The 123312-nt window shown below is 51.8% G+C and overlaps 31 protein-coding genes across 31 annotated transcripts; 20 read left to right on the top strand and 11 right to left on the bottom strand.

Moving 5' to 3' along the window:
• Positions 1–4818: 4818 nt before the first annotated feature.
• KRP23_11715 (RxLR effector protein PSR2) lies at positions 4819–5766 on the bottom strand (the record flags this gene model as incomplete). Its single annotated transcript, XM_067895934.1, has 1 exon — positions 4819–5766. The coding sequence occupies one exon, from the start codon at positions 5764–5766 to the stop codon at positions 4819–4821; it is 948 nt and encodes a 315-aa protein (XP_067740552.1).
• Positions 5767–6621: 855 nt separating this feature from the next.
• Positions 6622–10087, bottom strand: KRP23_11714 (Mitogen-activated protein kinase kinase kinase 5; the record flags this gene model as incomplete). Its single annotated transcript, XM_067882284.1, has 4 exons — positions 6622–9331; positions 9394–9477; positions 9554–9622; positions 9696–10087. 4 exons carry the CDS (start codon positions 10085–10087, stop codon positions 6622–6624), a joined length of 3255 nt encoding a protein of 1084 aa, XP_067740551.1.
• Positions 10088–11074: 987 nt separating this feature from the next.
• On the bottom strand, positions 11075–12710 carry KRP23_11713 (NADP-specific glutamate dehydrogenase; the record flags this gene model as incomplete). Its single annotated transcript, XM_067882283.1, has 3 exons — positions 11075–11211; positions 11277–12408; positions 12495–12710. 3 exons carry the CDS (start codon positions 12708–12710, stop codon positions 11075–11077), a joined length of 1485 nt encoding a protein of 494 aa, XP_067740550.1.
• Positions 12711–13713: 1003 nt separating this feature from the next.
• KRP23_11712 (uncharacterized protein) lies at positions 13714–14151 on the bottom strand (the record flags this gene model as incomplete). The annotated part of the gene is made up of 1 exon (XM_067882282.1): positions 13714–14151. One exon carries the CDS (start codon positions 14149–14151, stop codon positions 13714–13716), a length of 438 nt encoding a protein of 145 aa, XP_067740549.1.
• A 1173-nt stretch (positions 14152–15324) lies between these two features.
• On the bottom strand, positions 15325–15786 carry KRP23_11711 (uncharacterized protein; the record flags this gene model as incomplete). Its single annotated transcript, XM_067882281.1, has 1 exon — positions 15325–15786. One exon carries the CDS (start codon positions 15784–15786, stop codon positions 15325–15327), a length of 462 nt encoding a protein of 153 aa, XP_067740548.1.
• A 1395-nt stretch (positions 15787–17181) lies between these two features.
• On the top strand, positions 17182–17619 carry KRP23_11710 (uncharacterized protein; the record flags this gene model as incomplete). The annotated part of the gene is made up of 1 exon (XM_067882280.1): positions 17182–17619. The coding sequence occupies one exon, from the start codon at positions 17182–17184 to the stop codon at positions 17617–17619; it is 438 nt and encodes a 145-aa protein (XP_067740547.1).
• A 788-nt stretch (positions 17620–18407) lies between these two features.
• On the top strand, positions 18408–19842 carry KRP23_11709 (uncharacterized protein; the record flags this gene model as incomplete). Its single annotated transcript, XM_067882279.1, has 5 exons — positions 18408–18618; positions 18672–19308; positions 19380–19634; positions 19726–19757; positions 19838–19842. The coding sequence occupies 5 exons, from the start codon at positions 18408–18410 to the stop codon at positions 19840–19842; spliced, it is 1140 nt and encodes a 379-aa protein (XP_067740546.1).
• Positions 19843–21271: 1429 nt separating this feature from the next.
• On the top strand, positions 21272–21783 carry KRP23_11708 (uncharacterized protein; the record flags this gene model as incomplete). The annotated part of the gene is made up of 2 exons (XM_067882278.1): positions 21272–21663; positions 21729–21783. 2 exons carry the CDS (start codon positions 21272–21274, stop codon positions 21781–21783), a joined length of 447 nt encoding a protein of 148 aa, XP_067740545.1.
• A 5253-nt stretch (positions 21784–27036) lies between these two features.
• On the top strand, positions 27037–27393 carry KRP23_11707 (uncharacterized protein; the record flags this gene model as incomplete). The annotated part of the gene is made up of 1 exon (XM_067882276.1): positions 27037–27393. One exon carries the CDS (start codon positions 27037–27039, stop codon positions 27391–27393), a length of 357 nt encoding a protein of 118 aa, XP_067740544.1.
• Positions 27394–31381: 3988 nt separating this feature from the next.
• Positions 31382–31873, top strand: KRP23_11706 (uncharacterized protein; the record flags this gene model as incomplete). Its single annotated transcript, XM_067882275.1, has 1 exon — positions 31382–31873. The coding sequence occupies one exon, from the start codon at positions 31382–31384 to the stop codon at positions 31871–31873; it is 492 nt and encodes a 163-aa protein (XP_067740543.1).
• A 12301-nt stretch (positions 31874–44174) lies between these two features.
• Positions 44175–44552, bottom strand: KRP23_11705 (uncharacterized protein; the record flags this gene model as incomplete). Its single annotated transcript, XM_067895933.1, has 1 exon — positions 44175–44552. The coding sequence occupies one exon, from the start codon at positions 44550–44552 to the stop codon at positions 44175–44177; it is 378 nt and encodes a 125-aa protein (XP_067740542.1).
• A 3813-nt stretch (positions 44553–48365) lies between these two features.
• Positions 48366–49085, top strand: KRP23_11704 (Crinkler effector protein 115; the record flags this gene model as incomplete). The annotated part of the gene is made up of 1 exon (XM_067895796.1): positions 48366–49085. The coding sequence occupies one exon, from the start codon at positions 48366–48368 to the stop codon at positions 49083–49085; it is 720 nt and encodes a 239-aa protein (XP_067740541.1).
• A 2951-nt stretch (positions 49086–52036) lies between these two features.
• Positions 52037–52383, top strand: KRP23_11703 (uncharacterized protein; the record flags this gene model as incomplete). Its single annotated transcript, XM_067882274.1, has 2 exons — positions 52037–52237; positions 52312–52383. 2 exons carry the CDS (start codon positions 52037–52039, stop codon positions 52381–52383), a joined length of 273 nt encoding a protein of 90 aa, XP_067740540.1.
• Positions 52384–52784: 401 nt separating this feature from the next.
• KRP23_11702 (uncharacterized protein) lies at positions 52785–53168 on the top strand (the record flags this gene model as incomplete). The annotated part of the gene is made up of 2 exons (XM_067882273.1): positions 52785–52921; positions 53060–53168. The coding sequence occupies 2 exons, from the start codon at positions 52785–52787 to the stop codon at positions 53166–53168; spliced, it is 246 nt and encodes an 81-aa protein (XP_067740539.1).
• Positions 53169–53532: 364 nt separating this feature from the next.
• KRP23_11701 (uncharacterized protein) lies at positions 53533–53879 on the top strand (the record flags this gene model as incomplete). Its single annotated transcript, XM_067882272.1, has 2 exons — positions 53533–53733; positions 53808–53879. 2 exons carry the CDS (start codon positions 53533–53535, stop codon positions 53877–53879), a joined length of 273 nt encoding a protein of 90 aa, XP_067740538.1.
• A 401-nt stretch (positions 53880–54280) lies between these two features.
• On the top strand, positions 54281–54627 carry KRP23_11700 (uncharacterized protein; the record flags this gene model as incomplete). The annotated part of the gene is made up of 2 exons (XM_067882271.1): positions 54281–54481; positions 54556–54627. The coding sequence occupies 2 exons, from the start codon at positions 54281–54283 to the stop codon at positions 54625–54627; spliced, it is 273 nt and encodes a 90-aa protein (XP_067740537.1).
• A 1149-nt stretch (positions 54628–55776) lies between these two features.
• KRP23_11699 (uncharacterized protein) lies at positions 55777–56160 on the top strand (the record flags this gene model as incomplete). Its single annotated transcript, XM_067882270.1, has 2 exons — positions 55777–55913; positions 56052–56160. 2 exons carry the CDS (start codon positions 55777–55779, stop codon positions 56158–56160), a joined length of 246 nt encoding a protein of 81 aa, XP_067740536.1.
• Positions 56161–56524: 364 nt separating this feature from the next.
• On the top strand, positions 56525–57101 carry KRP23_11698 (uncharacterized protein; the record flags this gene model as incomplete). The annotated part of the gene is made up of 3 exons (XM_067882269.1): positions 56525–56661; positions 56800–56867; positions 56980–57101. 3 exons carry the CDS (start codon positions 56525–56527, stop codon positions 57099–57101), a joined length of 327 nt encoding a protein of 108 aa, XP_067740535.1.
• A 22343-nt stretch (positions 57102–79444) lies between these two features.
• On the top strand, positions 79445–81052 carry KRP23_11697 (uncharacterized protein; the record flags this gene model as incomplete). Its single annotated transcript, XM_067882268.1, has 1 exon — positions 79445–81052. One exon carries the CDS (start codon positions 79445–79447, stop codon positions 81050–81052), a length of 1608 nt encoding a protein of 535 aa, XP_067740534.1.
• A 4302-nt stretch (positions 81053–85354) lies between these two features.
• On the top strand, positions 85355–87615 carry KRP23_11696 (uncharacterized protein; the record flags this gene model as incomplete). The annotated part of the gene is made up of 4 exons (XM_067882267.1): positions 85355–86616; positions 86681–86934; positions 87040–87424; positions 87504–87615. The coding sequence occupies 4 exons, from the start codon at positions 85355–85357 to the stop codon at positions 87613–87615; spliced, it is 2013 nt and encodes a 670-aa protein (XP_067740533.1).
• Positions 87616–89243: 1628 nt separating this feature from the next.
• KRP23_11695 (uncharacterized protein) lies at positions 89244–90833 on the top strand (the record flags this gene model as incomplete). The annotated part of the gene is made up of 5 exons (XM_067882265.1): positions 89244–89252; positions 89330–89874; positions 89957–90204; positions 90286–90370; positions 90443–90833. The coding sequence occupies 5 exons, from the start codon at positions 89244–89246 to the stop codon at positions 90831–90833; spliced, it is 1278 nt and encodes a 425-aa protein (XP_067740532.1).
• Positions 90834–91714: 881 nt separating this feature from the next.
• Positions 91715–94603, bottom strand: KRP23_11694 (Calmodulin-like protein; the record flags this gene model as incomplete). Its single annotated transcript, XM_067882264.1, has 1 exon — positions 91715–94603. The coding sequence occupies one exon, from the start codon at positions 94601–94603 to the stop codon at positions 91715–91717; it is 2889 nt and encodes a 962-aa protein (XP_067740531.1).
• Positions 94604–94987: 384 nt separating this feature from the next.
• Positions 94988–95915, bottom strand: KRP23_11693 (Histidine protein methyltransferase 1-like protein; the record flags this gene model as incomplete). Its single annotated transcript, XM_067882263.1, has 2 exons — positions 94988–95191; positions 95250–95915. 2 exons carry the CDS (start codon positions 95913–95915, stop codon positions 94988–94990), a joined length of 870 nt encoding a protein of 289 aa, XP_067740530.1.
• Positions 95916–96022: 107 nt separating this feature from the next.
• Positions 96023–101370, top strand: KRP23_11692 (DDB1- and CUL4-associated factor-like protein 1; the record flags this gene model as incomplete). Its single annotated transcript, XM_067882262.1, has 5 exons — positions 96023–96192; positions 96265–96335; positions 96408–96466; positions 96548–100675; positions 100741–101370. 5 exons carry the CDS (start codon positions 96023–96025, stop codon positions 101368–101370), a joined length of 5058 nt encoding a protein of 1685 aa, XP_067740529.1.
• A 186-nt stretch (positions 101371–101556) lies between these two features.
• KRP23_11691 (Tetratricopeptide repeat protein 6) lies at positions 101557–103599 on the top strand (the record flags this gene model as incomplete). The annotated part of the gene is made up of 1 exon (XM_067882261.1): positions 101557–103599. One exon carries the CDS (start codon positions 101557–101559, stop codon positions 103597–103599), a length of 2043 nt encoding a protein of 680 aa, XP_067740528.1.
• A 187-nt stretch (positions 103600–103786) lies between these two features.
• On the bottom strand, positions 103787–104850 carry KRP23_11690 (2-methoxy-6-polyprenyl-1,4-benzoquinol methylase, mitochondrial; the record flags this gene model as incomplete). Its single annotated transcript, XM_067882260.1, has 4 exons — positions 103787–103924; positions 103987–104049; positions 104127–104604; positions 104669–104850. 4 exons carry the CDS (start codon positions 104848–104850, stop codon positions 103787–103789), a joined length of 861 nt encoding a protein of 286 aa, XP_067740527.1.
• Positions 104851–106669: 1819 nt separating this feature from the next.
• KRP23_11689 (Aromatic peroxygenase) lies at positions 106670–107446 on the bottom strand (the record flags this gene model as incomplete). Its single annotated transcript, XM_067882259.1, has 1 exon — positions 106670–107446. One exon carries the CDS (start codon positions 107444–107446, stop codon positions 106670–106672), a length of 777 nt encoding a protein of 258 aa, XP_067740526.1.
• A 162-nt stretch (positions 107447–107608) lies between these two features.
• Positions 107609–109201, top strand: KRP23_11688 (Cytochrome P450 86A2; the record flags this gene model as incomplete). The annotated part of the gene is made up of 1 exon (XM_067882258.1): positions 107609–109201. The coding sequence occupies one exon, from the start codon at positions 107609–107611 to the stop codon at positions 109199–109201; it is 1593 nt and encodes a 530-aa protein (XP_067740525.1).
• Positions 109202–109450: 249 nt separating this feature from the next.
• Positions 109451–110248, top strand: KRP23_11687 (Aromatic peroxygenase; the record flags this gene model as incomplete). The annotated part of the gene is made up of 1 exon (XM_067882257.1): positions 109451–110248. The coding sequence occupies one exon, from the start codon at positions 109451–109453 to the stop codon at positions 110246–110248; it is 798 nt and encodes a 265-aa protein (XP_067740524.1).
• Positions 110249–110440: 192 nt separating this feature from the next.
• On the top strand, positions 110441–111256 carry KRP23_11686 (putative sterigmatocystin biosynthesis peroxidase stcC; the record flags this gene model as incomplete). Its single annotated transcript, XM_067882256.1, has 1 exon — positions 110441–111256. The coding sequence occupies one exon, from the start codon at positions 110441–110443 to the stop codon at positions 111254–111256; it is 816 nt and encodes a 271-aa protein (XP_067740523.1).
• Positions 111257–111321: 65 nt separating this feature from the next.
• Positions 111322–113304, bottom strand: KRP23_11685 (Vacuolar protein sorting-associated protein 33A; the record flags this gene model as incomplete). Its single annotated transcript, XM_067882254.1, has 1 exon — positions 111322–113304. One exon carries the CDS (start codon positions 113302–113304, stop codon positions 111322–111324), a length of 1983 nt encoding a protein of 660 aa, XP_067740522.1.
• Positions 113305–123312: the final 10008 nt, after the last annotated feature.

Genomic DNA, 123312 nt, shown 5'->3' with positions numbered 1-123312 from the left:
CGCCAAGATCGGCGCCTCAGTCAAGCCCTGCTTGACTGCTTCGAAGGCCTGCTGACAATCAGCAGTCCATTCCCATGCAGCCTCTTTCTTTAAGAGCTGCGACAGCGGGCGAATCTTGCCCGCGTAGTTGCTCACGTACTTGCACAAGTACGTGGCGAGTCCAAGGAACTGCCGCAGTTCCTTTACATTTGAAGGCGTAGGCCATTCATTGATCACTCTGACCTTTCCTGGGTCAGGGCGTACGCCGTTCTTCCCCACGAGACACCCAAGTACGGGTATCTCGGTCGCCCCGAAGATACACTTCTTCAGGTTCGCGTAGAGCTTGTGCTTTCGCATGAGCTCAAGCAACTTGCGGAGATGCTCTGTATGCATCTCCACATCCGATTTCCCATTCACAGCCCGGCTGTGAATGAACACGTCGTCGAAATAGCTCGGTGCGAAGTCGCGCACCGAGCGCAACAAGTGCGTGACGCACCTGTTGAACGTCGCTGGGGCGTTCTTCAGCCCCTGCGGCATCACGAGCCACTCCCAGAGCATGCCGCTCGGAGTGCTTACCGCTGTGAGAGGGATATCACTCTCACGCATGAGGATCTGATAGAACCCGTCTCTCAGATCCAGAGTACTGAAGATAGTACTCGAGGTCATCGAATCGATGATCACATCTTTTCGAGGTATCGGCGTCTGCGCCGGTACCGTCGCATCGTTCAGCTTGTTATACGCATGAACGATGCGCCACCCGCCCTGTGGTTTCTTCACACAGAACGTAGGCGCGCTGTGCGGGGACTTCGATTCCCGCACTTGTCCTGCATTGCGACGACTTTCAAAGAAGTCGTCGATTGCCTTGACTTGCTCACGCGGCAGTGGCCACTGTCGCGTGACGCAGTACTTCGTTCCCGGTACGAGATCAATCTCGTGCTGAACACCCTTGTCCTGCGGTAACTCCGCAGGAATGTCGTCCGGGAGTACATCCTTGTACTCACGCAAGACCTTGTAAAAGGGGCTCGCCTTGAGCGAGTCCCAGCCTTGCTCGTCGAAGCGTTCCTTCTTCGACTTCGCGCTGAGGGCGTCCGCGCCCTCAGAGATGAGCTGATTCAGCTCTTCTGCTTCACACGTCATCCTCTCGACGTCCGAGAGGATGCAGATCTGCTCGATGCGTCCATCGTGCAGTTCGCGAGCGAAACGCTTCCAGCTTGTGACTGGGAGCGACATCAACTCCGACGCTAACGTCGGAGGATTATTCAGCCTCATCTTCTTGTATTGGAGACCAATACTCGTACGCGTCAAGACATTCAATGTCTCGACGGTCGTCTCCAACTCCTGTGTCTGCCCGGCAGACACTGCTTGTAGCGTCTCGGTCCCTGACCGAGACTTGCGCAGCTTTTCTCGCTTGCGCCGTTCACTTCTCGTGCGGAGCCCGGCTCCGCGAGTTTCTTCTTGTCCAGGCCCGGCCGTGGACAGTTGTTCCTTGTATTCGCCGGCGGGTTTTACCCGCGGGCGCACGCGTTCAAGCCCGGCTTGATCGCGCACCGCTTCGTCGTGCAGCCCGGCTGCACGCGAGCTCGCAAGCATTTCCGGTGCGGGACGTTTGCAACCGTCCGCACTGCTTGCAGCGTCGGCTCCCAGAGCCGACGCGTCTTCTTTACCTCTACGCCTAACGGCGGAGTGTCTTTCGACTAATTGTGTGTCGACATTAGCTGTCGACACTACCGCGTCGCTCCGGACGCTTCGAGTCCCTCTCGAATCGGATTGAACCAGGCCCTGCTGATTCGGTTCACATCTTTTCCCAACGACTCTCGCAGTCGTTGGCGTTCGCTTGGGGTGACCGGAGACAGCCGCATTCCGCGCTGTCTCTAGTGGAGGGCCGCATGCACCACGCGGTGCACGTGCTGCGCCGACAGGGCCATCGCGCTCTGTCGCGCTGCTGCTGCTCCCGAAGCGCACGATCGTGCGCTTCGTCCAGTCGATCACCGGATCATGCCGTGCAAGCCACGGCATGCCCAACACCATATCGAACTTATCGTCCAGTTCCAGGACGATAAGCTCGTCGACGAACTCCTTCTCTTGATAAGAGAAGCGTACGCGTACGATACGCTTCTCGGTTCTAACAACGACACCCGTTGCTAGCCTCACTTCCAATAGACTTCGAGGTGTTTCCACCTCCTCGAAGTCAAGCCTTGGAAGGCTCTGCAGTCGAACAAAGTTGTTCGACGCTCCACAGTCCACTAGAGCACGAAGAGACTTCTCTCTCTTCGAGCTTACCTTCAGGATGACAAGGTTCGGCTTGTCATCTTGCTTCTTGCAGTGAGATTGACTCTCACTGGGGGCAGCGATCTTCATTGCAGCGTGTCCGATGTCGACACGCTCGATCGCATCACCAGCAGGGCGCCCCGCGCCTGCTGGTCCCTTTAGTTTTTTGATTGCCCGTGACGATACCCAGTATCGCCACGACGGCTTCTCGCCGCGTGCACAGGTGCTGTGCACTCGCGGGCGTAGTGACCGATGTTTCCGCAGCGGAAACAACGCACATTCGTTGATCCACGACGCTGCTGGGAACCAGCAGCTGTCGCACTCGAGAGGTCCATTGGTTCGGGACCTCCCGACGGCCTTGCCACCGGTCGTGGCATCAGCCGTGGGGCGTTCACATGCAGTTTAGCCTGCCGCAGGCTAAACTCTTCTTGCATTGCAAGCGCAATTGCAGCCTCGAGAGTATTTGGATACTCTCGGAAGAGATAGGTCTTCACAGACCCATCTCTAAGGCCCTTCATGAACGTGACGACCTTTGTCGCCTCGTCAATCGGGTTGGTCACGATGTTCGAGACCAAGTACCGTGCTCTTTGGGCGTAAGCATGCACGTCATGCTTGCCCTGTTGCAGATCGAGGAACTCCGCCCTCGATCGGAACTCGTTTTGCGGGGGCTCAAACGCTAGTTTGAGCTCCTCCTTGAACTCTTCGTACGTGCTAAAGCACGTAGGATCTGTGAGTCGGCGTCCGTACGCCCAACTCCTCGCTCGTCCGCCAAGACATGACATGGCGAACGCAACCTTCGACAACGGGTCGACGATACGTCGAGCCGCAATGGCAGTGTCGACCTCGACAAGCCAACGGAGGAGAGGTTCGCCCTCTCTTCCAACGTAGCTGCTTACGTGGAGTTTCAATGACTCCACGCGCGGTGTGGCCGATGGCGACACCGAAGTTCGAGCAGCGGTTTCACGCTGTTCCTTCACGATGAAACCCAGAGCAACACCGTGTTGCTCCGTCGGTGATAGCGTTCGCAACATCGTTGCTACCGCCGCTTCCCCAATGACTGTTGACAGTCGTTGGAGGGCCTCCCACTCTGGTTCCGACAGGTGGGGGCAGTCTGCACGCGCAACATGCGTTGCAGACGTGTTTGAGCTACCCACGGACATGTTACTGTCCGAGGGCAGGTTCTCAGCCCCGCGTTCGTATTCCATACGAACGTGTTAGTCGGTCGTTGGACGGACTACAAAGTGCTACCAGGTGTAATGGGTCTGCTTAGACCCACTACTTAAGCTTACACGTGTGCGCACGTGTAGGAGGAAGCGTAGGAGTAATTTACTTAAGTTCTGTATACTTGTATCCACAAGTATACTTAAACCTAGATAAAAGAACCAAACGGAAGCTTTGGTGGTAAATGAGAACTGTATTGATTGTAAATGGGGTTTCCTCCTAAAACTGATATTTCTAATGAGAGGTTCTGCCATTGGATGGCTGGCAGAACCCCTATCTATTGAATGACTCTCATTGGTAGAAAGGTGTTACTTTCTACCAGTCATATGCCTTTTGCTATGAATGTGGACCACCCTGTGGTGGTCACCTGAATGTATGCCTTAGTGCATGTTGCACTAAGGTAGGAGGTGAACCGAATGTGTAGCCCCGCTACACCATCGCCCCTTGCGCGAGCGACAGCGGTGTTCTCCACTCCTTCGACGGAGCCTGTCTTTGCGCGACCTGGCTCCGCTTGCATCTGGGCTCAAAACCTGTTGAATTGCACGTTTCAAAGTATAAAGGAAAGTGATATTCTGTGTTATCGCTAGCCTATCCTTAGCTTATCCTTACTTACCCGTCGTCATGCAGGTCACAGCTGAGCGGCGGATCCCGACGCCAGAGCGCCCCATCCCTCACGATCCTGACGCCAGATCCGAGGGATTTCAACACAGCAAGCGCTACGGCGCCGAGTCGCCGAGCTTCCGAGGATCAATTGCAAAGGTTATTCATGAGACCTTAGTAAATCGTCTTTTGAGCCTAGTGCTACGGCGGTTACGTGAGAAGGCTCAACAGGAGTACCAGTGTGCAGCCAAAACCGGCAGCAGCAGAAGGGATCACATAGTCGGTCAAGTCACACTCTGGACGAGCTGCTGGGGAAAGCCCGCAGGTGCTTAATCATGGAGCATTGCCGCGCGCTGCAGACAGGTGGACATTGACGTGTCGTGGAATTGGCAAGGCGCCTCCGAGACTCACCACAAGTTGGCCATGAAAGCGAGGACGCGCGCTGGACAGAAGGCGCTCGCTCGTCTTGAAAGTTGTCGCTGCTGCCTTCGCAGCGTGAGCCACAGTGTGTATATTATGAACGTAGCATTTTGTACTAAATCATATTTTCGTATGACAGTTTGTATGGAATCTAATTGATCGCGGCCTTCGTACAAATACCGGTACAAATACCGGTAGCCAGAATCGGAAGGTCACTTTCTCACAGTGACACGCTGTATTGGTATGCAGTAAGCCGAGGAAGTCGGTACGTATACATCCGAGAAGATGGAACCTTGAAAACGAACAGCGATTCCAATCTCGTTAGCGCCTCTAATTTACTTTCTCCTTCAAGGCGACCTTGTAGCGCTCTAGCATTGGCGCGTAATGCCGATTGTTATCGTTCACATTGAGCACCTTCTTCGCGACTTGACTCGATGTCAATCTTTCTTTAGCCCATTTCATGAAGAGTGCCGTCTCCAACTTCTTCACCATGACATCAGAACCACCTACATACGTGGAAATATAAAGAAGTTTTGCCACTCCTTTATCTCCACCGTAGGCCGTCATAAATGTCTGCAGCATAGTCGTTTTCTTTTCAGGGTTCAGTCGATTGAACTCGGCCATGTAGTTTAGCCATGCTGTCAAACGCCGGGTCCCAAGAGGGTTGGCAGTTGCGTCGTCAAGCATCAGGATTTTGAAAACGTCGTCTGTAGACTTTTCTTTTTTCAGCCAGCCGGCGACCTGTTCAGCCTGCAACTTCGTGGCCAGGTTCGTCGTAGCTTCAGATTGTTTCGCCCGGACGAACATCGTAGCCACGGCTGCCTCTCCCCCATAACGAGCCGAGAGCACGTCAACCATCGACACTTGGTTGTTGGGGTTCTTCTTGTTGTACATAGATATATACTTGGCCAAATCGTTCATCTTCGAGTTCGTCAGCACGTCATTTATTGGGTCGTCGATCTTTAGGAGTTTGAAAACCTGAGGCGCAGACTTTCTCGTATATAACCACCATTTTAGCTTGGCGCTCTCCTCGATCATTGACGACTTCAACTTAATCGCGCCAGCCATACCGGAGACGCTGACCGCTCTTTCTTCACTATTTTCATCGTACGAACTGTCAGCCCTCAGCAACCTATTGAGGGGAAACGCGTTTCGGTTAGCCTTGAGCACGCGAGCAACCGTCTGAGACTTTTGTGCTGTCGCCTTCGACGTTGTTGACGCTGAGGTGAAATTCACGCATACGACGAGAGCCAAAACTATGATCCAGTGCAGACGCATGGTGTTTGGATTTGGGTGTGAACTGAGCGTTGCGAGGCGAATTGCGAAATGAAACACTGAAAGTGTGAGGAGAATTGTCAGGAACGTGGCACCATATGTAGTATCACTGGAAGGTGAGGGAATCCCAATCCCCAGCGGGAGTCGTTACCCGTTACTCGACGGAGGGTACTTCTTGATGATGGATTCATACACGGTACACACTCGGGATTCATTATCCGCCACCACCCCCGATCTTGGGCACCACCACCCCTCCCCAGAAACTGGGCGATTGAGCTGATCAAATACACAGATACAAAGAGCGCTGTGCATGATAAAAGAGACACTCGTCTGAAGTGAAAGATGGTGAATTTAGCTGCACAAAGTAATGCAGGCGATGTTGGTTATCTGCTGGTGGATTCCATTCTTCGGCGACACGTACTCATTCCGTCTTTAGTCAGTCTCAGATCGCATGCTTAAAGTCTGCCTGTCCATAATTAAGCATAAAATTAGCTGAGAGGAGGAAGAATTAACGCACTACGACAGAATTATCGTGCCAGAATTAAATAGTGAAAGGCACACTACAAGTAACTTGCTCGTTTGAGTCTCAGGATAATCTGGGGATCGGTCCTGTGATTGATTATGACGATTGCAAGTCCAAAACATTTCGTAAACATGTTTTGTCATGATAGTTTACACTCTAGATTGGCGAGTTCGATGATGCATGCGGCATACATCGACTGTTCGGTTCCCAAACGTATAAAGTTAAAACGTCAAACTGCCAGCAGTTTGGACAGCCCCTGCTTGATGAGGAATTTATTCGCATGAACACTATAATACACTAGAAGGTGAGCTTATCGAATTCATTGCGTTTGAACATTAACTTCCGAAAGGAGCGTGGTGACTACAGAGCCAACGCGTACTTGTCGAGCTGTGGTTCGATATATCACATCGGCGCAATGCCGCCCAACTGTTTCGTTCAGGTCGAACTTCCAGGTCTTCTTCATCACTGACTAAGGCATCCAGCAAATTTCGGACGTATTCGCGCTTCTCCTCACTGAAAATGGTAGTCGTGAGTACGTCGAGCACGGTCTGCGCTATAGACGGATTTCGAGATTTCAGTTGCTGCTCCATCGGTGCGAGCTCCACTTCATTCACCGGATTAACGGTAGCGAGCTCCATATGTTCCAGCGCCCGGTAAAACGTACGAAGCTCTTCCCATTGTTGAGGACCCGCTAATCCACTGGTTTCACCAACACTCAATCCGTTGGACAGAATGGCCCGAGCTTCGAGGAAGAGCATAGTTTCTCGTACTAGTGGCATCACCAGCGACAACAACGAGGATGGAACACTCGCACCAGACTTGGTCGTAGTGGCGATACTGCACGGTACTGCGGCGTTCTGTTCGCATGACTCACACATGAAAAGAAGGGGGAAACGCAGCTCTTCAGCACGCTGCTGCTGGAGTTGCTTAAGTCTGGAAACCCACTGTTCCATCGAATAAGCGCTCGCACTTCGTGTTAGGTCGACTTCCAGCTCGATCGGTGGGACGAATAGCCACAAACTCGGCGGCAACGGCTCAGGAATCGTATCCTCGGACCTGACGACCACCTCAGACGACCTAACATGAATTTTGTCCGGGACCTGATCCTTGCCACTTGCTTCACGCTCGGGCTCACCTGAAGTTAAAATGGTATCTTTCTCTTCGATAATGACGGAGAGTAGGCGGGGTACAACAGTACTTTTCACTGTAGTTGCTCTCGACACCTCACGTTCGCTTGTCTGGACAGCTTCGTGCTTGGAGATGAAGTCCAGTGACGGGCGTGATATCGGATCGCGCTGCAGACACTGGCGCAGTAGGTCTTTCATATCGTTACTTGGTACGAACTGAGCGATTGACCGCTCAAAGTAGCACGTATCAGTCAACTCGCCATCAAGATCAGGAGCAGTGAGTCGCTCAAATACCTCATGGGAAGCTGTGCAGCCCTTAAACTCCTCGAGTTGGCGATCGGGTGCATACATCTTCAAGATCATCACACCAAGACTCCAAACATCCAAAGAGGCCGAAGCCCGTGAACTCGATTTCTGCTCCAGTGCAAGGAAAGCCAACTCGGGGGCGATGCACTCCGCATGAGAAAGACCCAGAAGTTCATCATCGGGACAAGGAATCTTGTGTCCAGCTCTAGTGGCATGCTCGAGACCCCAGAACTTCAATTGAGCATCAGGAGAGCACACTACGAAGCTGTCCGAATTGAGCGCGCCGTGGACAAGTCCGCGAGCGTGGAGGGCACGCAACGCCTCCATCACCCGTGCAATTTGCTGAGCCAGGGGTTCGCGAGAGCCTGCCATATGAGCACGCAAGGAGATGCAGCTCGGTTTCTCCAACACGAGGATACAGCAGCTCCGTTTTACGATCTTCTTGGCGTTCCCAAACTCCAGTTCATATTCAAGTGCATCATCAAACAATCGAGGCACAAAGGCAGACGTAGCGTCTTCATGCTGCAGAATCGAAAGTGCGTAGCTCTCACGGCCTGCAAGATCGGCATCGTCCTCAATAAAGACTTTGAGTACAAGTTGTGTCGGAGGAGCAGGTTCAGAACTTGCGTCCTCGGAGCTTCTGCTAACATGATGGCAGTCGACGAAAAACGCGATTGGGGTCTCCTCGATCTGGGTGCCAGGACTGAACGAATACTGGTTGGTGTTCACGGTTAACGGGGTATCTTCGTTCGATTTCGCCGCTAGTAATGTCTCCAGTGCTGACCGAAGAGCCTTGCGAGTGGCAGTACGTGTCTGAATTGACGTTGTACTAGCTGAGCTGTGCGTCCTCAGAAGTTCCAATGAGTGATCGCTGTCTCCGTCCTCGCGGTGGGAATTTTGTCTTTTCGCGTTAGTTAGCGAGAAGCCTTCGTGGACTTCTTGAGGTGACCCTAAGTTGACGTAGCCAACACCTGCTGTTGCCGAAGCCTGGTGCTGGTGATCCGCATCTGAAGGAGTAACGACTAGCTCGACACAGGAACCACGGTCGTTGGTATCTTGGTGGGGGTCTTCATCCCTCGACATGCAGCTACGAGAGAGTTCGCTCTCAACTGCCGTAAAGTGGCCCGACGTCTCTGATCTGTCACGCGTATGCTTATCGAAATGGTGGGGCAGGTCCAGAATGCCGACACTCTCACGGTCTTGCATCCGTCTGCGTTTACGCACGACAAGCGCCAGCGTGATGCCTACTGCCAGTACTGCAGGGATCACGATGGCAAAGATGGTGATCGGGACCACGTTCATGCTGCTACTTCCTTCCATGCCTGTGACGTTCTTTTCGCTCCCTGAAGAAGACGTGGTCGGGAGGTTATTGGGGTGCGCTTGTAGGTCACTCGCGGAGTTTTCGGTGGAAGTGAGCTCTTCCAATGTTGAAAGGGAGTCGCTGTCGAGATGAAGCACTTTGGCGTTAATCCACGCGGTTAACTGCTTTTTGTGCGCGGTGGTTTCCGAAGATAAGTTCATGGTGTTGTTTTGCAGGTCGATGGTTGATACGCCATTCGGCAAGTCGAACAGCGAAACTGGGACGCCCTTGAGGTCATTTAGGCGGAGATCACTGAAGTGCAGACACGAATTAGTTAGTGAATTCACAAGCCAACTCGAGTAATAGAGGCTTACATGAAGGTAAGCGCTGAATCTGCCAATGCAGAGCCGTCTGCAAACTCGAACGAGATGTTACTGAGCCCGCAACCTACAATTGAGCTGTCCATGGGACACAAGCAGTATCAGTATGAGATATGATGCCACCACCGACGCTCGTGAAGAAGCGGTGACGCACATTTTCTCGATCGAAGTAGGTAGCACCAAGTGCAGCTCACTGTCCGCAAGAGGGATACCCTCCAAGTGCCTGGTAGAAAACAATTGCACAGTCTAGATCAGTCGTTGTACATGGCACAACACGCAAAATGACACAATCTTACAAATTTTGGAGAGCCGGTAGCTGAGCGAAAGCTGTGGATACGATAGTCACGGGGACGGCAGGCGTAAAACCCGAAGCTGCTAGCAACGAGAAGTTTGTGACTGAAGAAGACACGAGCTCGCCGACTTCCGAAAAAGTTGATGAGAGCTCCAAATTGGATGAAGTTGCAGCGACGTATTCCCCATTGTCCACGTAGAAGTTCTGCACCAGCAACGGATTGAAGGACGCTGCTGAAGTAGTTATGGAGCCCGCAGAGATACAGCTCACAGTCCACTTGGTCAACGACTCTGAACCGAGTGCAACCCGATCGCAGGAAAGCGAATTCGACGTGGTTGCAGTAGCAACAGCGGCGAGGATGAAAGCCGACAGTAGTGATAACTGGATCGGCTGCATGTTGTGGCAGTGGCGATTGCAGATGCAGATACGGTTGTAGCGAGGCTCAAGCTCCTTGGGTGGAGGGTGCAATGGTGTACGCGCTGGGCGTGGAATTGGTCTGCGGCTAAGCAAAGTGGGAACGGGGCAGGAAGGGCGCAGGAATTCAAGTGAACGCAAACGAAACAGCCCGCCCTAGCGAGATCCCAGCACGATGAGGGGTCAAAAGGCACCGGGCGGAGCTTGACGACACAACGCGCAGCATTTTCCGTTTTCAACGGTCGACTGCAACGGCAAGTAAGCAACGCGCGACACGATCTGGGATCGTTTGGTGATACCTTCGCAGCTAGCAGAATGTCGCTAGCGTACTGAGATATCGGATGACTCGACCGGCAGACCACACAGATCTCTCAAACCTCGCGCTCCTGAACATGGAGGAGTGACACAGTGACCTGCGCTGGAAAGCATTGCAGTCGGCCATATCAGGCATTGTCGGCCGGCGCTTGAATGCGCCAACAGCCCGAAAACCGTTGGGGACCTGTCGTTTCGTGGGCAAAGTGCCTGTTCATCTGGTGCGTGGCTGAACGCTGAACGGCAGCGCTGGACGGAAGCAGAGGACGGACTAACTGGGATACAAGCAGCATATTCATCGCTTTGGTGCGCTTCGTCAACGTGGAGGTAGGATTCGTTGATGCCACCGTGCAGACGAGTCCTGGATTGAGTCGGATCTTCGTCTTTCGCGCTGGCGGCAGCTCCGATACCTCCGGAATCTGCTGCTGTCACACGCACACGTCCGAACAGCAGCACGAATCACGACGGACAGATAGCAAAACTCGTGAGTTTGTATTGAGCGTGAAAGCTGCGCATGTGCGTGCTGCTGGTTGGGCAGCGCAGACGCATTGCCACCTGCCTGCTTCTCTCCATCTTCGCATCCTCTTGCTGTCTCACAATTCGGACGCACCCTCGTATTTCCCTGGGTAACACCCCAGCTCGTACGCGGGAGCTTATTTACACCACGCCCTGGCGGAACATGGCGGCAGCCACGCTCATGAAGGCCGTGATGTTAGCACCCACGTGGAGGTCGCCAGCAGCGTTGAACTCAGCCGCAGTAGCTGCCACGCGGTCGTGAAGCTTGTACATGTATTCTGCGCACACAATACCCGGGTTAGCATTATCATATTTGATCTCACAAGAGAATACAGAAACGTACCTTTGACGATCTTGTCCAGCTCGTCGTCCGACAGCTGCGTGGAAGAGCCCAGGTTCTTGGTAATGAGCGCGAAGGAGCCGCCGTTGGAGGCCTTGTTCGGGCCGAAGGCCAGACCGTGCTGCTTCACCAGGTTGATGGCCTCGTCAGTGCACGGGAAGTTGGCGCCCTCGAAGATGCCCTTGCAGCCGTTCTTGACGAGCAGGCGCACGGCATCGGCGTCCACGTCGTTCTGGATCGCGCACGGGAACGCGTAGTCGCACGGAGTCTCCCACAGCCGGCCTTCCTCGCTCGGGTGGTAGTTGGCCGTGGTGGACGACATGATGTAGGCGCCCAGACGCGCGTTGCGCTCCTCCTTGATGCGCTTGAGCTCCTGCAGACTCTTGTCGGTGAATCCGCCCTCCTCAATCACGTAGCCAAAGTTGTCGCTCAAGCCAATGGGAATGGCGCCCAGGTCCAGCAGCTTCTGCGCCACGTTGAGCGCCACTGTGCCACTGCCCGAGATGAGGCAGCGCTTGCCCTTGAGCGACTCTCCGCGTGCCTCCAGCGCGCGGTTAGCAAAGTGAGCCACACCGTAGCCCGTGACCTGCGGGTAGTGGTACGCGCCTCCACTCAGAATGCCCTCGGTGCCTCCCGGGTGCAGCTGTCGTAGCCGCTTGTACTGTCCGAACATGTAGCCGATCTCCTGGGGACCCACGCCCACGCCCGACGTGGGGACGTCCGTGTGCGGCCCAATGTAATTGGCCAGCTCCGTCATGTACGACTGGCAGAAGCGCATGATCTCCGACTCGCTCTTGTCCATGGGGTTAAAGTCCGAGCCGCCGTGCGCGCCGCCGTAGGAACCGGCCAGCGCGTTGCGGAAGATGGTCTCGAAGCCCAGGAACTTGGCGATGCCGTGCGTCGTCTCCGGGTGGAAGCGCAGGCCGCCCATGAACGGGCCCAGCGCGCTCGAGAACTGCACACGGAAGCCGCGGTTCACGCGGCTGCTGCCTTCATCGTCGATCCACGGGACGCGGAACTGGATCACGCGCTCTGGCTCCATGAGCGTCTTCATGACCCACGCGTACTTTGGGTAGCGGTCGAACACGGGTACGACCGAGTTGACAAAGTTTTGCACGGCTTGCATGTACTCGGCCTGTCGACGTCGACAATGAGCGGTGAATAGTGCGTTAGATAGAGGAGACACCGGGCTTTATGCTGGGCTAGGAGGGGCCTGCGTACCTGGTTGGGATCGCGACGAATCACCTCATCTGTGAGCATGTCAGCGGCCTCCTGGCCGTTGCGGAACCGCTTGTCGCCCCCGCGACGGAACAGAGGCTTGTTCTTCCAGTGCTTCTTGCCGTGCGTCGTGCCGTGCACGTCCGACATGAGCGAGGAACTGGCGCGGGCCAGCGACGAGGCCGCGCGGGGCTGCGAGCGGCGCAAGAGCGAAAGCATCGGGGAGGGAAGAAGGCTGCGACTTTGGCTGGCGATTCCGCGACTGGAAGATCCCCCGGCCGAGGATGCACCACCGACAAACTGAAGTTGCGCAAACTGATGCAACATAGAGAAGGATAATTGATAACATTTATTTTATAAGGTATCATATTTATAAATTACTATGAACTTCTAATGATATGTAGATGCTATGTCGAATTTAATGGGAAATATGTGTTTAGACGGTATCAGGGATGCCGGAGTCTGCGTCTTGTTTGTGAAACCAGTTGATCTCCCCTTACGTTGCACGAAGTCGAGTGACGTCAGGGGGGTTCAAACTCGGGGCAAGTCCTCCATTGAGGCACAATCTGCTAAGGATTCGGCAAGGCTGCATTGAGACTGAGAAACGGCCCAATGATCATGATGGGAGCGACGACAGGTGCAGGTCCGGAGTAAGCATTCGTCCTCGGAGCTCTTGAGCGCGCTTTCGGTTTTCGGTTTACAGCTTTTGTTGTCAATAAGCTATTGTAGCGTTGTATGTACAGAGCCCACCTCCGAAGTCCTCCTCCTGCATCCAATCAACAGCAAACAACTCGAGCTTGCTACACGCGCTAGCATCGTCGGTACTGTTCAACTATGGTGGGTATGTGTTCGATGAGACGTGAGACTTGCACATGGTAAGCCTTTCAACAAGGTGAAGAAGCCCTCACGAACTCTTCCGTGACGGATTGAAATCTCGCATTTACACAACGCTAGACACATGGACTCCTCAAGTCAATGCTACCAGGTGCAGCACAGGTCACTACTGCTTCGATCTTCGCCTGATAGGAATGCAAACGACAGCCACAGCACATTTGAGTTTTCAGTATTTTGTATTTGTATCGTTACTGGAGGAACCACACCGAGCTCCTCGATATGCAGGGGCTACGTGCCGCCGCTAGCTCCCATAGAACAGAGACCTCTATCAGCGACGGACACGTTTTAACAAGCAACTGCGCAGTTACAGCAATGCTTCTCCGCACATCTACAGGAAGTAGGTCACGACGGCGGCCGTCACAGCGGCGACGCTGCCAGCAGCCACCGAGGCGGCGCCCGACGAGCCCGAGGCAGAAGCCGAAGCGGACTCCGACGAAGAGGCCGTCGAGCCAGACGTCGTGGCGTCCGAAGAGCCAGACGTCGTGGTCGTGGTGGCGCTCGAGCCGGACGTGGTGGCGGCGGCGTCCGAGGAGCCCGACGTCGTGCCCACCGCGGTGGAGCCCACAGCGGCCGAGCCAGCAGCCGAGGCGCCCGTCGTCGTGGCAGCGGCGGGGTCCGCGGCAGCCGAAGAAGCCGTCGAGGCAGCCGTCGAGGTGGCGGCCGTCGTGGCAGCAGCCGACGACGCGGTCGAGGCGGCCGTGGACGCGTCCTGGGCGGCAGCGACGGCGATGACAAGAGCAGCAGCGAGGAAGCCGAAGACCTTCATGATACTTGGTGGAGGTGGGTGGGGAGTGGGGAGGGTAAGCTGCTTGGCAGTTGCTGGTAAAAGTGAGAATGAGGAGAAGCTCGCCGCCCGGAAACCGGGAGCACTTCTACCGTAGTTGCCTACAGCCACAACGACCGACAAACAAGCGCACGTCGTCAAGAAGGGACCAGCAGCAAAGATAGCGAGCCGTTCCCTCATCCATGATGGTTGTGGTGTCGAAAGCCGGTGCTTTGGTCAGATGGCCCAGATGGCAGCGTCCAGTAAGCTTCAAGGTGGTTCCGAGAACGCGTTTTTGTCGGTCGATCTTAGTTGGATCATGCTCCATGCATGGAGTTGCTTTGCTTGTTGCTGTCGTCGTTAGACAACTCGGTGTGACCGAAGCTCCGGGTGGACATTTTAATGTACATTGTGGACATTGCGACAAGCATTGGCGGCAAAGCGAGTAGTGCGCACCTGGAACTTGGCGGCACAACACACATCCACTCTGAAGTTGCGACGTCCGTTGCCATGCCGCAGCCCTCTATGCCGGCTGCGTGCGCGCAAATCATCCGATGCGAATTGGCATTTGTTCGGCGTGGTGCCCGCCGGCTGGTGGCGTCCGTCCACGGCGTTGACGATTGAGACCGGACAGACGATGCTCGCTGCATCAGGCTGGCTAATTTTTCGTGGCGCGGCAAGCAACTTGTTTGCCGTATCCACCACGACGGTACAACGCGACTCGACTGAATGGATAAAGCTCAAGGTCTCTGCTTGCAACGTAGTGTGGTCGCAGTGAGTCAATCGTGGCGGCAGGTCAGAGCACTTTGCCCTTTCATAGCAGCCTCCGCTCCACGATGTTCACGGGGAGTAAGTACCCGCTCGCATCCGTTTACGCGTATGACATTGGTGCACGCGGTTGAAACCAAGGCGCTTGTCGCTTTTTAGGGACAATATCCCGACATCCTAGCAAGACATTCACAATCGAGTTCGGATCTTCTTGGGATCCCTGATATCGATAGGAGACACAAGAGTAGCCAGCTATGAACGATGCGATCAAACACGAAAATCGTGCGTCGAGATTAGTGGCCGCAGCGATTATGCAGACTAACGATTGTCTTCAAGCTCGGAACTGACTAGGAAAATCCAATGCAACCGTGTCGTGTCGTGGGGGAGCATGCGTGCGTATCTTCCTCATCAAAGCATCGCAGCGAGTCCCATGGTCCCCACGAGGGCCCACGCGACGGTCGTCGTCGTAAGCGTGAGAGAGCCCGAGTCCTCGGACGGGGTCGGCGTGCTCGACTGCGCTCGAGACGAGTCCCCCGTCCTCTTGGGCTTCTTAACCACCGGAGTCTCAATGTCGCTGCCGAAGCTGCCACTGCCGCTGTCCGTCGTAGGAGCGGGGTTAGCCGCCCACGCTGGAGCCGGCGCCCCCGTTGCCGGTGCAGCAGGTGGGACTGGCACGCCGATAGTGGCGGGGTTCATTCCAGCGGGTACAGCATTCGTTGGCGGGGCCGTGGTGGCCGGTGGAGAAGTGGTGGGCGCATTTGCGTCCGAAGTCACACTCCCAGCTTGTCCTCCCGCGTTGTTAGTGTCTTGAGCTGTAGCAACCGCCATAGCACAGAACAGCAGAACAGTCAACGCGCTGAATTTCGTCATTGAAGTCGGTCGGTGAAGGAGGCGTTGAATTGAGCAGGACAATTGCAGATATGAGGTGCCTGGTTGCACAGAGGAATTTGGTGCTAAGCACTCCACGGCTTCAGTCCAAAGAGCTGAGGTGTTGGTGGCGACTCGATTGACGTTGTCGTCGGGCATCTTTAGAGTTAAGACTTTGAATTTGCAAAGTGCCAGTAAGAAGCTTCTCTCCGCCGCGTCCCAAACTCTCTTTCGCCTTGTTCGCTAACAGCCTAACGATGAGCGGTGAATACTACGCCACGGGGCATTGGGGTGGAGACGGTCAAGTTAATCCACTCCACCAAGGCTTTTCGTTCTTGAAACCGAGTTCTCGTCCCGAGGGGATTTCACGAGGTAAGTGGTCAGGAGACGGACGAACGGAACAGCTCGTGAGCTGTGACGATGAGGAAGACACTCAACTGCTAGACACTGTGGAAGGCGACGACATCCTTCGCGTGTTGATGGAGTCATCGTCCGCGCGAGCCGGCCGAGTGCTGCCACGTCGGTACACTGGACCAAGGGTGATTGAAGATCAACATGTTGGGTTGGTAGCCGAGCGAGACGAATATAAAGGGGTCGCCACACAGCGAACCGTTTGTGGCAAGTATGAAGTCGAAGCTATTGAAGACAGTGAACGGCAAGACTTTCGATCAAGCCGTCAGGCGATGCTGCAGTGGCTGGGCACATTCGTGCTCGGCGTTTCCATACTGCTCACGTGGCCAATAGGCATTGCTTACTTGCGAGGTTGATTCTGGCAAGTATCGACGTATTTTACAACCACAGGCGGGACTTTGCAGGCGACGAGGGGGGGGGGGGGAGGGGGCGGCAAGCACAATATAGGTACAAAGCTTACGTAGTCTCAGCATAACAATACTACTTTGCGAACTCGCGAGCTGGGCGATCCATGAATTCAATCGAATACATGTAGCAAAAGGTCTTGTGATGAACGGATCTGTCGGCAAGACCAACGAAAACCACAACGCAAAACAGGTGGCTCAAGCGAGGGCAGCCATTGTGCCAGCCGAACTAGGTATGATATCCGTTGCTTCAAGCGTGCATTTTGCTTGGCTTGGTTTGCCGACGACCATTGAAAAGAAGGTGCCAACGTACATGTAGCCATTTGGGCAAAAGTGGAGACGGACATGTACCGGTACAATCCAACAACGATAGGCGTGCTGTACCGTACCACGAGCAGCTCTGCTGTCACAGCAATCAGCAACCAGATTTGCAGGCACGCGGTGCCCTAGAGGCTCTACCCTAGGGCTCGGCTGCCGAAGTGCTCCCGATTTCCGGGCGGCGAGCTTCTCCTCATTCTCACTTTTACCAGCAACTGCCAAGCAGCTTACCCTCCCCACTCCCCACCCACCTCCACCAAGTATCATGAAGGTCTTCGGCTTCCTCGCTGCTGCTCTTGTCATCGCCGTCGCTGCCGCCCAGGACGCGTCCACGGCCGCCTCGACCGCGTCGTCGGCTGCTGCCACGACGGCCGCCACCTCGACGGCTGCCTCGACGGCTTCTTCGGCTGCCGCGGACCCCGCCGCTGCCACGACGACGGGCGCCTCGGCTGCTGGCTCGGCCGCTGTGGGCTCCACCGCGGTGGGCACGACGTCGGGCTCCTCGGACGCCGCCGCCACCACGTCCGGCTCGAGCGCCACCACGACCACGACGTCTGGCTCTTCGGACGCCACGACGTCTGGCTCGACGGCCTCTTCGTCGGAGTCCGCTTCGGCTTCTGCCTCGGGCTCGTCGGGCGCCGCCTCGGTGGCTGCTGGCAGCGTCGCCGCTGTGACGGCCGCCGTCGTGACCTACTTCCTGTAGATGTGCGGAGAAGCATTGCTGTAACTGCGCAGTTGCTTGTTAAAACGTGTCCGTCGCTGATAGAGGTCTCTGTTCTATGGGAGCTAGCGGCGGCACGTAGCCCCTGCATATCGAGGAGCTCGGTGTGGTTCCTCCAGTAACGATACAAATACAAAATACTGAAAACTCAAATGTGCTGTGGCTGTCATTTGAACCCTTCGGCACTCAACACTGTAGCACTGGCGACCCGGCGTGCTGCAGTCGTAAGCATGTTGATAGTGACGGACGGTGTGGATACCGGTAGGCTGACAATGTTGGTTACTGCTAACGTCAGAAGTGTCTAGATGTCGACTAGAGTATTTTGGTGCTGGAGTCCTTCCTTGTGGGGATACTCCGTTGACCAGCGGAGCGTGGTTGTGCAGAGCCTCTTCCCTCCACACTTGGTACCTCCTCCCGTGCATCCAATTCACTAAGACGCAAACGAAAGCCGCATGCAATGTACTCAGCCGACCGAGCTGTATTGAATGCCGCTTCAACAGCGCTCCGAGCGTGAATGCTTGGTCAACAAGTACGGTACCAACCTCTGAAATCAAGCTTCAGTCCCAAAGAAGCCCTAACATCGCACTTGCTGTTGCCCCCGTCATGACCACTGCTCCGAATAGCCTCTACCCTCAGTGCTAGACGTCCTTATTAAAACAGGTTTTGCCTCTTTGCTCTAGGTGCAACTTTGGGCTGGCAACGCAATGTAGCCATCGAAAGTGGCTACATTTGTGTTTTTATCCCAGTGTCTTTCGGACCAATCGTAATCAATGGTGTCCACGCCAACCTGGACCGTGGCGTTGTTCCAGCGCGTGCTGGCGAATCTGCCGCCCCGTGAAGTGGCTGCAGCTTCGAGCCGTGTACTAGAGGAAGAGTTTTCCTCTGTACATCGACTGGTGGACGACGTGGTCGCGTCTTTTGCGAAGCTGGCGGAGGTTCGGGATGCAGTTTCCAAGCTGGAACAGAGCAGCGCTTCGACTGGTGGACGCAGTGCCAGTCTAATGGCGACGATGGAGAGTGTCATGTCGTTACAGGAAGAGAATTGGACAGGAAAATGAAGAAAATGGCAGTGAATACAAGCGTAAAGCGGCCGGGAAATAAGCGCAAAGATCGAGACGAGTCCGAGCAGGAGAACAAGGGGACAAAGCTCGAACCAGTTAACAAGGATGCAGCATCGACTGCTTGTCCTATTCCAGCTTCCAACGAGTCCTCGTCAAATTCAAAGTCTGGGTCTGAAAATGAACAAGGAGGAGATGGCAGTGAAGCGGCAGTAAAAGCATTGATGACGCTGCAAACTCACGAAAGGCAGAGTGCCGAGAGTAAGGACATGGCAGATATATCTATCACTGGCAGCAGGAAAAGTGCTATCACGGGTTGCAGCCTATCGGTCGCAAACTTGAAACCCATTCTGATCGAGGTCGACACGTTACCAAGGCTGGATCGTATCCTTGTCATGCCAGAGATCCTCGAGGCGCTGAACGAGTCTGTGATTGAAGACGCAGACGGCAGGCAAACACAGGAAGTAATCGACTCATTGCGCATCGTGATCAAGTGGGTTAGTGAACCGCACGGTCAGTCTAAGCTTTTTGCATTGTATCGCGCCTACGCTGATACCGTGAAGAAGTATGCGAATACTCTTCCAGCGTCGGGGAGACGAATCGATCTAAAAAGGTATGGTGTATCCTATGTATACATGATCTAGGAGTCTAGGAATGTTTGCTAATACGTGGTTGCATGTACAGACTGTCGAACGATTTCCAGGCTTTACTAAGCGACTTCAAGGCTTTCACAACTGCTAATATCATGGACTCGCGCTCGAAAGGTCGAAACAATCACCAGGCATTTGTGAATTGTGTGAAGAAGATTCGCGAAAGCCCAGTGCCCACGCACAAAAATCACCTGCTAAAGTTGTTTGTCACTTTTAAGAAGGCCACAGTCGCAGAACTGATGACCTCTCCAGCGAAACAGATGCGAAAGGCGATGAATGTGGTCGCAAGGTGGATAAGAGGCACACCACACGAACCTCATCTGCTTAGCATGTATTGCATGCTGATGAAAGCCATTCCACGGGTTACGTTCAGCGTTCAGACCGACCAAAAACACAAGGACGCTTTCTCCAGGTATGCACACCTCTACCTACCTATTACCAGTTTTCCTTCTTCCAATCTAACTCTCAGCTTACTGCGGTGAATGCTTGCAGCCTAACGGATCGGATGTCGGAAATGCTATCTGATACTCCGAGCGATAGAGCACAAGAGCATTTGGCAACGATAAAAGAGAGGGCTGATAAGCTACTGGCAGAGGTTACTGCATGGCAAACCAGAGTTCCAGATCTCCATGATATTGGCGGCAAGCTCAATATTTTTGGGAGTATAGTGAATCACGTGACCCGTGGATGGATTCCGCTCCAAGGCCCTACTATTTGCAGCTGTGCCAAGATATTCGAAAAGCACATCAACCAACTTGGGTCTGTGCATCGCACGCGATACTCGAATACACTGGGTAAAGTAATGGGTTCCCGACGACCCAGGCGAAAGAAAGGAATGACCAAGGAGTATCGGGTCTATCGGTAGCTCTAGATCCATTCTGTTCAATCGAAACTCAGTGCGTGCAGATGGCAACTTGGTAGCGTTCGGGTAGACGGATGAGTTGTAGTGATGGCGCGAAGAATGAAGGACTGCAGGATACAAATCTAATTCCATTCTAACTGTACTGATGTGAAGAAAGAAGTCACGGGAAAACTTGAACCGATGGAGATCCATCGCTAGGAGGAGGACAGCAAAGCGCACGGTAAGCGCTCGTGGAGAATGGACTGTATGTAGAAATACGCACCAACCGATCAAAAGCTCTACCCTGCGGAATATGGATCGACTGCCAGTGCACATGTATATTAATACATGCAGTACTTCACAAGTCAATCGGAACGATGACAGACCCCAGCACACACGTGATCAGCACACTTGCTGAACTTGCATGGCTCTGTGGCGAGTATGGTGTGCTTGTGGGTCTTCAACCCAAGCTTGACTTGCAGAGATACGTTTATTTGGTGGCAAGTTACGATGAATGACTAATTTGGTAATTTGCGGAATGTAGCCCTCTCCAGATGGCGTACCCGTGTAACCTTCGTATAACCATTCATTTCCAAACTATGGCGACGTGGACAGAGACGTTGTACGAACGCGTCTTGGCACTTTTGACTCCGGACGAGCTGCTCGCAAGCTCAAACAGCGTGCTGCACGATCAAATTGCGTCGTTGAATGACACAGTGGACGAGGTTTTGGCGGCGTTTGCAAAGTTGGAAGAAGTGCGCAATGCTGTCTCCAGACTGGAACATTCATCGACTGGTGGTCACAATTCACGTCTGATGCCAATGCTTGAGAGCACACTTGCAGTCCAGCAAGAAGTGGAAACGAAACTGGGAAATTTAGTCACAGGGATGTCTGTAAGTGGCAACCAACTTCATTCAAGATATACTGACAATCCACAGAAAACTGTGCCAGTGGACAAAAAGAGGAAGAGAGACGACAAACCCGCCCAAAGCGATGTTCAGCGCTCGAAGAAGACCCATATCGTTTCCTCTTTAAGTGACAAACCACTCAACCGGTCGGGTAGTAAAAGGAAGGGCATAGTGCAGATGAAAAGCAGAACCCCTGCGGTTGAACAGAAGCGGGAAGTGACGCCACCCCGAATGCTTGCGGAAGTGGACCCAGACACTATCAAAACCCGACCAGGAGCCAAGCCACCAGGGTTTTACGTGAGCCTCGTGAACGAAGTTGATGCGTTTCCACCAAACGAGCGGATCCCTCGCGTTCCTGAAGTGCTTCGCGCGCTAACGATATCGATCAACGAAGATGACAGCTGCGAACAGCAGTTTCGTGTGACCGCCTATCTCAAGACCATCATTGAGTGGATCCAGCAAGGTAAGGAACAGAATCATCACCTGGGATTGTACTTTGCATTCGCCAACAGCGTGAGGTGGTTTACGAGCAAACTTCCAGCTTCCAGCCAGAAAGTCGGACTTATCAGGTGCGACACCGAACAAATGTTCATGATGAAAACATTCACTGACACCAGAATGCGCTTTTGTCCAGGATTTTAAAGGCGTTTTTTGCTGTGCTACGAAAGACGAAGTTGCAGCAGCAGTAGCAACAATGAGTGTGCCGATCCCGCCATGGGTCATCTCGGCAACACCAGTGCGAACCAAAACGTTTTGAAGTGAATACTTAGTACACTGCTGAGCTTAGTGATCGGTTCGTCAAGTTTGTCAGTCAGCGCTCGATGTCTATGCCCTTGTTTCTCAGAGGGAGAGGTATTTTGAAGTCGCAAGCAACTGCCATGAATCTACCCCAGGCTTGCAAGATTGCGATGCAATGGATGGAGGAGGATTCAACTAGTGAATTTTAATAATGTCGAGCGCTCGTTGGTGCACTGCAGGGCTTCGCTTTGAAACGCTGCCGCGAAATGGACAGGCGTTGCATAATACTTCGTATCATGTCTCTTCCTGTTTTCGCTGGTACAACGAGAAAGATGACAGGGATTCTGGATGTCAGAGGGATGCTTGAAAGCGTGTTGCTCTTGTTCTGGCGGGAGTAGAGCGATGGCGAGCTACCTCAATACAATATCATGTTTAAGTACTTTGAAGTAGTATTTTGCATGTTAGCAAACTGCGGACACGGATGCTTGCATTAATTGCGAGACTCTGGAGTGGCATGTATATGCAATGGAGCCGACACAGCGATAAGATAGCATTCCTGAAGTGATCCGTCTTCCACAAGAAGAAATGAAGCGAAACATTTCTTCCGGAAAGGAGCCAAGAGTGATTGCAAAAGCTGTCACGATTGTGGGTAAATGGGCTCGAAAAGAGCACCTTGACTCACAGCTTCGTCATCTGTATGAGGATGTTCTTGAACGCACAATGTCGTATCCTGATAACTCACCAATGTTGTGATTAAAGCTGACCAATTCAGGTACGAGGTTTGTTTTAGATTCGAAGCCAGATTTTGCACGTTGACAACGTGGTTTCTTCTGCCTGCAGTATGAACACGAACCTCGAGAAGGTTTTAGGCAAGGCGGTGAGGACGCCAGTAAATCAGAGAGCGGCAGACGTGTTGTACCGGGTTCGTCAGCTTGAAGAACATCCGCTAATGTCAAGGGCATTTTGATTCTGAACGACGTTATTTTTCAAAAGCTGAAGAAATGGAATCCTCGACAGAACAATGGGGTACGTGAATGCTACAAGTTGATAAACACCGCGTCGACGTGGTAAGGGAGAAGCAAATTCTAGCAGTACTGAAGAAATGGACAACCATTGACTGGCGGGCAAACTGTTAATTTGATGGTGACAATGTACAGTGCATTGGTATTTGGTACAAGAGCTGGAGATAAAATGGGAGAAGTGACGGTAGCGATGGTTGGAAACGTTGAGGACGGTCCTAGTGAAAACTTGGATGCTGATGGAGATTTAGATGCAACAACAGTTGCGCTCATTGCAATGAGTAAGCGCCAGTAAAAGACGGAGATGAAGGCGATAATGAGCGTGAGCAGAAAGAAAGCAGAACATATGCAGAGGTGGAAGTGGTGAGCCCTGACAATGAGCGTGAGAAAGAGACTGAGCAAGATGAGTTTCCAGCGACGGATGAACCGCAAGCTGCTGTGAATGAGAGAAGTGTGCGGTCAGATTCGTTAAGTGAAGCAGAAGACTATGCAGTGCCTTGTGATTCAACAGCAGTGGATATCAATCCAAGGTATAAACCTCGTGGATACTACGAGCATCTCTTGTTAAAGGAGATAGACGACCTGCTTCTGCATGAACGAGTTCACCAACTCCTTCACATGCTACATGAGCTAACGACAGCGATACAACAAAGCGAATGCAGCAGGTCTGAAGTGTTTAACTCATTGAGGTTTGTGGTCTGGTAGGTGAGGCAATCGGCAGAACAAGACCAACCTCTTGGAATGTATCGCGAATACGCTAATACTACTAGTAGTACTGCTGAATTGCATGTGGAAAAGCTACCAACCTCAGTAAAGAAGACGAATGACCAAATATATGATTCAGATTGCGAGGCATGGCGTGTCGATGTATGCTCACAGAGGTAAATTACGTTGTTCTGAAAACATACAGAATGCTCAGCAACTTGGTATCTACGCTGGATGGTTTGGACATACTTACAGTTTCTGGAGACAGCGACTCGCAAGAGATACCAGTTGGTGTGGCTGTAGGGACAACTTTGGACAAAAGCAGCTTTTTGCTCATGAACCTTTGTGGACAAGGTCAGCATTTTGCGTTTGCAGAGCGCACGAATCGAACGGAATATGCGCTTCTTGCTTTCAAGAAGGCACTCAACGTGGCTACACGTGCTCCAGAAATGAAGAAAATCGCGCAAGCGATGAACACCATTGTGGTGTGGATGATGAATGACCCTCCTGAAGCGTGCCTGCGTAGCACCTACCGTCAACGATGCACCTTAACTTTAAGTGCTACGAAAAGAATGTCAAAATCTCAGCAGAACACAGCGCTCCAGAGGTATGCATCTACAGCTTGTGTTCACTAATACTTGCGATATACGTAGCGATTAAGTTTTCACTCGTTCAATGCACAGAATCGGCAGGGCGATATCAAAATGACTGGAGGGAAACGACGTGATGACACCACAAGAGATTGCAGCGATGCAAAAGCGCGTGGGGCAAGTTGTGACTCGAGTAGGAAAATGGCAGACTGGTGCTATTATTCCCTTGGACGAAATTGACTCGGTGATGACCGAGATGCAAAACATTGTACGTTGCTCAATTATTGGTTGGTCTCCAAAAAGCAATCCCACCCTCTGTGAGTGTGCAGTGGAAGTTGAACAGCACGTGCAGCGGATAAGTGTGTGGAAAGCTCGCCAGAATCGCATTGTTACAATAGCAAAGTACGGGCTTGTGTCTCCAATAAGCACCACCCCAACTCCTGTATCATCTACGTAGCATGGAGGCCGAGGCGACAGCGCTACGCTCATACATTTAGTATGAGGACCGCTCCCAATCGGGGTGAACCGCTCATGTAACATTTGCCCGAAAGAGCTTTGCGACTGGTACCATTTAATTTTGCCAATCATGGCGAGTACCTCGGGGGCTATGGCGCTACCCAAGCAAGGAATACATGAAGATGATGACAACTGTGGGCAAAATGCTGGTAAGGTGCAGACAAGTTCTTCTTGAGTTTGTGGAAAGTGCTCACAATTCGTACCAAATGTCAGTTAACCGGACTACCCACGTATCGGGTACGAGTAACCGAAACCATTCTCGGATCGAGTGCGGGCATTCTGCGCTTTGGTCGTACGAAGTTGGTTGAGTTCGCAATTAGCGCCAAACGGCACAAGTGGTTCAGGGTTCATCTTCGGCGCCTCCGGATCCGGATCTTTCTTCTCGGCGCGGACTCCCCCGCGTGGGGCCGAGATGGAGAGAGGAGGTGAGCTCTGTACGACGGGCACGGTGTCGGCTACCTGCCTGGCGTTTGCCACACAAGAATCAGCCTGGGTGTGCGGGGCCTACTACCAAGGCGTAAGGGCAAGGTGACCCCTCGCGCTCAGCTCAACACCAACGCACGGAGGGCCTGGTGCTCCCTCGTGTCCAAGATCTCACACCAGCGCTTCGGGCCTGGTGAGCTCTTCGCGTTTCCGTTCAAGCACCAAAGCACAGAGGACTTGGTGTACCTGTTCTCCACCGCGTCGAAAGGACTTGGTGACCCTCTTGCTTCCATGCGTGCCATGCCGAATCACCCGGCCTAGACAAAGAATTTCCGGGCTTATAAAGCCCCAGGGACTTTGGGCTTCGACGCCCCAAGCGATACAGGAGTCTATAGCTAGCAATGACTAACGAAATAGATGATCCCCCCCCCCCCATCGTACGAAGTTGGACCTTAGAAACTTCAAATTTAATGCGTATTGTTCAGGGTTATCTATGCAGAGACTGGAAATATACCCAAGACGTCGGGATGACTACAACATCCTTGGCTGTCGCTTCAATCGTGAGTGCAGCTACTTCTTCGAGGGTCTTGCACGCAGCTTCGTCCGCACCCACAACTTGAATAGCTCGCCGGCATTCGCGCCAAACTTCTGTTGAATAGCATGGAGCTGTTGGAGCAGAGGAAATCTGGTCATGAAGTGGAACCTGGGCGACCAGTGAGTTGAGACAAGCTAGGGCCGGCCGCTCTCTCTTCGGCCACGGTGTCAATATCGGTCGGCGTCGTGCTTCCTTTTAGGTTGCGGTGGCCATAGATGGCTGCTTCGTGAGTTGAGTCGATAGCCGCGTCGTTAATCTGGACAGTGTCTTCCGCACCTGCGATGGTACTGCAGCACGCAACGAAGCCTACGACGATCAACAGTAGAAAGCGATTCAGACGCATTGTTGGTATTGTTCAGCAAATTGAGTTCTGGGAATTCCAGTGGAATGAAGTGCATGCATGCACTGAGGAATATTTGAGCACCTTCTACTCGTATTAGCGCAAGCATCGAGAACCGGTATTGTAACAAGTGTTTCCAGGGCAGGAGATGCAAGAAGATGGTGATTCCGTCCGTATAGGGCCTGTACACTACATGGACATAGCCGCCTATTGATGGGGGCACATTCATCAAAATCGTAGGTTTTGCCCAGGTGCGGTCGTGAGCAGAAGCTGCCAAAGCAGTACAGGTACAGTAAAAATAAAAGACAAGCGATAACGATTGATTCGTGTTCGTCGCTCCGCATACATTATTGATGAGTGTGCAGCTCCAAAATCTTAGGCTTTGCCAATGTGAGGTAAGGACTGCTTGCTGCTACTAGTAGAAAAGAGTGCTGTACCTTTAGTACATGTACAGTAATAAACACGAGGATAACATCCACGATAACAATGTGTACTACCTGTACCGGCAACGTTTGCGAACGTATGCGATCCCTACAATGCTACGCAATCGCTATTATACGTGACTTGTCTGGTGCTTGGCGAGAGTGAGCTTTGACAAGAGCAAAGAAAACTCGATCAACGAGAATAACTAGTATTCGGCGGACGGTCGCCGTATTCTGCACTCAAACTGTAGTGTAGACTCATCACCTCACCGATCGTAGGAGAAAATAGATCACACACGATTTGTGTGATCATTTACATGTTCATGATCACGACCGAGATGAGATTCAAAGCCCATGATAGATTTGATTCACATTTTGTGGTGACAGGGTTGGATGGAGTAGAGTACATGGAGTGTCGGCTAGTCTCTTGCCAGTGTAATGGAAGCCAGCTGGAAGTCGCTTTTAAATGCGACGACGAGAGCCAGCAGGATGGATATGACACAGGGCTCGAACACCACTGCTAACAGCAGATGCCATCACTTCACAATTTGTTCTCCGCTGCCAAAGTGCAAATATCCCCAGCAAAACGAATCCATGGCGCTGTACTACGTCGTTCTACTAACAGTGGCTGCCCTCCTCGCCAGCATTGATACTGTCTCGGCAATTACCGACGCCAAGGAACTTACCATACCAGAGGCGGCCGTGTTGCCCTCCCATCAAGATTCTGTGAAAAGATTTCTGCGGACGAACATGGAGCGTGCTGAGCGTGACGCCACCGCGGACAGCGAGGAGAGGGGTGTTGCCAACGACTTAACGCACGCAATTGGCCATTTTGACGGCATGGCCAAGACCGGGTTGGAGCAATATTATACCTTTTCGATTTCCAAGTGGCTCTCTAAGCTCAGAAAGAAGATCACCAACAAGCTTACGGGAAAGAACCAGACACCATGAAGATGACATTGAGCTTCACCGTTGGATGATCAAGAATCAAGTGTGCTGGATTCAATGCAGGGCACCGTGTAGCGAGTATCTAGTTGGGCAGCAGCAAGTTTTCCAAAACATGACACGAAGACGAAAAGTAGTGTTCGCACCGCAAACACTACTGTTTGCAAACTGTTTGGTAGTGCACTGCAACTCTGGCGAACGTATAGGTTGAGTTAGGCGAGTGTAGCCCAGGACCAAAGTTCACACCAACGAGTACGTACCTACGTACTTTTTTCAACGCTAACCTTTTCTCATTAGCACAGTTTGCTGGACGGAATGTCAGAGATTGCTGCGGAGAAACCAACTCCTGTCTAAAATTCGAGGCCGCACCTCTCAGCTGCTGATGGAATGTAGTCAATATCAGGTGCAACATTTGTCCATTGGAAAGATCGATAGGCTATTGTTTCATACTCTACGGTGGGGTGAGATCTTCGTCATGACGCAACAGTCTACAAGTGCGTGGGAAATTGGGAACTGGAATTAAAATAGTATAGTAATAGGTCTCCGAGTTAATACTACCTCGACGTCATTTCTTCTTACTATATCTATTTTTTTTAAATTAAAAAGGCATTGCATGGCTAATCACTGATTAGAGTTCAATTCTCTGGGATACGTGATACAATACACCTTAAAGTTATTACCGGTGCATGTATTATAATGCATTGTCAAGTATCATTTCTCCTAGCCTCACATTGGCAAACCTAACCTTTTGATGCCAAACAAGATGTGCACCCGAGCCAACTGTACCATTCTCATCCGCACCTTGGCCAAGCCTAATATTTTGATGAGTGCGTGCCCATCGAGAGTCGGCTGCTACATCATGTACTGCACTCACATGTACGGACGCTAGCATCTTCTTGCATGTTCTGCGCAGCAGGGCACCAACACATTTGCTCCTGGTGCTTACGCAGATTTCCTTGAACAATTCACCTCGTTTTCGATTGGGTGCGAATCGAGAATACATTATTTCCCAGGATCTGTTTCGACTGAACCACTTGCTGTGAATTTGCGTCTAGTAAAAATTCACAAACATGTTTGCGGAATATACTGCAGTAGAAGAGAAGAAACGTGTATCTATACGAGCTGTCGAGCGTACCTCGATCAAAACTGCATTGTCAACCCCGTGAAACGTGGTCGGTATGAAACCACCAGTCGAGCCGCCTCGCATCAAATCGCAAGCTTATGGAGACATCAATTGTATAGAGATACTAGCATATCCTATCCTGCGGACGGTCCGGATACATGGACTTACGCGGGCGAATACCTGAAGATATATTGTGCTTTGCAATGGTTTTGCTCGAGTTATGATAATTCAAGGTCGATTTACCCTCCCCATCCCCCCCCCCCCCCCCCCCCATTCCCCGATGTCAGAGGGTACGACAAAGGCAGCAAGCCGATACGCCGGCTATTGTTCTCGATAAGCTTTCACGTCTTCACAAAGAGGTAGGAGAGTGTAAACCACCACCGAGTAGAGCTGTCAGTCCAGACTTGGGAAGGTCTGAACGTGCAGCTCTCTCAACTAAAGCTCTGCACTACCAGTCATATTGTACACCACCTACGCAATTGCCTCCCTCGCATTGCTGCCTGTACGCACCTCAACATTGAACCCAGCATCCGCATCCAATTCGACGATACTCTTAAAGATATTGTTGGGTACGCCCCGAGGTTTCCCTGGCAGCGCTTCACTGCTCCAGCAAGTTCTCATTTTTCTTTTTGCTCCGTCAAGCACACTTGCCCAAGCTCCAAGCGCCAGCGCGCCAGCGCTGTCCTCCGCGAAGGCGAGGAGGAGGAAGAAGATCGTTGACGGAGTCCCGACAGCCCATTGTTCGCTGCAGAGGAGCTACCCGCCACACTCAAAAATGCTATTCTTGGCGGACCTCGTAAGGCTCGAGGAGAATGCTGCGCCGACTCGAGAGCTGCTCAACGGATGTCACGTCACGCGACCTGCATGATGAGACTGAGCACCGTCCACGTTTGCTTCAAGACAAGACGTAAGCAGAAAAGTTTCCTAGTGTCGCCGTGCCTATCTGGAGGTGGGGAGGGTTGCATGGTGATTGCCGGCTCAGGCATGAGCCCTTTCGGACTCTGTAGGAAACGTACGTATAGGACGCCCTTCGGGGAATAATGGGTTAAGAATTTTTAATTCCATGTCATTCTCGCTTTTACACGTGATTTATGAACATGCTCGATCAACGAAGCGACATTGTAGCTGCAAAGCACAATCATTTATATCATACAAATGCGTTGCCCCTGCCGAGCGGGATCACGCGATATCAATTTAACGAATAAGACTCCTTGTCATCAGTTGTACTCCATAGACATCCTCAGGCATGTTCGTGCATTCTATACACTAACGAACAGTAATTGGTATTTGCAAACGTGTAAGTCTGCTTGTGTTTCCTACAATTCTAAACAACAGCTACACTACTGGTGGTGCGATGGGGGAGAAGTGGCAGGCAGCTTAACAATTGGAAAACTAAGAAGGAATGCGCGCAAAGCAACGCGAATTGAGATGGCTAGTGACGGTGCACGAACTTTTGCCAGCCTGTCATTGTTTGGACCAGGGGAGCCGAAGTCAAGCTGTCGAATAATGCCTCACTGCAGCCACAAACACGCGATAAGAAAAAAGGGCTTACTCGACTGTTCCAACCGCAAGGTTGCTACTACAGCAGTGGCGCTATGGTCTACCTCATCGAACGGTAACGCCTCAAACCGGATTCGAAGTCGCCATTTCTTACGTGCTAACAAGCTCAACGAGTCGGGTTAAGTGAGCTGCATTCAGTGCATCAGGTCACCATTTCTTACGCGCTAACAAGCCCAACGAGTCGGTTTGAGTGAGCTGCATTCAGTGCATCAAGAACCCAGTTTGTAAACTGTATGCTAACGTTTGTAATCGCTACACGATTCGAGCGCAAACATCACGTGGAGGACTGAAATTCTATGTGCAGCGACTAAATCGCTTCCTTTCCCTCGTGTTATGCCTCGCTCAATCTTGAGATCGACTCGGGATGCACTAGGCACAGCGCTTCTCTATGGCAGTTATTGTACTCGTCATTGAAGGTTGGACCAAAACTTATTAACATGCCACACAAATGGCAATAGCTCTTCGAGTTTTTATCCGATCAGATTAAGACGGCCACAACACTGTTCCTTAGTGCGTTGTACGTGCATTACAACTTTTACTTCGCTAGCAACATGTCCGGGTCATAAACCAAGGCGCGAGAGCTGACCCCATGTCCGAAGGGCTTTGTTGTACGGTGTTACGAGTTCATGACCATATCGAAGGAAGAAGGGCTCTTTAGGGGGAAGCGGACCCGAGACCTTGTAGCTGCGTGTATGAAGATTGCTCGTGGCACCGCTACGACCGTAATGGACGAATACAGAGCCGACAACATTACCAAGTTCGAGGTCGGTGCACCATATTCGCGACGCCAGCACCTTATCAGGTGTGTATCGTTAACCTGTGACATATGATACTTTCATCCCAAGCCAAGCAAGTGTGGCATGAAGCGGAGACAAACTACCTCTGTAAATCGATGTTGGCTTAAATAATTTGAGCCCCTGGTTAAAATATCTATGGACGTTTTTTTTACTACATTTGCACTTTCGCCTGTAAATCCATGTGTATTGCCCCCTTCTCCAATCAGAAGTGCTTCTCAAGAGCAACCCGTTTACCGCAACTCTGAAGCCTCAGGAGTGCGTTTGTAAAGCGACCCGTAGCGCAGTAACGGCTGCGATTCAGCCGATTTTGACCTCATTTTTGAAATCTAGACCCAACTTTGCTCCCTATATCTAAATGTCGCTATAGGTTTTAGGGCTGTGAATCTTCATAACCGATGGCTACATTTTGGTCCAACGACTTGTGACGAGTACAATAGCTGACAAGGTCTACTACGACTTCATTTCCCAATTACCATTCAACTGACGCAGACATCGACAAACCAAGCTAAAAAAAATGCGTGCGACTCAAGTTCTGCTGGCGACGTTTGCCGTTCTGGTGGGATGCACCAACGGCTTCGTTGCGGTCGTCGATGCTGACATCAATTTGAAAACCGTGGCGGCGACTACTGATGAATCTACATCTGCCTCTGAAGCTGAAGTCGTGTCCGTACCAGCTGCCGCTGCCGCGGCTGTAGCTGCCGCTGCCGCGGCTGTAGCTGCGGCAGACGATGCCAACGCGCCTGAAACATTTGTCTACAAGGTGCCGTTCGTGGTTGGCAACATCACTGGCACGATGATGATTACCATCGACAAGGGTAGTCTTCACGAAACCTCGGATGGCTTGGCATTAACGGACCCATCGAAGGTGTACGACTTCGATCAGCTTCAGAAGAGCGCATCGGGTTCGGGTGAGGAGGATCGCGGACTTTTCAGTTTTGTCGCGTCAAACCTGATTCAGTACAAACTGACCCAAAAGGCGGTGTCGTGGGTCAAGAGCATCTTTTAAGAAGACGCAACAAAGTGTGATACTTTCGCTCTCCCAACAAGCGCACGCGAACGAAGTGATTGTAGACTACGATTCGCAGTAGCTACTAGACATTAATTCAAAAGATTGCGTTCATCTGGTGTACTCCGCACGATTATTGTTCGACTACCAACCAACAGCTAATGGATGGTGTATGTAGCAATGTGTTTGTGATTCCCACAATGTTAAGCAACCACTATAATACCATGCGTGGCTAGGCAGGTGTTTGGCGAAAGAGATGAACTATTTGACAACTGCCTAACTTCACCAACGTGGTGCAGATGAAATCGTCACTTCTCCGACTATTCTTGCATTGAGTATTGGTAGTACTAGGCTAGTATATACTACTGCTAGTGTACTAGCCAATAGGTTAAGAAGAGCGAAGTTTGTATGCAGCTTGATTGCATTAAGGTTCATTTATATGGAGTAGTGAGTGGCTATGTGTAGCAATTGCTGGTTTAAAAACAATGCTGGCGACCACAAGCTTGACTGCCTCGGTGTTATGTTGGTCTTTAGAACACATCAGAATTAAACGTCCCCAATTCTACTCAAACATGTATACTGTAATTGTTACCAAGATTGCTACATGTAGGACCACGATGGGTATACGAATGTGGGCCGGCCTTCTGAGGGGAACAACTTCAAGAGAACAGTGGGCACACTACATAAATACAACTAAACTGTTGAAGCTGCAGCCATCGCAGCGAGTTGCGACGGTGTGCTAACAACTCTTCTCTCGTAAAAGCAAGCGGCCGTGGTTGCAGGTGACAGCGACACTCACGGTAAAGATGTCGTGGATGCTGCACCAGCATCAGCTTGCAGGATAGATTGGGATCAGGCGCGTCTCCAGTAGCACCGCTGTTTCTGTGTGCTCTACAAGGTGCAACCCCAGTAGCTAAGTGGCTAGACGTAACGAGCACCGAGAGTGCTGTGAACTAGGGACCAACTTAAGCTATCAATATATTCCTCACTTCGCATTTTACTATCAACCGATCAAGTCGTTTAAATCTTCCTCTAATCTAGCCTTACATCAGAAACAGTTAGTGATCGACGCTATGCTAGCTCATAATACTGTTGCATACACCACGTACCACTTTGACGACTTCGGCGTAGCCAACTCGCATGTACATTAGACTACGAACGCTGAATATCAGCTTTTGCACGTGGAATACATCCCTCCAAACGGAGTGTTTTACCATTGTCACAAGGGTATCAGAACACTGGTTCAATCTTGTCAGGCGAGCGACTGGTACGAGCGGCTGGTTAGGAGTTAGCATCACCGCAGTAAAAAGCCACTGCATCCTGTCAACAAGCTCCTCGAAGGCACTCCGTTTTTCAACAGCACCATGCGTATTTCGCACGTGTTCTTCGCAACTGGTCACGTAACTAAAGTCCTTTTCCACGCGATCGATGTCTTCAAACCCTTCTTCACCGACAGCAGACAACGCAATTCGTCCGGGCAGCTTTGACTTCAGATCAACTGTCCAGATAAAAGTAGATGCCAGCATCTTACTGCATGCTCGGCAAATGAACTCGTAACGACCATTCCACTCTCTACCCCCTTGGAATGAAGCTATGGTTTCAATCTGAGCGACAAGTTTCCCATGTTGTAATGTCATCGACAGCACGTCACTGGAACTCAATGACAAGACCATTATCTCTCGATGGCTGATCACAAGCTGTATTGAAACAACGTCCGCCCTAAGAACTATAGCCCTCCGTTCGTTGAGAAGCACGGAGCTGAATCATTCCTTTATCCGGATGCTGCTCAGTCAGCTTTGTACAGCTCTTCTACTACTGGAGATAGATATACGCACACTACTGCCATCTCATCTTCGTTCGTTGCAACTGGTCTCTCTGGAGGAGCCTCCATCGCTAACGATGATCTTGTAAAGCGTCTGTTGTCAAACCCTCTTAACGCTGGATCTTATTTCTCCACGTCGTGGCCATCACTTGGTGCTGCTGCAGCTTCTACCATAATCTCAAATCAACCGGCGCGTGGTGCCTTCGTAGCTGGCGTCGCAACGGCTAATGGAATTATGGGGACGTAGAACTACATGCTAAAGGTAAAGCTAACTGATCTTCACCCTATATTTAAGGAGTTAGATCTCATGGCACACCCTCAGACCCGCCTCCGCTTCCGAGTCAATCAGGGTACCTCTACTATTGCCGTGGGTGCTTCGAAGGGCACATGTCTAACCAGAACTACTCTTGCCTATGGCAATACCTGTCCAATCATGGTTTCTGCTTCTTCTACTGGGAATACGATGGCTGGGGCCTTGCTGTTTCTGCCGTGTTCAGCATTGCGTGGGGTGCTGTTGCCAATACGCTCGAGCCTACTATTGATGATACTTACGTACCTTTTACCACTTCACGTCTTTACGTTCCGTGTGTGCATCTTGAGAACCCTCAAGCGATCATCTCAAAGCCAGTCAAGACGGTTCGGTTTAATGATTGCTATGCTCATTGGTTCTACCAGCGCACTGGCATTGATAAGTAATCGACACCTCTTACTGCTGCGTTCGATCTCCAGCTATCAGCTTCTATTAAGAACTCAGCGTATGTAAGTGTGATGCCGTTTGCCGAGCAAACTGGTAGTTTTGCCTCAGCGGCAGTACATGTGTTCCAAAGCCCTTTCGATTCAGCTCCTTGGACTCTCCACCCCGGGTCCAGTGTCAGAAACGTTAATGTTCGTATCGGTTCCCAGCAGACCTTCGATATCAGCCATGACTACGATTTCCACCACTTCACTAGCGAGGTAGCTAAAACCGCATCGATCAATGGCGATCTCACTCCTGAGTTGGTTAATGGTCTTCTTGACTATCCGACGTGGTCTCTAACTAACCGTGTTCTCATTGCTGACGTTAGTCGTCTAACAGAGCGTGATGTTCCCCAAACGATTCAGATGCAATGTGTGAATGCTGGATACCAGGGCACCAATGTGCTAGTATTAGTTGTGTCCGAACAAGGACTAGCCTTCGATAGATTGACTGGGGAGGTATTAGACTACATCACAGCTTAAGAAAAAAAATAAAACCTTAGTTAAATTCTGCTAAAAGCTTAGGGCATTTGTCAATTACAAATTGACTCTTACGAAGCTAAACAATGTAATTGGGATCAATTCGACTGATCTGCTTGAGAGACTTGCCTCGATATTTTCCCTACGTCATCATATATGAATTTCATCAAGTTAGGAATTTGGAGTGTAACAATATTTTGATCTCCCCCCCAGTATTTAAACTGGGTTGATTGAATACCCATCGACAATAACCAGGACCAGAAGAATATACTTCTTGAATACCCATCGACAATAACCAGGACCAGAAGAATATACTTCTTCAATCTGGATGCCCTTGTATTTTCCAAAAGTTAATTCGTTCGACATGTTATCGGTTTGGGTGATCTAACGGAGCCGCCCTTATTACAATCCGGCCTGTATTTTTTAGTGACGACGTGTGGTGGCAAAGAGGGTTGTAATCTGGAAATGATTTTAGTAGCGGAGGGTTATTCACCTACCCACTTGATGTCGCCGAGGGTATCATCCAAAGCTGAAAGGTTGAGCAAAACTGCGTCACAGCCCTCCTTTGACTCATCCTCCCATATCTCGCGGAATTTAGTGCCGGAGACGTCGTGCTTTGCGATGAACCAATCTGCCGGTTTGCTTGCGGTCTCCACCCGCAACTCGAGCTTGATTGGGGGCACGAATTGTTTCACGAAGTCTCCACCAACGGAGCATTTGACTTTAGCGACAAACTTCAACGTTTCTGGGTGGTACCGATCTTGGTTGACCTTCTTCATTTGGCAATTTGTGTCAAGGTTGCGACGAGATCAGCCGAAATGACAGCCAAGACGCAGTACGAACGCATTTCAACTTACGACTCGGAGGAGCGTGCGAAGCTTGTCATTCAACAACACGATGGGCACCAGTACGTCCCGAAAGCGACAGATTAGTCGGCATAAAGCGGTAAGTGCCCACAAAATGTGGACAAATCCGATGTGCGGGAGATATTTTTGCGGTGATAGCTTTATTGACTTCATGCTTTTGTTGGTGCTGCTGTTGAATGCGGTTGCCAGACTGAACGGCTCGCTGTTCATCTTGATTAAAGACCAACAAAATAAACAAGCAAATAAAGAAGAGTCTGCCCAATCGAGCGGAACTGCACGTTTTAGCTACGACCTCTTGGTGTGGCAGGTCAACTCGATGATGCCAGAAGAGTGAAAGAAACACACACGACACGTCGTCACGGCGTTGAAGGAAGAAATGTCACGATATGTCACGGTATAAAACAATCCGTAGAGATAACCAAAGCCGTGAAAACAGTGAAGCAGTGGGCTCGAAGCGACCCCCATGATCCGATGACCTTCAAACGGTACAGGGAACTTGCTGCGGAGGTAAAACCGTATGCTGGTCGTGTTCCTAATTTTGTGGTCAGATGTAACGTCACCGACGTCACGAAGTCTGTTCGAGCCGTGACACGGCGAGCGTCAATTGGCAACAAGCCAATTGAAGCGCATGCCACACGCATGCACGAGCAAGATTGCTCGCACAGAGCTCCTTGTTTGTTCGCGCATGCTAGGCATTGCACCTTCAAGGAACATCATTCACACTTATATTTGACTTAACTATAGTAGCTGCTACCTCAACATCCAACTGCCGTAAAGGCAACGTCCCTTGAAGATTCACTCCATGAGGACTCAAGAATCACTATAGTCAAATGCATATTAGGAAATCAAGTAGCTAGGGGGCTGCAGCTAGCCTGCAGCCCACAGACAAAAACAACTAACCATTTCAATCTCACTTTCCAACTTACCTTCGAGTGCTTCAGTGCCTCACTTCACCGGTCTTCTCCGCCTCGTCTTCGCCGTCGTAACGCCGACGCCTCCGACGCCCTCTCGACGCCCAAGTGTACCCTGTCTTTGGTACACTCCTCGGACACGTCACTTCTTCCTCTGCGCCCCGGCTGTACCCGTGCCAGCGTTACAGTTGGTAGCACTTGTTGGTCTGGGGGGACCGCTTGCGTTTTTACGCCGAATTTCACCGCACGACACCTGGAAAGGCTCTCCTACGGAGAGAGTATCGTTGGTTTTCTTGCCTCGCAAGAGACTTTACTGGAGTCTGGTCTGACTTTGGTTGTGCTGGGGTTGCCTCCATCTCCTGGGAACTGGGTTTTGCCCCTCCTCGAGAATTGCGGAGTATCAACGCACCCCTCGACGCAATAAGCCATTGTCTCGAGCCGGATATGTACTGTTCTTGCACACCCTCGTCGCACTGCTTTGATGCCCAAGAGAAAAGAGCGTGATTACACGTTCCGTCACTCGATTGGTGACCTTTTCAACGACGCGCAGCGTGCCAAGTCTGCTGTTTCACTTCGTAGCTTTTTCGCATGCAGTGTTGGCAAACACTTTCGCTACGTTAAGGCCCTCCGAAATCTAATTCCGGACGCCGCTGATCATCGCGCAAGAAACATCTTGCAGCATCTGTCCGAGCGCTTGTTACAGCCGCTTGGAGAACTTTCTGAACTTCTCTGCACGTACCTCGACCGCAAGGTTTTGAGTTACGTGACAGAAAGAGGTACAAAGCGCCGTAGGCTTGAGTAGTGGATGCCTAAGCGTAAGGAACGTGATTGGGATTCCTATTTTGATTTTCTGGACTCAGAAGCTTACCGTGTGCTCTCTGAACACGACGCAAAACACCTTCTGTAGTGAATTCTACGAGACCCTCTCCCGCCAAGGTGAACTCATCAAAGAGTTCTTCGGTCCGCGTATAGAAGAAGCAGAATCTGCCAATCTTCGTAACCGGCTGGAGGATCTTCGCTTGGTGTTCGAGGATAATCTCATTTCGACTCAGTCACAAGTGCTTCGCCTTAAGTACACTGAAATAACGTACAAAAGGACTCGTTTTAACCTCGATTAAAAACAAAAACAAAAAAACCGTACTTTCTTCTTCATCATGACTTCGTTAAATCCGGGAGGATGGTCAATGGAGACCATCACTCAGCAGTTAGTGGAGATGATCCAACAACAACAGAGAATGATACAAGAGCAGCACAGAATGTCAGAAATGGTGAATAACCGTGGAACAAAGATTGAAGGTATGAGACTGCCTGAGTTCCATGGCAAGTTCACTGAATCTGTTGATTTGTATTGGGATCAATTAGACCAGTACATCAAAGCAAAAAAGTATGGCCTGGGAGGATGATGACCAGAGTTCTCGCTATCTGGCTATGATTACCTCCAACTTCAAAGGAAATGCTGCCGCATGGTACATGATCAGTAAAAAGGATATCAAAACGGTTACAGCATTAAAAGACTGGTTAAAGGAAGAGTTTACGCCGACTGATTTACAAGAACGCCTTCGTGATCAGTTGTACAATTTGAAGCAAAACCGTTGTCAGAACCTGGAAGAGTACATCACTCCCTTCTCGAGTTCAAGAAAATGAACCAGAGCCTATGGAAATTGATTCTGGAAATACCAGGAACAGACGTTCGTCTCCGAATAAGAAGAAATGTCGTTATTGCAAGAAGCTTGGACACACTATTGAACAGTGTTACAAGCGTATGAACAAGGAGAAGTATATCCGTTCCAGCAATCATCAACGTTCCACCATTAGCAGCATGAATGCTTCTGGAAGTACCACTCAAGATCGTCGTACAGAAGATGAAGAGGTTGAAACTGTGGTTGAAGTGCAAGAAATTTCTGCCTCTACTATGTTGCCGGGCAATCGTGAAAACGAGTTGATCCGCAAGCATGGAACTTGTGATGGCAAGCCTGTCATGATAATGTTCGACAGTGGTGCCACATGCAATGCTGTCCGTCGTGGCTTAGTCGCTAACACGGAAACTGCTGGAGTTTCTCAAGTGACTCGCTTTGATGGTAGTTCTACCAGTGAAGAAAGGAACGGCCACTATCGCTTTTGGTCGTTATCGCTTCCGCAAGCTCTCGGTTATGGAATGGCCACTGGGTTCTGCCCACGATGTCATTTTGGGAAAACCTTGGTTTACCAAGTTCCAGCCTGCCATAAACTGGCGATCGCATGCAATTTCGTTCCCTTCTCATGTGCCACCTCCACCAAAAGGCTTGGCGACTACAGTGGAGATTGACGCTGCCGACTTCAAGCGTAAAGTCAAGAAGAAAGAGTATGAGGAAGTGTATCGCGTCAAAGTTTGTGCTGTCCCTGTCAATTCCTCAACCGATCACTTCTCTACTTCAAGAGTACAAGGATGTATTTCCTGACGTACTTCCTGATGGACTTCCTCCATCTCGTCGTGTAGATTTCGAGCTCACGATGAAGCCTGATGCTATACCAAGCAACCGTGCACCGTTCCGTCTGTCTAAGGTTGAACAGGACGCACTGGATCTCTTTGTGACCGAAAAGCTGAAGAAAGGTTGGATCGAAGTTTCCGATTCTCCTTGGGTTTCCAATATGTTTGGTGTCCCGAAGAAAGATTCAGTCTCAGGCAAACATCTTACGCGTTCAGAGTGGGTTCGCTCTGGAAATGCTACGTTACCAATACGTTGGGTGATCGACTATCGCTATGTAAACTCTCAATCGATTGTCCCAAAGATTCCACTACCTCGCATCGATGAATTATTCGATAAGATGTGTGGTTGTGTCATCTTCTCTGTTCTCGATTTGGCTCAAGGCTATCATCAAATGGGCATTGCCGTAAAAAGCCGCAAGTATACCGCCTTTCGCACGCACTCTGAGACCTATCAGTGGTGGGTTGCCCCTATGGGATTGGCCGGTATGCCTGGCATTTGGTCGCGCCTGATGAGAGTTCTCTTCGCCAAATTCGCTTTCATTGTTGTCTATTTGGACGACATTTGTGTGTTCTCAGCTAGCCTGAAAGAACACGTGGAACATTTACGTCAGCTCTTTGACGTTTTGCGTCAAGAACAATTGTTCTGCCATCAGTCTAAATGCCATTTTGGTCAATCTGAGGTTCAATTCCTGGGTCACACGATCTCTGGAAAGGGTCTTGCTGTTGATTCACGCAAGACAGACGCTATTGCTCAATGGCCTGTGCCATCTAACCAGAAACAATTACAAAGTTTCTTGGGTTTAGCTGGATATTACCGCCGCTTCATTTGTGACTACGCTAATCTGGCGTTGCCACTAGGATCTTTGGTGAAGAAAGAACATGTGTGGAAGTGGGGATCTGAACAAGCTCGTTCCTTTGAGGAAATCAAGTCTGCCCTACAAAAATCTCCCGTGTTGAAATTTGGATCATGAGAAACGCTTCATCGTTACCACAGACGCTTCAGGCTTTTGTGTTGGTGGAGTTCTCTCTCAGAATCACTTGGGTCAAGATCATCCTATTGCCTTCTTGTCGAAGAAGCTTGGCCCACATGAGATCAATTGGCCGACGCATGAAAAGGAGCTATTTGCTATAAAGCTTGCTTTGGAAAAATGGCGTCATTATCTCTATGGTAGAGAGTTTGACGTTTTCACTGACAATAGTGCATGTCAATGGCTTCTACAACATCCTAAAGTATCGCCTAAATTGGCTCGTTTTTTTACATTCTTCTCTCAATTCAACTTCACACTGCACCATGTGAAAGGACAATTAAATGTCGTAGCCGATGCGTTATCGCGTCAACCTTTGGATGTGTCCATCAACCAGGTGTCCTTTCATCAATACACACCACATTGCCAACGTGCTGCTGCTCGACATCGTAATCTTGGTCGCTTCCGAAGAGTAGGCAATCGCGTTGTGGCTAATTACTCGGACCTGGCTCCAGGACTAGAACCGCCATCCTCGCGAGTCTCTGTTGCCGCGGAGGATGTGGCTGCTGGTCTCACTCGAGAAATTCAAGTTGATCCTCGTGTGTCAGAAGCTTTTGAGGAAAAGCCAATACACACTGCTATTATTGACTACTCTGAGCCAGTTACAGTTGCTGCTACGAACAACTCGTATGATACCATGAATGTGACGCAGCAATTTCAAAATTCAAGCTCGCTCGGCTGGTCAGAATCGGTTCGCCGTGAATTCGCCACTGGATACCGTACTGATCCAGACTTCAAGGCATTATTCCGCAAACCGAAGCCTCCTTATGTCAAGGAAGATGGATTGCTTTTTCGCAAGACTAAAACTGATAAGACCTTGATGTGCGTATGTGTTCCACAATCACCGCAAAATCGTCTCCGTACATCAGTCATAGAATGTTTCCATGACTCCAACATTGCTGCCCATCCAGGAACGCATCGTACCTATATTCGCATCGTGCAATGGTACTATTGGCCAACAATGGTTCAAGACGTCCACGACCACGTGCAAAGTTGTGAAACCTGTACTCGATGGAAACACAGCAATGCCCGAAAAAATGATTCCTATTCCGATTCCAGAATAATGCTGGAATGTTGTCGCTATGGATTTTGTCACTGGGTTGCCAGAATCTAACGGTTTTGATGCTATCATGACTGTTGTCGACAAGCTGTCGAAACGTCCCAAGTATCGAGCGTGTAATACTACCGATGATGCTGAAAAGACTGCGCATCATTTCTTCGATTGCGTCGTACGCCATCATGGCCTACCATCGATCATCATCAGTGATCGCGATCCCAAGTTCATACCTAAGTTTTGGTCGTCGTTGACTAAGCTGATGGGAATTAGTCTCCACATGACAACGTCCTATCGCGCTCAGGCTGACGGACAGACTGAACGTCAGAACTTGATTCTAGAAGACGCGCTTCGCTGCAGGGTATCGTACCATGGTAGTGACTGGTCGGAACATTTGGGAACTATTGAGTATGCCCACCCTACGCTAGTCAGCGCATCCACCGGTATGTCACCATTCGAACTGGACACGGGTCGTAAGGAGCGTAATCCGATCAATCCACTGAATAATCCAACCATTGTGACTCAGATGCAACAAGGCATCGGTGAATATGCCAAACGATTCCAAGAGCAACGTCCAGTGATCATCCAGCAAGCCAAAACGCAACTGCGTAGGGCCCAAGAACGTCAGAAGAACTATTATGATCAAAAGATAACAGCAATCACGTTCAAGACTGGTGACTTGGTCATGCTAGACACTCGTCGCATTCCTAGCGGACACGTGACTAAAGACATCGCGGGAAAACGCGCAAAACTTGCTGCACGCAAAGTTGGACCGTATACGATTGAGCGTATGATCAACCCGAATGTCGCCAAGCTCAATCTTCCACGCAGCATGCGTTTTCTGAACCCTACGTTCAACGTAGATGTTCTCAGCCACTATGTGGAAAATCCTTCTCGATTCGCTACTCGTCCTATTCCAAAGGTACCGCGCATCATCATTGATGACGACTCGGGAGAAACTAAGTACATCGTGGAAAAATTACTCCGCAAGCGCCAATTCAATCGCAAGCCCGAAAGGCTCGTCAAGTGGCATGGATTGGCAGACCACGAATCTACGTGGGAGCGCGAAAAAGACATCAAGCACGTCTCGCATTGGCATGTTCTTGTTGAAGACTTCAAGAAGCATCAACGAGAAGTCAAGTCCGGGAGGATGTAACGTCACCAACGTCACGAAGTCTGTTCGAGCCGTGACACGGCGAGCGTCAATTGGCAACAAGCCAATTGAAGCGCATGCCACACGCATGCACGAGCAAGATTGCTCGCACAGAGCTCCTTGTTTGTTCGCGCATGCTAGGCATTGCACCTTCAAGGAACATCATTCACACTTATATTTGACTTAACTATAGTAGCTGCTACCTCAACATCCAACTGCCGTAAAGGCAACGTCCCTTGAAGATTCACTCCATGAGGACTCAAGAATCACTATAGTCAAATGCATATTAGGAAATCAAGTAGCTAGGGGGCTGCAGCTAGCCTGCAGCCCACAGACAAAAACAACTAACCATTTCAATCTCACTTTCCAACTTACCTTCGAGTGCTTCAGTGCCTCACTTCACCGGTCTTCTCCGCCTCGTCTTCGCCGTCGTAACGCCGACGCCTCCGACGCCCTCTCGACGCCCAAGTGTACCCTGTCTTTGGTACACTCCTCGGACACGTCACTTCTTCCTCTGCGCCCCGGCTGTACCCGTGCCAGCGTTACATCAGAGCTGAGCTGCACGGGTACGTCCTCCAAATATCTCGTTCTTTCAAGAACAGTCATTGACTTGTGACTTTTGATGTAGTGAAATCCAAAGACTTGAGGCTTCCATCGGCCTATCGTCTCGCGAAAGCATCCAAACCAAAGTGGAAACAGTATTTGGCTTGACGAAACAGTTGAGATTGGCAAATACATTTTGATGCTGAACAATGTGATCCGATATCGTGAATAAGGCTGGAAGCCAAGAACGAGTCTGATCGTGGTGACAAAATGGAGGAAAAGAAGAAGACCTGGACGATAAAATTACCATTGCGCACAGCTATATCTAGGTGTATTATGAATGCTAACTGACCAGACGAGAAGAAGCCGTATCGGCTTGGTAGCAGTATGATCATTTGTAGGAATGCCAGAAGGCTCGAGTTTGCAAACCAGCACATTGGTGGACTTGGGTGAGTCGTAAGAGGACGACACAAACTCTGAATTTGGTGAACGAGTCGAAGGACACTTCCTCATTGAGCATCCTTGATAAGGCTCCGGCCACCCTTCGTTGTTGATATTGTGCGTTAACGCGTCAAGTCATTTCAGTTCTGATGCTTGGGGCACGTGGCTCTTCTGTTTTTAGGCTCCATGGAATTCGTCTCCCGCAACAAGCTGTCATAACCGGTATATCTTTAGTTGGCGTGGCCATAATTCGCGCGTTCAATTCAACGCTTCATGTCGTCTAAGAAGCACTAAAATCATGCTCAAGTACAACCAAAATAGTTGGCGCAGCCAAGAGAATGGCGTTGATTTCGATTTGGACAGTGAAAGCAGTGTAAAACCTCGGAGATTCAGTTTGATTGCGTTTGCGAAACGTCGAGGGAGAAGCTACTGAGAATAGCAGTGTTGTTGGGAAGAAGATTGATACGTACCCAAGCGAGGAATATGTGAAAATGACGACAACTGTGGGCAAAATGCTGGTAAGATGCAGGCAAGCTCTTCTTGAGTTGGTGGAAAGTGCTCACAATTCGTACCCAATTTCAGTTAACTGGACTACCCACGTATCGGGTACGAGTAACCGAAACCATTCTCGGATCGAGTGCGGGCATTCTACGCTTTGATCCTACGAAGTTGGACCTTAGAAACTCCAAATTTAACGCGTATTGATTCCGCTTGGTAAGGGTTATCTATGCAGAGACTGGAAATACACCCAAGACGTCGGGATGACTACAACTTCCTTGGCTGTCGCTTCAATCGTGAGTGCAGCTACTTCTTCGAGGGTCTTGCACGCAGCTTCGTCCGCACCCACCACTTGTATATCGCAGCAGCTTTCGTGCCAAACTTCTGTTGAATTGTTTGGAGCTGCTGGAGCAGAGGAAGTACTGTGATGAATTGGAACTTGCGCGACTTCAGCAAGCCAATGAGCTGGGACAAGCTAGGGCCGCCTGCTCTCTCTTCGACCACGGCGTCAGTATTGGTCGGCGTCGTGTTCCCCTTCAGATTGCGGTGGCCATAGATGGCTAGCTCGTGCGTTGAATCGACAGACGCGTCATTAATCTGGGCAGCGTCTTCCGCACCTGCAATGGTACTGCAGCAGGCGACGAAGACTACGACGACCAACAGTAGTAAGCGATTCAGACGCATTGCTGGTATTCTTCGGCAACCGGGGGTTATTCGGTCGTTGTGAACACTTGGAAGCTGGTTCTGGAATGAAATCTGAGCGAAGTCAGTCCCATCATGATAGCGGCGAACACATCACTAGGTAGCTCATGTACTGCATATGAACAGAGGAAAATAAATATTGTACGCCTTCTACCACCGTTGCGTAAGGTGCATGCATGTTCTGCACACGTGGAGACGAAAGAAGATGGTGTTTCCGTCCGTATGCCTGGTATGACGTCGTATTACTAGTATCGAGTAATGCGACTCATTATTTTGCCCGACTGGGCCTCACGAAAGGAAGTACATGTAGAACACTATATTCGTAGCGCGTTGGTGCTAATAACCGTGGGCCGCCCCTTTCTCGCGTCGCTATGCTCGCTCGGGGGACGCCGCTTCCACACCGCCCTCGTAGTCCTCGACTCAGCCAGTCGCTGTGTCTGGTGATATGCCCAGGACAGTGTTGGCAAGATATATGAATGCCATGAGCTGATCGTCGAAAATGAACTTAGTAAGCTTTTGCATGTCTCCAAACTGGCTATCCATTCCGAGCATCTATAACCAAAGTGGTTACGTATTCCTCTTTTTTATAATACTATTAATAGTAATAGTCCTCAATTTGTTTTTAAGGGAAATGGCCCATCACCTCCAGGTATTGTTTTTACCGAGCATAGGGAGACAAGGAATCCCTATCCTACTACGGACTATACGTCAAAATGACTACAGATTCGCTCTCCTACTTCCGGTATAATGATGGATGGCGAACGGAGTTCTGGTCTGGTTTCAATTGTTCGGATTGGGAAATAAATATATTCTCGAGTCGTGAGCTCTAGGTGCGCCTTTGAAGGTGTTGCCGCCGGACCATTGCCACGTGGAGATTTGTCGTGATCGGAAAGCACAGGAATTTTAAGTATGATGCATCTCGATCGTTACACGGCGAGGAGGCTCAGACGCCGCCCCGCCAGTCGAGGCTACAAATGTAGGAGCAACGCAGATTAGGATGGAAACGAAGTGCCAATATGTACGAGGAGGATATGCTGGCGGACTTATACTGAATGGGTTGAGGCTCGACGATGTGATTCCCTACCTTGTGGGTCATGTGCTGGGTGCTCGACGCAGTTGTGGTATAGTATGTGGTACCCAAAGTCAACATTCCCATCGAATACGGATGGTGATGCGCGAAGAATCCGTCAAGGTGCGTGCGTGTGTAAGCCGGAGAGGGCAGGTTGGGTAGCTGGCATTGACAGGATCGCGCCAGCGCCATTACGCGACGGATGATTTGAGGGCGGATGGTCTGCTGGAAAACGATCGGTCAACCAACCAAACATATTTTGTATGGGCATTTTGCAAGCCCCTTTTCGGGTTTCCAGCGACTGCAAGACTGCGCACGTGCTGGGCGGCACTCGCGCTGCAGAGATGATGGCCGGCGCCAACTGCAACGCAAGCGCAATCGTTTTTCGGTTTTGTTGAGCCATAGTAAAGATAGTATTATTTTCGGTAGATAAAGTTCCAAGTTTTGATTACATACAAAACGAAAGTGCAAGTCAGAGCCATGACACATCGCTTGATGCAGGGTATCGCTTTTAGTGAGTTTAGCGCTCCGCAAATTGAACGACGGACTCACTGGGAGTGGATGTCGTGCACTGGCTTGTTTTTCAACTGTACCTCGAGACTGGAGCACTAAGCTACTAATAGTACATGCTCGGCCATGAACTCCGACATGGTAAGCCCCACGATAAAATCATCGAACCACGCTGGAAGGTTTGCGCTACGCACTGAAACGCCCAGTGTTCGAGAACCATCCGATCACAAGCAGAGATCATGCGTGGTGTGTCGCAAGTGGATACGCGTCAACAGGTTGCAGTGATCTTTTTGGGAGTGACAACAATTTCCCTTTTTGAAATGACAACCTTTGGGATGAGCGATGCTAGCTGGGAGGCTCCATCAGTGCTAGCGATGCAGAAAATACTAAGCTTGGCTCCTTCTGCTATATGCATCTGAACGTTATTCAGTCGCACGTGGTAGTACGTTTCCTCGTGCACAACACAAGGTGCTGTAGGTAGACCGGAAGACTATGACGTAGAGAAGACGTACTCTTTCATAATGTTAATCCTACAAAGTGATCCGAAGTAGCTCTAAAACGTCAGTGAATGCCAAAGGGCTTAAGCGTTTGAAAAAGCAACAACGTTAGCGCAGTTATAGTCTATCACTGATAGATGCAAATATTTGGGGAAGGAGCTTGCCGTGGGGCACGAGTCGCGGACACGCTCACGGTTTGTTTGCTTTTCATGAAGATATCGTTTGTCCACCGCCTGAGCTGCTTCCGGGCCTTCCTCATCAAGCTCTGGAAATATTCAGTGTATAACGGCTAAGTTTGCAAAGCGGCGACTACCATTGATGGTGCGTTGGATTCCTATGACAGTGAATCCGAACTGTATTATGATAGCGATGAGAAGAGCTTCATTCGGTTGGAGTTTTCCACCTCATCCTGCAGGAGCGCATTGGAATGGTTGCAGTGAGTTGGTCACGCGGCGGGCGATGTTTCCAATGTCGGCCATCGTAGCGTTAAGCTTTACCGTATACACAAGCTCACCACATGACCCCACGCTGTGTTAATAGTAGCATCGACCTACTGCATCCGCTCTGTGATGGAGCCCATGCAATTGACTACACTCGGAATTCTCAATCCGCTCTTGGATTTCTTTGCGTTAGGCGCCATTAAAATGTATCTCACTTCGAATTCTTAGCATGATGGTGGCAACACTAGTACCAACGCATTCGCTCACTACGGCCGGTCAGTTTTAGCCAAAGAAGTTTTCGTAGCGAGCTGCAAATATGCACACACACACACTTCTTTGTATGGGGCGCTCATCAAGTCGGCGTTGCAGCTCGCTGTCGAACGGCGCACGCCACGTCCACTGTAATATATCGTTAGTGACGTTACTGGAGTTGCTCAAAAAAGTGATGTAGTGGTGTCGTGAAGCCAACGGTACCCACCGTGATAAGACGCACATATGACACTGCTTTCCCGCGCAACACAAGAACCTGCAAGAGAAAATAAGGGGCAGTGTCAAGGAGACCAAGTCGTGGAAGAAGCAACATTCAATAGCAAGAGTACTCTCTAGCAGCCAGCCATAAGTCTGCAAGGCCAATTGAGCCCTCGCTTGATATAGCTCACTCTCCAATTCCTACTGGAGTTGACACCCAGCTTTCCTTATCAGGACCAAGAGCTCTTCACCAACTTCATCTCTCCAGTCACCATGGTTCGTGCCTTCCCGGTCGTCTCGAGTCTGCTGCTGCTGGCCACTGCATCTGCTCAAAACTACTCTGGGCGTCTTCTCCAGGCCTCACAGGGCAACTGCGCCCGCCGTGTGTGCTCTGCGAGCAACGGTGTCACTCCGTCTGAGGACTGCAACAGCCTGTGCAACCGCAGTATAATAGTAATACTTAGAACATTACGCCGGCAGTTTTTTTCCGTACCGTAATTTACCACCAAGAACATTCCTGGTCGGACCAGCTGCTATTTTGACGAGACTACCTCTCCATCACCTGAGAGTGAAAGCAACGCCTTTTGGATGTTAGGGTAGTTTTAGAACCGCTCGACCGAGCTATATTGATAAAAGCAATAGAACAGAACGCCCCGGCAGATTCTTACCGTAAGAAAGGAATACTTCAGAGTAACGCGTTTCATCATTTTTTGTTGGAAGTCTATGTAACACGCCTTCTTTCCGGTTAAGTACGCCGGAAATTCTCTCCCTCCCTTCTTCCTCATTCCAGAATCTGCTGCCTCGAGGAAAGATGGTGAAGCTCTTCTGTGCGATCGTTAGTGTGGCGGGCAGCGCATTCCCTGTGGACATTGACGAGAACAAGTTGGTGGGCCACTTGAAGGACGCGATCAAGGCGAAGAAGATGTACCAGTTTCCTGCGGACCAGCTGCAGCTCTTCCTGGCGAAGAAGAACGGCGCGTGGCTAAAAGATGACGATCCTGCTGCGCTGGAGTCGGAAGAAGGAAAGACGCATCAAGACATTCGAACGGTAATCGATGGCGAGATGATGAAGCCTACGTGGACAATTGAGGACGTGTTGACAGCTAACAATATGACCAAACGGAAAGGGCGCGCTCCAAAGTCGAGACAAATCCACGTGCTGGTGGTGGTTCCGGTGCGTGTCGTGGAGGATGGCGCATGGAGCGCGAAGGACTTGTCTACCGTGGATCCTCAAGTTCAATCGAAAATGTGGAAGTCAGTTGTCAGAGTTTCCTCAGAAGATGTATGCTCAGGAACAGCAGTGGTTGTGGATCTAACGTCGACGCACTTGTATCTGCTGACGAACTTGCACCTGTGGGTCGACGACACATTCACTGATCACTTGAGTGCTGACTTCACGAAGGAAATCAAACGGTATCTGAGACGCCACCCCCGGATGAAACAAGTGGAAGGAAAAGGAAGTACACCAATGTTAAGGACGCCGATGTTGCAAAGCAACCACGTCGTAAATTTCCACGGTCGGCAGCGATGAAATCATCAGCTGGATTAGACAAGCCTCAAGTTGTGGTGGAGCAGCTCCTTCCCGATAGGACGAAGCCGGAAGAAGTCCACCGATTCAGTCTCGGCAGTGACACATGCTGGTGTAGTTCGGCTGCGTTCGACTTCGCAATCTTCGAAGTTGCTTTGCCACGAGATAACAAGCTCGTCCGATGTACAATATCCCTCAAGGTGAATGACACGATGAGTGTTGACGTGTTCGGATTCCCTGGCGCTCTTGAAGATCAAGCTTTTGATCACGCTTACGCCATCATTCCAGCAACATTCACTGGTTGGAGCGGAAACCAAATGGCTCTCTCATCTTTGTCAGCTCCTGGTCTATCTGGAAGCGCGATTGTGTGCACCAAAAGGGGAGTACCAGTGGGATATCTTGGTGGTGGACTTGATGGCTCAGCGAAGAACGAGCAGTATCAATTCTATGGCTACTCATTTCATGGAGTACTCCCCGAATTACCGTCTTCGTTGCCGCCAGATACCGACGTTGAAACAAAGGATGAGCTATAGTCTGTATACAGTGCCATGTAGTGAATGCATCTACGAGTATCTTTCAATATCTGTGGTGAGCTCATTGGTCGCGATTGTTTTGCATGTGATTGTGGTTGAAAGGTAGTGAATTTCCATTTGAGTGAGTCACCAATTAATTAATGCTTTTTTCTGACAAGTATAAAGTTAGTAATATACTAAGCTGACGTACTCACCTGAACAATACCTCGCCAACAAAGAGCGCATTAAGGCAGCACAGAAGCACTACTACCAGCGCACACGCGACGCTCGCTTGTCATACCAAAAGAGCTACGACGATAAGAATAGAGAGCAGATCCGTCCTGGAAGCGCAAGCCCAAAACCGAACTTAGCGAATCTGAAAGCGAACTTAATAATGAAAGCGAACTTAATTAATTAATATATTTTTTTTCTCAAATAAAAAGTCAATCCCAATATAGTCAATGACAATGGCTTAAAGCCTCCAAAAAGGTATAAGCCAAATATTTGAAATAATTAATTTCCGAATATTTTGTAAATGACTAAGATATAAAGTCGATCCTGATACAAGGTCCATAACTTATAAAGTCATATCTACGGGGAACAATATAACCAAGAATATATAGGCAACATGTTTGCATACGAGCTCGCTGGATTAAAGAGATTAAATATCCAAGCTGTTAACCCTTTCGCGAGCCACCTCCATTTTGTATAGTATACAAATTCATGTGAATTAAAACTTAAAGGTCGCATTTTTCGCCCTTTAAGCATTTCACGGTAGTTGTCCGTATCGTCGAGGATTGTAAGTTGAAGTCAACAATCCCTCAGGAGCAGCACATGGCAAAGATTGAAACCATTTAAGGTCGCATTTTTCGCCCTTTTAGGATTTCACGGTACTTTGTCCGATCGAAGTGGATTGGTTAATATTCAAAAATGCTTGCGCGACTAGTCAAACCAAGTGTTTATTGGCTAAAACAAAAAGGTACGATGTACCGCTGTCGTAAGTTATCAAGCAAAATAAATATTTTCGGCGCAAGTTTACCGCAACACATTCCCTTTTCTGGGCGACGACGTCGACGACATGGCTTCGGGAGCTGCGATGAAAAAGGTCTGCAAATGCGCGCGATATTGATGGTGGCGCGGAATCGGCAGTGAGCTCGACGCGGATATGGCTGGATGCCGCGGCGGACTTTTTAGGGGGCTAGATACGAATCGCTTATAGTGTTGTATGCATTCCGCCCAACAGATCATTCAGTAGAGCTGCAAAGCCATACAGTTATGAGACTCGCGTGTACGCGTGCGACACACGAGGCATGAAACGCGTCCAAAGGTATTTCTACTATAAAATTTGTATTCGTGGCTGTTGATACCAGCATAAGTACTAAAAATTGTATGTCAGCGTACGCGCGCCACTTTCGCGCCTATTCCAGCACTCTGAAAAATTATATCCTACGATTTAATATGATGATCAGTTTTGATACAGTAGTTATTAGCCTGATATACAGACCTTTATAATCAAATCACGATATGACGGTGCCTGCTGGCCTCCAGATTCCCTCCCCCCAGAATAAAGTCAGAACGGAAGCATCGACAGCGGCGGAAGTGACGGCGGTGGATGACGAAGAGGAACTCTGATGGCGGCCCCACCACAGCTAGGAAACGCAGGCGCCTCATATCCGCTAGTGTAGATGGTGCTGCGATACCCGCAAACGCATACGGCGGCGTTTTGCAATTCCGACATGCGTGGAAAAACCTGCGCAAAGCCGGCTGGACTTCAAAGCCTCCTTCAGGTGGCCAGAGCCTGGATTGCCGCTATCGATACATCCGACCATGCGGTAATCCACGGGGCGTCGAAGGCGAGGACTACCTGCTGGGCGAAGATGCTGTTTTGCGCTACGTTGAGACTCAAGGTATGACCTACGTCGTGTTTGTAGCAGGAGAGCCAAGCGTAACAGGGCTCTCGGATGTTAGCTGTGTGTCGTGAGGAAGCTGCTGCGACTACGAAAGGTGCTGATGGTACAGGCAAGACCTTGAAGGCAATGGTCGATATACAAGGTCTGGGCTGCATGCATTATTGGTGTCTGAGCGGTGACTCACATTGTGGTATGCGTTGACTGCGTCTGTCTAGCGATCCAGACTGGAGACAGTGCTGGTGTTCATGGCCATGGCCGAGGTCGCGGAGGTGGACGAGAAGTAGGGGCTGCTGCGGTCCGTGGTAGTGGCGTCGGCGAGAGCGCGCTGGCGGGCGACGACGACGTGGTACTTGTGCAAGGTCGGTTGTACACGGTATGCCTCCCGTTTGAGTGGTGACTTACACTAACTTTCATTGTGGCTGCGTGTGTGTAGCCCCAGAAGGGCGAGCGACGAACGGGAAGGCGGCGAGTACGACGCCACTCGATGCGACATCCAGAAGCGTAGGTGGTGGAGCGACACCAGTGGTCCAAGATGCCAGTGATGCTGGTGCCCGTGGTCGTGGCCGTGAACGAGGCCGTGGTCGTGGCCGAGGACGTGACGGTGGCCGAGGACGCGGAGTTGGACGTGAAGGTGGGCGCGGAGGTGGCCGAGAAGGAGGGGCTGCTGCGGTCCGTGGTAGTGGCGTCGGCGAGAGCGCGCTGGCGGGCGACGACGACGTGGTACTTGTGCAAGGTCGGTTGTACACGGTATGCCTCCCGTTTGAGTGGTGACTTACACTAACTTTCATTGTGGCTGCGTGTGTGTAGCCCCAGAAGGGCGAGCGACGAACGGGAAGGCGGCGAGTACGACGCCACTCGATGCGACATCCAGAAGCGTAGGTGGTGGAGCGACACCAGTGGTCCAAGATGCCAGTGATGCTGGTGCCCGTGGTCGTGGCCGTGAACGAGGCCGTGGTCGTGGCCGAGGACGTGACGGTGGCCGAGGACGCGGAGTTGGACGTGAAGGTGAGCGCGGAGGTGGCCGAGAAGGAGGGGCTGCTGCGGTCCGTGGTAGTGGCGTCGGCGAGAGCGCGCTGGCGGGCGACGACGACGTGGTACTTGTGCAAGGTCGGTTGTACACGGTATGCCTCCCGTTTGAGTGGTGACTTACACTAACTTTCATTGTGGCTGCGTGTGTGTAGCCCCAGAAGGGCGAGCGACGAACGGGAAGGCGGCGAGTACGACGCCACTCGATGCGACATCCAGAAGCGTAGGTGGTGGAGCGACACCAGTGGTCCAAGATGCCAGTGATGCTGGTGCCCGTGGTCGTGGCCGTGAACGAGGCCGTGGTCGTGGCCGAGGACGTGACGGTGGCCGAGGACGCGGAGTTGGACGTGAAGGTGGGCGCGGAGGTGGCCGAGAAGGAGGGGCTGCTGCGGTCCGTGGTAGTGGCGTCGGCGAGAGCGCGCTGGCGGGCGACGACGACGTGGTACTTGTGCAAGGTCGGTTGTACACGGTATGCCTCCCGTTTGAGTGGTGACTTACACTAACTTTCATTGTGGCTGCGTGTGTGTAGCCCCAGAAGGGCGAGCGACGAACGGGAAGGCGGCGAGTACGACGCCACTCGATGCGACATCCAGAAGCGTAGGTGGTGGAGCGACACCAGTGGTCCAAGATGCCAGTGATGCTGGTGCCCGTGGTCGTGGCCGTGAACGAGGCCGTGGTCGTGGCCGAGGACGTGACGGTGGCCGAGGACGCGGAGTTGGACATGAAGGTGAGCGCGGAGGTGGCCGAGAAGGAGGGGCTGCTGCGGTCCGTGGTAGTGGCGTCGGCGAGAGCGCGCTGGCGGGCGACGACGACGTGGTACTTGTGCAAGGTCGGTTGTACACGGTATGCCTCCCGTTTGAGTGGTGACTTACACTAACTTTCATTGTGGCTGCGTGTGTGTAGCCCCAGAAGGGCGAGCGACGAACGGGAAGGCGGCGAGTACGACGCCACTCGATGCGACATCCAGAAGCGTAGGTGGTGGAGCGACACCAGTGGTCCAAGATGCCAGTGATGCTGGTGCCCGTGGTCGTGGCCGTGAACGAGGCCGTGGTCGTGGCCGAGGACGTGACGGTGGCCGAGGACGCGGAGTTGGACGTGAAGGTGGGCGCGGAGGTGGCCGAGAAGGAGGGGCTGCTGCGGTCCGTGGTAGTGGCGTCGGCGAGAGCGCGCTGGCGGGCGACGACGACGTGGTACTTGTGCAAGGTCGGTTGTACACGGTATGCCTCCCGTTTGAGTGGTGACTTACACTAACTTTCATTGTGGCTGCGTGTGTGTAGCCCCAGAAGGGCGAGCGACGAACGGGAAGGCGGCGAGTACGACGCCACTCGATGCGACATCCAGAAGCGTAGGTGGTGGAGCGACACCAGTGGTCCAAGATGCCAGTGATGCTGGTGCCCGTGGTCGTGGCCGTGAACGAGGCCGTGGTCGTGGCCGAGGACGTGACGGTGGCCGAGGACGCGGAGTTGGACGTGAAGGTGAGCGCGGAGGTGGCCGAGAAGGAGGGGCTGCTGCGGTCCGTGGTAGTGGCGTCGGCGAGAGCGCGCTGGCGGGCGACGACGACGTGGTACTTGTGCAAGGTCGGTTGTACACGGTATGCCTCCCGTTTGAGTGGTGACTTACACTAACTTTCATTGTGGCTGCGTGTGTGTAGCCCCAGAAGGGCGAGCGACGAACGGGAAGGCGGCGAGTACGACGCCACTCGATGCGACATCCAGAAGCGTAGGTGGTGGAGCGACACCAGTGGTCCAAGATGCCAGTGATGCTGGTGCCCGTGGTCGTGGCCGTGAACGAGGCCGTGGTCGTGGCCGAGGACGTGACGGTGGCCGAGGACGCGGAGTTGGACGTGAAGGTGGGCGCGGAGGTGGCCGAGAAGGAGGGGCTGCTGCGGTCCGTGGTAGTGGCGTCGGCGAGAGCGCGCTGGCGGGCGACGACGACGTGGTACTTGTGCAAGGTCGGTTGTACACGGTATGCCTCCCGTTTGAGTGGTGACTTACACTAACTTTCATTGTGGCTGCGTGTGTGTAGCCCCAGAAGGGCGAGCGACGAACGGGAAGGCGGCGAGTACGACGCCACTCGATGCGACATCCAGAAGCGTAGGTGGTGGAGCGACACCAGTGGTCCAAGATGCCAGTGATGCTGGTGCCCGTGGTCGTGGCCGTGAACGAGGCCGTGGTCGTGGCCGAGGACGTGACGGTGGCCGAGGACGCGGAGTTGGACGTGAAGGTGAGCGCGGAGGTGGCCGAGAAGGAGGGGCTGCTGCGGTCCGTGGTAGTGGCGTCGGCGAGAGCGCGCTGGCGGGCGACGACGACGTGGTACTTGTGCAAGGTCGGTTGTACACGGTATGCCTCCCGTTTGAGTGGTGACTTACACTAACTTTCATTGTGGCTGCGTGTGTGTAGCCCCAGAAGGGCGAGCGACGAACGGGAAGGCGGCGAGTACGACGCCACTCGATGCGACATCCAGAAGCGTAGGTGGTGGAGCGACACCAGTGGTCCAAGATGCCAGTGATGCTGGTGCCCGTGGTCGTGGCCGTGAACGAGGCCGTGGTCGTGGCCGAGGACGTGACGGTGGCCGAGGACGCGGAGTTGGACGTGAAGGTGAGCGCGGAGGTGGCCGAGAAGGAGGGGCTGCTGCGGTCCGTGGTAGTGGCGTCGGCGAGAGCGCGCTGGCGGGCGACGACGACGTGGTACTTGTGCAAGGTCGGTTGTACACGGTATGCCTCCCGTTTGAGTGGTGACTTACACTAACTTTCATTGTGGCTGCGTGTGTGTAGCCCCAGAAGGGCGAGCGACGAACGGGAAGGCGGCGAGTACGACGCCACTCGATGCGACATCCAGAAGCGTAGGTGGTGGAGCGACACCAGTGGTCCAAGATGCCAGTGATGCTGGTGCCCGTGGTCGTGGCCGTGAACGAGGCCGTGGTCGTGGCCGAGGACGTGACGGTGGCCGAGGACGCGGAGTTGGACGTGAAGGTGAGCGCGGAGGTGGCCGAGAAGGAGGGGCTGCTGCGGTCCGTGGTAGTGGCGTCGGCGAGAGCGCGCTGGCGGGCGACGACGACGTGGTACTTGTGCAAGGTCGGTTGTACACGGTATGCCTCCCGTTTGAGTGGTGACTTACACTAACTTTCATTGTGGCTGCGTGTGTGTAGCCCCAGAAGGGCGAGCGACGAACGGGAAGGCGGCGAGTACGACGCCACTCGATGCGACATCCAGAAGCGTAGGTGGTGGAGCGACACCAGTGGTCCAAGATGCCAGTGATGCTGATGCCCGTGGTCGTGGCCGTGAACGAGGCCGTGGTCGTGGCCGAGGACGTGACGGTGGCCGAGGACGCGGAGTTGGACGTGAAGGTGAGCGCGGAGGTGGCCGAGAAGGAGGGGCTGCTGCGGTCCGTGGTAGTGGCGTCGGCGAGAGCGCGCTGGCGGGCGACGACGACGTGGTACTTGTGCAAGGTCGGTTGTACACGGTATGCCTCCCGTTTGAGTGGTGACTTACACTAACTTTCATTGTGGCTGCGTGTGTGTAGCCCCAGAAGGGCGAGCGACGAACGGGAAGGCGGCGAGTACGACGCCACTCGATGCGACATCCAGAAGCGTAGGTGGTGGAGCGACACCAGTGGTCCAAGATGCCAGTGATGCTGATGCCCGTGGTCGTGGCCGTGAACGAGGCCGTGGCCGTGGCCGAGGACGTGACGGTGGCCGAGGACGCGGAGTTGGACGTGAAGGTGAGCGCGGAGGTGGCCGAGAAGGAGGGGCTGCTGCGGTCCGTGGTAGTGGCGTCGGCGAGAGCGCGCTGGCGGGCGACGACGACGTGGTACTTGTGCAAGGTCGGTTGTACACGGTATGCCTCCCGTTTGAGTGGTGACTTACACTAACTTTCATTGTGGCTGCGTGTGTGTAGCCCCAGAAGGGCGAGCGACGAACGGGAAGGCGGCGAGTACGACGCCACTCGATGCGACATCCAGAAGCGTAGGTGGTGGAGCGACACCAGTGGTCCAAGATGCCAGTGATGCTGGTGCCCGTGGTCGTGGCCGTGAACGAGGCCGTGGTCGTGGCCGAGGACGTGACGGTGGCCGAGGACGCGGAGTTGGACGTGAAGGTGGGCGCGGAGGTGGCCGAGAAGGAGGGGCTGCTGCGGTCCGTGGTAGTGGCGTCGGCGAGAGCGCGCTGGCGGGCGACGACGACGTGGTACTTGTGCAAGGTCGGTTGTACACGGTATGCCTCCCGTTTGAGTGGTGACTTACACTAACTTTCATTGTGGCTGCGTGTGTGTAGCCCCAGAAGGGCGAGCGACGAACGGGAAGGCGGCGAGTACGACGCCACTCGATGCGACATCCAGAAGCGTAGGTGGTGGAGCGACACCAGTGGCCCAAGATGCCGGTGATGCTGGTGCCCGTGGTCGTGGCCGTGGTCGTGGCCATGGCCGTGGCCGAGGACGTGGAGGAGCGGCGGTAGCAGCGGCACTAGCGTTAGCCGCCAGTGACAGCGATGAGAGCTTGCTCCTCGACAGTGCTGACGATGACGTGGTGCTGGTGGGAGGTCCGTACATCATGGACTACCCGCCGTTTGATAGGTGACTCACAGTGTTTTGGATGTTCCCTGTATGTCTGTAGCAAACCAACGTGAACACGGTGTTACAGTTGGCTGGCGTGGTGGTGGCCACGAAAGTGGCGCTGCTTCTGGTAGGCGAGGCCGTAACCAGGGCCGCGAACATGGGAGTGCAACTTCAGCAGCTACACTTGAAGCAGACGACAGTGTCGGCGGTGAGGATCTGGAAAATCCTGGTCGGCGTGGTATCTTCTTGGCGCGTTGACTTATTGACTTTGGTATTATGTTTGATGCCGCAGTGTTTAGCGTTGGGATGCTCTCGCCAAAACCGAGTGGAAGAGCGGTGCAACGTCAAGTCTCAACACCGGCGACTCCACCGGTTCTTCTCCATGAAATGTTTATCGACAAATTTGTGGCCTTCTGTCCCGCAAAGGAGCACTGGATGCAAAACAAAGTTTATCGCCCTGTTGGAACGGCGTACATCGTTGGTAGAGTGTGCCGCCGCGCCAAAAAATGCAAGGACAAACTCCAGATCCAGTGGCTAGATACCCAATTTCAAAGCAGCGTTGAGAACCTGAACATGAGCACTGTCCAGATGGGTATCCACAACTACAGCGTTCTGACGAAGGAAACGAGCACACACGCCTGGCAGGATCTTCTGGAGTGCGATGAGTCTGAAGGTATCGAGCTTGATGACGCGTCCGATCTTTTTGAAACCGAATCGTACGACGCCTACGACCCAATGGGCGTACTCCCGACGAACCTGTCCGAAGTTGAGGCTGTCAAAAATATGCGCTTCGACCCATTAGCATCCACAGATGCCCCGCAAGATCTGTACCGACATGGAGACGGCTCGCTGTCAACTTACCTCCGCCCTGAGTACAGACACATCTTTGAGCATTCAGCCAGCTCGAGTTTCTTCGCCTATATTCCGATGTACTTCTGGAAACAGGTGCTACATGAAACGAACTTGTACGCTGTCACGTACGACATCAAGGTCTCGAAACCCTTCACGATGAGTGAGTTGATGTCGTTTTTGGGCATCATGTTTTTCATGGCTCTAAACGTAAAGGGTGAGTACGCAAATTACTGGGGCCCTCAACCCGAAGACACCATATTTGGTGGAAATTCGACTTCGTTTGATGGCATTATGCCTCTAAACCGGTACAAACTAATCCGGCGGTGCCTAAGTTTCAACGCGTCTCCCACGAATCTGGCCAAGGATGCGGCAGCGAGGATTAGACCCCTGCTGAACTTGGTGAAGGCGACTGGGGATAAGTACGTCGTGGTCGGGAGGAACGTTGCTGTCGACGAGGCGAGTATCGCTTGTAGATCACGCCAAGGTCGACATATGATCGTGTTCAATCCGACCAAGCCAACCGGGAAATATCACTTCAGGTTGTACATGGTGTGCTGCTCGTCTACATGGATTTCTCTCAATTATAGACTGCACTGCAACCGCAGTGATATTGAGGATCGCCTGGACGGCGTTGTGGGGACTGAAGAGGCTCAAGCACTGAGCGAGGAGCTGGCTTCGGTATCAAAGATCCGTCAACATGTTCTCGAAGTAGTGCGGCCTCTCTTCTGGACGAAACGAGTGGTAAACATGGATAATTACTACGGTTCAGTGCAAGTGCTTGACGCGCTTCGTGTGAAAGGTCTGTATGGTCGAGGTACCATACGCAATAAGAGCAAGCACTTCCCCGGTCATACAATGCTGAGCAAGGACGACAAGTGCTCACGTGGTGACATGCGTCAGTCGGTGTCGATAGAGCACAACATAGTAGCTGCATCATGGTGCGATGGCAACATCGTAAACATGGTAACCAACGCGGACGCATCAACAATATCGTCTGTGAGTCGGACAATCGGGAACGAGTCACGAGATTTTCGAGCACCTACCTGCGTGAGGGAGTATAACCAAAACATGCAAGGGGTAGACCGGTTGGACCAGATCCGCGGACGATTCTCAATTGCGGATGGTCACAGCTACAAACGTTGGCACAAGAAACTGGCGCTTGCCCTTATAGATATCGCGCGATCAAACGCCTATTTGACTCGGCGTCTAGCCACACCAGAGCCAACATCCCGGGACCCCCACCGAGTATTTATGACTGAACTGGTTGGTGAGTTTATTAGTGGGCAGTGGGCGCATGCCCCGAGTGAGGGCCGCATGTTTTACGGCAGGAATGTACCGGACGGCACTGAAATTAGTGGAGTGGCCACGCCCTCTGGATCTAGCTGCGATCAAATCGCCAGACCAGTATCAAGATGTTCATCTGTTTCGTCGAGGCAAATACACCCAGACATGAACCGAAAACGAAGGAGGTGCATTATCTGCAGGTGGGAGGGGAGGTACCCAACGGAGGTTACCAACTACTGTCACACCCACCAGGTATGCCTATGCCAAGTAGTGTCTCACGATGTCCCCAAACCGTGGTGCTGCCAGAACACCACTTTGACATGCTGGCAAAAATTCCATGAATTCTACTTGCCAAACCAAATATTTAGCGACAAAGGCAACGTTCGACGAGGTTCGAGACTCGCAAAGATTCGACTCGCATCAACCAGTGTGGCAGGGCCGACGGCCGCACGACAGATCGCGCATGCTAGTGAGGAGACGGCCACGATGGAGATCATGGCCATCGATGCTGCCGCCAACATCGTACAAGGCGCTCCTGGTAGTGGGGGCGATTACACTCACAAAAGTACAGCTGCTCCTGCGGCTGGCAGCTCAGGTGCGAGCCCCTAGGCGCGTGCGACGTACGTGCTGCATACATTATTGGTGTCTGAGCGGCGACTCACATTGTGGTATACGTTGACTGCGTCTGTGTAGTGATACAGACTGGAGACAGTGCTGGTGTTCATGGCCGTAGCCGAGGTCGCGAAGTTGGACGCGAAGGTGGGCGCGGAGGTGGACGAGAAGGAGGGACTGCTGCGGTCCGTGGTAGTGGCGTCGGCAGGAGCGCGCTGGCGGGCGACGAGAACGTGGAGCTGAAGTGCAGGCGTCAATTGAAGTGCAAAAACGGCCATGTATTGGTTAGTGGAGACGTCGGTAAATGTATATGTGGTGCGCTGTCCATTTCCAGCTGCACGGTACGTCAAGCGTTTGCATGAATTTCCACGTAGCGCAGAACGGTTGCACACATGTCGAGCGATGCCTCGGACAAAATTGGCTACTTACGGCGGCAACTCGAGCTCTTGGCATGCTAATCAGTTCTCGTGATAGCACGAGGTTAGCAGGCTCCTCGAACAAGAGGTTGTTAGCGTATACAATCGTAGAGTCACACATCGGCGCCTTCGAAGATAGAGCTGTGTCTGCCACGTCCCCAATTACCATTGTCACTTTTCGGAGGAGAGGATACTCGCTCGCATGACTTTGGATACGGGCTTTGCCAAGTTTCGACAAGTCCGCCCGCACCTCCAGTCCAATACACGATTTGATGTTGGAAGTCAGTGCAATTTGAACAAGCACGTTGCCAATACCAGCACCGATATCAATAAAGGTGTCCTGACTGTTGAATGGTCCCATGGCTTCGATCATCGCTGCAACGCCCGCCGGAAGAACTTCCCCGGCATTTCCATGCATTTGCCCAGCATGTTGGCGCACATCTCCTGCGCTTACACCACCAAAAATAGCTGCAATCGCTCGTGCAGCTTCGGGTTGCCCCAGTAGCTCATCTTTACGTGCTGGCGGCGTCACTGGTACTGCAGATACCGCAGGGTTTGGTCCCGCCCTTAGTCTTGGTGGCTGTGAGGGAGTGGAGGGCCGTGTTGCTAGCGCCCGCGCTAGTGTCGTGAAGCTCGTACCGGTTGGGGTCGTCAGTGATCTCGCTGTCTGGCCAGAACTGGAGTGGCTCCGCGTTGCCAGCCGTCGCGCTGGTAAAACAGGGCTCGAACGAGTGGGGGCCGCCGTTGATCTCGCAGGCGGCGCTGTAGTCGAGGGACTCCTTGTCGTTGCCCATAGAGACCTGGACTTGATATCTCCAAAGAAGCAAGGCGGGAAGTTGCCTACTATTTTGCCATAAGTGCGCTTGAGGCTGATCAAACGTAGCTGGAGAGCGCGTGCTGTGCGCTTCGTCTTCACCATGCGGCGCGCGACGTAGTCCCATGTTATGCGTATTCCATCTTGTTCAAACTGCAGTGCTATCTGCACCAGCAATTTGTCCTCCCAGTCTTGGAAGCTTGTCCTCATGGTGGAAAGGAAATGTGCATTGCTCTTTGATTTTGTATGGGTTGGCGATCAAATAGGATGCATACATCTTAGCCTTTGTATGCTACTGGGGGCCACTTGTGGCCCCCCATTGCGGACAGCAGAGATCTGATCTCCACATTTTATGCTCAGAATGATGAAGAAAGCATGGGCAAACTCACGTTTTATGGCAGGCAAATCAATTGATGTGGGCGACGTGGCACGATATCTTACGATATTTTTGTACCAGTGGAGAATATATCCGACGGCTTCCCAATAATTAGGCCTAGCCCTGCCGACTCGTGCATTTTGATTGGTAGTAACAAAACTAGGTAGATGAAAACAGCTGTAAAGCTCAAAGGGCGCATTTTTCGCCCTTTAAGAAGGCCATTTCTCACCCACTTTTGGGATATGCCTTAAAGGGCGAAAAATGCGCCCTCGTATCGCGAAAGGGTTAAATGGGGGTAGCAGCTACCGTGTTAAGGTGCGTGGTAGAACGGGCAAGATGGTTTATGGTAGCAGCGTTTCGCGTCTAATTAACAAGAGATTAGTAGCTAAGCAGTACAATGTTTCGATTGAAACCCTTGAGAAACACTTGTCGCCCGACTACAAGGCTGATCCTAAGTACCGTTTTTACACTGGTAATCACATGGAATCACACCTATATGAGGGTATCGAGGCTACTGATTTCTATGATAAGCTCGAGAACGTTCTTTCAACTCAGACAAGTGCTTTTAAGGTAAATATTGCTCTCGGGTACGAGCTTGTGAGCAAGACTGATCCTGATGACACTCGCTACTTCTACCCGAATCTCGCCAACACTTATGTATTCAATAAGCCCGTCGCAATCAACAAAGCAAGGCGGATATTCGAAAGAAGGTGATTTCGGAAATCCGGTCTATGGAGTTGGCTGACAAGCTGAACTATCCCAGCTCGGGATATAAGCTTAAGGCGATCACTGCATTCAATTTTTTTGTCTACCATCGCGACCATGCTCTTGGGGATAGCGACGCTGTTATTCCTAAGATTATCCGCGAAAACAAGCATGTGATCAACTTCCCTAAGACCAACAACAAGTGCGTTTTCCACTGTATCGCCTGGCATACATTCCAGAGCCCTAAGAAGGATCCTCGCAGAATTCAGACTCAGGTGAAGGAGGCATTCAAGCGCTACTGCTCTTTCAAGGGGGGTGAAGTATACGTTGAGTCTATTTAGAAGCTTCAAGCCTATTGAGCTACTACAGCTCGATGAGGTTGAGGACTGCTTCCAACTCGGTATTAACGTATACAGCATGGATATAGCTACCGGAAGTGTAGAATGCATTCGTAGGTCGGACAAGGGATATGAAACGATGGATATTCTATCACACGAGATTCACGCTCTCTGCATCAAGAGCATCGATATGCTTCAGTCTAAGTATCAGTGCCCCAAGTGTGAAATGATTTTCGTGAGCGGTGAAAGACTTGAAAATCACAAGAAATATCAGTGCGAGCTTGTGAATATTGAGAGCTTCCCCGCTGAGCCAACTATCTACAAGCCAGCTCCTAACGCGATTCGATCACTGCTTGCAAAGTATTCCATTAAGGATGCCAATCAATACATCGACCACTTCATTGTTTATGACTTTGAGCCAATCCTTAAGCCTACCGCGACTCAATACGGGGGAAGTACTGTCTTCACGAACGAACACATTCCGGTGTCTGTATCCGTAGCTGATAGCTTAACCGAGGAGGTGCGTTGCTTTGTGAATGACGATCCGAAGATGCTGCTGACGGATATGTTCAAATACATCGGTGATGTATCGCTGAAGATCCAACAGTACAATGTCGATAAGTATATGTCGCTTCTGCAAAAAATCATCAACGCCCACGGTATGACAGGTTTGGAAATTCCAGGCGTCAATCTGGGTAAGAAGTACAAGATGTCTGATGTGGAGGGTTGGATTAAGGAAGGGAAGTATGATAGCTTCTTCCACTTTCATAGCAGTCTTGGCTTTGGTGAGCAGAGGTCCGACTACGGGCGTCTTAAACAGCAGATTGATCAGGTTCCAGTGTTCGGCTTCAATTCGGGTCGATACGATATCAACTTGATTAAGCGTGACTTATTCGCCATCATTAGCACTGACAACATCAAACCTGTTATCAAGAACCCCAGCTACATGTGCATTGCTACATCGAACATGAAAATGCTCGATATTAGCAACTATGTACCGGCTGGTATCAGCTACGATAAGTATCTTACGACATATCTCGGTGGCTGCAAACGTGATGACAAAATTAGACGTGTCTGTGGTCTTGGCAAGGGTCTTTTCCCGTATGAGTACATCACCGCGTTCAATGTACTCAACTAGACTACTATTCCGCCTAAGTCAGCTTTTGACAGCAAGCTCCGTGGAACAAGCATCAGCGATGATGAATACGAGCGAGTGAAGTTCGTGTGGAAGTACTATGAGATGAAATCCATCAAGGACCTACTGGTCTGGTACAACAATCTGGATGTAGCTCCTTTCATCAAAGCTATCAAAGCCCAGCGCGAGCTATTCATGCGTTTCGATTTGGATATCTTCGCGGATGGAGTGTCGCTACCTGGACTTTCGAAGAAGGTTATGTATCAGACCTGCTTCAACAATCTCCGATATCCGGATAAGACACCTGCTAACGCATTCCAATTTCCACCCCATCGTATGGCTGGCTACAAGAGTCAGGATGCTAAGACAAAGCGGGAATTTGGTATGACACTTGCTCACTTGAATGCATTGCTGCAAAAGCAAAAGTATCTGTGTGGTTTATGCTACTGCCCGCTGACCGTCGATACTGCTTCAGCAGACCGTATCAACAACAAGCTTGGACACATCGATGGCAACGTATTCGTTAGCTGTATCAAGTGCAACACCGCCCGTAAGGACATGTCGCTCAAGGGATTCCGTTATAAGAAGTTGCTTGAGTTCAACTCGGACAGATTGGTGTATATCATTGATAAGGAGGAAAAGGACATCTACGCTAAGATGAAGGCCAACATTGCTGGAGGTCCATCTATTATCTTTAATCACTACGCTAAGCGCAACAAGACGAAGATTCGCGGAGGTAAGGTCTGTAAGAAAATTATCGGCTACGATGTCAACGCTCTATACCTATGGGCACTTGGTAATGAGATGCCATGCGGACGATTGACTACGATCGAGGCTTATGACGGCATTGTCGAGGACATCGTTGCTGATAAGATTTTCGGATTCCTCGAGTGTGATATTGAAACACCAGAGCACTTGAAAGAGTATTTCAGTGAGATGACCCCAATTTTCAAAAACACGCTAATCGATTGTGCTGATGAGAATCATCACATGTACACGTACAACGAGGCACGTAAGCAAAGCCGAGCAAAACCAGCTCGTAAGCTTATAGGTAGCTACTTTGGTGAAAAGATTATTATATACGCACCTTTGCTCAAGTGGTGTCTTTCCCACGCTTTGGAGATTACCAAAACTTACTGCTTTATTAAGGCCAGCTCTCACAAGGCTTTTGATCGGTTTATGGAGGCTGTATCAAACGCTCGACGAGAGGGTGATGTTGATAATTCGAAGGCGATGATTGCTGAGATGATGAAACTTGTAGGCAGCAGTGCTTTCGGTCGATCTGGAATGGATATGAGCAAGCACAAAGTGGTCGAATGACAAAGCTATTAACAGCAAGATCGAACACTTTACGTTCCACAGGTTGGAGGAGCTTAATGATTCTTGTGAGATTACGATGAAAAAGCGTCGCCTCAACAACAAGAACCCGATCCATTTATCGATTGCTATCTATCAGCTCGCTAATCTACGCATGCTTCAGTTTTACTATGGCTGCATCAACTTTTACTTTGATCGTTCAGACTTTCAATATCAGGAGATGGACACGGATAGTGGCTATATTGCGTTCAGCTGCGAGAACCCATTCAAAGAATGCATCAAGCCGAACTACGTGATCACTTCGACGAGCATAAGTATGAGTGGTTCCCGCGAGACTACAATGCCGAGGTAGCCAAGTTCGATCGCCGCACGCCTGGGCTATTCAAGGAAGAGTGGCGAGGTGATGCAATGGTCTCTTTATCCTCTAAGAACTATATCTGCTACCTACCAGACGAAGAGCACAAGGTCAAAGTCAGTGCTAAGGGTATCCAGCAGGGGCGTGGCCGCAATGTTGATGTACTTAACCCAGGCAGTTTTGAGACAGTTGTACGGTACCGTATCACGCTTCGGGGTACTAACAAGGGTTTCAGACTATCGAAAGAAACCAAATCGATCATTACCTATACTCAAACCAAAACAGCGCTCAATTACTACTATGATAAGCGCCAGGTAATGTCGGATGGCATTTCAACGATTTCGCTGAATGTCTAAGGGTATATATCGAGCTGATGCTTATTTTTTTCTTCTAAATATAGGATCATGTCTTCTCAAGATCTACTACAAAAACTCTACTATGATCCCAAAACCGGTTTTATCGGCACTCAAGCTCTGTATCAGAAGGCAAAGGAGTTAGACTATCAAAATCGTAAAGGGCTGGTATGCTAACCAGCCCGATATTCAGCGATTTGAGGATCAGAAGAAGCGATTTGATGGCTTCAAAATAGCTTCATACAACCCCAATTCGTGGCAAATGGATCTTGCCTTTTGGGAGAAACGACCAATTTTGACTGCTATCAACATCAACTCAAGGTTGGGGTACGCAAAGCTCTTATCAAATAAGACGGCAGCAACTGTGTTAGCAGCGCTTAAAGCATTTGTACTCCTTCACACAGTTGATATCCTAACAAGCGATAATGGAAGCGAGTTCATGAACTCACAGGCTCAAGAATTCTTCCAAAGTAAGAACATTGAGCACTACCACAACGAACCAGGTGATCACGGAACCATGGGTAAAACCGAACGATTCAACAGGACCTTGAAGCAGAGACTAATTAAAATGTCCCCCAAGAAGATTACGCAAAAGCTTATTAGCGACGTTATCGAAAACTATAATAGCACGTTCCATCGCTCTATAAAAATGACCCCAAACGAGGCCAAAGGTAAAGTCATTGGGTCGGAGCTGGAACATAATCAAGGCGAAGCAGAGAGAGTTGAGTTCGAAGTCGGAGCAAATGTGCTATATCGACTTAAGAAGACGTTTGATAAAGAAGCTGCTCGATGGAGCAAATGTGTTATATCGACTTAAGAAGACGTTTGATAAAGAAGCTGCTCGATGGAGCAAAGCCGTCTATACAATCGTTGGAATTGATGGATACCGAGTCCAAATCCGCTCAAAAATGGACATACCCTCTACAAGGCACCAAACGATCTCAAAATGGTTAAATCGGAGACTACGAATGCTACTATTAATCGAGGTGATATTCTTGAGGGGGAGAAGATCTTAGATCACAAAAATATGCGAACCAGAAAGTACAAATATCTGGTGAAATGGCTTGGTAATGAACCTGATTCCTGGGAACCGCAAGATAATCTCCGCTTGATCAACAAAAATAAGAGATCTACACTTGAAAAGGAGTATTGGAATTAAAAATAAGAGAGTCATAATTAGCTTGTAAATAAAGTTGATAGAGACATCCTCTGTAAGCTTTTGACTCAAGTATATTGTTCGATCTATTTTTGCAAAAAAACAAAAATGGAATTATATGACTTAATATATATATACCAAGAAGATAATAATGTGTTCCAGATGTTTAGAAAAGGACCGTGAGCTTGCTAAGCTACGACGAAAGTTATGGATCATCCAGGAGGTAAGCCGAATCAAGAACAAATTAATGAACCTTAATGCAGCAGCCAATTTCCGGAAAACGGTTGCAAATCCTAAGTATCGCAATGAGTTAGAAGCAATATCTGGCGTTCCATTTCACTGCATCAAGGATCGTTATCTAAGCCTTCTAAATGAGCGAACCATATTTGTCATTCATACTCTCAATTTCGTCATGACTCGGTTATGCCAAGCTATTGGTAAGAGTATTTAAGACTTATCATATTTTTTTTATGATTTCCAAGATATAGACACAATGTTTCCAAATTTCACATCCCTCGCTCAGAGAGAGCAAAAACGACAGGAGCTTCTTGAAAGAGCACATCGACGTGTTCGACAAGTTAATGCTAAGCGTGATATGTATGAAGGCGCATCGTGGGCGACTGATGTCATCAATGGTATCACTACTGTAGCAAAGAAATCAACTGAATTAACCCAGACTGATATGAGTGTTGGTCCTAATGGGCCTGCTCCGACAGAAGTTTAGCAAACATTGAATTATATTATTGATCAGGTTGTGGCTCAGTCAGACTTAAAAGAAAGACTGAGTGATGAATCCTCCCAAACAAACCCTGAGGTATCAACCGATGCTGAAGTAAATATTCGTCCCGTTATGATGGATGCTGAAGTACAGGTACGCCCCGATACAACTGATAGAGGATTTCAAGCACGTCCTGATACAGTTGAAAAGGGATTTCAAGTACGTTCCGATTCAACTGATCGAAACGTTCAGGCCCGCCCAACGACATCAGATGTTGGGGTTGGTGAGGATAAGGCAACAGTCGATGATACAGATGATATTTTGCTCAGTGATGATGGCAATGATGAAATAGATGAGCAGAAGCGATCAAAACAAGCAGTTGCAGAAATATTTGAGGTTTATCCTATTCTTGCAGATTTGGGTATTCATCCCGTCGCTGCTAATGGACGTCAGCTAATGAAGTATTATATTAGAAATGGAGCAAAGACATACAGTGTTAGATTGAACAAGCTTGGTTTAGTTCCAAGCATCAATTGGTCAGATACATACGACCATATCGGTGTGGTACTAACTAATGACGCTCGATTTCTCAATTACATCAATGAGAAACGAGAACGTAATGAAATGGGTGAAGAGGATAAAATGGCACCGTTTCAAGTATGGCAGCGTATTGGATCCAAAAGAGCCAACGCTTCTTCTGGTGAGGACTATAAGCAAAGCAAACAGAGACTTGAGGATAGCTTTCTCTTCGATCATTCAACTTCCACAACTTCCGATCAGACTTAGAACAAATTCAAAATGCACTCGATCATTGATAAAAATAAGGAACTACTTGAATCGAACAATTTATTATAGAAAACTGTTCCTATCCTTAAAGGAACCAACAAAGCAACTCCTTTTGATGCGAATGGTATGTATGGATCGATGGTAGTACAATTGGCGTTTTCGGCAAGGAAAGTAATAAAATCAAGCCCTCTATAACTAAGAAAGTCAATTGGCAACTTACGCTTAAATCATTTGTAGATATGGTCAGATCGAAAGGACTTGACTTAGAGATGCTTGGTGATGTGGATAAAGAACTTGATGCGAACGATTTCACAGAAGGTGTAGGAGAGGCACGACAAGGTACAATGACTGGAGTTGATGAAGACATGGATCAAAACCTATCCAATGCTGACAACGATGCTAAAAAATCTTAACCGATTACTACAGTGGTCTTAATTCTAAAGGTGTAAAAATACCGTTCAGACTCAAACCAATCGTTGAGTCTAAGAGTAGTGTTAAAATGCATCCTGAATACTATTTTGGTGAGCCATCTGAAACCAAGCCCTTAAATATTAGAAATGGGAAACACAAGCAAGTATCTGGAGAAGCGATGAAGGGGTTGATGAAGAATATCAGATGGATGGATACATTCATATCAGATGCTCGATGGATTTGAGGATTTAGATGAATATCTCAAGGAAGTTGAGTATCCCTTCCCATCAAATGAAGAGGAAGCAGCAAAATTGGTTAAAGATAAGAAACTTGATCCGCAGAGGCGCAAAAATCTTGATGATAATCTTCAAATATTAAATGAAGCAATACTGAATACGGGACATGATATCAGGCGACAAGGTACTGAAGCATATATAAAAAATACATTTGCAAAAGCTTCATGATGACTCTGAACGGGCTTATCAGGAATACGGCGAGGCTCAAAAGCGATATTATGAGGCTAAGAACGCTGTCAAGAGAAATAGCTCAAAATCAGCTCGATCGGCACTACAGGCAGCAAGATCAGCTATGAGAGCTACTAAAGCGGTATTCAACTCGAAGTCCACAGCTTATAGCGATGCGGTCAACGAAGACAGCGGGTTGAAGGGTTGTGGCCTAAGAGGAGCTGGTGTGGCCGTGTTGTCAGGCGTGGAAGAACCTACAATCTAAATGAGATTCAGGGCTTAGCTATGCCAAGTGCCTACGTATATCGTCAGCTTGGTAGCAAGTATATTCGTATTCCTGACCTCGATGCTAAGACTCTTGTGATTGTGCAACCAAATCGTCGAAAGTGCGGACCGAAGTGTCAGATCAGTGATAGTCTTCAAGGCATGATCAGAACTCTTGTGTATAAGCAGCATATTGATCAGCCAACGTATGATAAGCTCAGCGTCGACGATAAAAAAATGTTCAAGGAGATCCTTGCAATCACCAATCTCCAGTACAATTTCCACGATAAGCTTACGGATCCATTGGAAACCCTTCGTGCTGAGTATGAGAAGCTCAAAGGGGAGATTGAGTTAGGAAATGATAATCCAAGCATTATTAAACAGCTCAAGCCTCTCACGGTCGATATGTACAGCAATCGACTGATTGACGATAAGGAATTCAAGCAAATTATTACTCGACTACTATAAACACCATGTTCTTCTTCACCCCCCCCCCCATTATTTCCAGCTCAGCTGGTAGTTATGGTGATAACGCTGATAACAATGTCGCTGAACTCAAATCTATCATGAAGAATCTAATCATTCATGACCGACCTCAGAAGACTCAGGCTGCTGTGTGGGCAACTGATCTTGATAAGTCAATCCGGAAGGTGGATGCATCAACGCAAGCCGAGGGTGGCCGTATGTGGGCTTACCAGCCAAAGAAAAAAAAAAGACTGTGAAGACATTTGTTATTTGATCGAAGATCAAGTGGCGTTAGACACGCGATCAAGATCTCTTAGTCTTACTAATCTAAGAAATGCCATGACGCGTCAATTTATCTCGATATCCTCGATAAATGTTGATTTTTTATCGCTGATACTAACTTCAAGCAAGGCAGACTCCCCATCAGGAATTTTGGTAGGGAGAAACACACTATCACCGAGGACAATAATCTTATCAGCTTGGAGCATGGTTGGTCCAACGATTTGGTTAGGCTCATCAGTAGTTAAATTAGTTTTGAGCTCTTTACTTGGTAGGTAACCCATGTTGTATATAATTACTCAGAGATATTTTCTAGCAAGTCGTCAAGTTCCTTTCGCATTTTTTTCATGGTTATAAGGAGGAGAACGCTCAACCGACTGTAATCGACTGAGTATGAGAAATCTTTGAGATCAAAATCACCCTCAATTTCCATGCCCTCATCACGTACGACATTCACAAGCTGAGATAAGCCATGCTCAATACACTGCTGAGCGGAGAGACCAAATTGCTTTCCAACGCCATCATCATCTGATTTCATTTTATACTCGATCGGTTGAAGCTTGAGCACCCTCTCGCCTAGTTCTTCCTCTAACGGTTTAATATTAGCTTTCTTTCTAATATCACTCGTCGTAAAATAGCTGCCCGACGATACAAGGATACTATTGCTCGAACGGATGCTAATTCCGATACCTGTAGCTGGTCCAATTGTGAAAGTGGTTGATAAACGCGAAAGCTGACCATAGCCAGAACCGCCAGCATCAATGGTTTGGCTTACCGAACCTGAAACATCAAGAATTGCTACCGGCGAACTCGTCCCAATGCCGACTCTTCCAGCATTAGGTCCTGCGCAGATGGTCATTCGTGTTACATTGCCCGTACCTATCCTCATGTCGTTTGAAGTCAATGTGCCTATCCAAACAGCGTTAGTGGATGTAGCGCTTGAACCATTGCTCACTTCAACCTGATATTGGACGGGAGTAATGTTAGATCCGGAAAACGTGGCTATGCGTGTATAAGTCCCATCTAAATAATCCGCTCCCGATCCGGTGATACTAAAGTATTCATTTGTCGCTGTAGAATTAATGCCGAGCTCCGTTAGAGACCCTACTGACGTTATGTTTGATTGATTTCCATAAGCCAAAAAACCATTTATAGGCCCTGAACATGTGATATCTCCAGTTGTCCAAACGCTGGCTGCTGATAGAGCACCAATGCCTGAAATGGCTCCTGATGAATTAAGTACCAATGTCTTTGAATTGGATGCTGTCCCAGCGACAACTCCAGCATTAAAATTGATCTGAGACGCTGTTGCTGTAATGGTAGTTCCTCGTAGTTGTAGGGTTGTTGGATTTATGTTGAGTGTCGCTGCCGTTATCACTAGTTAGAATATCTACTTTCTGTAGCCTAACGAAAGCTTTAATTGCTGCCAATACAACCGATGCTGTTTTATTTTTTAAGTAGCTTAGCGTAGCCAGGGCGCGAATTGATATTGATGCATGTCAGTATTGGGCGCTTCTCCCAGAAACCGAGATCCATCTGCCACGAATTTGGGTTGTGCGACGTGATTTTAAAGCCATTGTATTTCTTATTCTGCTCCTGAAAACGCTGAATTTCCGATTGGGTAGAATACCAAGCCTTAACAGATTTAAATGTAATTTTCGGGTCTATCTGGATAGCCTTCTCATACAGAGGCCGGGCTGCGATAAAACCTGTTTTGGGGTCATAAGTAGAGTCTCGTCAGTAGATCTGCCATAATATATGTTACTGCTCATAAAAGAAATGGTTGACAAAGCTATAAGATCCTAAATATCTAGAGGGATGGTGCTAATCCCATCGTCTAAAACTTTTCTCTTATCGTAGTAGTAATTGAGAGCGGTTTTCCGCTGTGTATATGTAATGATTGACTTGGACTCTTTACTGATGCGAAAGCCTTTGTTAGTGCCTTGAAGAGTGATTCGGTCGTAAACCCGTGTCTCGAATCCATCTGGGTTGAGCACATCGTCATTGCGACCTCGACCCTGTTGAATACCCTTCGCGCTCACTTTTACCTTATACTCATGATCAGGGAGGTAGCAGATGTAGTTTTTGCTCGATAATGAAACCATCGCATCGCCAGATCACTCATCTTTGAACAAGCCAGGTGTGCGTCGATCAAATTTAGCTACCTCAGTGTTGTAGTCACGCAGAAACCACTCGTACTTGTGCTGCTTGAAGTGGTCACGTCGCTCAGGTTTGATGCAGCTCTGAAACGGGTTTTCACAGCTAAAAGCGATATAGGCACTACATGTATCAGTGTCCATTTCCTGGTACTGAAAGTTGCTACGGTCGAAATATGTATCAATGCAGTCGTAGTAGAACTGTAGCATTCTTAGTTTGGCTAGCTGATAAATAGCAATACTCAGATGGATAGGATTTTTGTTCTTAATTCTTCTTTTTTCATGGTAATCTCCGCAGCATCGTTCAGTTCATCGAGTCCATGGAACGTGAAGTGTTCGATCCGTGATTTAATTTTCTCACCATCTGACTCGCACTTGATCTCCTTATGCTTTGTCATATCCATGCCTGACCGACCAAACGAACTGTTGCCCACAAGTTTCATCATTTCTGCAATCATAGTCTTAGACTTATCAACGCCACCCTCTCGTCGTGCGCTTGATACAGCATCCATAAATGGAGAGAATGCCTTGTGAGAGCTAGACTTCATGAAGCTGTGGGTTTTGGTGACTTCCATACCGTGATCAAGATACCACTTAAGCAACGGAGCATAAACGAGAAATTTCTCGCCAAAGTAGCTGCCAATTAGTTTGCGAGCAGGCTTTGCGCGACCCGATTCTCGAGAAAGATTGTAGTCGTACATGTGTAAGCCAATGATGTTTTGGTCTTCACAATCGATAACAGTGTTCTTGAAAATGGGGGTCACCTCGCTGAAATACTCTTTCAAGTGCTCTGGTGTGCTAATATCACACTCAAGGAAGCCAAATATCTTGTCGTTCTTGATATCATCGACGATACCATCGTAAACCTCGACAGTAGTCAAACGCCCACATGGCATATCATTACCAAGTGCCCACAAGTACAGTGCATTAGCATCATATCCAATGATCTTTTTACATAACTTGCCATCTCTAATCTTGGTCTCGTTGCGCTTAGCGTAACAAAACGTACTACTCTCTTATACCATATGGCTATTATGTATTAGGAGTAGTACCACGCTAGAAAAAACTGCATCTGCGTGATGACCTCTTCGATGCCGACACAGGTACTACAGCTGCAGCCTCTAGGGTCTCCCTCACCACCGTTAAAGCAAATGTCAGGGTGCCCAAAGCAGCTCCTGATCGTGTACCGCATGCTCCTTGATAATTGATCTCAATCGGCATCCAGCCTCCCATTGTGTACAGGTAGAGGGAATCTCTGAATGCGGCTTCGCGCTTAGATTCAATTGCGCTCCTGACCTGTCATATCAAATAGTATAAAACAGACCAAGGTTATTAATTACGCGCGGTACTGGAAGTGAGAGCGGAATCTGTATTAATACTTACCAAGATTTGATTTAAAGCCTATGATTTAATTCATTTTTTGTGGTGATACCTAACTTTGGTATTTAGGTGACCTAAGGGTGATGCCGATAGAGTTGTACCTCGTTACAGCATTAATACTTGTTGACGCCACTTGTGGGTTGTGTGCTGGAGAAAGTGCTTTATAATTCCGTAAATTATGAGCCCAAATCTACGTGCGGGTGTTGTGTGCGATTCAAGAACTTCTAGTGCAACGTCATGGCGAACAACAACGCTGGAGGCGGTATCAACGCTGCGGCTGCCGGAGGTGCGCAACTTCGTAGCAGCACCAAAGCTCCGCTCTTTCTTGGGTCGTTCGAGCTGTACCGAGCCGAGTTGGAACTCTTTCTGGACGATCGAGAAGCATGGGACGTGGTGACCGGTGGTGCAACGCGACACGCTACGGACCAAGCCGAACAGACCCAGTTCAACAAACGCGACAGGTTGGCAAGAGCAGCAATACTCCGGGGGTTGCGCAGATGCATAACGAAAAGATGCAGCCGTTGGAGCGTGACAGGACCAAAATCAATGATGCGTCAATTCCCTACCGGGAACTGGTCGGCAAGTTGCAGTATTTGGTTACCTGTACGCGTCCGGATATTGCCAATGCAGTGCGGAGTCTCAGTCGTCATGCTGGAGCGTACACGAAAGAAAATTATGCAAGCGCCAGGCGCGTGTTGCAGTACCTACGCGGTACGAGATCTTTCGGTTTGGTCTACCGTAGATCGAAGGCAGTGCCACAGCAGCAGCTTCAGCTGCGAGCATTTAGTGATGCAGATCACGCGAATTGTCCGGACACAAGTAAGTCGGTGACAGGTTATGTTCTTCAACTGAACGGCTTCAGCTTTGGATTCAAAAACAAGAAGCAGAAAAGCGTCACGACGGATACGTGTAAGTCTGAATTGGCTGCAGCAAGTACTTGTGTGGAAGACCTGCTTTGGGCCCAAGATTTGCTCAAAGAAATAGGCATGAAGCCGTTGGTTCCCGAGCTGTACGGTGACAATCAGAGCACGTTGAAGGTGTGCGCGAATGTGGGCAATTATGAGGGTGTGAAGCGATTTGCAAAGTTAAGTCACAAGATCGCCGAGCTCGTTGAAAATCAAGAGCTGACCCTGAACTACATTCTTACAGCAGACAACATAGGTGATATGTTTACCAAGGCGCTCGGACCACTGCGATTTGCAATGCTGCGAGAGCTGCTTGGAGTCGAGGACGTAGTTGAAGCTACTGCGAATTCGGGCCTGTCAACGCGACGAATACGTGTTGAAGACCAGGATGCATGAGTTCCGGGGGAGTTTGAGAGTCTAGGACTGACAGAGTCACTCGTTCTCTCTCGTAGTCACTCATGTCCTGGCCGTGTTCTATGACAGATAGGAGTCGGCCTGCAACCCCTTTGGTTGGGTTGCAGGTCAAAGGGGTTTTTAGGCTGATGCTTTCCTCCTCGTGCACGGCACGTATAGAAGGCATGCATTGCAGGCATGAGCATTGAATTAATCACTTTGAATTTACTCTCTTGCAAGCAAGTGTCTCGTCTTCGGTTGTCCTCCTACTTCGCCACACACTCGCAGTGCTAAGCTGCTAGGTTATGTGCTGGTCGGTACATGTATTAATACTGCTATGAGTAGCATCTGTTCTTCCGATCGACGTGTTTTGTCAAAGAAGCAGGATCAACCGGAGGTTCTTCTTCTGTTCATCGATGGGAATGACGGCTCTTTGCTCTTGACAGTCCCGATGATGTCGCGGATGCCTTTGTCGGCGGTGCTGTGCTGCACTGCTGTCGGACTCTGCAGCGCAGAACCAAAACGCAAGATGGTTGTGACTACAGAGCGTTAGCCCCAAGGAGAGGTCGCAGCCGACACAGCACGAAATGTAGGAATTGATATTTCGCCTTGGAGATGAAGTTGTATGTATCTTGGTTGTAAGTATGGTTCGCGCGCTTGAAGTAACCCTGTCTTCAGAAAAAGCAGCTAAACTGATGACCGTCTGCCTGGTGTTGTGATGGTCTTCTATAATTGCTGCCAAGATCGCTACATGTAGGACCACGATGGGTATACGAATGTGAGCCGGCCTTCTGAGGGGAACAACTTCAAGAGAACAGTGGGCACACTACATAAATACAACGAAACAGTTAGTGATCTACTCTATGCTAACTCATAGTAATGCTACATACACCACGTACCACTTCGAGACTTCGGCGTAATCGACTCGCATGTACATTAGACTACGAACGCTGAATATCAGCTTTTCCACGTGGAATACATCCCTCCAAACGGAGTGCTCTACCATTGTCACAAGGGTATCGGAACACTGGTTCAATCTTGTCAGGCGAGCGACTGGTACGAGCGACCGGTTAGGAGTTAGCATCACCGTAGTGAAAAGCCACTGAATCCTGTCGACAAGCTCCTCGAAGGCACTCCGTTTTTCAACAGGACCATGCGTATTTCGCACGTGTTCTTCGTAACTGGTCACGTAGCTAAAATCCTTTTCCACGCGATCGATGTCTTCAAAATCTTCTTCACCGACAGCAGATAACGACATTCGTGCGGATAGCTTTGACTTCAGATCAGCTGTCCAGATAAAAGTAGATGCCGACATCTTGCTGTATGCTCCGCAAACAGACTTATAACGGTCATTCCACTCACACACCCGTGGAATGAAGTTATGGTTTCAATCTGAGTGACAAGTTTCCCAAGTTGTTTGTGAGAATGGGGATTCCAGCCCTCATACTGACCCTCCAGGAGTTCGGTTATGAAGAACATTATGGAGTCAAACTCGATCACAGAAAAGCTGTGATAGAACTCCCACCCGCCGTATTCCCCTAAGATCTGACCCACTTTAGTTTTCCTGTTGCTGGTCATACTTTGCATTCCTTCAAAAGGTGTTTGCAAATCTGCAGACAGACCTACAGTACCAATGCATGCGTTAGTAAACAATATAGTAGGAAACGTGAAAGACGCCACGCCATACTAGTGAAGGGTCCTCGTCTTGTCCGGATAAGCATCATGCAGCTGCTTCAGGGTTTCTAACATTTTCCATGCTGCATGTACTTCGGCATTGTTCACTAGGTTATACAGATTCGTGGCAGCAACAGCTATGAGCCATCGCATGTCTTCCAAATGCTGATTAGCCTGAACATAGTCGCGTCCAAGCCCTTCAAGTAGCACCCTTCCAGCTTCTGCAGTTGTAGACAGAAAGGTGTTCAAAAGCGATTCTTTCCTGTTCGAGCTGTGGCTTTCCTCAAGGTCAATCGCAGCATTCACCGCCATGCACACCGACGTCCCCAATACATTGTGGCAAGTTCCCTTAGCTCTTTTTCTTGAACAGACATCAGCATTCCGCGTTGCTTGGTTTTCCGGTAAAGACTCCACCGAAAGAGGAGCCATAGCAGCTTTCCGCTTCTTGGGCTTTCGTTGCAATAGACAACTGACTTCCGATGTCGCCTCTTTCTCTTTCACCGGAGCTGCCTCCAGATCTGCCGAGGAAATAGTGGTCGCTTCAGCTCCTCCATCAGTAGCTTCTCCGCCTCATTGTAGTAGGTTGTTGGGATGAAAGCCTCACGCAACTCTACAGTAGGGGGGAGCTTCTGGGATGATACAGTAGCGCCATCCCAGTCGCTAATAATACTCCCCCAGAGCTGGTAGGAACTATGTGCTAGGAGTAACTACTTTTACTTTTTCCTTGACAATACACTCGGCATAATCGTTTAGGGAGTGCCAGCTCCCCCAGTGTGTCTTCAAGCGAGACCTACTACACTCATTACGGTGACACCAGCCGCTCGTTTCATCGCTGAATTTCTTCCGTAGTAGTAAATGTCCCTTCCCCAGAACTTGTCGATGTCTCCTCAGTTGTTTCAACGATTTCACATGGAGACTCACTCTCCGTCGGTTCGTCCTTAATTGCCTCCGTTTCTTCCAGGTCCAATGACGGGATACTGAGTTTTGGTGCGGAGTCAGCATTGGCGTCTTCCACATTTCTAGTCTCAGTTTCGTGTTCTTGTCGACTCAAACGCCCATTTTCCCCTGAAGTGCCTACTTTTTGACCCAATGCATGCAGTTGCGATGCAATTTCACTGTTCACCGCTCGGAGCTGCTCCATATTTTAGATAATATCCGGGGATTCGTTCCCGAAATCGATCGGGGGCCTGCACGCGGTTCCAGAGGCCTCGATGACGCTCAAAGCGCGCGTTATCGTGTCGAGAGCAGGGTAGAGCTGCGTCGAGGCGCGCTGAATCTCTTCATGTAGCGCTGCGATGCACTAGACGCGCAGCTCGGCGGCGCTGAAGTGCGAGAGGATCACCTCCATTTTGGCTATTTTGCAAAAGCCTAATTACTTTTGGGGAAATTGATATCCGAGTAGAATACCAATTAAAAAAAAACGCAATCTGCGAGAGTTGACTCGGTGGTTTATCGCAGTCGGATGAGTAGGACGCAGAGGAGGTGGAAGTTAAGGGACGAGCAGATGGGAAACACGTTTCAGAGTGGAGCTTTGGAACTGCTGGTGGGAGGATGAAGATACAACAGTCAGAGGAAACTATTGCTGCTGATGAGGAAGAAACCCTACGGCCGATTGGAGAAGAGCAAGTGGAGCAGCCGGATATGGATGGGAATTCAATTACTGGTGAAGTGGTGGAAGTGCCAATCGTTTCTGGGGACGAAGAACAGAATGCATCAAATGTGAATGTCGTCAGGATGCTCACTCACTTGCTGTTATGCAGGGTACCTATTACTATTTTGAATTTATTTCTAAGCGAGAGTCGTCCAGAGCTCGTTTACCTTAGGGAACTCTAGTCCCGTTAGACGTCATGTTGGTCAGACGGGTGTATCTGCATGTGACGCGCGTTGGTGATTACTCGTCCGGTACTACTACGTGCAGTAGCACCTGGCATGCTGCTAATCAGTATCTGCTTCTGGTGCCGCTATTGTTTGAGGACGAGTTGTGCTGAGCACAGCGAAACAGTGCACAGCCGCATGTCTCGCACCAACAACAAACTGGCGGCGTGCAACGGAGCCGTTGGGATTAACTATAGCATGAAAAGCCCGAACGATAATAGCCTGATTTATGATTGAAGCAAGCGTAGAGCTCTTATGACAATGGTGTGATCCTAGCATCTGATGCAGTGTGAAATCAGCCGCAGTGTTCCAGTATTGTTGTGGCGTTTGTCCCGGCCCAGGGATTAACAAAGCACTACAAAAAACTCACTCTCCAATTTGCGGCACCGCAACTTCGACGTAAAGATGGAAGACAAAGACTTCGTCGACTTCTCCGAGTCCCGGCCAAAACTGAAGCCAAGCATGTCCCAAAGGGCCTTGACCTCCGTGAACAAAACTCTCCGACCGCCCGATGGCACACCACTCACGCGCTTTATTAAAATGATGCACCGCCTAGCAGTATTCGGCGTTGCAATTCTGTACGTCGAGATCTCGCTCCATTCTTTCTCCACGGCAATGTTAATTCTCCACGGTTCGGTCTCGCATGATTTACCTATCGAGACGCACACATCCAGTTTGATCACGGGCTATGCCGGTACCACGACGATCCAACAGAGTCCTCTGGTTCAAGAAGTACTCCAAGGATCAACAAGTCCACGCAATGACTCCTTGTACCTCGAGACGACTACTACGCAGTCTAATACCGGGTGTTCTGGGGTACCGGGTTTCAACGTCGAGGTTTACAGCAACGAATTTTTGCGCTTCATTTTTTCAAGACTTCAGATGCATGCTTCTCACAATCTGTCATACCTGACGGAACTTGAACTGGTAACGCCAGTGATCGACTGCACGTTCAGTCTTCTTACATCGGCAGATCGCACTTCTGCTCGCGTGTACTACCTCGCGCGTCAGCAAGGTAACTCAACGGACGTGGTTTTGCTCTCAACGTCGCTGTCTGTTCAGGACTACGAGGTGGACAAACAGTTCCAGAGGGGGCCTGCGCTGATACTTGTGGTCGCTGCTATCAACGACTTGCGCACTACGACTGTGGATCACCAAATCGCAATTGCGTTCAACTACCCGTACGTGGCAGAACCAATGTTTGCGTACTCAGAGTTGAGGGGCATCGACAGCGATAACTTCTGGCAGCTCGAAAGTCTGTCGAACCCACGCAACCAAGACCCCGCCAAGTCTGTTCGGATGGCTCGCCGCTTTGGACGGTACGTAAGTGACCCGACTGCGCAGTCAAACATTGAAATGGCCCATTGGGACCTGTCAACAGATCCGATCACCGAGCTGAGTAGCTGGAGATGGCACGGCCGGGCTGTACTCCACGACTCGTGGGCCTGGACGCATGCAATTCACGGCATCTTCGCGCTCAACGTGATCTTCAACCTGTTGATACTGATCTTCGTGATCTATCGGCGTGCGTGCATGGGCCACTTTTGGGTGGGGGACGCCTTCTCCACGATCTCCAATATGATGTTCTACAGAGGCTTGATCGTCCTGGTATGCAATCATCTGAACGGCTACTGGACGATCACGAAAATGTGCATCTCGATCGGAGACTCCATCGCAAGTCAGCATGCCATTTACTACCGTCCGGAGCTAGTGCATGCGGATCTACTGGCGGTGTTCATGAACGTGACAAGTGTGCTAACGTACCTGGGACGCGAACGCGTAGATCCACTGCTAGCATTTCTGACATTCGAGCTGAGCTGGTGGAATCGTGTGGGGCTGGCAAAATTATTCCCCGGGTTGAGAAAAGAGATCGCACGTTTCGCTGTGGCTGACGCGACAAATGGGCTACTGGCTGTGAGCTCTGGCCTGGCGATGCTCTCACCGATGGAGCTTATGACCGCGTATCCTGTTGAGGAGAGTCGGCGGTCTGTTGTCTTCTCAGCGGTGGCTTCGATCTTTAGTCCCATCGTGCTGATAGCCGCATACGTCGCACTACGAAAAGCGGTACGGTACGTGAAGTCCCCGCTGAGTGGAGATAACGACGCTTCTCGTCGACGGTCAAGCGCTTACACGGAAGAATCACAGCAGACCGACCTCACATCTTTCGAGACGGCAACGGGTGCAGCACTGAGCAAGCGTTTTGGCGTGCTCTCGAGCTATGACAATTATCTGGCATGCGAGAGCCAACTCACCGCCACAATTGATGCAGTCTACGGCAATGGATTCCTCGTTGTCAAGGGCAAATTCTTAATTGGTGCCCAAGATCTGCTTCCTGTGATCCTGATGAAGCTGACCCGCATCCGCTTCACCAACATTTTTGTGTATGAGATCACGGAGAAAAATTCTGTCAACGAGACAGCACGGCTCGTGTACCCAGCGACCATCTCGTGGAACGACTTGGGGCATCTCGACGTCACCCCTCTCACGTAGCTTTGTTCCAAACATAGTTAGTAAACCAACAGCGCCAGGGAAAACATATATCTTCTTCAACTGTAGCCATAGTTTTGGTTTAGTCAAATAGCTACTCGTTTGCCTGCACGTCCCAAGTGCAGAAATGGACACAATTCTCTCGCACTTCGGGGCTGACGAGCTGCGTGACAAGTGTACGGTGGCAATTCAAGAGGAAATCCAGAATTCTCACACTAAACTCGGACCCGCGCTCGATGCTTTGAGTAACGCGTTAGAAACTTCCCGGAAACTGCACAAAGCTTTGTTGCGTTGTCTCTAGACGTGGCACGGGCCTTGGAACAGCTTGCAGCTACGTCCAACGAGATGGATTTGTGAACTGAATCAAGAAACACGAAGCGACGGTGCTCCTCATCCGAAACAGAGAGCGAAGACATCCAAGAATTCGGATCAGGCGATGTAGTTGAGCAAGCGGCGAAGGCAGAAAACAATATTCCGGGGCCTGTGCATGGTGGTTCAAGGATACTACCTCATCGGCTTCAGTTGATTTGGAGGAGTGATGTAAATTACGTCAAAACGGAAGCCGTGAAGCAAGAATCCGTAGGTGATGATACAGCAGAATCGCTGGCTGAAGATGCGGGGTTGCTCGGAAGCAAAGAAAAGAAACAGCCCTGCAAATCGAGGTAAATTGTGAGAGACGCAATCGCACGCTTATACAACTGGGACGAACTGGGTCCGCAACATGATGCGAGTTATTTTGTACGCAAAACGGCAAGATGTCCCGATCGGCCATCATTTGGGTGGCTGGTGTAATTTCCGAGCTGCCAGGGCTCCCAGACGAATATTGCCACAAAGGATTTCTTGGCCAAGCGAGTATGGAGGATCGCTTCAACCACGTTTTAAGCTACGCGGAATGTGCATACTCTGTATGCTCTAATTCCGAAGCTGGAGATAACGTCCAAGTTTTGGGTATCGCATTGATCGACTACAAAAGCTTTTGGACAAGATAAGATAGCGGCGACAAGGAATAAAGTGTGGTGCCACTCGAACGGCTCCTTCAGCTCGACCGATGTTTCGATATGCTAGTATAATAGCACGGTCAATTTGGAGGGTTGTCTCCATGTGGAGAGAAGTTGATTGTGATTCGCAAAGTGGTGTTCAATAAACACTGTTCACCCGTAAAGACCTTGCAATGGTATCGAGAGGGGGGTTCTGTGCGTTATGACTATATAAGTACTGACACTTGCAAACGAGTCTTCACCTGTGTCCATGCAGAACACCCATGACACACACATGTCATATTTGGGGTCCTATTTTTGGTCTTATTTGGACTATTTTTCAAATAAAAGGCAACTCCCAATCGCCAGTCATTCGCGTTCATGGCAAATTGGACGCAGGCGCTGAATGTGCGCGCTCTAGCGCACGTGCCGCCCGGCATACTGCACCAGAGCTACAACGCCGTATTGCAAGAGGAATTTACAGCTTTAAATGACTGCGTAGACGCCGTGGCGGCCACTTTCGTCAAGTTACAGGAGGTTCGCGATGCCGTGGCGAAGCTGGAGCATAGTCACGGGGCCAGCGGAGGTCGCAGTGACAGTTTGTGGGCCATGATGGACGCTACAATGGGGATAAACCGAGAGTTGGAGAAGAAGGTGGTGGAGATTGGAACGGGGATGAAAGTCTGGCGATTGGAGAAGAAGCGGGCGAGAGAGGAAGACGTTGAGCCAAAGTCTCCGAAGGTCCAGCGTACGGCAAAACAAAATGGTGAACAGGATCGCGATGTTGCAGTCAAGGCAAATCGAGGTGTAGTGGCTGAGGTTAAAAGCTTCAATGATGATCAAATGGACAAAAGCAAGGATTTTGATAAATTGATGAATCGCGGTGCTGTCAGTGAGGCAGTCGCAGCGTCAGATTCAGAGTCGAGTTCTTCATCTGCGAGTGACAATGGTGAAGATGCGGTGGAAGGCAGTGAAGCAGCGTGGGAGGCGTTGATGACGAAGAGTGCTGGAGAGAAGACGTCTCCGTTTGAAAAGTCGAGAAAGGAAGGTTCAATTAAACACGTTACATCTGGTGCAGACAAAAGCAAGAAAACTGAAACACAACCGACTGGACAATCCGCCACCTACCTGAAGTTTATCGTGGAAGACGTTGACAACCTATCTCGGCCCGATCGAGCGTTAGTTATTGCAGAGGTGTTGGTAGCGTTGAAAGAGGCTGTGGAAGAAGATACCGATGGGACACAGCAGTCTGACGTGGCTAACTCGTTGAATATTCTAATCAGTTGGTGGGCAGAAGAAAGTGGAGATCAAATTCGCCATCTTGAATCTTATCGAGAGTATGCGACAGCGATAGAACTGTACGTGGATCGCCTTCCAAGATCGGCACAAAAATCTGAGCTCCGAAGGTATGGTCGCTCGAGGTTATGAAATGGTTCAAACAACTGACTCCCGGCTGTCCTAATCTTGAATCGTGTGGTTTTGCTCATTTGGGTTAGGCTCGGAGGCACCCTATCATCTGTGATCACGAGTCTCGGTAGACATTCGAAGCCCGCGATAAAAGCATCGAAAGTTGCGAAGGCAACTCAAGGCACTACGAATTCTTTTTATTTTGCGGCCATAATAAGGACCCTGTCCAACCTACCTTGCACTGAGCGGAAGCACTGGCTGCTTCGTGTGCTTGTTGCATTCAAGAAGGAAACAGCGTTGGTGGTTGATACTAGCCACAGAAGAAGCATATCGAAAGCTATTCACAAACTGTGTCGGATATTGTGTGACGGTCCTCGTGAACCACACCGACTGGTTCTGTATCGTATGCTTCTGAGAGCAGTACCACGGCATTTTTTGGATCAGATTTCGGATGAAGCTACAAGAGATTCTGTTGCCGGGTACGTATACGGTTATTGTATGAATTCGCTTGTATGTCCTTCTGCTAAACCAAATCGTGCACTGCTTTCGCTCACAGGGTAGTGGAGAGAATGTTGGAAGCAATTTCGGACCCGACAAGCAACAAAACCCGCGAGTTCTTAGCCGATATTCGTTCTCGCACTCGACTAGTGCTCCAGCAAGTGACGCAATGGCAGGGAGATCGCCGTGAGCTCGAACAACTGGTAATCGCGGTAGCATCGTTAGTGGGTCACGTGGCATTCGGGTGGTATCCCCAGCGAGAGACAACATTGCGCCAGTGTGTCCAGAAGCTAAAAAATGTTGTCAAGCGATCGTGTGGTGGCCTCATATCGAAGAAAACAAGCGATAGGTACTTAGGAACGATAGCGAGCTGGAAAATCGATGGCCATCCAGTAACAGTGAAAAGGCCTACAGGTACATGCTGATTGTGTGTCTGAATCGATTGCTACGAATTCTACCCTCAACGCACGTTTCGAATCTATTTCCAAAGACCTCACCAAGACCGTCAAAAGATTCACTTCAGACGTGCTTGCTTGGTGAATTTCAAGACAAGTTGTTTTTTGTTTTTGTTTTTATTGAGGGCAGTGTCGTCACTTATGAGGCTAGTACGATATGACTATCAACTAATGACAACAAAGACCGGACCCTCCAGGTGCGTCAATCATCGTCTGGTGGGTGGGGCATCTTAACATGCCTTCTTCGCATAAGGTTTCAAGACAAGTTCTACAAAGTACTCTGTGCAGTGTACTACAGCAATATCCTACATGTATGGACCTCAATCTAGCCCCTCCTTCCAGATCAATGGCGACGAAATCTTTACAGTCGCCGAGCCATCCGTTGCCCAAGTTGAGACTCAGTGTGCAGTGCTGCAAGTTCGCCCACTGTCTCAATGCTCTGATAAGTGCCACCAACGTCTCCTTTGAAATGTGCAAGGCCCCTATGACCTTAGCGGTAGATCATCTCGGATCTGCATGCAACAAGATCGGAGACTACATGAAGCTTGTCAGTAGGATCGAGAAAAGAGAGGTCAAGAAAATAACGATGTACGAAGCCAATCCCCGAGAAGTAAACTCGGACCAAGTACAACAGACATCCCATAGATGGCAGGCGTGGAAAAAATTCAGAGAAACAAATCAAACAAGCGATGAAAGAAACATTGACCCGGCTTATCTGAAGTCAAAGAAGCAAAACAGATGAAAGCCGAGGAACTCTGACAGACAGAGTGCACTCGCTCCGTAAACGGGGCTCGTACAAACAACACGATCGACCAGGCCACCTACTGAGGCTCTACAAGCTGGATGTACTGATACATATTATGCATAACCTTTATTTCAGCCTATCAACATGCTGAATACCCATATCAACCAATCAAAAGTCGTCATTCAGTACTACATTTCTCATTCTCACATTGGTCGTGGCAACGATGGATGTGATCCTGTCGCGCTTCACCGCGGCGGAACTGCGTGTGACGTGCCTGGCCGCCGTGGAAGACGAGCTTCAGCATGCCGAGACGCAACTGCAGCCGGCTCTGGACGCGCTGCGGCGGTCCCAGAGCGTCGTGCGCGCTTCCAGGGAGATGGTGAGGGCCCCTTTGGTGCTCGTGGACGAGTCTCCGCAGGTGGCGACGGCGCTGGAGCAGCTCGTGGCGGCGTGCAACGAAATGGGCACTTTAATTTGTGATTTGAGTCGAGAATTGAGCAGTGTCGGGACGTCAGACGCGTCTCCGTCCGCCACGGACGACGAGGATCAACAAGTAACAAATAATTTGTCCTCATTAAATAAGGACAAGGCGGAGCCCAAACGCAGCTCGGGGACAGAGAAAGTGGAGAGGAAAAAAGCTGCAAAAGAGACTGGGAGGGCTGTGGCTGCAGTGCAGAACACTAGTGCCAGAAGTAAAGCAGCAGTGAAAGCTACAGCTACTGTCATTGACCTGTCATTGTCTGATGAAGAGGAGGTGGTTAAAGAGGAGGGTGGGAAGAAGCCACAGAGTGCAATTAACATGTCGGTGAAGAACGAGACGCTGGATAAATCTAGGAAGGAAGCTGCTGATGTTGAGACACAAGAGAGTTTACGTCAGGCGACCGCGGACGAACTGGAATCGCTGGTATCACCGGCACCGGGTAGTGTTGGTTCTCCGGTGCCAGCCGAAGTGATGGAGCCGCCACCGGCTGAGATGGAGGATGAACAGAAAGAGGTGAAGGCTCGAGATGAACGACCAAGACGAAAAACGAAGAAGAGGAAGAGGAAAGCGCCGAGGGCTGTTGTGGCCCCGGTTGCGAAGCGAGTTGTGCCCCCGGTTGCGAAGCGAGTTGTGCCGGACGTTGTCGTTCAGTTACGAAAACAGGCTGAGATGGCTCCCAGTGGAAACGTGGGAGTTGCTGTGTGCACGGCACTGAATGCTGCCATCGCTCTAGAGAAGCATCAAAAGACCGACACAAAAGGTCCGTTCACAAAGTCTTTTGCTTCTGCAACTGCAGCGGCTGCACGGGTGCTTGTGGGCGTTCACACGAGTCACCCAGTCCAGGCTGAACGGCATCTAGAAGATATGCGACTGCTCATGTCTGTGGCAGCGATGAATTTCAAGTGTGAATTGAGTCGAGAAGAAGTTTATGTGGCGTGGCAGATGCTGAAAGAGATACAAAAGCTTCACGATATTTATCCTGCGAAGACGAAAGGCCTCCATCGGTACGATTTGATACTTATACGTGGGTGAATGAACTGTCGCTAAGTGTGTTACTTTTGGTTGCAGGAGTTGGCTTGAGCTTCGTAGGTATCTAGTGAAGGAGTATGAGGTGCCGGCCGATGTGGTGGGCGATTTAAAGACGCAGTTGCTGAGGATGCTGGTGGAGCTGCGCGGGTGGAAACCACATCATGAACTCCCCGTAAAGCCCTTCGACCAGAAAGTGAGCTTTATAAACGAGCTACTTGCGAGTCGATACGAGATGTGGGATCCGCGTACAGAACCGATTCTTGGACGTCTTGTTGGTACGATGGAAAGGATCTGTACGTTTGGAGAAGGCGATGCTTGGAACGATCGCTATGCCTTGATTTGTCGAGCGTGTAGTCAGATGTCTCGATCGACCTTCATTTGGACGTGTGATCTGGCAGGCGATATTACTGACAGTCTAATCAGGAGTGATGTACTGGAGCCAGGTTTTGAAGATGAAGATCGGGTGAAGGACGACATAGAGCGCGTCACGAGTTATGACGAACACGTGCGGCACCTGGTGGAGCCTGACTCAAAAAAGACCGCGTTTGATGAGCTTATTGACAGGCTGAGATGGATTTTCAATGCCGTGGCGATGACAAAAAATCAGTCTCTGTTGCCTCTAAATCGGCTCAAGCGTCTTAACGTGTGCATCACAACGCTTGTATATCTCTGTGACTATGGTGTGGCCCTCACCTTGGAGGGCTGTCTTCACTTGGAAAAGCTGCTACTAGTGATGCGTCAAGTAATGTACATTCGGATAGACTACGCAAAGTGCTCGAAGCGGTACGTTCCAGAGTGCACTGTGTGGCGACATCGCATTAGCAGCGAGCTAACCATGTTCTTTGTGTGCTGGTATGTACAGCGCAACAGATGCGTTGATAGAGTTGTTTCCGCCCAAGAAACGCCCACGGTTCGGATACCCAGAAGGATGCAGTCACTCTCTCTGGCGCGCGTTAAACATGAACGGTTCTTGAGTCAGTTCAATTTTCTCACAAGCACAGCTTTACTTGTTATGCGTAGAATTCGTTGTCAACGCCAGCTACATGACTGTGCAATGGTCAGCTGCACGCGTGCTACTTGGGGCTTACGATGCACTTAATCGTAAGCACTGTGCCAGTTGCGGACCTCGCCGTCGTCAGCAGATATGTCGGCCATGGACAGGAACAGGCCTCTGCGCTTGTCCATCGTTCGCAGGCCGAACGTGATTGATGTGTACTCGGGCGTGTGCTCCTCTCCCTGAGGTTGAAGAAGTTGGTCTCCATCTGGAATTCATCGAATGTCGACAATTTCACCGCGAACCTTACTGCTGAGGTCCGCACCATAGTCTTATTTTCCCAGCCCTCGGGATCCGTCAAGGCGGTGCGTGAGGTGGTCGCTAACAATTCAATTGTCGACGACTGCTATATCTTCCTCGCTCATTCGCAGGGTGACTCCATCTCCCGTGACGTGATCGAGGTGGATGACCACGGTGTGCAGAACGGCATCTTCGTCAATCCCGACGACGCCGATCTGATTGGTTCTCCTCGAACGAGCTCTCAGCAGGTATCCCTGTCGCGTGATTAACAACTACTTCATCGAGGAGGAGCGCGACAGCGTTCAGTTCGGTATCGAGAGCCACGGCCTCTAATACGAGTTCTTCAGCAGCTGGGGCTTCTCCGACGACTTCGTCCCAGTCATGAACAATGTGAACACATGCATCCCGGACGACGACCGACGCCGTGCAAGACCAACTTCATCAGGCTCGAGAGTCTGCTTCTTCACCTCCCTCGAAAACGGAGCTGTACTCCGGACAGGCCTTGGTGGGGAGGTTGGACTTGTCCGTGGTCTGCAACTGCGTTCTGGATCGAAGCAGCGCACGCCATGAGCAAAAGGAGGGTGGATCCAGGTTTATGCTCGTGTTCGCTTCAGCTTTGTTGGCGATTCTTCAGCCGTGCTCTAGGTAAACAAGTACACACGCGCTTCGTAGCGGCAGGAGGTTGGCATAGTATGCACAGACTCAGCCAGGTTCGTGATCAAACACTTCAGGTCGCCACGTGAACAGTTTCCGATCGGATCAACAGCATTGTACATGACTGTCCATGCAATATACTTCGATGTATAAGTTATCTCTTGGGGAGTGTACTTGAGCTTCAGCACGTTTTGCTTTGGTGAGATGAAGAATTGAGCAACAAGTTGGTCTTGGATTTTCAGCATGACGGATTTTCGCTTCCAATTTTCGAAATTGGCATACGTATTTCGGGAAATTAATGTAGCCATTTTTTACATGTAGGGTTACACTCTCGTCCATCCGAATCACTGACCAACAATGGCGTCGGTCGTCGATACACTGGCGCTGTACGAGCGCGTCCTGGCGCTCATCAAACCCCGGGAACTGCATCGCAGCTGCAACGACGTTCTGCACGATGAAATCTGCGCTGTGCAAAAATCCGTAGACGACGTCGTTGCGATTTTCGCCAAAGTGGCAGAAGTGCGCGAGGCTGTGAACCAACTGGAACAGGGCAAACCGTCGACTGGGCGCAGTGCGAGTCTAATGGAGGTGATGGAGAGCACAATGGAGCTACAACGGGAATTGGGGGAGCAATTGAGTCAGATCGCGACGGGCATGAAAGTGGTGAGTCCATGTGTGGAAAGATGGGACTTGGTCAACTTTGAGAGTGACAATTGTGTGTTGTGGATTGAATATTGTAGCAGACTGCTGATGCTGAGAAGGAGGAGAGAGTTCAAGAGAAGAGGAAACGGAGAGACGAGGTGATGGAGGAGACTGAGTCTTCTTCGTCGAGTGACTCGTCGTCTTCAAAAAGTGAAGAAGAAGAGCCTAAGGAGAAGAAACAGAAAAGAGAGAAGGTGGATGAGCTGGAGCGAGTGAAGGCGCATGGTGCTATGGAAGCTAAGACGGATACTAAGATGAGTGCGGACTTGCACGTCGCGCACGAGTGCTTGACGGCGATAACGGAAGTGAGGACGATCAACAAGCAGATCCACTTCGATATGCAGGACAAGTGGAATAGGGCGGTATTTGACATTAAGCGAATCCTCAAGCGCCAAGCGGAATTCGACGCCCATACGACAGACGATGCAGCAGCTGATGTGACTGCTCGCGCGCTAGAAGCTGCTGCTTTGGTTTTCAAGAAGGTGGAGATGACGGGTGAACATACGAAGGAACTGCAGAGTCTTACCGCTACGCTGACATATGCGTGCTCCAAGAACGAGCTGCTAAGGATTTACTTCCACCGGTAAGGCGTGGACGTAGATCGCGTCGACACAAGACTCTTCCTGACTATTGTGTTTTGGGTGTGTGTACGTGTGTATGGGCAGCGTTCGGGCGCAGCTGGAGAGCGTCGAGATGGAAATTCGTCGATCCATGACGAAAGACACAGAGGACTCTGGCAGTAAGAAGACTGCATTCGCGGGTAGTAAGACGCAGAGCAAGTCGCTGGGACAGCAGCTTGGGACTTATCGAGAACTGATCATCAGAATGCGGTCGGTGCCAAAACGTGAAAAGTCAAAGTTCATTCTTGAGGCACTTGGCGTGATGCAGCAAGTGATGATCGATGATTCTACTTGTGAGTGTCAGGGAGATATTCGTCGTTCTATCGAGCACGTGAGGAATTGGATTGGCGAGGTTCCACTTCGGGGTGATTTAGCCGAGGAATATATCCGCTTTGCAAACACAGTTACTGCTTACAGCAAAAGGCTGGACGGCAAGAATAATCAGGGCGGATGGCAAAGGTACGCGTGTATATCTGAATTGTTCATCCATCGTTTATTAAAAAACAAAAACTTACATGCATTTGCTTGCAGTCTTGCTACAAGTTTAGTCGCACTGCTTAACGAAAAGAGGGGGCTGTCCGTAGCGAAGACTTCCCGCTCTCCTCCGTTGACCTACCGCTCTCCTCCGTTGATTTCCAAAGCGACAAGTGAAATGAAGGGCCGCCTCGCATCGATTCTGACTCAAGTGGAGCAGTGGCAGGATGGTATCTTCTCGATGGATCAAGTAGACAAAGTGATGAAGACACTCGGCGTCGTAATGGCCTACAAGTCGAAGGAGTGGAATCCTCCAGCAGACTCGGCCGCCCGCACCTGTGTGGAAAAGTTAAAGGCCTGCATCCGAATGATCAAAAAGCAAGCGCACCGCGACAAACGGCTGAAGACTGTGAAGAAGTGGAAGTGCAGCATCAACAAGTATCGGTGATTGTGCACTGCATGGATGCATTCAGTCTTGAAAATAGAGCATTGGTTTTTAACGACGGGAAGATCGGTTCAAACAAAACGCAAGTAAGTGTTTCATACTTTCATTTGTGCTCAGCCACACACCTGTCAATGAACTCATTTGTGAAGTATGAAGCGCAGTAAGGGAGCTACGAACTGATCCAGCAAAGTTTAGAGGAACTGGACTGCGTGGTGGCTCGTCAGCAAACGCAGTAAGTGAAATGGCAGCCCAAGCAGTTGACCTTCCGTGGGAAGCAAGGAACAAGTAGGACATTCACCGATTGCCAGCAGACACGCTATTCCCTGCGAACTAACGTGGCATGTTGTGGTCGTGAACAACTGCTGTGCGCCGTCCTGCTGCCGCAATGACACTGTATCCGACATGTTGGGACCCAGAGGGAGCAGTGGTTTGGTTGCGAATTTGCAAGTAAGTTTTGGGAATATCTGAAAGTGCTTTGCAATGTTCGCGGAGAGCTCGCGAACTATCAGCCCCGTGACTCAACGCCTCAGGATTGTGCACTGCAACTCGCAGCTTTTCGAGAAGTAAATACTTGAGGAATTTGGGAGAAGCGAATGAGGTACCAGTAGCATTTATTATGTTTGCTTCTCTTCTGTCTGTCTAGCTAAGCAATCCGATTTATCTGTGTTGACTCCTGCTCGTTGTCGCCATGTGTTTCGATCATCGGTGGTGCATTTCGGCGCTGTGTGTGTTTTCAGTTCTGGGGTTCTTGATGCGTGCTGCTGATTAGTTATACGACGAATGCACATAGCCTTCAGAATTGTCGGGACTTGAGTTTACATCCCAAACTGAACGGGTCAGGTTTTATTGGTGTCTTTGATGTGCGTGGGGCTTTCAGTGCTTCATTACCGGCGTGCCACACTCACGCGCCTAGCACTCTTTGACGAGCTCGATTCCGGACCCTTTCCAGCTGCTTGCATGTATCGCTTGATCAACAGGACGTGATTCCGTTGTGGCATGTGTTTGGCTGTTCCAACAGCACTACTTGCAGTGCTGGTGACGCTTTCAGCTGGGCGAACCGACACTTGACTTGCGGTCGTACTGCTGTGGTGGCGGTGGCCACTTGACTTCCCATGCTTTCGCCGGTGTCGTGACAGCGTTTTTGCTCGGGATAGATCCAATGATGCTGTAGACGCTCCGTCATCCTCGATGATTTCATCGTCTTCATACTCAATTGCAGGCTCCTCTGCTTTCAGTGGTTGTTTTCTTGGGGTTACAGGACGGCTTTTGTGATGAGGCGAGAGTGACGAGGCTGCCATGTCACGCGGAGACATTGGGCGAGTAGGAGACGTCACGCGAGGAGATGTTGGCGGCGTAGCCTGTACTGGGTGCGCTTGCTGCACTTCGCTGGGCCGACTAACCGTAGCTGTTCGAAGTTTGCGAGGGCTACAAGCATCTTGTGGGCTCGTAGGCGAAAACGACGTAGTTCTGCTACCGGTTCGGGGACTGGGTAGATGTTGGGAACTGCGTTCAGTGGGGGCAGCAGTCGGAGGGCGAGATGTGCGAGCGTGTCGAGGTGTAGTCGGTCGAGTAGCTTCTTCAGTTGTCGAGGATGTCGATGGACGATACGACTTGCTGCTGCTTCCCGCATCGGAAGTACCAAAGGATGGCATCGTCCCTTGCTGCATATCCTCAAATGTGTGCGAAACGTAGTGACCTCGTGTAAATCGGTGCGACTCGATAAACTTCGGGAGCATGATCAGTCCGTTCTTCGATCGTTTTACGTATTCCAGCTTCTGTCGTTGTCGCTCCTTTTTGAACTTTTCGGAGTGAGACCAGTGGTCGCCGTCGTGAGTGTAGTCGGGTGGTAAAATTTTTAGACAAAACTCCTGCAAATCCAGGTCGTTGCTGTTATCCGTGTCGTACCGCTTGAAGAGGCCCAAACACTGCGCAGGAGTCAGTCGAAAGCCGAGAGCAAGCAATCGCTCTCGAAACTCGTCCATGGTTACGTGGCTAGCCTTCTTAAAAATCTTGTAGGCTTGGCGGAACGTATCCGAGCTACGCGACGTTGCTTGCTGGATCTTGTCCCGAATGCGCGTTTCAATTTCATCTAAAGTCCAGCTTTCCATCTCGATCTCGGTCATGTACTGGTCAGGATTTGCCATCGCCATTGCTTTCTTGTTCTGAGCTTCAATTCTGTGCAGCTCGTCAGCTGCCGCAACCCACGAGATCCCAATGTAGTCGGGAGGTAGCACGCCATGAATGAACTCGTTTAGGTCAATATCTCCGCTCCCATCTTTATCAAAGCGACGAAACAAAATGTCGGACTGAACGCGAGTCAGGGCCAATCCTATCGCCTCCAATGATGAGTGAAACTCGTGCGGCTTAATCCCATTGACCTTCTTGAAAATACGAAACGCTTGTCGGAAGCAGTCCGATGATCGGGATGTGCGTTGCTCAATCTTTTCGCGCAACATCCGCTCAATATCAGCAATTGTCCACGATTCTTGAACTGACTGTACTGCCATCGAGTACAGTTTGCGTCGCGAATCGTCAACTTTTTGCCGGTCCTTCACTGACAGCCAGAATGAAGTAGAATAGTCGTCAAGCATCACGCCTTGGACAAACTTGTTCACGTCCAGATCGCCAGTCTTATCGAAGTCAAATGTAACAAATAAATCCTGCAGCTGCTTCTCTGACATCTTCATCCCGAGCCTTCTCATGGCAACGTTGAGGTCGTGAAGAGAGATTCCCGAAGGCTTGCCGAACAACATGAAGGCTTGCTGGAACCGATCTGTTTCTTCTGATAGTTGGTCCATTCTTTCCCGTACCATTGCAACAAGCTGCTTAGTCGAGAGACGCGACTCCTGGCCAGATTCGCCCTGATTGTTTCTGAGAGATGTTGCGCTGCCTGGTCTAGAGTCCGGCTTGCGAAAGAGTGTTGTAGCGAACTCAATTGTATCAATCACCCCGTCCCTATCCTTGTCGAACCGGACAAAAAGTTCTCGGCACTTCGGAGGGGACAAATGAATCTGCAGCATTCCCAAGTGGTGGTGGAAATCCGCAAACGTGATAACTTCCGCATTTGTAAAGAACCGGAAGGCCTCGCTAACCAGATTTGCACTGCGTGGCATCTTTTCCTCAAGTTTCCATGCAATGCATTTCTCAAGTTCATCCAGCGCCATGTACTCGTGCAGTGGAGGCGATTTCTTGGGGCCTGGAACCGCGGGACCAGCTTGATTATTTGCATCACTAGCTCGAGGTAATCTGAGTCCGGAGAGGTCTCTTTTAATGGAGATCTTGGTGGACGCCTCCGATCGTGGTGCTTGCGAAGGCTCGTCAGCAGAGAAAAAGGTTTCTGGTAGGAAAATTCGTTGCGCGAAAGTGGGGAAGTCGATCTCGCCCAGATCTTCCTGGTCGATGCGGCTAAAGAGTTCAGTGCAGAGTCGCGGTGTTACCCGTAGACCAATCCGTACAACTTTGTTTTGGAAGCATTCCGGCGTAATGGAGTTGGTCGTCGTGAAGAAACGGAAGGCCTGTCGTGAGTAGTTTTCGTACGCACTTGAGCTCGGGATGCTTTGGTCGACCGTGCAGAACATGGCGTGAATAGCTTTGCGAAGCTCCTTAATCAGTGCATCAACCGATGTGATCTTGGGCACCATGGCTGGGTGCATGGTTGCATCTGGATTGAGTGGCATCCTACCAGCAGGACGGGTCGGGCGACTAGGCCCCGCGTTACCGGGACCATAGCCAGCACCGCTCAGCACCAGGCTGCCCACAGGAGGCCCCTCCATGTTGCCGCGATGAGACTGTTGCCGAGTGCTCCAAATTCGTCGAGCGCGATGGACACAACGATCAGGTCTCGCTGCGTCGCCTTCCTTTGCCAAAATTGCACACGCCAGGCAGAGAAACGGTCGCGCCCACTGCCAGAGATACCCAGGCCAAGTGTCGGGCATTTATAGGCACGCTCCTCTGGTAGTGAAGACGTCGACCATCGATATATTTAGTCAGCAAGGATGAAACGCGACGGCCACTAGCGCAGATGCATGCCACGTCAACAACCTGGTTCGGTCTCGTCGGTGAGCGTTGATCAGAAACTCTGCTGGCATCCAAGTATCTTGCTGCATTCAATCACGCTGGAATCTTGGTCCACAACCGTTTTCTAGAAAGCCCACAGTCTAGGCCGCATAAGTGAGCTGCACAATCTCGCGAATGTTGGACTTACAGTCGCGCTCTTCCCACACGGTTTCGGCTCGGAAAACCCCATCGGCTTGCACGAGGCCAACAAAGTGCTGCACGCTTCCTCCAGTGCCGAAATAGTACTTCTTCGCAGCTACCAACGCTCTCGCATTTGGAGCGCGGCGCAAATGCCGCTTGATGGTCTGCAGCATTAAAGCATCAGTCTTGTATAAACACAACAAGAAAAAGGAAATAAATCACCTGGTACAATTCCACCGCCACGGCCTCCGTGTAGATGGTCTCGGCCGTGAGGATCAAGTCGAACTGCATCTGCTCCTCACTCTGCTGCTCTACGTCCTGCATGAACCGCGTGACGCTCGTCCAGGCGCCGGCGTAGAACGCCGCCTTGCTGTCCAGCTGCTGGACGTTTCTCAGCACATTGGGGCACGTCGTGAGCTCCAGCACCTCCTTGTTGTAGTCGCTGAAGACCACGCGCTGGGCGCCTCGTTGCAGCGCGTGGATCCCCGGCAGTCCGTGGCCGCAGCCGAGTTCCAGCACGGCCGAAGGCATCTGGGCGCCCGATTGGCGCAGCTGCGTCTCCACGAAGGCTACGAGGTCCACAGCGCATTCCCAGAGCTTGAAACCTCCTTCGTACACGCCTGTCTGCACGTCGGAAGTGGTCAAGATGGAGCTGATGGCCCCTGTACGCGCCAGGAAGCCCGCGTCCGTCGTATTGACGATCTCGAACGTCATGTCGCCCACTTGCACGGCGGAAAAGGCGGCGGACGAATGGGTTTTGGGGGAGAAGAAGAAGCGCTCGCCATTGCGCAGAGGCGTAGCAGCACTGGAAGATGCGGTGAGGGGCGTGGAAGGCGCCGAGGACGCCGGCGCGGCGCCGTCCAGCGCGAAGTTGAACGAGAAGGACATGGCTTCACAATAATGCAGGAGTGATGGCTGGTGTCGTTTGATGTGGCGTACACCACTTGGTTCACACTATGTTGGGATCTGGTCAGTTAAGGATTTCTGAGTCTAGGATGGCGTCGCCGTCACCTTCGCCGCGGTCGCATCGCGAGTCGGTGGCGAGTGTCGAAGAGCTAGTGCACCCGCTGGAGGCGCGCGTGTTTCAGCTGTCGCAGGATCTCACGCAGACGGACCCGGAGGTGCCCGCGCTCACGGACGACGAGGTCATCACGAAGCTCAACATGTGAGCGGAAAGAACCCATTTTGGGTGCGGAATGGACGTTGCTGACGGGTTTCGCTTCGCTCTTTGCTTTAGAATCGCCGAGACGCTCGAGGAGGTGGAGACAAACTTTCGCAAGGAGAGATCGTCCCCGTATCGGCGCGACGGTGAGATTCGATGCTGGAGCTGCACTTGAAGACATTTCTAACCGACGTTTCTAATTGGCTATGTGGTTACAGGTCACATGATTGGTAATCTTTTGATGATGCTGGACCAGAATGAGGACTTTTACCCGATGGTGAGTGATTGTTTGCATTTGAAGCTGCGTTTTTGAAGGGAAACTTCAGCCTGACTGACCCACACTCTGTTCCCTTTGTAGCTGGAGGGGAAGTTGTCAGATTTGAGTGCGAACCGCGTGAAGGCGGCGACGTGCCGACTGCTGCTGGCCACGGTGCCGGTGAATAGTCGAGAGATCGTGCGGATTCTGGACGATGATGTGGAAATGTTGGAGCGTGTGTGCGGGTTTGCAACGGACGCAGACCCGGGACTGCGATGCTATGCCACAGGGCTGCTGTCCGTGGGGTTGAGAGACCGATCGGTTGCAGATACAGTGGTGAATAATGACACGCCCGTCAAGCTGCTGAAACGAGCGAGAATGTACGCCTCCAAACTGGAAAAGGAGCGGCAGCAAGCGGTCAAGTATATACAAGACCATCTTCGCCTTGCTGCATCTCGTCATAAGAAAACTACGAGCGGTGGGGGCAGTGGATCGGCAAAGGCGACGACGCCGCAGCGCTCGTTGAAGCGCAAACATTCGGATATAATCAACAGAGTCCCTGCTCATGGGACTGACGATAACGAGGGTGGTGATGCTAATGCAAGCGTGGAAACGGAGGAAGAAGAGCCGGCTGCTACTGTTCCGATGCAGCAGTCGCTTCCGATCACGGGTGGTGAAGAAGATGGGATGGGAAGTTTTGGCGAGGATGGAGCGATCGTGATGCCACGTCCAGAACACCACGAAGAGGATTTCAAGCGTCTGGTCATGCTAGAGCTCTTGTACACTTTGGACTGCTTAGGATCTATGGGAGAGTACTTGGAGCTGTTCGCACCAGCGCTGAAAGAAGACATTATCGGGACAGTTATCACATTCCTGCATAGCAAGAATCCCGCCGTGATATCGCATACGATGACGTTGACGTCACATTTTCTTGCACACAAGAAGTTTTCTCTCTCTTTGGTGGAAGCGGGGGGAGTAGATCTCCTTTTCTCGATATTCAAGCTCCAGCAAGCTGCTGGTCAGGTGGGCTTACTAGACCGAAGCTTGTCGATGTGTCTCCATGGGTTTGCTTCTTCATCTGCTGTTATTGAGCGCCTCGTGGTGGTGGACCCAGAAAACATGTTGTCTACTGCATTTACTCTGCTTTCCAGTCCCAATGACCGTGCAAGGCAGAACGCTGTGGTGTTTTTCAGCCTGACACTGAACTTCAAGGTAATTATTGACTACTTCGAGAAGCACAACGGTCTATATACTTTGCTAAACATCATTCGAGTGGGTAACCACCCGAAATCTGCGGCGCAAAGGCAACTCGCACAGGATGCATGTCTGTGCTTACGCCAATATGTGCGCATGCACATGGCTTTGGTGACCCATCGACTCCGGAGGAAGTTAGCTCAGCTGAGCCACCCGTCGAATCGTCAGGTTAACACAGCGTCCGTATTAACGGCGGCGACTGTGGCGTCTCGTATCCCTGCTCGCGTCCCAAAAATTACGTGGTCTAAGGCGATGGACCTTGACGATAAAACCCACGAGCAGAACTTGGTATTTTATGAGAAGTATCGTTTCAGTGCTAGCAGCGGTAACTCGAACAACTCGTGGTTAGCTGCATCTGGTCCTGGAAGCGGGATGTGGTCTCCTGCTGGAAAGCTCTGTCATTTGCGCGGCATTCTCGTGCTCCTAGAGGTTGTGGCTATGATGTGCTCGGTCATGCAAAACACTGACCCAGATGCAAACTCGACTATTCGAAGTTGGACAGCAGAGCGGGCGCAATTTTGCTTGGATTCACTTCGCGTGTTGACTATGGTGGTGCCGTCTCTGGCTAATGAAGTATGCTCGACCGAAGTTGTACTGGATGAAGGCAACTCTTCCAAGCTACTAGGAATGTCGATCTTGCTGGAAATTGCGATGAGCACTAACCCGAGAGACTCGGAGTTGGTACGCGACGCCCTGCGTGTGTTTTGCAACTGCGTATCTCCTCCTCACCACGAGGATTGCTGGCAGCACCCCTACAAAGATATTCGGCAATATACCCTGACAGCAAGAAGTATGAGAACCAAGAAAGACGACCAGTCACAGCGTTCAATCGCCGAGGCAGCAGATTATTCAACTACGCCTGACAACTGCTCTAATTGCTGCTCGAAGGCCAAGGACGACAAAATGCTGAGGCCTGTGCGAAAGTTGGCGCGTGAACGGAATGCGATTAAAGTGTGCGTCTACCTCCTTCGCTACAAGCGCTCTGTGCAAAACGCAGATGCAATTCGACTGTTGTCAACTCGTGCGTTGCTGGGGCTCTCTCGTGATCGGCACATTTCTCAAATTCTTGAGAAGATGCAAGTTGGACAACTGCTGTCTGATATGATTCGCAGTGACGCTGTGCTTGAGGAAAATGCTGACATTCATGTGCGCTTCCGAGAATCCGCGTTGGACTTGATTTCACATGTGACGCATCGTGCATCAAACGTGGTGATTAACGAGGCAACGGATCCTACAGTCAAAAAGATTGAGAAGGCGAGCATTGTTGCAAACACCAAGATTTCTTACGACGAGAATGAGCTGTTGCGGCTGATTCATGATCACCTTGTTACCAAGGGGTTGCACCAGGCTGCATCTGCTCTCGTAGATGAAGCTAAGATTCACGTCGATAGCCTTGGGAAAGTTTCATCGGATGCGCAACTATCCCGGAGCCTTGTCAGCGGAGGAATGACTGCTTCTGATCAACAGGGGTCTGCATCTGTATCACTCAAGATCGCGGGTGCCGACTCGGAAATACCATCCAGTGTTGTGCATCGACGAGAAAGTGGGTACTTGAGCGGTGATGAAACGCCACGCCCGGCAAAGCTGCAACGAGTTTCGTCTCTGGGCTCAATTGTACCGGACATGAAGAATATCCAGGTTGAGGAACCTCGTCTTTCAGTGAAAATATCGCGACCTACGGACGGTCAAGCAAAGGCTGCGACATCAGCCACTCCCTACAGTCAATCGAGAAATCGAATGCGACAGGCTTTTTTCAGGCGTCATTTATTTCAAGGTGCTCCACCAGCACAATCCGTAACATCCCCAAGATTCATTCCTGAGGCGTCTGGCTCTGATGCTCTTCAAAAGCTGCCGATAAACACGCGATGGAGTGCAAGTGGTGGAGCTGCTACCATGTCCGCGTCAAGCAAGTTAGATGAAATTATCACGCATTATTTTAGAGAGCAGCACCGTCAGTGTGCCAATCCTGTTACGACAGTACCCCCGTTCAAGTTGCTAGGCAAAGACTCGCTGCACCGCTGCCCGGATCCTCCAACCACTTCTTCGTCCAACCCGAGCATTTGTACCCGATTACTGCGCCGTAGTCGGACGGGGTATCGTGTTGGTCCAGCTGCGTTCTCGTCGTACTATGCTGATGCTGGGATTGATCGCTACGTCTTTAGTCGCTACCGACCTTACCGCACTGTAGGAGCATACGCCGGGTCATTCGCGTGGGGGGGAGTGAGTGCCGCTCGATTCTTCGGACAAGACCAGCAACAAATGCTAATTGGCAACCATGACGGCGAATTGCGTCTAGTCAGCATTGAAACTGATGACGTCGTTGAAGAATGGACATGTCACTCACCATCAAGCGCCATCGTCAATTTGGAGACAAACGAGTCAACATCGATGGGGTCTCAAAGTCGGTTGATTCTGACGGGGGCAGTTGCTCTATCGGAGCTCGCTGTGAATGAGATCGCACTGTGGGATGCAAACGACATGAGCTCACTTGGGGAGCGGTGGAAATTCCAAGGTGCACTTCGACCCCAATTTAATCATTACGGGGATCGGATTGTTGCGCTCGACGCCCGCCCCACTGAAGAAGATGAATTGTCAGGTCTCCCGGTCCCGGTTAAAGGCGCAATCGTGCTAGATATTGCGACAGGAGATGTGCTGTGCGACTTGAATGACGCGATGCGCTCTAATGATTATGGTGCAGAGACAAACTGCTGCTTCTCAGCCTGTGACGGCACCATTCTAACGGATGGTATGCTTTGGGATGCACGTATTCCTACACGTGCACTGTACAAGTTTGACAAACTGTCCAACGTTGGTTGCGGGTTCTTCCATCCTAATGGTAACGAGGTGATTGTGAACTCGGCCGTGTGGGACCTCCGTACATACAGACTGCTGCGCATGGTTCCAGCGTTGGATAAGTGCTGTATCAAGTTCAGTCCTTCGGGCAGTGTGCTCTTTGCATATTATCCGTACGAAGGGGTAAGTCCGAGCGTGCTTTAGCGACTTTTGTTATGTAATCTCCGACTGATTCATTGTGTGAACAGGGCGACTACCTGCCGATCCGGAAGAGCAAGCTCAAGTCTTGGTTCCGAGTACTGGATGCGCGTGACTACAAAGATATTACGACGATTGATTTGGGTCATCCCGTGTTTGATCTCAGTTTGAACACGAAGAGCACGCTGCTATCTATCGTGGAGGGACGATACTTGGAAGCTGGGGATGTCGATGACAATGACTCCATTTGCCGTCTATATGATGTGGGGCGCAAGCGTCCGGCTGAAGATGATTCGGATGCAGAAAACGGCGAGGATGATTCAGATACCTTAGACGATGACGAGTACGATGACGAAAACTACAGTGATGAAGAGGATGAAGTGGAGGATGACGAGGAGATGGAAAATGAGGAAGAGGAGACATCCGATTCGAACTCGGAAAATGTTGGAAGCTCAGAAGAGGAGGAGGAGGAGGGAGAAGAAGAAAGCAGCGATAGTGATGAAGATGCCGCAGCACACATTCTTGCCGTTGAGGATGATAGTGGCGGCGACGAAGACGGCAATGGGTCGATTCTGTCGACTCATGATCTGGGCTATTTATTAGATCTCCCCGATACAACGTACTATGAGGTGCATGGTCAATATTCGAGCGACGAAGACGACGCTGAAGAAGACGAGTAGTTCTGTGAGCACGATATAGTTTTTCTGTACAGGTAATACCACAGACTAAAACACTAAAAGTATGCTGCTGGTGTGTGCAGATTGGCCGCGGCTTGGAAGTGTTGCTCCCAATTTATCCACGAGAAGAGGCTGAAACGACAGCGGTTCATTACCTGTTACCGCTGTTGGCACGGCGGACGTATCACCATGGCGACCAAACCCGAGGTGGATGAACTACTGGGAGATAAGCCTGTACTGCTAAAGCGGAAAGACTTTCTCGGGACGGAGAAGGCGGCTCAAAGCCACCCCAACAGGACGTACTACTACCGACAGCCGACGGACCTCCAGCATGTGATTGATACGTCGACGAGCCGCCTTGTTCACGAACCGAAAGACGCCAAGGTATTACTAGCACGCGGACAAGCGCTTTTCAAGCAAGCTAACTACGATCAAACTGTTCAAGATCTCAGCGAGGTTGTGGCACTTGATAGCACCAACGCTGCAGCATTTTACACTCGTGGGCTGGCGTACTCGAAGCTGGATAAAGTGGAGCTGGCTATACGCGATTTCTCACGAACCCTGCAGATAAACCCAGAACATGTCAACGCTGCCTACGCTCGTGCGTCCTGCTACAACTCACAGGGCGACTTTGTACGAGCGATCGACGATTACAATTTTGCGTTGCTGAAGGACAAGAAGCTGAAGCTCCAACAAAAGCATCAACAGGAGCTCCATCGAACAGCAACGTTGTCACGACAGCAACTTCAGCGGCAAAGGCAGCAGCAAGATGAAAGCACCAGTAACGCGTTCACTTTCTCTCGTCGAGGGATGAAAACAAACGTAAATTCTGAGACGACGACGTCCGCATCGCATGGAGGAAATAACAATAACGGAGATAGTGGGTCACGTCAAGAAGAAAAGGCTCTACCAACGTCTTCCGACTCTCGATTACAGAGCTTTTCTAAGCTGAATGTGACGTCCGCAGCAGCTCACACGCTGCCAACTACACGAGCCGCGATTCTCCCCCCACCATCTCCAGCATTATTCTCGAGTTCTTCGCGGAGAAAATCGCTTCATGCCGCGGACTCAGGAATAACAGGTAACAAAGCCCCATCGAATGCTCACCCGTCCTCCACATCGGCACTGGAGGAAGCGGAGGTACACCACGCGAGAGGGTTTCAATACCGGCAAGAGGGCAATTTTCAGGCAGCAGCGGGCGAATATTCACGTGCGATCCAGCTAAATCCGCAGCACTTCAAGGCGTATTTCAACCGTGGCTTCGTCTATGACAAGATGCGGCGTTTTGATGCCGCTGTCGAGGACTACACTCAAGCACTGAAGATGGACCCACACAACGCATTCGCACTCTACAATCGGGGTATTTCTCTCGATCGCAGTGGAGACTACCAAGGCGCGCTAGCTGACTTCACCCGCGCAATTGAACTGCTTCCGACAAACGCCGATTTCTATCACAACCGGGGTTTTTGCCACCGCAAACAGGGCAACTTCGAGTTGGCCATTGCTGACTATTCACGTGCAATCGAGTTCAATCCAGAACACTTTAAGTCGCTGTACAATCGCGCATACTCGTACGATAAACTGGGTCGCTACGAGGAAGCAGTGCAAGACTACACGGCTGCACTGCGCGTTGAGCCAGAGAACGCCAATGCGTACCACAATCGCGGGAGCACGTTCGACAAAATGAAAGATACTGCGAAAGCCATTGCTGACTTCGACCGTGCCATCGCGCTTCAACCGCGCTCAGTGTCAAGCTACAACAGTCGGGGCCTTTGTTATGATCAGCTTGGGCGGCATGAGGAAGCGCTTCAAGATTTTGCCAAGGCGCTTGCACTCGACCCGCGCAGTGCTGTGTTCTACCATAATCGCGGCTACTGCCTACGTAACATGGGTCGCTTCGAGGAAGCTGTGCACGACTACAGCGCTGCACTTGCACTTGAGCCACGCAACGTCGCTGCGTACAACAACCGAGGGTATGCTCTGCGCAAACTTCGTCGTTTCAAGGAAGCTGTCGCGGACTACACTATAGCACTGGGCATCGATCCACAAAACACTAGGACGCTCAGCAATCGAGCCTACTCGCTGGCAAAGATGCAGCGCTTCCACGAGGCTGTGGCCGATTACACTCAGGTGCTCGTACTCGATCCTCAAAACTCCTACTCGCGCCACAATCGTGCCATTCTAACGGCCAAGTTGAATGGCGGGGATGTAGATGAGAGAGACCTGAAGTGAGTGCATTGCATGTAGAAGAACAAACAAGTTAGGAATCGAGTATTTTCTTGTCGAGATGACTTGTTCACTTGTGTGTTTCCTATATCAGCGAGCAGCGTCTACAACTTCGCTGCTCCATGCTGCTGATAGATGCACTGGGGCCTCACAGGTTCTGGAGGATTCTCTAGAGCGCGAATCTTCATCTCGCTTAGAACTTGAACCCAGAGTGCATGGCGGTGACTCCGAACGTGAAGTTCGTGTACGTCACGCGCTTGAAGCCTGCGTCCTCGATCATGGTTTTGAACTTCTCCTGCGGTGGGAACTGACGGATGCTCTCAACCAAGTACTGCACCACAAAACATATCAGCGATGTGATGTTCATCAACCACGCATGAACATTTAATGTACCTGGTACGACGGGCGGTCGTTAGCGACCTTTTCACCCAGCAGCGGGATCACATTGAAAGAGTACTACCAACAACATCACATAACAACAATCACCAACTGCATCACAGCAGCAACAAAATCAGTAAAAAGGAAGCACTCACCGCATCGTAGAACTGGCGGATGAGCGGGTTGGGCACTTGGCTGAACTCCATGCACATGAAGCGGCCTCCGGGCTTGAGCACACGGTAGGCCTCCTGGATGGCGCGGTCCACGTGGGTGACGTTGCGGATGCCGAACACAATGGTGTACACATCAAACGAGTTGTCCTCGAAGGCCAAGTGCTCTGCGTTGCCCTCCACCCAGCGAAAGAGCGACGGGTCCACGTGGGGCAGCACCTTCGTGGCGCGCTCCTCGCCCACCTGCAGCATGGACGAGTTGATGTCGCACACGGTGATCTCCGAGCCTTCCGTCCCGCGTGGCGCCTTGGCCAGCTGCTCAGCGATGCGGAACGCAATGTCTCCGGTGCCGCCAGCCACGTCCAGACACTTCAAGGGACCCACGGGGTGCAGCGCGTCCAAGAACGAGTCCTTCCACACGCGGTGCATGCCGCCGCTCATAAAGTCGTTCATCACGTCATATCTGTCATATCAAAGATGAGAATCGCATCCGCACAAAGTATTAGATTCAAGGTGGCATGCAGTACCGTTCGGCCACGTTGTGGAACACGGACGCCACCATGCGCTCTTTGTCCTCCTCGGGCACCTGCTGGAAGCCGAAGTGTGTGGTGGAGCCGGCAGCAGACGAAGAAGAAGAGGACGAAGCTCTCGACAGGCTGCGCAGGAAGCGGGCGGCGCGAGGCGCGCGGCGCAGCGCGAGTAGAGCCATGGCCAGAATAACAGATCTGAGGTCCACAAGCGGCGTGCGTGGCAATGGTACTCTGAATGGTGTGTACAAACCGTTCGGTGGCGTTAGTGTATTCGAGGCACACAGTGTACACGACGTGCCACCGACTACGATGGCTACAGGTTGTCACACGTCGCAGATTCGTGGTTGAAGTCATGATGTGAGCCATTTTCGCCTGCTTGCGGCTTCGAGCATACAGGGCCACGGTATTGGGACAGTAGCCGCCCATCGAGTTGCATTCTACGCACAGGATGAACGAGGTCATGACATGCCTTGTACTTGAAGTAGATTTGTCGACTTGCACGTGAACTATCCCTCAGTCGAGCGATCAGTCAAAACGAAAGAGTAGCAGGTTGAGGCTGGGCCCCTGCAGAGATCGGCCAGACTGCTGGTTTATTTACCAAGGCCGCTAACGGCGCCGTCTTTGGTCTTGTACGAATGATCGAGAAGAGCTCACAATTCATCTCGCTGATCCCATCAGGCATGAACTTCTGCAGCATTCTTCTCGGGCTACTTGCAAGTGCGGCTGGCATCACCGCCGCCGCCACCGACGTGTCAAATCTGCCGGTCATTTTTTTCCACGGGCTCTCTGATACTTACACGGCTGGAGACAACTACGTTGCAAATCTCACTGCTGAAGGCCGCACCGTCGTGTCGCTCTCGTTCTGCGATGGATCGTGTTCGTACGAATCACTTGCTACCCAAGTTCCTCTCGCAGTCAAGGCGGTACGCGAAGCTGTTGTCAACAACTCGGTCTTTGACGGCGGCTACATCTTCATCGGCCATTCGCAGGGCGGTGCTATCTCCCGCGCAGTGATCGAGGAGATGGATGATCACCAAGTGAAACGCTACATCAGTTTGGCTGGTGTGCAGAACGGCATCTTCAACGGCCCCGACGACGCGGACGCGCTCGCTTCGGCCGGGGTGAGCTATCTCAATTTCCTCGTCCCGGAAGAGGTCTTCAACTTCAGCAAGTATACACCTGAGGACGCGTACGGCAAAGTGGAGCGGGACATCGTGCAGTTCGCCGTCGAGAACCCTGACGTTCAGTACGAGTATTCATACTTCAATCTGCAGCGCTCACCGCAGTTTGCGAGCTGGGCTTCTACGAACATCTTCCTGCCGGTCGTGAACAACGTCAACCCGTGCCTCCCCGGTGACGACCAGTGCATCTACGACCAGCATCGACGCAAGGCCAACTTCCTGAAGCTCGAATCCGCGTACTTCTTTATCTCGCCCGAAGACGGAACCATCACGCCATGGCAGTCTTCGCAATTTGGCCGCTACTCGGAAGTGAAATCGGTGGACGAAATCGAGACGAACTTCAGTAGCCTCTCGATTGTCGAGATGAAGGACACGCTCGAGTACACGTCGGACACGTTTGGTCTGCGCTCACTGGATGAGCGTGGAGGCCTCTTCTTGGTTACTGCCGACAACGTGACGCACGTGTGCTGGTCTCGTGATAGTGATGAATGCTCGTTCCAGGACGCCTATGACACATACATCTACCCGGTGCTGCACTAGGCTGCAAACTCATTTTTTCACCACGCACTAACCAGATCGAGGAAGGCGTAACCATCGTGTGCTGTGTTCGTATCGGCGAACGATGCTGCGTTCGCCCGTACAATTCTGAAAAGCGCTCTCGATACCAATGCCAACATGTTCGTCCAGTGTGGCGATACTCAGCGGCAGCAAAAGAAAAAGCAGCAAGTTTGAAAGCCTAAACAATGGATTTGCGCGAAATACCAAACCTGCCCCGAGTCACCAGTAGAAGCATATGCAAAAAGACCCGTTTGCTCCCTCACTGCGTTTCCGCAGCTCCCCACCCAAGGGACGCCAGCAACTTAATCTGCGCCGCCAAGTAGAGCGCCGTGGCCGTCGAAATCGGCTTTTCGCTGCAACGGAAGTCGTCCGGGATCTTCTCGTCCGCCAAGAAGGACGTGGCGTGCTCCACCGAGATCGTCTCCGAGTCGTAGTCGCCCATGGCGAGTAACAGCAGCGCCGACTCCCCGTACGCCGCCGCTTGAGCCTTCAGCGGGAACTCGTACTCCGGGTTCTCCTTCTTGCACTGGGCCTCTCGCTGTCGCCGCGCCGCAGCCATGGAATGTTTATTCAACTTGCTACTTCTAGCGAGCAACTCACCGGCTAACGTGGTATTAATCTGCGCCGGGTCTCTCTGGAAGTGCGTGTCGTCATGCACCAGCGACGCGTCATGCTCGATGAAGCCGTGGACGCTCAGATCCGCCAGCGTGAAATGCTGGGGCAGCGGCTGCGTGAGGCGCTCGGCCAGCGACTCGTCCAGGTTGAAGACGGTGACAACCGCGTTGCGCACCAGCTCCGGGGTCAGCAGCTTGCCGTCGCGCGGCAGATAGCCGTGATTGGCCAGCGAGTTGAGCGCCGGACACGGACTGCGGTGGTTGGCGGCCGCGTTGGGCGGAGGGAACCCGGATACGTCGGCGCCCGACGGACGGAAGTAGTGGTGGTCGACTGCTGCGACACCTGCAGAGGAAGAGACCTGCATCGAGGACGCGCGCACACAGCACAGGCCAGAGAAAATGAGCAGCTTCCGGGCCAGCATCGTCGGAATGAAGATCGTCAAGTGGGTACATTATGTTTAACACACAAATGGAAGCTTCTTTTCATTGGTCTAAAACGCATTGTGAGCACAAAGAGACGCAGCCCCGTCTAAACCGATGCAATCTACGCTCGTCAATCGCCGCACAATTAAAGTTGCGTTCGGATGGGCGAGTCCAAGTCGTCCTTGTGGGTGGCGCTGCCCGCAGCCGCGGCCGCTGCTGTGCTCGTGTACCTGTTGGTGCCGGACGAGCGGCAGCGCGCCATCCGCCGACTGCCGGCGCCGGCGTCCACGCTTCCGCTGCTAGGCAACACGCTGGACCTGATGAGCCTGGAGCTGCCGCGATTGCACGACTGGCTGGCCGAGCAATGCAAGGCGTTCGGTGGACGTACGTGGCGGCTGCAGGTGCTGGGCGCGCCGCCACTCGTGGTCGTGAGCAGCGTCGAGTGCTTCGAGGACGTACTTAAGACGCAGTTTGACGTCTTCGACAAGGGCGCACGTATGAACGAAATCTTCCGTGACGTGGCCGGCGGCGGCATCGTGGCCGTCGATGGACCCCAGTGGCTGGCGCAGCGCAAGATGCTCAGCCGTCTCTTCACCATGCGCGCCTTCCGAGAGACCATCAGCCAGTGCGTGCACGACTACACGCTTGTGTTGGGGCGTAAGCTCAACGACGCGGTCCGGACAGGCGCCCCCTTGGACTTTGCAGACCTCATGCACCGCTTCTCCTTTGACGTTTTCACGGACATTTCGTTCGGACTGCAGGCCAATGCACTGGAAGGCGGCGAACACTCGCAGTTCATGGAAGCCATGGGCAAGATCGTGCACCACATCGAGATGCGCTTCCACTCGCCCGATTGGCTCTGGAAGCTCAAGCGCGCGTTGAAACTCGGCGGAGAGAAGGAGCTGGCTCAGGAGATCGCCATCCTGGACAAGATGGTGTTCACCATTATCAACAAGAACATGGAGAGGAAGTTTAACCCCGACGCGGCAGCCAACGAGTGGCCCCCGCGTCCGCCGCGCTCGACGAAGGACGTCGTGTCGCTGTTTCTGGACGCTCATGACGAGCAGAAGGAAGCGGGCGGGAGTCCGCTGGATGCCAGCTTCCTGCGCGATATTGCGGTCGTTGTGCTGTTGGCCGGCAAGGACACTACGGCCTGGTCCTTGTCGTGGCTCATCATCATGCTCAACCGTAACCCGAAGGTCGAGACCAAGCTGCGCCAGGAACTGCGGGAAAAACTTCCCAGACTGTTCAGCGACCCCACCTACGTGCCCACCATGGACGACGTGGAGAACCTTGTGTACCTGGACGCCGTGCTGCGTGAGAACCTGCGGCTGAACCCGCTCGTCCCACTTAATGCGAAGGAGGCGAACCGGGATACGACGCTAGTGGACGGCACGTTCGTGAAGAAGGGGACCCGCGTCTACATCCCGTCGTACACGTTGGGCCGCATGAAGAGCGTGTGGGGCCGAGACGCTTCCAAGTTCAAGCCGGAGCGGTGGCTGATGGAGGACCCGTGGACTGGAGAGCTAACCATCCGCCCCGTGTCGGCCTTCCAGTTCGTATCGTTCCACGCCGGACCGCGTACGTGCCTAGGCATGCGCTTCGCTATGTTGGAGATGAAGACCGTCACGGCCTACATGCTGAGCAAGTACCACTTCACGACGAAGGAAAACCCCAAGAGCTACACGTACGATGTGGCTTCGCTGCTGCAGGTGAAGGGCCCGCTGGTTGTCAAGGTTCAACGAGCCGGCTAGACTAGCAGATCGGTACTCTTCAAGCAGTTTTTGTGTGTGCCGTAGAACCCTCGTTCCCTTTTACTTTCATTAATCTAATCCGAAACCTACGCAAGGCTTCATGAACAACGAATATCGTTCGAAGTAGTCCTCGCATTCCACGGCTAGTGTCATCTTTGGCCTAGATAGGATGATTTTCGTTGCAAGCGACTCGCGCCTTCGCATTGTCGAATTCGCTCGACCCGGTTAGCATCTCTGTAGTCGGTTGCAATGCCAGCCACCTCGCTGTCGATCGCATTGACGTGTGGAGCGATCGCGATTGCTCTCAACTCGCTCTTCGTGGTCGACAAGTCGATCCAGTCGCCGGTTCTGCCATCGCTGACAACAGGGCAGCACGAGTACTTTCGACCTCCTGATAATGAGGTCTACGGACTGCCAGGGAACAACTCGTTTGCGTACTTCCGCAGTCCATGCCCGGCACTAAACACGTTGGCAAACCACGGCCACATTCCTCGTGACGGGAAAGATGTGACCCTCGAAATTCTGGGTGAAGGTATCAGGAAGGTCTACAACTTCGACAAGAAGCTGCTGGACGTGATTTTCCGTGCGTTGCCGTCCAAGTTCACGCTGGCCGGGCTCAACTTCATCGACCACGATGCCTCGCTGGTCCATGTAGACTCGTTCTTTGAGACGCCACCGTTCAAAGTCAACGAGACCCTCGTGAACGCGCTGCTCTCAAGCGCGGAAGATAGCGGAGACCAGCGGGGACGGGTCCTCACCAAGCACGCGGTAGCTCGCTTCCGCCGTCGCCGAGAGGTCCAGTGCGCACAAGACAATCCGGACTACCGCATGAGTGCTCTGGCGAGCTTTGTGGCCAACGGAGAGGCGGCATTCGTGCTGCAGGGCTTGGGTGACTTTGCCAGCGCCACGATCTCAGTGGAACATGCTTGGTCGTTCCTGGTGGACGAACGAATCCCCGCCGACTTTCGGCCGTCCGAGACACCGATAACCATTACGAGTGTGCTTCTTGCAATGGTAGAGCTCAAGCTTCGAGCCTGGCTGGGCTGACGTTCCCTCGCAAAGTATCATGCTACGTATCCAAGGTAGTGTGCGTTGAATGTGTCCAGGAAGGTTGAAAATATCCACGTAGCTGTCAGATCTCATCTAGTGGTGGCCTTCTTCAACCCAGAAGAAGCTCTTTCAGCCACGTCCTTAGCGAGTCCCTTGTCTGCTGCTTTCCAAATCTCATTTCACGTTGTCATGGCCAAGCGAGTCGTCAATCCTGTATTCATCATCGTGGTGTCGATACCAATCGCGCTGGTGCTCAACGCGTTGCTCTACATGAACCGACCCGTGCTGGTCGCATCGAAGCGGTTGGATCTGACAGGAGAGCACGCGTACTATCGCCCGTCGGGTGATGAGGTCTCCGGATTCAAGGGCAGTGGGGCCAAGTACCATCGCAGTCCGTGCCCAGCACTCAACACTCTGGCGAACCACGGGTATCTTCCTCGCGATGGCAAAGAAATCACGCCACGACTTCTTCAGCAAGCTCTCGTGGACGTCTACAACCTCGACACTTCACTTGCAGAGCTTCTGGTGAGCTCTTTGCCTGCTGCGTTCACACTCGCCGATATGGGGGTGCACAACCTTCTCGAGCACGATGCCTCACTTGTGCACGATGACTCGTACAGCAGAGGAGACCCGTCACGCGTTAATTCCACACTGGCCAGCAATCTGCTTTCCCGTGGCGGCAGTGACCAACATCTTACCAAAATGACACTTGCTGTGTATCGCCGAGAGCGAGAAGCGGACAGCGCTGCGAATACTCCGAGCTTTGAGCAGGAATTCACGAGCGAGAGGATGGTGACATCTTACTCTGAGCCGGCCGTCATACTTCTGGTAATGGGAGATGACTCGGCGGCGAGCATCTCGGTAGATCGTGCGAACTCTTTCTTGGTCGGAGAGCGGATCCCAGACGACTACGGAAAGCCCAAGACACCGGTCACACTCTTCTGGTGCCTGTGGCTTACGCTGCAGCTCAAGATGCTCGCTATGCTGAGCCCGGTGCTAGTCTAAGAATATGGCAGATAAAGTAATAATTGCATGACTTACACTTCTCTAACCTCGCTGGGTGGGTCTGCCTAGTAGATGGCGCGCAGGAGACGACTGCCGTTGCAAATGGAGGTGGCTGCGATGAAAAACGTATACTCGCTCTGCTTCTGGTTCAGGAACCGGAAGGCTGTGAGCTCTGCGACTGTCACGCCGCCAACGTAGTATACCAGCACGTTGGTACGCTTTCCACTGTTTGCATTGTCGAGGCTCGAAGACGTTTCAGCCGACATGCTGTGATGGCTGCTGGAATTGTTCCCGTTCCCACTCCCCAAGCTCAGCAATGAAGACGTGGGGTCTTTGGCTAGTGTCTTGTACTTCATGCCGAGCGATTCTTGCAGCAGACGAATGCTCATTGGCGCGTAGCCCGTGTAAGGAAACATGAAATGGATGTCGGATGGGTGTCTTGTGTCCTCGTCATCCAGCGCGCCCCGCATCAGTAGGAGCTGCTTTCGCATTTTCGGGAAGTCGAAGCGGTTCTCCACGGAAAGCAGATCCATTTTCTCCAGTTGCACAAGCAGTGGCAAGATCTGGTGTCCATATGTATGACAGAGCTGTTGGCGATACCAGGCGAGAGTGTCTGGCTTAAGCCCTCCGCGAACAAGAGAGCAGAGGCACAGCAACTTGATCACGTCGTAGAGGTTGAGGGGTGGCTCGCGCAGAATCGCCTCCCCCAAAAAGCGGTCCACATCTTTGGCTGCAGATGATGACGCACTTGGGCCAGCGCTCATGATGGTCATCTCGGTTTCCACACACCCACGCAGCGCTAACTGTGTACTCAGCTCGCGGATACGCTGCACAAGCTGCAAGTGGTGCGCTAGCGACCGCTTCTTCTTCACCAGATGCGGCGCCTTCGCCAGCAACGCCTTGACTTTCTGGAACGCAGCCTGGCTATCCTTGGGCAAATCGGCATTAGATCCCGCAGAACTGCCACGCACTTCAGTGGCCAAGTCCTTGGCCACTTCCACCAACTGATTGGAGACCAAATTGAAGTTGACATCTCGGATCTCGTCAAAGAGCGCGTCCAGGTGGTTCAGCACCACTTTCTGCGTCGTCGTCGTTGGCGTCGGCTCCGGTTCCTTAGTGCTGCTCGTGCTACCGCGTCCCGCAGCTTCGTCCGCCTCTTCCTCCTTCTCGTACGTGACGACGCCGTGGTTGACCCCCACGAGCGCATCCAGCAGCCCTTCGTACGTCATGGGCGTCAGCAGCATCGACAGTGGGTCCTCCATCCTATCAATCACCACCAACTTGTCCATGACCGTGGCCACATCGGCCTCTTCTGGTTGAGTCCCGGCCGTTCGACTCATCTTGATCTTCTGCTGCTGTCTATGAGCCAACTCGAGCATCTTCTTGACCCGTTGCGCAAAGAACCCGTGGCAAGTGACGTCCAGAATCCTGCGTCCTGTGTGTTTCTCCACGGCCAACACACTCCGGACCACGTCGGTGAGGGCCCTGCTGTCCCCCTTGACGTACAGCTCTCCGAAGACGCTGTCGTGGCACAGCGCCGCCACGCCGCGGTCCACTGGGATAAGTCCGAGCGCCAGGTTGGCCTGGCGGACGAAGCCGGCCACGCCCTGTCGCTCCATCTCCAATGTCACGTCGGACGTGGCCGCCGGCAGCCACAACACGGCGCAGCGGCGGGTCGGCACGAGCTCCAGTGGCCGCAGCGCGTCGGCCAGACGCTTAGCCACCGTGGGCAGCGGCGGCGCGACCACGGCCACGTCCTGGCCTTGCTCCTGATTGGCCTGTGGGTCCTTGGACACGTCCAGTTGGCGCTGTAGCTGAGCCGCATCGCCGCTCTGCAGCTGCACGCTCAGCAGGCGAGAGACCCCGAGTTTCTCGTACCAGTCGCTGCCGCCCGAGCCGTACGCGAGCAGCTCGAAGATGGCCAGCTGCGACGCGTCCACAGCGAGGATCACCTTGCCGCGGGACGGGCCGGCCGAGCCCAGAGTCTGCTCCAGCGCCCGGGAGAAGGCGGCGAGCGCGTCCGCCTTGAGCGCAGCTTCTAGCTCCATAATTGAAACCTGATTTTTGCCCTATCGAGTTTTGGTCGATATTGTATTGGTCTCGGTGGTCGGCACTTCGCTTCAACAACTTGGTTTTTCAAGTACGTGGCATGCAGGATAAAGGCGACTACGTGCCTTCACAATGATTTCAAGCGCCGGACACAAGCCCGCACTACCTGCGTGTCGATCTCCTTCATGAAGCTCGAGTTGTTCAGAGAGAGAGAGACAGACTGGTCTATTTAACCTTATCAGCTTCTAGATGTCTGGTACAGCCTAAGCCTGGTTAGCAACGCCGGTGTCTCCTGGAGATCCGGTGGTTGTACGGGGCTTATCGTCTTTGCTGACTGCTCTCGTGGTTGTTCTTCTAGTGCTTGCTGGCACACAAACAACCGCGTTCCTTGAATGACTGTGTCGGGGTTTCGGCGCTCGCGTTTAGCGAGCGCCTTGAGCTGCCTCATTCCTGTGGTCCAGAATTCCTGGACACTGCTTTCCTCTGTGACATCCTCTTGTTGGAACACGACACGGTTCCGCTGGATCCATAGCGTTGTGATGCATACGCTGCAAAGTATGTGCCATATCCTTTTCCAGATCGCCGCATACTTCTGTGCATCATCTGGATGTTCGCGGTTGAAGCGGTCTGCTATGCCTTGTGCGAGCTCCGGTGCTGTCCGACTTGCACAGTTAGTGACGAATCGCTCGATGTCTTTTCCTGCCCAGTGCTTGCCCGTCCAGTTACTGAGGAGCTTCTGCCAACACGCTTTAGCGCACGGACAGCCCCACATCACGTGGACTAACGTTTCTTTTGTTCCTTTGCATGCCTGCAGCTTGCGGCAACTGTTGTCATCTTGGCGCCCGTTGTGATAGAGGTTCAACTGCGCTGTTGCGACTCTATAAGAGACCCAGACCTGGTAAGCTGTAAGCTCCCGCCTGTGAGTCCATAGTTTCTTCGGAGACTGGTGGAGCGTCGCCGCTTGCCAAGGACTACTTCTTGCTAGCGCGTGCAACTTGTCAATTTGGGCTGCTAGTCCGGCTTGGGCTTCCTTGCATCTGCGGAATGGTTGTTGCTTGAGGGCTGTGAGTACGTGCTTGTTCGCTATGTTGTCCGGTACGCTCCATTGAATACTATGCACGCTAGGGTGCGCGTAGAACACAATGCTCCCCGTATCCTGGAATCTCCGCAACTTGGCTCGATCTGCCTCTGTGGCGTTGTCTTCTGCTCCTGTCTCCACTACCGTCCAACTAATCCCGTTGGCGGTTTGTGCGACTTCTATAGCGGCCTTCTTCTGATCAGGCTGGTCCCGCCGTACGCCTTTGGCTCTTCCGGGTGCTATGCATTCCCATCTGTAGGTGTGCTTCAGTTTGGGTTGGTGCCTGAGTTTCATCTCGGCGTCCACCTGCAATCCCTTACCGATTTCTATCGGCGGCGAGCTGAGCAGTATGGTAATTGCCCACCGTCGAAGTTTCGCTTGCTGATGCCTGTGTCCATTCATTTCCGGGATGACGAAGGAATATGTCCACCTGCCTATCCGTTGGATCCCCAGTTCTGCAAGTGAGCATCTTCGGATTCGATCGTATACGTTGCCCGTTAATGTTTTTCCTGTGGCATCAAGTATCCACGGGTTGTCCTCCCATGAGTAGGTTGGCCAGAACCGTTCTTCTTCCGGTGACCATACCCCTGTCGATCGTGGCAGTGGTCTCGAAAGTTCCACTACCCATTCTTCTGTTGTTGTCCAGCTGATTGCTCTGCTCGTTAAGTCTTGTAAGTCAGCTTTATATTGGTTGTGTTCCGCCTCGGTGCGTGACACTGCTGGCCGGATCCACTCCCCCATTGTCTGCATCAATACCGTTCCTGGCTGATTCATCGTTCGCCTGTTCTGCCTGCTCTGCACTGGTCGAGGGGTGATGTTGCCACTACTCAGTACATCTGCTCCTCTGAACATCCATGCCTTCCACGCTGCGTGGTAGATGTCCTTCTTTTGTAGCATCCACAGCAGAGTGTGCTTCACTCGCTGCGTTTTACAGGCCACCTGGACTGAGGCTAATCCCACGCCTCCTGCTTGCTTTGGAGTGTACAGCAGTGCCGGGTTTACTTTGTGCCTCGAGGATTAAGCTCGAGTTGTTCAACTGTTCACCCAGTGGGGAGCAAGTGTTGAAGAGGTTCTTTGTGCTGTAAAAAGCGACTTCCTGAGGTACTCTACCCACATGACCTGTACCGAAGCAAGCGAATCGAAAGACACCTTTACAATTGGTTGTGGACTGCTCAAGCCGGCGATGGCGACTCGCCGGCATCACTCGCTTCTCCCTCTACCCCCAGCCTAGCAATGACTCACCTCAAGTGCTGCCTGACCAGAGTCGAGAAATGGAAAGCAAGGTGCAAATACAGCATCGATATAATAGCTAGCGGGCGCCTTCGTACCAGTTCAAGCAGTATTATAACATACAGGAGATCGGTCTGCCGTCTTCCTTATTAGACCTGGTTCACGGGTGACTTGATCTCCACGAACTCCGGCGACTTGGCTGTCTTGTCCTTGTTGAAGAGCGCCTCGATGTCCTCCAGCATGATGCCCTTAGTCTCCGGACAGAAGAAGTAGACGAACACCAGACAGATGAGGCACAGACCCGCGAACAGGTAGAACACGCCGTCGATGTTGAGCGACGGGAAGAGCTTGACGACCTCGGTCATGACGGCGCCCATGGCCCAGTTGGCTGCCGTCGACAGCGCCACACCCGACGCACGCACATTGAGCGGGAAGATCTCGGCCGGGTAGATCCAGCACACGGGCCCCCACGAAATGGCGAAGTTGAACACGAAGAAGGCCGAGCCGAGGCAAATGAACCAGCCGCCCACCGTCGGACAGCCAGCGTTGTCCACGTTGCCGTCGCAGATGGCCGAGAAGAGGATGGCCGCCCACAGGTGACCAACGATCATCCCCACGCCGCCGATGAGCAGCATCGTGCGCCGGCCGTACGTGTCCACCCAACGCATGGCTGGGATGGTGCTGAGGAAGTTGACGCCCGAGATGAAGAGCGCCGAGTACCGGCCCGAGTTGGTGATGTCCTTGAAGATGAGCGCGCCGTAGCTCATGATGGGGTTGATGCCCGTGGCCTGCTGCAGCACCTGCAGCAGCATGGCGATGATCACACGCTTGCGCACGCTCGGCTCGAAGATCTCCAGCAGGCCCTTGCCCCCGGCCTCCTCCTCGGCGATCTGGTCTCCTATCACTTCGAGCTCGTGGCCCACGTTGTCGGTCTGGCGCAGACGCTTGAGGATCTGCTCGGCCGCTTCCTTGCCCTTGTGCTTGTACGTCCACCGCGGACTCTCGGGCACGAACCAGATGCCCAGGATCACCACGATGGGGGGCGCCATCGAGATGCCGTTGGTCGTGCGCCAGCCGCGGTCGTGGTTGTACACGATGATGTTGACGATGTTGGCCAGGAAGAGGCCGATGACCACCGTCATCTGCATGAAGCCCGAGAGCATGCCGCGCAGCTCCTTGGGGGCCATCTCGGCGCCGAAGAGCGGCAGCGAGAAGGACGAGTTGCCCACGCCGAAGCCCTGGATGATGCGGGCGAGGTACATGAGCGTGTGCGCCTGTGACTTGTTGAAGCAGACCCAGCAAGTGCCGCCGCAGAAGAGCAGGCCAGCGCAGAAGATGGTTGCGCGGCGGCCCAGCTTGTCGGCCACGAAGCCTCCGATGAAGGCGCCCACGAGGCAGCCCAGGTTGTACGTCATGTTGTACCAGACCGTGAAGGACGTCCACTCGCTGGGGAGGTCGGACGTCGAGCGCGTGCACTCCTCGTACGTGAAGTTGTGCCAGCCGACGCAGTAGTCGTACAGGAACGAGTCCATGATGAGCATGGACGACGTGACGCCCTGGTCGTAACCGAAGAACATGCCGCCGAGCGCCGCGAAGACGCACACGACAATCGCGTAGGTGCGCTTGCCCTCGGTGGGCGTGTCGTCCATGTCAGGGTGCTGCGTGCTCACGATGGGCCCGCCCGCCATGGTTCCGGTGCCGCGGTCGCGAGGGGGTTAGCGAGAGTATTGCGAAGAGGAGTTCACCCTTGGCACTTGGTGCTTGCGGCGAAGATTGAGGAATGAGCTTCGTGCGACTGGCGATGCTGCTCTGCACAGGGGGCGAACGCGAGCGACGGGCTTGAAGTTGGCGGCGGAGAGGAGAAGTGGAGGGCTCCTCTCCGTCCTGTGTGATCCGCTGGATTCATCCGAGCCACACCGCCCTCGTTCGCTCGCCCAAAGCCGTCTGAAGTTTCCCAGGTATGGCCTGCAACATGCTCGGGTCCATATATCGCGCGTCGTGCCACTGTAGTGACGACAGCTCGCTTGTTGAAGTTCGCGCCGCCCGGCACAAAAGTGTCAACGCTCGGCGACCACAGTACACTGTACAGGAAAGTCTAATGTGGCCAGCGGTGCTGATCCAGCGGCACTTGTGCTTCTACGCCAGGCAAGCGAGGCTCTTTTGTGTATATCGGCGCAAGACGCGGCCTGGCGGCGGGACGGACGGAGGCTTGAACGAGATCGCCGGGATTTGTGCGTGTGCTCTTGTCGGGCCTACATGCTGATTTTAATTTGCGCGTGGTGTCTGACAGGGATTGCATCGGAGTGCAAGCGCTAGCTTGGCTTTGACAGCACGAACTTGAAGTCAACACGAAGCCTCCGTGGAGTTCAAGGCGCGCGAGTGAGTGGCCTCTCTACTTGATTTATCCTCACTTCCGGCGGGAGGCGTTGGCCTTGGCGGCTGCGAGAGCGTGTCGGTCGGCAAAGGGCCGCGTAAGTCGCTTTCATCCGCTATCCTTTGGTGCACACGGCGGTTCGACGTAAGCCAGTGCGCATCGGACTCGGACACCAGAGCGACGCACCGCACCGCGCTGTACAGCACCTTGCCGGCTGACTTGGTCATGGAGCTGTTGGAGAGATTTCTCCGAACTCGGGGTGCTGCGTACTGCGACTCGGCCACACCTACACATTGCAGGCTACATTGACGGAGCCAGCGTCTTGAATCAGACGTTTGTATTCCGAGGGTGGTCCAGCGAACGATGGGCTATGTCGGGTAACTCTAACTCCGAAGTTCACCTCCAGGTGGACGAACTCATCGAAAGTTTGAGCCTTGCTGTCATTGGCATTGACTTGAGACGTTCAAGAGAAGTCAAGCTAAGAACTAGCTGTGCAGAGCGAGTTGACTCCCGATGAGCTTGCCTGCTTTAATCAAAATATGGCTCAACCAAATCCCAAGACAACAAGTCGATAGCACAGCACGATGACCTCGCACGTTCTCATCAACGCACGTTGTCTTGGCAAGGGCGGCTACCATTGTTTGAGAGTTGCAAACTGAAGAGCCGCTAATTACCTTGATAGTAAGAGTTTCCTTTAAAGTAAGACGCGGGGCTTAAAATCACCCTTTTATATACCACCCGGGTCTAAAAAGCACCCTCTTGAATAGAGCAAAGAGGTCAACGGGCAAGTTGCATCTCACTCTCTGAGGCCCGCGGCGCAGCTCAAACTTTCGATGAGTTCGTCCACCTGGAGGTGAACTTCGGAGTTAAAGCTACCCGACATAGCCCATCGTTCGCTGGACCACCCTCGGAATACAAACGTCTGATTCAAGACGCTGGCTCCGTCAATGTAGCCTGCAATGTGTAGGTGTGGCCGAGTCGCAGTACGCAGCACCCCGAGTTCGGAGAAATCTCTCCAACAGCTCCATGACCAAGTCAGCCGGCAAGGTGCTGTACAGCGCGGTGCGGTGCGTCGCTCTGGTGTCCGAGTCCGATGCGCACTGGCTTACGTCGAACCGCCGTGTGCACCAAAGGATAGCGGATGAAAGCGACTTACGCGGCCCTTTGCCGACCGACACGCTCTCGCAGCCGCCAAGGCCAACGCCTCCCGCCGGAAGTGAGGATAAATCAAGTAGAGAGGCCACTCACTCGCGCGCCTTGAACTCCACGGAGGCTTCGTGTTGACTTCAAGTTCGTGCTGTCAAAGCCAAGCTAGCGCTTGCACTCCGATGCAATCCCTGTCAGACACCACGCGCAAATTAAAATCAGCATGTAGGCCCGACAAGAGCACACGCACAAATCCCGGCGATCTCGTTCAAGCCTCCGTCCGTCCCGCCGCCAGGCCGCGTCTTGCGCCGATATACACAAAAGAGCCTCGCTTGCCTGGCGTAGAAGCACAAGTGCCGCTGGATCAGCACCGCTGGCCACATTAGATTTTCCTGTACAGTGTACTGTGGTCGCCGAGCGTTGACACTTTTGTGCCGGGCGGCGCGAACTTCAACAAGCGAGCTGTCGTCACTACAGTGGCACGACGCGCGATATATGGACCCGAGCATGTTGCAGGCCATACCTGGGAAACTTCAGACGGCTCTGGGCGAGCGAACGAGGGCGGTGTGGCTCGGATGAATCCAGCGGATCACACAGGACGGAGAGGAGCCCTCCACTTCTCCTCTCCGCCGCCAACTTCAAGCCCGTCGCTCGCGTTCGCCCCCTGTGCAGAGCAGCATCGCCAGTCGCACGAAGCTCATTCCTCAATCTTCGCCGCAAGCACCAAGTGCCAAGGGTGAACTCCTCCTCGCAATACTCTCGCTAACCCCCTCGCGACCGCGGCACCGGAACCATGGCGGGCGGGCCCATCGTGAGCACGCAGCACCCTGACATGGACGACACGCCCACCGAGGGCAAGCGCACCTACGCGATTGTCGTGTGCGTCTTCGCGGCGCTCGGCGGCATGTTCTTCGGCTACGACCAGGGCGTCACGTCGTCCATGCTCATCATGGACTCGTTCCTGTACGACTACTGCGTCGGCTGGCACAACTTCACGTACGAGGAGTGCACGCGCTCGACGTCCGACCTCCCCAGCGAGTGGACGTCCTTCACGGTCTGGTACAACATGACGTACAACCTGGGCTGCCTCGTGGGCGCCTTCATCGGAGGCTTCGTGGCCGACAAGCTGGGCCGCCGCGCAACCATCTTCTGCGCCGGCCTGCTCTTCTGCGGCGGCACTTGCTGGGTCTGCTTCAACAAGTCGCAGGCGCACACGCTCATGTACCTCGCCCGCATCATCCAGGGCTTCGGCGTGGGCAACTCGTCCTTCTCGTTGCCGCTCTTCGGCGCCGAGATGGCCCCCAAGGAGCTGCGCGGCATGCTCTCGGGCTTCATGCAGATGACGGTGGTCATCGGCCTCTTCCTGGCCAACATCGTCAACATCATCGTGTACAACCACGACCGCGGCTGGCGCACGACCAACGGCATCTCGATGGCGCCCCCCATCGTGGTGATCCTGGGCATCTGGTTCGTGCCCGAGAGTCCGCGGTGGACGTACAAGCACAAGGGCAAGGAAGCGGCCGAGCAGATCCTCAAGCGTCTGCGCCAGACCGACAACGTGGGCCACGAGCTCGAAGTGATAGGAGACCAGATCGCCGAGGAGGAGGCCGGGGGCAAGGGCCTGCTGGAGATCTTCGAGCCGAGCGTGCGCAAGCGTGTGATCATCGCCATGCTGCTGCAGGTGCTGCAGCAGGCCACGGGCATCAACCCCATCATGAGTTACGGCGCGCTCATCTTCAAGGACATCACCAACTCGGGCCGGTACTCGGCGCTCTTCATCTCGGGCGTCAACTTCCTCAGCACCATCCCAGCCATGCGTTGGGTGGACACGTACGGCCGGCGCACGATGCTGCTCATTGGCGGCGTGGGGATGATCGTTGGTCACCTGTGGGCGGCCATCCTCTTCTCGGCCATCTGCGACGGCAACGTGGACAACGCTGGCTGTCCGACGGTGGGCGGCTGGTTCATTTGCCTCGGCTCGGCCTTCTTCGTCTTCAACTTCGCCATTTCGTGGGGGCCCGTGTGCTGGATCTACCCGGCCGAGATCTTCCCGCTCAATGTGCGTGCGTCGGGTGTGGCGCTGTCGACGGCAGCCAACTGGGCCATGGGCGCCGTCATGACGGAGGTCGTCAAGCTCTTCCCGTCGCTCAACATCGACGGCGTGTTCTACCTGTTCGCGGGTCTGTGCCTCATCTGTCTGGTGTTCGTCTACTTCTTCTGTCCGGAGACCAAGGGCATCATGCTGGAGGACATCGAGGCGCTCTTCAACAAGGACAAGACAGCCAAGTCGCCGGAGTTCGTGGAGATCAAGTCACCCCTAAACCAAGTTTAGGAAGCTACGCTGCTACCGTTTAACTAGCTCAATCCATAAACTAGCACAAGCGCACGTACTTGACTAAGTTTCGTGTATAAAAAATGTATCAAAAAGGTGTGTATTGAAATGGAACACATCGCGTATAACTACTACTCAAATACTACGCAAAGGGGGGTAGTAGGAAGTGGCATCTTACGCGAACGACTGCTGCGGCGACTTGATCTCCACGAACGCAGGCGACTTCGGCTGCTTGCTGTTGAAGAGCGCCTCGATGTCCTCCAGCATGATGCCCTTGGTCTCCGGACAGAAGAAGTAGACGAACACGCCGCAGATGCAGCACAGACCCGCGAACAAGAAGAAGACGCCGTTGATGTTCAGGTGCGGGAAGAGCTTGACGACCTCCGTCATGACGGCGCCCATGGCCCAGTTGGCTGCCGTCGACAGCGCCACCGCCGGGGCGCGCACGCTCAGCGGGAAGATCTCGGCCGGGTAGATCCAGCACACGGGTCCCCACGAGATGGCGAAGTTGAACACGAAGAAGGCCGAGCCCACGCAGATGAACCAGCCGCCCACCGTCGGACACCCGGCGTCGTCCACGTTACCGTCGCAGATAATGGTGAACAGGATGGCCGCGAACAGGTGGCCGACCACCATACCAACAGCGCCGATCAGCAGCAGCTGACGACGACCGAACGTGTCCACCCAGCGCATGGCCGGAATGGTGCTGAGGAAGTTGACACCCGAGAGGAAGAACGCCGAGTAGATACCGGCGTTCGTGATGTCCTTGAAGATAAGAGCGCCGTAGCTCATGATGGGGTTGATACCCGTGGCCTGCTGCAGCACCTGCAGGAGCATGGCGATGGCCACACGCTTGAAGATGGACGGCTCCAGCAGCTCGACGAGTCCCTTCTGGGCCGCCAGCTCCTCCGCGACCTGGTTGCCGATCACCTCCAGCTCGTGCCCAACGTTGTCGGTCTGACGGAGACGCTTGAGCACACGCTCCGCCTCCTCCTTGCCCTTGTGCAGGTACGTCCAACGAGGACTCTCCGGCACGAAGAAGATGCCGAGCATGACCACAATGGGGGCCGCCATGGCGACACCGTTGGTCGTACGCCAACCGCGGTCACGGTTCTCCACGATGATGTTGACCGCATTGGCTAGGAAGAGACCCGTCACGACCGTCATCTGCATGAAGCCGGCCAGCAGACCACGAAGCTCCTTGGGGGCCATCTCGGCACCGAACAGCGGCAGCGAGAACGACGAGTTGCCCACACCGAAGCCCTGGATCACGCGCGCGATGTACATGAGCTCGTGCTCCTGCGCCTTGTTGAAGCACACCCACGAGGTACCGATGCAGAAGAGCAGACCCGCCGTGAAGATCGTCCAGCGACGGCCAAGCTTGTCGGCCACGTAGCCGCCCACGAAGGCGCCACCGAGGCAGCCCAGGTTGTACGCCATGTTGTACCACACCGTGAAGTCCGTCCACTCGGCCGGCAGGTCGGACGACGAAGACGTGCATTGCTCGTACGTGAAGTTGTGCCAGCCGACGCAGTAGTCGTAGATGAACGAGTCCATGATGAGTACGCCCGAGGTCACGCCCTGGTCGTAGCCGAAGAAGAGTCCTCCGAGAGCAGCGAAGACGCACACGACAATGGCGTAGGTGCGCGAGCCCTCGGTCGGGACGTCATCGTCGTTGTTGTGCACGTTCACCACGACGCCGGCAGCCATTGTGGTGAGAGGGGCGGTGGCGAGGAAGCTGCTGTACTAGAGCGCGGAAGGCGGAGGGACCTTGAGCAGTAGACAGTAAATTGCAGAATGAGCGAAGCTGAGACCGAGGCGGCGGTCATTTCGCCAGCGCAAGTGTG

The sequence above is a fragment of the Phytophthora ramorum genome (genome assembly GCF_020800215.1).
Source record: "Phytophthora ramorum isolate Pr-102 chromosome Unknown Phyram_PR-102_s0012, whole genome shotgun sequence".
Lineage (NCBI taxonomy): Eukaryota > Oomycota > Peronosporomycetes > Peronosporales > Peronosporaceae > Phytophthora > Phytophthora ramorum.
The sequence above is the reverse complement of the archived record's forward strand: the minus strand, read 5'-3'. Positions and strand labels throughout refer to the sequence as shown.